At 39.2% G+C, this 134131-nt stretch overlaps 2 protein-coding genes, 1 long non-coding RNA gene and 1 other non-coding gene across 4 annotated transcripts; all 4 read left to right on the plus strand.

Moving 5' to 3' along the window:
- The first annotated feature begins 13619 nt into the window (after positions 1-13619).
- LOC106992403 (putative ankyrin repeat domain-containing protein 20A2) lies at positions 13620-96673 on the plus strand. The gene is made up of 15 exons (XM_077949094.1): positions 13620-14128; positions 18497-18611; positions 18774-18947; positions 22838-22944; positions 24004-24141; positions 26852-26907; positions 33747-33777; positions 36427-36496; positions 52588-52672; positions 82381-82409; positions 82501-82573; positions 88826-88896; positions 92810-92967; positions 94340-94520; positions 95702-96673. Exons 1-15 carry the CDS (start codon positions 13926-13928, stop codon positions 96671-96673), a joined length of 2463 nt encoding a protein of 820 aa, XP_077805220.1. The 5' UTR covers positions 13620-13925.
- Positions 25591-25697, plus strand: LOC114670644 (U6 spliceosomal RNA). Its single transcript, XR_003720345.1, has one exon. It is a non-coding gene; the product is annotated as a U6 spliceosomal RNA (small nuclear RNA).
- A 1106-nt stretch (positions 96674-97779) lies between the features above and the next one.
- Positions 97780-118564, plus strand: LOC144331496 (ankyrin repeat domain-containing protein 18B-like). Its single transcript, XM_077949055.1, has 6 exons — positions 97780-97808; positions 105144-105273; positions 112098-112379; positions 113299-113510; positions 114816-115038; positions 118493-118564. Exons 1-6 carry the CDS (start codon positions 97780-97782, stop codon positions 118562-118564), a joined length of 948 nt encoding a protein of 315 aa, XP_077805181.1.
- A 1105-nt stretch (positions 118565-119669) lies between these two features.
- On the plus strand, positions 119670-120682 carry LOC144331538 (uncharacterized). Its single transcript, XR_013398806.1, has 3 exons — positions 119670-119756; positions 120204-120330; positions 120563-120682. It is a non-coding gene; the product is annotated as an uncharacterized LOC144331538 (long non-coding RNA).
- Positions 120683-134131: the final 13449 nt, after the last annotated feature.

Here is a 134131-nt window from a genome sequence, read left to right on the forward strand (position 1 = left end):
TAGGCAGCCTAAGGATATCCTCCGCTTTCTGCTACAGTCACTTTTGATCCTTGAAATTTCTGTTACTGCTGAAAACAGTCACTTATTCTGATGACAGTCTTGGAACACATTTCCTCTTGTCAAAATTAGTATCTGAGGTTACCACATTTTTCTATTTCGCTCACATGATTTCTGTGATATTCAAGTAAATGTTTGTCCATAAAAACACTGCATTTTAAAGGGGTGGATGAAAAGCCATTTTCTGTGCTTAGAAGTACTAAACAATATTTGCCACCAAATGTTGCTGTGTTGTTAAACATGGTTTTCTCAAAAGTAATTAGAGTTGTAAATATATTTATCCATGACAGACAAGCATGTGGTTATCTTGCTCAAAGGAAATAAACAGCTGCTCTACCTTGAAGTTATAAATATGTCGGGAGGTACCACTATTTCGGGATTATATAGATGAGGAGTATTATAACTTCTAAATAACTGATATTGTTGGATTTAATTGAATACTTGTCACGATTGGATAAAGCTATAACAATCATGAAGATTTTAGTTGTTGTTATAATGTTTTTCCTTAAAAATAAATCAATTCTATTATTTTTATGCAATCTATAATACCGACCTAAGGTATGGAAAGTTATAGAAACAGAGATTTTAAAATTCCAAGGAAAGCAACCTTTGAAATGTATCATTTTGAAATATATCAAAATTCCAAGGAAAGCAACTTTTGAAATATATCATAAATAATATCATATATATTAATTATCTTCAAGCAATAATGCTTCATTTGCATTATAGCCAGGTCTGCATCCTTTCCAGCCTCTCCATTCATTATTCTTGCCTTTAACCTCTGGCAACATGTGTTCTCTTTTCTGTTTCTATAATTATGTCATTTCAAGACTGTCATATAAATGGAACTATACAGTATGTAATCTTATGTTAGTGACATTTTTTACTCAGTATAATTTTGTAGAGATTTATCCAGGTTGTTGCATATATCAGAAATATTTTACTTTTTATAGCTGAGTGGTATTTCATGGTATTCATATATGCATAGCTGTCTGTAGAAAGCAAAGTAGAAACCCAGATGTGTCTTTTTATGACTGTCATTTCCAATGCTTCTTGTACTTAAATTATAATTGATCACTTTTCACCATCTCTCTGCATTCAAACTCTGGGAAAGTGCATTGAGCATACAATAACAATGATTTCTATTGTTGCTTCATGCTTTCAGCTTTCCCTGACCCTTTTAATTTTCTAGCCCAATTAATCTTGTTTTGTTGATGGATTAATAAAAAAAATTTAATGAATATTTTCATGACCTGAAGGGCCTAAGGTCACAGGGTGACTTTCAATTATAAATGTAAAACTCAATTTTTATATAAAAAGATTAGCATATGATTTAAGCCTCATATTGGCTTTAAAAAAATCTACATTCAATTTATTCAAGTTTCTCAACTCTAAAGTTTAATTTTCACATGGTAAAATTTAAATATAAAACCAAATTAATGTTATATAGTGCTTATAATAACATGCTTATTCAATAATGACTTGATATAACATTCAAAGCTGTAGGTCAAAAGTTAAACTTACATACCTTAATTTTGGTCCTATATCTTAGGATATTAACTATAATCATAAAAAACTTGAACTACGCATACAAAATAACCAACGACAGATTATTTCTATTGTTTAAATTACTATGTACAATTTTTATTCTGTTGCACAAGCTACCTCTGGGTTAGACTGAAATCCATCTAAAACAACATTTTAGAATACATCATAGAATATGTAAGTTTTAAAATGTTTAATAAGAACAATAAGATATATATTAAAATAGCCAATAATTGTTATTTTCTCATGTTTTCATTTATTCCATTGTTTACTCACCTTTCAGGCACATAAAATAGGATTTAATTTCCTACTTGGTTCATACTACTTAATATTAGATAATCAATTAGCTATAAATAGAAAACCTATGAAAATTAATGTTGGCTTAAAACTGTTTTTGATAATGTAACAAGAAATTCAAAAGATAAAAGGTTAACTTTTATTAATGTCTTCTAAATGAATCTGTGCCTCAATGCTGAGTGTTTAACATCAGCAACAGGATTCAGAGAAATCACACAACTTGCTTTAATTTTTATTTGTAAACTGAGAAAGAGCACTGTTGGGAAGGTCTCATTGCATATTTATGTGACGACCTTTTATAGTTTCTAATGTGTATTTTGAAAATAATTATAAATCTTTTGCAAGTTACACAGATTTCTGTAATTATTACATACATTGTGCATGAAATAGTAAACACTACTACTACTTTAAAAATACCTAAGTATTGATTTTGATATATATTCATATTATAATTTACTAGATACATATTATAATCATATTTAAATGTAGTATCAATTACTCAATGGTTAAGAATATGAATCTGAAAGATTAAATGGGTTCAAACTTATAACCATGAATAATTTACTTAATCTCTTGGCCTTGGTTTCTTGATCCATATAAAATTGACATAGTAATTATACTTACAGTATTGGTTCTCACAATTACTTTGAAGTAGCCAAGGTGTACTTTAAGTATATGAAAATATGCAGACTATTAATATTTTATATATAGATATTTATGGAATGAGTATACTAATTTTTATTTTATATGTTATTTCTCAAAATATGACCCTTCTGTGGCTGTGCACACGAGCCAGCATTCCAGGGTCTCCCTGGATCCTGGCTTCTCGTGGGTGGGGAGAACAGCCTGGCAGGTGTTTACAGAATGAATGAATGCATGGATAAGCCATGTGGAGACCTTGTCATGAGGGGTGTTTAGGGCGGAGCTGGGGACACCTCGGTGTAGGATATTATTCTGCCTACATAGCAGGGCCAACCTGGTTCTGCCCATTTTGGGATGGTGGACGGTAGTTCTTAGACTGCACTGGTGATGCAGACTGCCCTCCCCTCTGGGATCCTGGGGTCCTTGGTGACTGAACAGCTATAAAGTTCAGTCTGACTCATGCTGTGGGCTTATCTGCATTCCAGTGCTTTGAAGATTATTTATTCAGAGTGGCATCTCTGGTATACCACAGTGCTTAACTCTTCAGAATGTCCCATTCTGGACAGACGGTTCTGCCCAAGGGCCAGTTGGAGGGCCTGGGTCCAGGGAGCAGCTGTGCCCAGGGGCAGGCTACCAGTCCTCTCTCACCTGGCTGGGCCCTGGATGCTGACCATGCCCAGGTCCTCGGAGCTGTCGATGAGCTGGCACCGGAACTTCTGGCCCTGCAGCACAGTGGTGATGTGAGATCAGTTGTGCTGGGCCACAGCCCTGCCCACGGCCAGGTAGTCACCATCCCCTGAACATACAGCAGGATGTCAGGGCCTGGGAGGCAGGGACAGAGCAGGTGGCCCAAGGGTCTCCAGGCTGAGAAAACAAATTCCCTCTCAGGGGCCTGTGCCTTCACAGTGCTCAGGGACCATATCTGTCCCTCCCTCGGTCCCCCACGACCGTGACCTGCACAGAGTATCCTCTGAACCATGGGAGTTAGGAGAAGGACCTGTTTCTCAACCCCTACCACCCACCCCTCTGCGCCCTCCTCACAGGGATGCCCCCACCCTGGGAGGACAGTGTCTTGGGAACACACAGGCCTACGCCAGCCTGGCCCCGATGCAGTTCTGTGGTTCACCAGGCTCACTTCTCACCTCTCTGAGCCCCCATTTTCTCCTCTGTAAAAGGGTCAGACCCACAAGATCTGACCCCACAGGGCTATTGGGAGCATCCCTTGGACGAGAGACCTCTCAGGACCCCGGGCAGGCCCCAGCCAGGCTGCTTCCTCCCTTCCTCCTCTTGACACTGTGAGCACAATGGAGAATGAAGGCAAAGAGACAAGCCAGTCCGCAAGGGGTTCCCCAACTCCTAGGCTGGGACCATTTCTGGATGGCGTCCTCAGCTCAGTGCCAGACACACACTCCACCTCACTTCACTTTCCCCAACACACACACACACACACACACACGCGCACACACACACACTGACATACGCACACACACATACACACACACAGTGACTCTCAGGCCCCTGGCTCCTGGGTGGCCCCACCAGTCTGCAGCCATCTCAGGCCTCTCCCAGGAGGGCATGGGAGCTACTGAGGCTGCCTGGTGCCCAGGGAGATGGCAGCTGATGGACCTGGACTCCTATGGCCCTGACCATCCATGATCAACTTCCCTGAAAACAAATTGCCAGTCCTGAGGCCAGAGGCCAGTCAGCCCAGGTCCAGGCATGGCTGCAAAGCCGACATGGCAGAGAGCAGTGAGAAGGCAGGGTGGCCCGGGGGCTTGCACCATCGGCACTGGGTGTAGTGGGGAGCTGTGGGCTGTGCACCTTATTTTGTGCTTTTCAGTATCATTGGAATGGATCCTAGGAGCATGTGTCCTTTTGTAATCTTACAAAAAGATCAATGAAGATCATTTAAAATTACTTTTAAGATTGACAGCTGCTTTGTATGCCACCTTGATCACATGTAAATCATCACATTCTCTCAACTTCATGGTGATCTGATGTAGCATGGGTAGGTAGCACACATATTCAATACATGCATATTTAATGTCCATGCATATTCATAACTCAAATAGTGCAGTTTTGAAGCCTGAAAGTAAGCAAAGCCCACATTGTGGTTTTATCCTGTTGAGTGGTGTCCCCAAGACCTGCAGAGCCCTGGGGGATGTGACTCACTGCGCTAACCCCACACCACCAAGTGCAAACCTTTCCAGCAGCCAGCACCGCCAATCTCCAGCCCTCAGTTCTAGGAATCCACCAGAATCCTCTGGAAAGCTAATTGTGCACCACTGGGAGATGGCTCAGTGTTCAAAGCACTTTCCTGACAGCTTCCTTTATGAGGGGGTATGAGCAAGGTCCTCATTCCCCAGCCAAGGGAAACTGAGGCTCAGGGAGGCAGGTCACTGAGCCAGGCAGTGGCAGGACCTGGCCAGGATTTTGGTGACCTGTGACTTCATTTTGGCCCCTCTGCTGTCTCCCTAGCTAGACTCACTAAGTCTGTGGCTATGGGCTGTGCCTGGGCCACCCCTCTCCTGGGGGTTGATACCCAGCTCCTTATGGCCATCACTCCTCTCAGCTCAGGGATGCCATTTCAGCTGAATGGCCCAGAGAGGACCAGCGATGGGCAGGTCACACTGGTTCTCACCTCCACACCCTTGTAGCCAGCAGCTCCTACCCATTCTTCCAAGCTCAGGCTAGCCATCTCCTCCAGGAAGCCTTGCTCATCCAAGCTCAGCGCCATTGCATGGCCTTTCCTAGCATATAGCTCTTTCCCATCCCCTTGTGTGTCCCCCTCCAGGTGTTACAGGGCCCTTCCTGCACCCATCTGCACATACAGCCCACTGTGGAGTCCCTGAAGCCCCACCAGCCTCTTTCAACTGCTCCCGGCTCTGGTTGTCCTGGCGCTGCCACACAGTACAGGCTCCACAATGACTGTCGAGGAAATTAGTGAATGAATGAGCTCACAGATCCAGGAAGCACACGCGCTCAGGCTCATCCCATGGCTCTCTCAGCCTCCACGTCACCAACGGCAGGAGGGAAGCAGTAGGCGAGATCTGCACACCCCACAGGACCCCTCACTCATGCTCACAGCTCATCTCCGCCACCAGCCTCGAGGCTAAAGGGCTCACCTCACTATTCCCTGTTTTCGGCAGCACCCCAGAGGTTCCCCAATATCCCACTCCCTCTGGTCATTTTTCCTCTTGACCCATTTAACATCCTACACCTTCCACTTCTTTCATTTTTTTAATCTTGTTTTCTCCCACCAGAGATAGAAACTCCACATGGGCCAGAACCTTCTGTGTTTGGTTCATTGCGGGGTCCTCCCTGCCTCAAACCGAGCCTGACACACAGTCGGTGCTCAAGGACTGCTGCTGAAGGTGCGGGTCACGAGCTGATCATGAGTGAGCCCTTTCTCCCCTTGCCTCTTTCCCCCAGTACCCAAACTGGGGCTTGACACTGGCCATGTCCCAGTGAGAAAACAACTACATTTGCCAGCAGCACAGTCAGATCAAGAACCAGGAGATGCCAGGTTTTCTGAATGAGCTGGGCCCTCACCCCTGACAGTGCCTCTGCCCTGGGGGCAACACAAAGAGCTGAACAGTCAGCACCTTCCCCTGTGCAAGTCCCGTCCCAGAGGCCGCAATGCCCCTTCCTGGAGAGAATGTTTCCCTCTCCGCTTCTTCATCCCTGGTGGGGATGGGTTACAGGACGAGAGATCAGATGGCTTCTGTGTGAACCCAGGGACAGGATCAGGGAGCCGAAGGGACAGGAGGCAGGTCCTGGCTCTGTGTAACAGTCGGGGCTGAGCAAACAAGGCATGAGGGCACTGAGCTACCCGTCACTGAGGGCACTGAGCTACCCGTCACGGAGGACATGGAAGCAGACATGGAGGGACTGCAGAGGGCAATCAGGCATCAATGTGAGCCTCAAGCCGGACATCTTCTAAGGGCCTGCCAATGCCTCAGACTAGGGGGTCACATGAGCTGAGAAGCCATCCCAGCAAGGATGTCAGTGGCAGAAAGGAGCTGACTGCTCTGAGTGGGAGGCACGGCCTATCGTTGGCATGCTCTGTTCTGGGCAACCGAGCTGAGCATGTCCACGCTGCAGCCTCTCCAAAACGCAGCAGTGTGGACAGGTGCAAAGATGCAATCACTGAGTACTGGGAGCTCCAGCAGTGCCACCTGAACAAAGCCCGCAGTTAGCCTGAAACGAGATCTCTAATCTCCCAGCCCTGACCACAGTGGGCACAACAGGTAATGACAGAGCTGCCGTCAGCAGCCCATCCTGTCCATCCCGCCCTGTCCACAACCATCAGTCCACAGAGCAGGTCGCAGTCACAGCACCGTGCACATAGAGGCATCCCATAACTTCAAAGGCAGGGACCAGCAGGGAGGTCTGGTGACTGGGTGTCAGGCAGCTGACAGGCCACTCTCGGTGCCCCCACAGTGGTTGAGCATGCAAGTGTACACGGTGGAGCCTGTGAGAGGGAGAAGAAAGCCGGATCTGTGCTGAGGCCCCAGCCGGGTCTGTGCTGCCTCAGTTTCCCCAGGGCTGCTCACAAGGGCAGCTGCTTGTCACAGAGGCTGGATAACCCCCAGACAGGATGCCCTACTGGGAGGTGACCTGGAGAGCCCCTCAACCCAGGGATGCCATTTCAGCTGAATGAACCAGAGAGGACTGGCCATGGGTGGGACATCCCATCACCATCATCCTTGCAAGAAGGAAGCTTCTTTGTTCTTGAAATGCCTTGGCACCGGCCGCTCCCACCCATCCACCACCATGCTGAGAAGTTTTTAGGGACAAGATTCATGTCCCCCATTCATTCCGGGGCTCCTAGCACTGTGCCTGGTACCGGAGAAGACTCCATAAATGTCTGTGGCATAAATTACTTTGTGGATGGAGGATGGATGGACAGATGGGAAGGTGCCAGATGGATGGGAGGATGGGAGTGGGTGAGTAGAAGGCAGAACAGATGTATGGAGAAACAGGGATGTGTGGGCTGGTGGATGGGTGGATGGAAGACTAAGTGGGTGGCTGGATTAATGGGAGGTGAGCAGCAGGTGCCTAGGAGTCTGGGAAGTGGGTTTGTTGGTTGGCTGACTGGAGAGATGATGTTAGGTGTTAAATTGTGATCCCCACAAAATATATGTGAAAGTCCTCACTCCAGGACTGGGAATGTGATCTTAATTGGAAATGGGGTCGTTGCAGATGTGATCAGGTTAAAGTGAGGTCGTTAGTGTGGGTCCTCATCTATTCTGACTGCTGTCCTTATAAGAGGAGAACACCACTGGGCTTGGTGTCACACATCTGTAATCCCAGCACTTTGGGAGGCCAAGGTGGGTGGATCACCTGAGGTCAGGAGTTTGAGACCAGCCTGGTGAAACCCCATCTCTACTAAATATACAAAAATTAGCCGGGCACGGTGGTGGATGTCTGTAATCCCAGCTACTCTGGAGGCTGAGACAAGAGAATCACTTGGACCCAGGAGGCGGAGGTTGCAGTCAGCCAAGATCGTGCCATTGCACTCCAGGTTGCAGTCAGCCAAGATCGTGCCATTGCACTCCAGCCTGAGCGACAGAGTGAGACTCCGTCTCATAAATGAATAAACAAATAAAAAGAGAGAGACAAAGAACACCTGGATAAGGCCATGTGACAGAGACAGAGACTACAGTGATGCAGTTGCATGCCAAGGAAGGCCAAGATTCCTGGCCGCCACCAGAAGCTGGAAGAGCAAGGAAGGGTCCTCTGCAGAGTGTCAGATGCAGACACCCTCATTTTGACCTCCAGCTTCCAGAACCATGACAACAAATTGCTGTTGTTTTAAGCCACCGGGTCTGTGATCCTCTGTTCTGGCAGCCTTGGACACTCATGAAGATGGGGATGCGTAAGCTTTTGGGTGGGTGGGTGACAAAAAGGCAGATGAAGATCCCAAGTATGTCCCAAATATGGCTTGGGACATACTTATATTAAAAACGAGTCATTATGTATTCAAAATTCAAAAGTAGCTGAGCATCCTGTGTTTCTATTTAATTCTGGCAATCCCACCTGTGAGAGCATGGGGGCAACTGGGCCCCCCAGTCCCAGGAGAGAGGTGGCTGAGGGCCAGCTGCCACATATCCTTTCTGGAATAGAGTAGAGAGGAAGGCAGAGGTGAGGAGGAGAAGGAAGGTGGGAGGGAGAGGTGGAGGAAAGTAATGAGGGCCTGGGGCCTGGGATGGGGCAAAGTGGGCCAGAAAGGGGGGCCCAAGGCCAGGTGAGGGCAAGGAGCAGTGTGCTCAGGTGCCCGAGGGGACAGGATGACTTGCCAGGTCATCTCAGTACCTGCAGCTGTGCCCATGGAGAGACAGGAACATTCCCCCCAACTCCAGGCTCCACACCTGGGGGTCGGCTGACATGTGCGGAGAAGAGCCTGTCGGCAGCTTTCCTTGTATCCAGCCCCACCAGGTACAACTTCCAAAAGTAGGACATGTCAAACACAGCGGTGGCCCCTCTGCAGGCCAGACACTCCTTCTTGATCAGAAAAGCTCCAGGGAGGTAGGAATGCTGCGGGGGCCTTTGGGGTGTGCTTCCTCCCAAGAACGTGGAGAATGGGGGCTCTTTCCAGCAGACCTGTACTGAGCCTCCCCTCCCTCTGTTCTAGTCGGCACCAAGCCCTTCCCAGCTCAGGTACACACTATGACACGTGCTTCTCAAGCACAGGGAATGCTTCCCAGGGTAGAATATATGCTAAGTCACAAAACAAGGCTCAATAAATTCAAAAAGTTTGAAATCATACAAAGGATATTCTCTGACCATGATGTAATTAAATTAGAAATCAGTAGCAGAAGAAAAATTGGAAAATTCACAAGTAAGTGGAAATTAAACAACACATTGCTAAAGAACAAATGGATCAAAGAAAAGAATCACAAAGGGAATTAGAAGCTACTGAATGAAATGAAAATGAAAGCACAACACACAGTCACTTAGAGGATTCAGCTAAAGCGATGCTTACAGGGAAATTTCTGCTTGTACGTGCTTGTATTATAAAAGAAGACCTCAAGTCAATAGCCCGATCTACTTTGAGAAGCCAGAAAAAGGGCAAATTAAACCCAAAGCAAGTAGAAGGAATAAAATGTTAGAACAGAAATAAATAAGAATAGAAAAAAAAACAGCAAAATAAAAAGTTGATGTTTTGAAAAGATCAACAAAATTGGCAAACATCTAGTAAGAGTGACAGAGAAAATGAAAGGACTCAAAGTGCTAAAATCAGGAATGAAAGAGAGGATATCATACCTACCCTAGAGAAATAAAAGGGATTCTGAGGGAACTCTATGAACAACCACATGCCAACAGACTAGACACGAAATGGACAAATTCCTAGAAACACACAAATTACTGAAACAGAATGAAGACATCACAAGACTTAATAGAACTAAAACTAAAAAGAGATATAATTCATAATTGAAAAATTGTCCACAAAACCAGGTCCAGATGGCTTCCCTGATGAATTTTACCAAACAGTCAAAGAAGAACTAATACCAGTTTTTCCCAAACTCTTCCAAAAAATATCAATAGGAAATACTTGCCAAATCACTCTAGGAGGCCAGCATTACCCTGATGCCAAAAGCAGAAAGAGATATAAGAAAACTACAGACCAATATTTCTTAGAAATACAGATACAAAAAAAAAAAATCCTCAACAAAATACTGGCAAATCAAATCCAACAACATAGGAAAGAGATTACACACCATGATCAATGGGATTTATCCCAAGAATGTGAGGTTGGTTTCACATTCAAAAATCAATTGATGTAATGCAACATATTAAGAGAACAAAGGACAAAAACCATCTGATCCTCCAATAGATACAGAAAAGTATTTGACAAAATTCACCTGTTCATGATAAAAACGCACAACAAACTAGGAATACAAGGGAGCTTCCCTCACCTGATGAAAGACACAAAAATCACACAGCAAGCATGATATTTGATGATGAAAGGTCAGGAACAAGACAGCGGGGGCCCATTCTTGCCACTCTGTTGGACATTGTACTGGAGGCCCTAGCCAGGGCAATTAGGCAGGAAAAGAAAAATAGAAGGCGTCCAGATCAGAAAAGAAGAAGTAAAAACACCCTTATTTGCCAATAACAGGATCTTGTATATAGGAAATCCTAAGGAATCCACTAAAAAAAAAAAAAAAAAAAAAAAAGCTGGTAGAACTAACAAAATAGTTCAACAAGGTTACAGGATACAAGGTCAATATATAAAAACACACAAAAAAGTATTTCCATATTAGCAATGAACAATCTCAAAGGGAAGTTTTTAAAAATTCTACTTAGAATATCACCAACATAATAAAATGCTTAGGAATAAATTTAATTAAAAACTCCAAAACTTATATTCTAAAACCTAGTTTTTTTTTGAAAGACATGAAAGAAGACCTAAATAAGTGGAAAGACATCCCATGTTCATGAAACAAAAGACTTACTATTGTTGAAATGACAATATACCCCAAATTGATCTATAGACCTAACACAATTCCTATCAAAATTCTCAGCTGTTTTTTTTTTTTTTTTTTTTTTTTTTTTGTAGAAATTGACTAGCCGATCCTAAAATTCATATGGAGATTGAAAGGGGCCAAGAATACTCAAAACAATATTGAAAAGGAAAAACAAAGTTGCAGAATTCACATTTCTTAATTCCAAACTTGCTGTTAAAATACTAAGCTACATAATCAAGACAGTGAGGTACTAAATAAGAATAGACCTACAGATCAATGGAATAGAATTGAGAGTCCAGAAATAAGCCCTCATATTTACAGTCAATTAATTTTCAACAAAGGTGCCAAGACAGTTCCACGGGGAAAGCAATCGTTTCAACAAATGGTGCTGGGCCAACAGGGTAGCCACATGCAAAAGACTGTGGCTGGACCCGACTTCACGTCATGCACAAAAGTTGACTTTCATGGATCCTAGACCTAAGTGTAAAAGGGAAGACTATAAAACTCTTAGAAGAGGCTGGCTGTGGTGGCTCAAGCTTATAATTCCAGCACTTTGGGAGACCGAGGCAGGCAGATCACGAGGTCAGGAGGGGAGGGTGTTAGGGGCTCTATCCGGGGCCAACAGCGGGCGGCAGGTTAGGGGCTCTATCAGCGGCTGCCCTGCTGGTGGCGGCAGAGGTTGCAGCAACAGAATTGGCCTCCAAAGAAGGAGACTGTCCTCGGACTCCAGACTCTAGAGGGGTACCTGACCTCCTCCTGCTCCTGCTCCAGCGTAGCAAGTGCACAGCGTTTCTGCAGGAATCCTGAGCACTGCAGGGCCTCCATACCCGCCATGGTTCCCCGGGCCCCCTCCCTCTCGCTGTGTGTCGCTGAGACCGCCTGGGATCCCTAGGCACAGCGGACACGGAGTAGCGGATATCACTGGGGGACAGGGCTCTGTGGGTGGAGGCATCAGAGTTGGGAACTGACACTTGGGTAGGAGCGCTTGCTGGGTCTGAGTTCTTGCCAAGCTGCCGCCACCATCTGAATATGTTGCAAAGGCAGTGCTGGCCTGGCAACTGGTGAGGCTCCACGCCCACCCCGATCCCCACTTCCACCCAAGTAACTGCAACCCTAGAGACAGATGCCTGGGCCGCAGCGGCTAAGTCTGACAGTTGGCCAGGCGGCCAAAGGACAGGAACTGGCAGCTCACCCCATCCCAGTTTCCACAGAGAACTGAGCCACCATGGTCCCTGCGCTGTTGGCGCAGGCCAAAAAGGAACTGACCCTGGGCTGGGCAGGCAGTGCACTTGGCGACCCTGAGGTCATCAGGTACCAGCCCCGCCAATCCCTGTCGGTGCCCAAGCTGCAGCTGCCACCTGAACGTGGGCAGCAACTGCTTGGCCACCCTCAGCATCGCGGATCCTGGGGCCAGATGCCTCAGTGGCAAAGCCAGATGACCGGCTCTGCAATCGATCAGTCAGCGCTATCAGCATCCAGGCAGAGTGCTCAGCATCTGGGTCAGGCTTCAGAGCAAGGGGAAAAGGAGCGGACCCTCAGGCCTGGCGGGCTGTGCTCTCTGCCGGCAACCCTGACGCCATCCAGCGGAGTTCTGCTTTCCCCCGCCAGCGCCTCAGCTGTTGCAGAAAACTGCAGAACTGCAAGTTGCACACGGGCAGAGAAGACGGAGCAACCCCCTGACCCTCAGTGCCCCTCACCCTATCTGCACACCTGCCACTCGGACCTGGGGCCACTGCCTGGGCGATCAAGTCAGGCAATCTGCACAGCAGCGGCACCAGGGTGGGAACCTGCTGCTTAATACCATGCCAGTTACCACGAAGAGCCCACCCCGGCAGCCCCTGTGTTATTGGAGGAGACCAAGTCAGAGCAGACCCACCAGTGGGCGGGTGATGCACATGACCCTGAGGACATCAGGTACCAGGCCTCCAGCCCCCGCTGGCATACGAGCCACTGCAAGTGACTGGACACCCCAGACCAGGCCCGTGCCCCCAGCAGCGCGGATCCTGAGCCCAGACGCCCAGGCAGCTAAGTCAGGCGATCGGCCTAGCCAGCAGCCCCTCCGTCTCATGCATGTGGATACAGATTGCTTAGTGCCAGGGCCCAGGATCCAGAGAGATGTCCAAGAGGAGCGGACCCTGAGGCCAGGTAGGCTGTGCACTCGGGGACCCTGAGGACATCCAAGGGAAGCTCCGCCATCCCGCGCCAGTGCCAGATCTGCAGCTGCAAACCGCGCAGTCTGGCACTGGCACCGGTGAGAGCGGGTGGAGGAAGGAGCAGCTCCTGGCTCTCCATGCCTTTTCCACTACCGGACACTAGCCACACAGACTCCAGGGCCAGAGCCTCAGCGTGAAGCCAGGCTATCTGCGAAGCCACTCCGGTGGCCTCTAAGTGCCCTTGCCAGCACCCGATCTCCCTCCGGAGGAGGAGCGGGGCGGCTGCAAGGCCATACAAGTCCTACTCCTCAGGCCTGGCTCCCTGCGCGCCTAGGATCCTGGGGCCGCTGGGGAATGCCCAGGAGAACCCGCGAGCCCAGTGGCGCCCGCCTGGAGCTGCAGCCCCACCTGCCGGCGCGCGCAGCCAGGGAGCGGCTTCCGGGAGCCGGGCGGCCACCGCGGTGCAGGCGCGCGCCCAACGGCTTTGCGAGGCTCACTGGGTCTGAGAGGTCGGAGGCTGCGAGTGTCGCTGCTGAAGGCTGTGGTGGACCCGGCTGGATCTCGGATTTTGGAGTACATCATAGACTTGGGATCGCAGACTGGGGGTTGGATCGCGGATTTGGGGTTGGATCGGGACTTGGGGTTGGATTTGGGGCTGGGTCGTCGGGGGCGGGTGGGGGGTGGTGAAAAGGTGACAGGGAGCTGCCCCCACTCAAGAGCCGGTCGGTGGTTGGGGGTCTGAGAAGAAGTCACTACCATGAAGTTTTTCGGCTTCGGGAGCCGCAGGGGCCAGACGGTCCTGGGCTCCATAGACCACGTCTACACCGGTTCCGGGTACCGAATCCGGGACTCCGAACTGCAGAAGATCCACAAGGCTGCTGTCAAGGGCGACGCCGCGGAAGTGGAGCGATGCCTGGCACGCAGGAGCGGCGACCTGGATGCCCTGGACAAGCAGCACAGGTAGCGGGGAGCGGGGGCTCAGTCCGGGGTGGGAGGGGGTCCCCAGGCCCGGCTTCCCCGCAGCCCCTGGACTGGGCCTTGGAGGGCGCCGGGCACCCTCCGAGCGGCGAAGCCAAGCGGACCCTCAGCTGTTTTCCATCCGACATAATTCCCTGGCTGGAGCAATTGGTGGAGAATTTGAGTGATTTAACTCACAAAGTTAAGCATATACGGTGTTGTTATTTTTAAGGAACACCTTTAAAACATGGTTTGTATACATTATAGGAGGTGCCTAATGAGAGAACTAATTCCTCTATCAAAAATACCGTGAGTGATTTTCAGTAGGCGAAAAGTTCTCAGATAAAACTGTCCGTTTTACATCCGTATCCACCTGTGTAGCTAGGTTCTTTACTGAAGGTTCTTAGAGAGCAACTTGGAAGTGGGAGGTGGGTTCTGTGTTCTTGAATGGAAAGGAACATTTTTCTCAAAATGTGAGCTCTTTCTCTGTTTGTCAGTTTTACATAGACCGAATGAAAATACCAAGGTTTTAACATTTTTATATGACACCTGCTGTCTTTCACTATTGTGATGACATTTTTAAAAATCTCATAATGGAGTAAAAAAACACTTGCTCCTCTAGATAGCAAAATGTGCTATTAATTTCTACAATTAATTGTTTGCGAACAGCTGAAAAGAGATGTATGGAACAGAATAGGAAACCCAGAATCACTGAAATTATGTAAGATATACGTAAGGATTGATGAGTAGGAAAGGATGAATTATTAATGAAAAAGTGCCTGTTGTTTGAAGAAAACTAATGAAATTTTATGTCACAAACATGAGTTCCTGATGGAATACAGACTGAAATGTTTACATGTGCAAATGAGTAAAGTACCAGAAGAAAATACAAATGCTTATTTTACGGGTACATTTTATGTTGACAAACGCCTTCCTAAGAATGACCTGGTAAGCAGACATTGTGAAGGTTGATTTAGCAAACTAAAAATTAAAACTATGTTTCAGAAAAAAAGTTAACAAAATAAAAGAGAGCTTACTAGAAAAATATTTAATATATTATATATATATTTTTTCAGATGAAAAGTATGTTTTCATTTTATAGGGAATTCATTATATTCTTTTATTTTTTTTTTGAGTCAGAGTCTCGCTTCTTTGCCCAGGCTGGTGTCCAATGGCACAATCCTGGCTCACTGCAACCTCCACCTCCTGGATTCAAGCAATTCTCCTCCCTCAGCCTCCCAAGTAGCTGGGATTACAGGCAGGTGCCAGCAAGCCTGGCTAATTTTTGTATTTTTAGTAGAGAGGGGCTTTCATCATGTTGGCCAGGCTGGTCTCGAACTCCTGACCTCGAGTGATCTGCCTGCCTCGGCCTCCCAAAATGCTGGGATTACAGGTGTGAGCCACTGCACCCAGCCTATATTGTTCATTATATATGATAAGATTTAGATATTACTGATATGTATACCATACATATTCCAGATATATGTTATATATATCAGTTATATATATACATTAGATGAAAAGTTATAATACACATTCGATGAAAAGTACATCTTCATTTTACAGGGAATTCTTTCAAATCAAATCATCAAACACTGTAAAAGTGGGCAAAGTACCTTTCCCCAGATCTACAAGTTACTTATGTATACAGGAAAAAATCCTTCTCATTTCTGGTATAAGAATTTAAAAGAGGAATCAAACAGTTTTCTATCCACAATATTTGTGAGGATGTTTTATACTGCTACTTAAAAGTTTAAGTTGCTGATTACTTTTCAAATAGATAATTTGGTGGTAAGTACTACATTTAAAAAATGTGCCCTTTACTCATCAATTCCATTATACTAAAATGCCCTTAGGAAATAAAGATATATGCACTTTAGTTTTCACAGAACTTATTTTAAAAAGAACCCAGAGAATGGATCCTATAAATAAATTTCAGTTGCATCCATAGGTTGGAATAATATGTGACCATTGAAGGTGGCAATAGGTATAGAAGTAAGTTGATGTGTCAAGATGTATTTTGCTATAGCCAGCGAGGAAAAAAAAATAGCTAAATTATACATACGGAAGCATACTATGGTCTTGTTTTAGCAAAAAAAAAAAAAAAAAAAAAGTACCAAATATGATAAAATTTGTAATTTCTGAGCATTTGCTTTTTTTTTTTTTTTTTTTGGAGATAGAGTCTTGCTGTGTCACCCAGGCTGGAGTGCAGTGGCCCAATCTCGGCTCACTGCAAGCTCCCTCTCCCGGGTTCACGCCATTCTCCTGCCTCAGCCTCCCGAGTAGCTGGGAGTACCGGCGCCTGCCACCACACGCGATTAATTTTTTATATTTTTAGTAGAGACTGGGTTTCACCGTGTTAGCCAGGATTGTCTCGATCTCCTGACCTCGTGATCCACCCTTCTCGGCCTCCCAAAGTGCTGGAATTACAGGCGTGAGCCACCGCGCCCTGCGAGTATTTGCATTTTAAGTAAAGTGTTTTTTTTTCCTTTTTCTTATCTGTGATTGCTGCAGTGAGCATGTACAAAACTTCTAGTAAAAGTTTACTATTAATGGAATCATCCTTGGGAAGAGAGAAATATGAATCTTGCACTGATAAAAATAATTTCTCGCTTTCTACTTTTTATCATTATTGTGTGTACTGTTATCTTCTTTGAATGTTTAGCATCTTCAGAAGTAAGAAGGGAATGTTTTTATCTGTGTTTCCAGATTTTATTATCTATATATTTTATTATGCACATGTTTTTCTTATATACTCATTCCATTTATTCAAACAATGATAGATTAATAATTTCATTTTAATTGTATTCTTTAAAAATAAAAAATAACACATATAAATAATTACTATTGCAAAAATATTGCTTTATAGGAGTTTATTTAAAAATAGTGAACTCCCCAGCTATATTTATCCATTATTTCATTCCATTTATGCATCAAGCATAACCTGAGTACCTGTTATGTAGCAGACATACTCTATCTCTCAGGACCCTTCTATCCTTAAAAACTTCATGTTTACCTGCCCTGCCTGCACAAGCTGAGAGATTTACAATAGGAATATTGGGACTTCATCTCCTTGAAACTTTATCTCCCACCTTTCAAACAAAAGCATTTCTGAAGTTAGAAAATGGTAGAAGATAACGTTGAACTGCCCTTTCAAAAGTTTATCAGTTTTAAATCCTAATATTAATCATTGGAAAGTCTTATTTACATATATTCTGTAAGTATAAGAATTGAATAAAATGAGCCATACAAATTCATTTGACTCATGAGTTTCCTTTGACTTCAAGTTGTTTGAAAATCAAAGAATTAATTTGTTTAAAAAATGCATGATTGTTATTTCGGTGCTCTTTCCCCATAGTCCCTTTAAGAACTGAAATGTATTTCAGTTTCCGTTACATGCCTGGAACTGCCCTAGTGCTGAGTTACCATATTCTACTTAATGTAAGGTCTCATGGATTGTGTGATGCTCCACTATTTTATATATCAATAAGATAATTTTTAAAATGCTACCAGTTAGAGTTATAATAAATCATGAATTATAAGTGGCATTCCAATGTCAGAGTTGTTAAAATGTGACCTATTCATTAAGCCATCCTGCAAAGTAGGTATAATTGTGTCATTCTACCTAATTAAAATGCTTTTGTTAAGTAGTAGTAATACTAACAATTATAATATCTGGCCGGGTGCAGTGACTCACACCTGTAATCCCAGAACTTTGGGAGGCTGAGGTGAGAAGATTGTTTGATGCCAGGAGTTTGAGACCAGCCTGGGTAACAAAGTGAGGTTCTTACTCTACATTTTTAAATAAATAGCTGGGCATGCTGGTGCACATCTGTTGTCCCAGCTACTCAGGAGACTGGGGATAGAGGATCACTTGAGCCCAGGAGTTCCAGGTATAGTTACATCATTGCACTCCAGCCTGGGCAAAAGAGTGAGACTTTGTCTCAAAAAACAAAAATCTTACAATTATTGAGCTGTTGTAGGAACTATTCTAAATACTTCACATAGCTTCTCATTTAAGCATCACGATGGTGTCCTATGAGATAGCTACTATTGTCATCTTTATTGATGAAGAAGTTGAGGCACAGAAAGGCTAAGCAATAATTGGTAAGTGACAGCGTTTAAAGTAGGACTCAAGCCCTAGTTGAACTGAATCTACAGACTGAGCTCTTCCTATTCAAATAGGCTGCTGTTGTCATTAAGGCAGTGAGCAATAAGAGCTAGTAAGTATTGCACTTTCTTAAAAAAAATTAAGTATTTGTTTTGAAGGCAGAGGAAAAACATGCTATTCAATTTTTACAATGACATGAATGATGGTATGTTTTGAGATGTTGCACTACCGTTTCCTAAAAAGTCCTCTTGCTCTTGTAGAACTGCTCTACATTTGGCCTGTGCCAGTGGCCATGAGAAAGTGGTAACTCTCCTGATCAACAGAAAGTGCCAGATTGATATCTGTGACAAAGAAAACAGAACACCCTTGATACAGGTATATTAGAGCCAACTCTTTTAGCCTGACATGGATTTGATTTACATATATTGAATTAAAATGAATTGATCTCATTTAAATATAACTAGTTGGTGAAACCTGTGGAATGTGTATTTTGAATTGTTAGAATTTACAATCTGTTTCTTGGTCTAATACGGACAGGCTATCCATTGCCAGGAAGAGGCTTGTGCCGTTATTTTGCTGAAACATGGTGCCAATCCAAACCTTAAGGATATCTACGGCAACACTGCTCTCCATTATGCTGTGTACAGTGAGAGCACCTCACTGGCAGAAAAACTACTTTCCCATGGTGCAAATATTGAAGCACTGGACAAGGTATAGATCAATCAACTTTCTTTCAAAAATATTTGTTTTATCATTGACATAGGTAAGGGTCAATTTTTTTATATTTGGAAGCTCAACCATTCCCCGAATGCAAATGTAAGTTAAGTTATTTTGAAATAACTTAATTGCATAAGATTTTGTTTTAAATATTGATACTTTTAAAGAAGCATTCAAGGGCACAGCTTTATAAAATGCACTTTGGAAAATATTTGCAAATTTGTTAAAGGTAAAACCTTTTCAACTTTTTTTCTATGCAGGGTGTTTTTTTTTTTTTTTTTTCCTTAATTAGTGTAAAACAACACAGGAAAGAAAATATGCCCTGGAAATAGGCTTTATTTTAAAACTCAAACAAAACTAAAGCAACTTACAATAAATGGACATGTTGCTGCTGCTGCTCATTTTCTGAAAAACTGACGTATCATTTCTCAGGGAAAAATGGGAAGGGAAAAGGAGAGCAATCAGAAATATGCAGGTCACTTGGAAATCAGGTAATGAAGGAAAATGCGAGGAAGAGTTGTTGTTATTGTTGTTGTTTTTAGTTTGTTGTTCTTCTAGTTTATGTGTTGAGACAAGGTGCTCTTTAGCTTTGGGTCTAATAATTTTCGGTTTGAAAAAGAGAGTGAGTGAGTTGAAACTCGCCTAGAGATTAATTTTAGGAGGACTCTGAGGAAACCAGATTGGCAGTGAATATGTGGTGACGAAGTGAGAAAAACTTCAGCAGAAGCTGGAACAAATTATTAACTGACTTATTGCCCATCCTGGCAGAAACTGCCACTTAGATAAGAGTCTAAAGACTCCTCTCAAATCTAGAATGTCTTGGTGGAAAAGTGGGAGATAAGGAGCTTATAAATAGCAAAATCAAGTGGGATTTTGAGTTTACTTGTCCCTGTTCTAGCCATACCCAGGAAAATTTACTGGAGTTTTAATAAATGACTCTATCTCTTACCCTTTTATCTTTTTGGTCACATCTCTGACTGATAAAGGGCATTAGCCATGTGGGTGAGAGATGTGACTGAAGTGATTGTCTGCTACACTAATTCTCAGAATTGGGCATTACAGTGACCTGAGGACATTTTGTTAAAAATCTACAACCATAGTCTTTCCCCTGAAGATTTTGATGTAATAGACCTAATAAGGCCTGAACATGTTTAAAAATGTTTACTTGAAGCTGGGCACAGTGGCATGTTCCTGTAGTTCCAGCTTGAGTCTAAGAGTTTGAATCCAGCTTGAGCAACATAGTGAGACTCTGGTCTCTAACAACAATTGTAGAAAAAGAAAAAAAAAAAAACCCAATTAAAAAAACCTTCAAGGTTCGGATACACTCCTGATTAAGAATCCCAGAATAGATAAGTGCAATATATAAATTTCTGTATCTCAAAAATGTAAGAAATCTCTAGAAGACTTGGCATTTGATAGGTGCCACATCCTTCAAAGTTCTTCTGTTTGATGATATTACCCTGACTTATCTGTCTTTCTCTACATCTGTGACTGGGAAGTGAAAGGAAATATTATTGGCAACATCCCTCAGCTGACAGAATAACACCATTCCTTCTATCCACGAATCATTCACTACCATTCAGAGAGTCTTTAGAAATTTGCTTATGGGTAATCTTTCAATAAGTAGGGGCTGACCCTGTCAGGATTTGTTGTCTCTTAGTCACCATGCAGGTGATTATGTGTCAACAAATTTTCATTACAAGTTGGGCTTTCTCAATTAGAATAGTAGCAAATCCTAAACTCTTTTTTTTTAGTTGAAGTTGTATTATGAACTATCTCAGTATGTTTGTTAGTTGTATAGAGCTTTATCATAACCAAAATGGCAGTTTTAAACACTGAAATCCATGAAGTTAATAAGAATACAAATAGGAATTCTTTTAATAATTTGTTTTAGCAGTCCTATGAACCAATGATCTATTTGGTTAACAATCTGGGAAAATTATATACAAACATATTTTAAATGAATAAATGTTAGAAAAATTCTTGAAGCAGGTATTATGAGTCTTTTTAGCAATTTTTATTATATACAAGCACCTCATATTTTGGTAAAACATATGATACTAGAGAAAGAAAATACTTTACATGCAAATACTTGGATTATACACAACCATTTCATAATGCATTTATAGTAAATATAAAAAAGCAAGGGCTATATTCTAATGTGGTACACAGATTTGTTTATTTTCCTCTATAAGTTGAATCAACATGTAAAATTTAGAAGACTTGTGTAGAAATCTGGACTTCAGGCTTATCCCAAAAAGTCAAATCTGGTGTCTCCTGAGTTTCTATCACTGTTTGGTCTGCTGTGCAGAGATTGCGCCTTTATAGAAGGCATGTATTCTCCAGTTTGCTATTGTGCCCACCTCAGTACTTCCCTTACTCTGGTAACCTTCCTTTGTCCTTGTAAGTATTTGAGTTTACAACTCCTATGTTATAGTATATTTTGATGAAGATTTCAAGATTTTGAAGTCAGTGTGTAGATTTGTTTGTAATATATAGTCTATGGAGTATGTAAATTCCTCTGTTATGGAGTTGAATTTTAGAATTTAGAAGTTTTAAAAACTCCTTTTCTTTATATATACCAGAAATAATTATCTGCCCATAAGAATGCCTAGAAGCCTTTTTAGGTTATTGCTGGTTATAGTTGGATAATTTATGAATATTGCAGATATTATATCTTTGTCCTCAGCACCCTCCTTTAAAAATGCAAGTGACTTACTGGTTTTATTATGCCAGAAATAATTCATATGGATCAGTATGAGAACTTTTATTGATAAGCCATTATGCTGTTATTTCAGATTTATATTTTGCCTAAAATGAAAAATAATTTTAAATAGCCATTTAAGTGGAAGCCAATAAAAATGGATTTAAAAAGTAGAGCTGCATTAGTGTCCTGGGATTATCATTATAATTGAGAATAGTATTTCTTACTGAGCTTTGGTTTTTCAAATATTTGTTCTTAAGTTTTTTAAACCTGTCTCTCTTACACAGAACATACTGAGCTTTCTAACAGTAAAGATAAAAATCTATTCTCTTGTATTAGGAAAAAAACCATGGACTATTTATAAGGCAAATAAGTGCATTTGAAGCCAATCTCTCTTAATTCAGAGTTCATTTCCATAGTGACCCCTTTGGAGCAGGAGTGCCTGACATTGGCGTCTGGCATCCTGACACCACTGATAGAAGTGAATCAAGCAAGTTTGTACCACCCAGAGGAATCCTCCACCTGTATTGGGAAGCTCTGGCAACTGTTTCTCTGAAACTCTTAATTCCTTAAATGTTAATATTTGCCACAAATAGTATTGTGAAATGGGGATTGATTATTGGATGTAAGATACAATTTTGTAATACTTCGCAAATGCAGAAGGTCATGGAGTCTTTCTCTTGGGGTATTATACTTCTGCTAAAGCAAATATTCTTTGGAATATAGTTTAAGAAACACTGCTTTAGAGAGAATAATTTAGTTCATTAATTTATGTAAAAAACTTAAAATATTTGCTACTATGTCTTAGGGTTTTGGGGCTATAGAGACAAAAGATACAGCCCTTGCCCTCAAGAAGCTCTTGGTTTCAGAGGGAAACAATGAAATGATTACAATGTAGCATGCTAAGTGCTGTGATCAAGGCAAGGATTCTTGGGACTGTAAAAGTTTACAGTGAATTTTGGCAATGACCACAGTTAATCTGGGGAGACAGAGGAGGGTTGTTTGCAAAGCAAAGAGCAGCACATCAGAAAGCGCAGAGGAGTGAGAAGGAGGGGACTGCTTTTCATTTACTTCCTTTCTATATTGTATGTTGAAGTTCAAAGAATCCTAGAGAAGATTTTCAGTTCAGTTCATAAATATGTAATTTTGTGAATTATTAATTTTTTCTGCTGTCTTATAGGACAATAATACCCCACTTCTATTCGCTATTATTTGCAAGAAAGAGAAAATGGTGGAATTTCTATTGAGAAACAAAGCAAGTGTACATGCCGTTGATAGGCTGAGACGGTACAGTAGTTCTTTTTTAAAAAATAAAAGCCTGCGTATTCTAGAGTGGTAACAGTCACTCAAGTCAGAAATATTAATAAGATTAGTGTAATTATTGGCATACAGTGAAAAATGTCACCACAAATAATCAGGTAGACCACAAATATTTAGACTGAGTCACATAAAGAACAGTATATAGTAGGATTAATCTTCTCTTATGAGATTTGTTATTTATAATCGGATGTTTTTGTTACTGTAATCTTTTATTAGCTAAAGGGTTTTGTATTAGTTTTATTAATTTTTTTTTTTTTTTTGAGATACAGTCTAGCTCTGTTGCCAGGCTGGAGTGCAGTGGTGTGATCTTGGCTCACTGCAACCTCCACCTCCCAGGTTCAAGCGATTCTCCTGCCTCAGCCTCCCAAGTAGCTGGAACTTCAGGTGTGCGCCACCATGCCCAGCTAATTTTTGTATTTTTAGTAAAGATGGGATTTCACCATGTTGGCCAGGATGGTCTCGATCTCTTGAGCTCATGATCTGTTCTCCTTGACTTCCCAGAGTGCTGGGATTACGGGCAAGAGTCACTGCACCTGGCAGTTTTTTTAATTTTTAAAATGTGGACTTTTAGTTTATGACTACTGCTATTGTCATTATTATTATTGTTGTTGTTGTTGTTTTCAGCCCGCAGATAACTCTTATCTGACCCCTAGCTGATTACAATTACAATATATCAGAGTAGGAAAGCAATGGGGAAATCTTCATGTAAATCTTTGCCTACTTTAGATGACTGACCTCAGCACAGTTTCTTGGCCATCAAAGGACTATAAATTATCAACTTGTATTATGTCACACGCCAGTGGGACAAGAGGCTTCCCTGCTGTCCGTTTCTTTTAGCCTTGGTGATAATTTACAAAGATGAACGCTTGAGCACCCTAGATGCTTATAGACCCAAGCTAGTACATGCAAATGGTTATTACGTCTACACTGACAGATGGATATGAAATTGGTAAAGTGTCTCAAACTAACTGTTTATAAAAGTCTTTATTAAAGTTCTTGAGTGGAGTTATTTCTTTGTTATTTTAGAACGGCCCTCATGCTTGCTGTGCACTGTGACTCACCAGGTATTGTCAACATCCTTCTTAAGCAAAATATTAATGTCTTCACTCAAGACATGTGTGGACGAGATGCAGAAGATTACGCTGCTTCTCATCATTTGACAAAGTAAGTGTGTATGTCAAAAAAACAGTTGATACTAAATTGAAGTTTAAAATAATTGCAACTACTCTATCTTATATAATTAGATAAGAGTTCATAGTTTGGTTCAGATGGTTTGAAATAGCAATGAGTTAGTCTACTTTTAGCCAGAAATCAAGCAGCAGTCTAGGTTAATTCAAAGTAGAGTGCAAGATTTTTTCAGGATTTTTAACACCTTTATTCCCAGTGACCTCAGTGTTGTCCATTTTATTCTAAGTATAATCCCCATGCATGGGATAAAAAGAGCCACATCTTTGATTTCTTTTCCTTTCCTTTCTTTCTTTTTTTATTTTTCTTTTTCTATTCTTCTTCTTCTTCTTCTTCTTCTTCTTCTTATTATTATTATTATTATTATTATTATTATTTTGTAGAGACAAGGTCTCACTTTGTTGCCCTGGCTGGTCTCGAACTCCTGAGCTCAAGTAATCCTCCTGCCTCGGCCTTTCAAAATGCTAGCCACCATGCCTGGCCTGACTTTTCTAATTAGTTATTGGGTCTTGAAATGTCCAATTTAGCAGAAAATCTTGTATTGTCCCCTCGGGCTGTCTCCTGTGTCTTCCTTCTTTGAATTTTCCAAGAAGGTTAGGGGTTCCCTAAGTTCAAGGAAGACAATCTTTCTTTACAAGTCAGAAGAATGAGAAAAAAGGCCGTTCTGATCATTCTGTTGTTTCCATGGACTCGCTTGCTGTTTTGCTGCCATTGTAACCCATCCTGCAATCTGATAATGACTGACCTTTGCCACCAGGTTGCCTTCACTGATGCAGACCCCCTAGTTTTCATGGTGATTCCTATATAGAGTTCAAAGCTATGGTGTTTATTAGTTTATGTACTTATGGTCAGTCATTGTTCCCAGCACCCTGCTCTGCCAGCTAGGCCTCCTAGCTTTACCCACACAAATACTGAGAAAGTTGATGCTTGCCCTACACTAAAAATCTTATTTGGAGCCCACCTCTTAGCTAGACGTAGCCTAGGCCTTCACGGTATGTTATCCTTTGAAAGCCATGTTTGTCTTTTCTTTAACCACTATTAGTTGGGATTGTTCTCCACAGTCAGGGATGTTCAAACAATGTTGCAGGGAGATCAGAGTTCCCTTTCCCTTTTGCTATCAGATATGTACCTTGAGGCTTTTTATATCCTGTGTAGAAGCTTTGGTTAGATAGCAGAAGGTTCCATGTTATCTTTCCAGCAAGTAGTGGGATCAAACTTGCGGTTGGCCCCTCTAGCAATGTGTCTCTATAATCATGAAAATCTCTTGGGCTACTCGCAGCTCTTCCTCAAGTTTTAAACATATTTTAAAATTCCACCTCACAGGAAGTCATTCAATAAAATTCTCAGAATCTAAAGTAAGTGAGTTGGATTTACCAGAGCTAAGCCTCATCCATGACTCATGAGTATTTGTGTATCAAACAGGACTTTGTGCTTGTTTCCACAGCCCATATTTTAAAATTGGATCAATACAGAGCAGATAAGCATGGCTGCTGCCTGGGGATGGCACACAGATTCAGAAAGCATTCCATATTTTGCATAGTCCCAGGAAGGTCATTTGACTGTTTGTTGAATAGCTCCTAGGAAGCAGTGTGAGTGTAACCAAAACAGGAGACCCCCCAATATTGAAATTGTGATTATCACTATGAAAATATTGATGTCCAGTGATCTCTGAAAGGAGAACAGAGCTGAGTAATATTTAGGGGATGTTACATGTTGTTAGTACATGTCTTGGAAATGAAAAAATGTCCACTTGCCTTTCCTTCATGGAACCGAAAAACAATCACAGCAGGGTTCTGTCTTGTCTGTTAGTTGGAGAGGACCATGGAGATCCAGCATCCTGGCATGGATCTGCTGGCTCAGAGTTTGAGGAGGTAGAGAAGGAGTGGTAGTTGTCCAAGCCGGGTTTTGACACCTATTAGTTTTCTGCCCTTGGTGTGATTGATGAACTCAGTGATGGGAGACAATTAGGTAATCCATTTTAATGAGTATATATATATGTATGTGTGTGTGTGTGTGTGTGTGTGTGTATATATATATATATATATATATATATATATATATATATATATAAATTTTGCAGTAAGTTATGAATTAGGTAAGATTCCCTGAATTACAAGCCACAATGAATACAACTAATAACCAAAATTAGCACTAAATAACATCTTCTGAATACTGCAATATTTGAATATTAGAACCTACACCAAGCTTTATTTGGGATTCCAAAATGGTTTCAGGAATCAAGTTCAAGAAGAAATTATTCCATTGCTTTACTATTTCTCTGAACATTTAAACACGTAATCTCATTACATCTTCCTAAGGTAGCAGAGTCCTTATTTTTTAGAAGAAACCATGGCGCCTATGAGAAGCAACTTGTCTGAAAAGAAAATACCTATTGGTTACAGAGCGAGGATGTATTCTGAGTGCAGGACACTTTGCATGATGTCCAGCTAACTAGAGTTAATTTACTGAGCTGTCCTCCCTCCATTTATGAGTACTTCCCTTTCTTTTATTCTTTAATTATAAGCTTTATAAGCTTGTAAGTTTTAAAAATTTGAAGTGTATGGGATATTAAAATTCTGATATTAGGTCTGATATTGCCTTAAATGGTTTTAGAATTTAATATGTTTGGTAAATATTTTTTATTTCAGTGTTAAAATAACAACTTTATTTATTACTTTTGTATACATAGAATTAAACAACAAATTTTGGAACATAAAAAGAAGATACTTAAATATGACAAACCAGGTAAGACTTCTGATAGTGAATTTCTTATTTCTCTTGGTGGTCCTGCTCTTGATAAGAAAATGAAAAGTAACATGTAAGATTAAGGTAGTGTTAATCAAAAAAGACCAGTTTAAAAATATGTGTAAATTGAATGTGTATATATGTATATACATATGTAAACTAATTTTTAAAATTTAACTAGTTTGAAATTCAGATTTATTTAAGAAGGTAGTTGTAGCTCATTTATAATCTCAAACATTATAGTCTGAAAAAAGTCATTTATGATCCCTAAAATCCTATATAATGTTTTTGCATGAATAAGAAAAAGATTTTTAACTTAGTATGTTGTATGTTTCCTCTCTAGTCACATTATAACCAATTGGACTTGTTATACGAATGGATCTTCTATTTCAGTTTTATAATAAATTGTTTATATTTAGTAAATAAAGAATTACAGTTGACCCATGAATAATGTAGGGGTGAGGGACTCTGATCCCTGTGCAGTTGAAAATCTGAGTATAACTTTTGATTACTTCACTTTAGCTACTAATAGCCCACTAGTGGCTGGAAGCCTTCCTGATAACATAAAACAGCTGATGAACACCTATTTTGTTTTTGCCGCATTATTATATTCTGTGTTCAGACAATAAAGTAAGCCAGAGAATTGAAGCTGTTAGAAAGAAAATCATCAGGAAAGATATATTGACTTTTCATAAAGCATAAGTAGATGCTGACAAAGGTCTTCATGATCTTCAGGTTGATTAGCCTGAGGTGGAAGAGGAGAGGTGGATCTTGCTGTCTCTGGGTTGCATAGGCAGAAGAAAATCTGCATATAAGTGAATCCCCGCTGTTCAAGGGCAAACTGTATTACATATTGATGTGTGTCACTAAGAAAGTAACTATCTTTAGAACCAGGAACTCAGCAATCCCTTTCTGGTACCATAAATAAATGGCAATAAGAACTGTAGAACTGCCCGGCGCGGTGGCTCACGCCTGTAATCCCAGCACTTTGGGAGGCCGATGCGGGCGGATCACAAGGTCAGGAGATCGAGACCACGGTGAAACCCCATCTCTACTAAAAATGCAAAAAATTAGCGGGGCGCGGTGGCGGGCGCCTGTAGTCCCAGCTACTCAGGAGGCTGAGGCAGGAGAATGGCATGAACACGGGAGGCGGAGCTTGCAGTGAGCCGACATCGTGCCACTGCACTCCAGCCTGGGCGACAGAGCCAGACTCCGTCTCAAAAAAAAAAAAAAAAAAAGAACTGTAGAACTGAACCAGCGTGCACCCATACAAATAGGAGACTATTTTTTGAAGACAGCTACTGCACACAGAAGACATAAAAGCAATTCCTTCATGAGAAGTACAAATTATATTACATATTCCTACACAAGCAAAATGGTTTTATCTGTCATAGTTTACACACACACAGTTTACAAGCACATACACACACACGTTCACACGTGTACACACAAACACAAAGTTAGTCCTGCTAATTCTTAATGACCAAATCCAACTGTTCACAGGGAGCGGTGGATAACACATCCTACAGTTTGGATGCAATTCTTTCATCTTTTTGACCTGTTTTGTGATGAACTGCTTTTAATGGATGAACCATGTTTTCAGTTTTAGGAGAAACACAGAAAAAGATTAGAAGCAAGTAAACAGGACTCTATGATCAGTAGTAGACTATTATAGTACATTCTCAATAGTACTATGTTTTTCTCCAGTTATACAATTTACTTGAATGATGCACAATTAATCAATTATTAGTATTATAGGAGATGGGGTCTCTCTATGTTGCCTTGGCTAGAATACTGTGTCTATTCATGGTGTATTCATAGCTCACTGTAGCCTTGAACTCCTGGGCTCAAGCAGTCCTCCTACCTCATCCTCCTGAGTAGCTGGGACTACAGTTTTTTGTGGTTACATCTGGCCTGATACACAATTATTTATTTATTTATTTTTGATACACGGTCTCCCTCTGTTGCCAGTACTGGAGTGCAGTGGTGCCATCTTGGCTCACTGCAACTTCTGCTTCTTGGCCTTAAGTGATCCTTTCACCTTTTACCTTAGCCTCCCAAGTAGCTGGGACTACAGGCATGCACCACCACACTTGGCTAATTTTCTTTTTAAGGTTCTTTGTTGTTGTTGTTTGTTTATTTGTTTAATAGATGAGGTCTCACTCTATTGCCCAGGCTGGTCTGGAACTTCTGGACTCAAGTGATCCTCCTGCCTCAGCCTCCCAAAATGCTGGGATTTACAAGTGTGAGCCACTGCACCTGGCCTGCACAATTATTATAAAAAGAAATTAAGCACAGTTGAGTTGCAGAAAATTGACCACCTTTTCATTTTTTTCTAGAAACATTCATATTGTAGAACATATTGTCAATCACCTAGATTCTCTATTTTTTCTTCAGTTAAAATAGGATTGCTGCTTATTTCACATTATTTTCTGACATTATCATTTCATTTATTCCTTTTATGGCTTTATTCGATTGGATAGATGTAGAAATATAAGACTCTCCAAGGTGAATATCAAGGGAAAAAAAGAAAAGAAAAACAGATTAGGGAAAGCTATTCTGTGAAATAACCACCTGATTATAGTTACATATATCATATCAACTTCATAAGAATCTTACACAATGCATTTGTGTCAAGGTTCCCCAAGACCACCCCCAGGTTTGGTGGTTCACTAGAAAGACTCACAGGACTCAGCAAATAGTCATACTCAGATCTTTACTTGATTACAAGAAAGGGGACAAGCAGAATTAGTAGAGGAAAAATGTGCACGTGTGAAGTCTGGAGGAAACCAGGCACAAGCTTCCAGGAGTTCTCTCCTGTGGAGTTCCCAGGATCTGCTTCATTCTCCCAGGCTCACATTTTGACAACATATGTGCAGTGATATCTACCAGTACCAGAGTCTCATTAGAGACTAAGTACCCAAGTGTTTCTATGGAGGTTACTCTCCCTGACATGTACCCCAATTCCAGACTCCTAGAAGGAAAGCAGCTATTCAGAGTAACCACACTGTTTCTATAAACACTTTAGACACAGTGAACCACTCTCCTTAGGGAATGGTGGAAGCCCTCCCAATTCCAGTTTCCTAAACACCAGTCAAGGGCCAGACTTGCGTGCAGGCCTTTCTAAGGATGGCAGTCTCTTGCCTGCTATATGAAATCTTCTCTGCACAACACTTATAGTCCCAACTTAACTTTTGGTGTTGTTTTACATTTTCATTTTAATAACACATAATATTATAAGATAAGGTAAATTGGTAGTAATTTCTTTTGTATGATCCATCTTAAGTTGCAATGCTGGTTACTTTTTTGACTTTTGGTGACAAACAGGTATTTGTATATAAGTTACCATAGCAGTGTTAGGTAATGATAATCTGTCCTTTTTATCTTATTAGCCTTTCAGTAAAATTGTGAAATTAAATAAGCATAATAATTTCTGAGTTAAAATTAGAATAAAATTGTCTTTTTTTTGGATGACATGGATAATCTAGTTTTCATATTGTGCTAAATCCCTGTTTAGAAGTATGAAACGAGATAAAATATTCAATCATATTAATCAATATCGTCTTGCCTAAGCATGCAATTAACTTATTTTATATATTTTATATACTTCACTTTGAGAAATAATGACCACACTGTGTTATTCTGATCCCTAATGATCTCTAATTTTTAGGGTCACCAAGTCTTGCTTAAATATACCATAATAACAGGTTCAGTGAATATTTTTCATTTTTTATTATTGATTTATTTTTTTTGAGACACAGTTTTGCTCTTGCTACCCAGGCTGCCGTGCAATGACACAATCTCAGCTCGCTGCAACCTCGACCTCCCAAGTTCAAGCAATTCCCCTGCCTCAGCCTCCCAATTACCTGGGACGACAGGCATGCACTACCATGCCTGGCTAATTTTTTGTATTTAGTAGAAATGGGATTTCACCATGTTGGTCAGGGTGGTCTTGAACTCCTGACCTCAAGTGATCCACCCACCTCGGCCTCCCAAAGTGCTGGGATTGCAGGCATGAGCCACTGACCCTGGCCATCTTTTTATTTATTTATTTATTTATTTATTTATTTATTTATTTATTTTAAATTTTGTTCTGGAGATCCTAGGATGCATAGACAGTGAATATCTTTTTTATTTTTTTTTTAAATTTTTTTGAGATGGAGTCTCACTCTGTCTTCCAGGCTGGAGTGCAGTGGTATGATCTCAGTTAACTGCAACCACCGCCTTCTAGGCTCAAGCGATTCTCCTGCCTCAGCCCCCCGAGTAGCTGAAATTACAGGTGCTTGCCATCATGCCCAGCTAATTTTTGTATTTTTAGTAGAGATGAGCTTTTGCCATGTTGGTCAGACTGGTCTTGAACTCATTACCTCAGGCTGATCTTGAACTCATGACCTCAGGTGATCCCCCACCTTTGCCACCCAAAGTGCTGAGATTATAGGCATGAGCCACTGAGCCCAGTTGTGAATATCTTTTTTAAATCAACAGCTTTATTTCTTAGAGCAGTTTTAGGTTCACAGCAAAATTGAGAGGAAGGTATGGAGATTTCTCACATATTCCATGCCTCCCACATGCATAGCCTCCCCCATGATTAGTATTTTCCACCAGAGTGGTACATTTGTTACAACTGATGAACTTACACTGACACATTATAATCACTCAAAGTTCATATTTACATCAGGCTTCACTCTTGATGCTGTACATTCTGTGAACCTGGACAACTGTATAATGATATGACAGGTATCTATTACTGTAATATTATTGACAGAACAGTTTCACTACCCTAAAAATTCTCTATACTGTGCCTGTTCATCTCTCATTTTCTCCCTAGAAACTCCTGGCAACCATTGATCTTTACTCTGTCTTCATAGTTTTATTATTTTCAGAAGAGTACAGTGGATATCATTTTGAACAGTTAAAAAATTAAAGCTCCATGGTAATTGAACGTAGTCATTTAAGATGTTCCCTGTCCTCTTTGTTTTTCTTTTGCTTCTTTATCACTGTAAAGAATGATATATGCTGATGAGATGTGCTTTACATACTCAGAAAACATGATTTATATAGATGTTTGGGACATAATAGAAAGGGTTGAGGGAAAGGACAACATGCCGTGCCACACGGCACAAACTGGAGTATCTTGCTCTATGATAGAGATAGACTCTCTAGCAATGGAAGGGGACAAGCGCAAGGGGTTGGACTTTATAAAAGTGGAATCACTAAGTCTGTCATACTTACCTTCATTTGGAAATAAGACCAGGCAGTGAAAGCTATAGGTAAATACATGTGTTCCTCACTGATCCTCTTCCTTTGAGGGATGAGGTTGACAACAGCCTGCATTATGATGACATGACTCATCTACAACTAGATTCTGTCATGAGGGATGGTAAGGGAGTTTTGCTTGATGTGAGGCGAAAAAGAATTTTTTTCTCCTACTTGGGAGAAGGGACGCATTGGAATATTCTAGTAGTAAAAGGGCATTGATAGTTTTCTTTCTATATATTTTTCACATCAGATAATACTGCCCAGCAGCCTGCCACACCTCCCCAGTGTTTCTTAAGCTTCTCTCTGAATGAGGATAAGCTCTTAAAGGAATGATGTTTCCAGTGGTTCTTTCTGTGGCAGGGAAAATGGCAGGTGAATTTGGGCCTTGTTATACATAATGCAGAGCAAATAGCTACAACTAAGGAAACCACCCAGCACCTTCCCCAGAAGAGTATTAGCCAGAGTAACACACCGATCTCTCTTCAGTTCTTCTCCACTGGCGGCTGGAAGGTCTTTGCAAGAATTCCTGTTTCTGGTCTGATTCCTATGTTTTGTTGGCTTCTGGTGATAATAGGGTGTTTTATCCTAAACTGAACAGTTTGAACTGAAGAGCTAGAGAGGCTGTGTTGTGTTATAACAAAATAAGTGCAGTAGTTCCCCCTTAGCTGTGGGAGATACATTCCAAGACCCCCAGTGGATGCATGGAACCGCGAATAGTACTGAATCACAAACTGTTTTTTCCTATACATACCTATCTATGATAAAGTTTAATCTCTAAATTAAATTAAATCTGATTGTGTCAGCAGATAGGGTGTGAGAATTGAATGGTGTCATCAGCAGGAATGATTCTTGCTTGTTGGGGGGAAAATCTCTCCACACATTTGGTCACAGAATCCTTCTTTGTTGATGATTGTTGCTGTGATGTGAGTGCAGAGAAAACCCTGTCCAGTATGTCTTTCCGCACATATAGTGGATAACGGGTACTACTATATACTCTGTTTTAATGGCCTCTCATATTTTGGTCCAGAAATCATGCGCTTTGACACTGTTGACTCATCACACCTGTTCTGCTAACAATACCATTTTTGCTCAATCTCATAGGGTTTGGATAAAATGACTTGTATACTGCAGTTCACTTGTAGATACTACGTTTTTATAAATTTATTCTTCTTTTCATCTAATAAATACAAAGGGAAGAGTTCTTACTGCATTAATTACTTACCAATAGGTATAATTAATGTTAATTCTAGTAAGGTCCCAGGCATGCTCCCAAAGGAATGCTTTGTAAGAAAGCATCAGTCTTATGCTTTAAAAAAACCAAACCAAACCAAAACAAATACAACAACAACAAAAACAGCATCTAAAGCATACACAAAAGTGTGCCCAATTGTTTTATGATGGTAGAGTCTTACTATGTTTCCTGAGCTGGTCTCAAACTTCTGGGTTCCTCAAGTGATCCTCCTGCCTCATCCTCCCAAATACTTTAGAGTACAGGCCTGCAGTGCTGTGCATTCTTCTGCTTTTAATATTCTGTACATTTATTATTGACTTAAAATGCATTTTTCCTTCTTCTTTAATAGATGTTGGAAGTTCTGATGAATCTGCAGTCAGGTAGGATTTTATAGACGTAAACATTTATGTTAACTAAGGAAATAGAAATGGAAGAAACTAATATCTGTTGAGTGTTGTATTCTGGGCTAGACATCCTGCTATGTTCTATGCATTTATCATCTCATAAGGCCATCACAACATCTGTGTTCCTATAACCTACTGTTCATTCAGTAAACAACTATGGATTAGAGCAGTTGATTGATTGCCTCATGATCCCATAGTTAACAAAGTAGCTGGCCCACAACTTGACCGTCAACCTGCCTGCCTTCCAAATCCCTTCCCTTGCTCCTCAGCATAGATTGATAGACATCTGTGCAGCCATTGTATCAAGGTATAGGTCTGAATCAGTTTAATCAGATTCATTAATTTAATTAATGCCTAAATTAATGAGAGTTTAAATACCTTAAACTCTCATTGAAGGTTATGGTTAGCATGTAGTTAGTCCAAGAGTTTGTCCTAATAAATTTGACAATTTCAGTGGTAACCGGTATCTTATTTTTACCATCAAAGGCTTTAGGGCAGAACTTACTTAGCTTTGGCCATAGTACTGGAAGTTTTACAAAAGTAAGTTTAGGCAAGTCTTAGAGAGAAATGATTTGACTTCCCAGTGTGGTTTTCCATTTAGGCCAGGAGTTCTGTTGACTTCCATAATACTTTTTTAAGTCTTGTTTCTTTTTCCATGACTTTTCTATAATCTTGTCTTGATTTTTAATGCTTTCCCCTCTGCTTTTTTTGTGTTTCTTTTGTTCTATTATTTTTTCCAATTCTGTTGGCTATGTACTCCCAGTTTTCCTATAGACAGAATCAAGAGGACATAGAATTACAGAATGTTAAGGAATCTTAGAATGAATTAAAATACCTCCTAGTATTTTTACCTGTGTTGAATATTCCGGTCAAGTGATTCTGTAGATAGAGAATGTGAGGCTCAAAGAGATTAATGCTTTTTCTAGACATAGCAATTGGCAGAAATGAGATTTGAACTCATTTTAAAGCCCAGTAGAAACAGGAGTGAGTCTGGTGCACACAGTGGATAGAATGAGAATGGAATTAGCTGGTGAACCCAATGGAAGTAGGTAATAATGGAATGAGCAGGGGAAAGGCACGTTTGAAGAGAAACAACACTGGATTGTGTAGGAGTATGAAGTCTTCACTAAGAGATGAAGATATTGGGGTTTATTACAAGTTTGATAAAGATAAATTATAAAGATGAAAGACACAAGAAATTTGGGAATTATCTACAAAGGCACATTACAATAGAAGGTTCAAGGGAGCTATAAAAAGTTTGCTTTTTTTTTTTTATCAAGGACTGACAAACTTGACGATTTTTACTGAAATATGCTAAAACATTTAGAGACACTGGCAGGAGTGTCTGCAGCAGACAGAAATATGGTATCATCTGCTTCCATCCTGACTTACAGAGAGGTGGCTTAGAGACCCTGGAGTACTAAGAGGCTGGAGACTGCTGAACTACATAGATCTGTGGTACAGGGCAGGTGCCTCCTTACCTCTGCCTCTGTTCCCAATTCACTGATGTCCTTCCCACGTCCAAGTAGGCTGGGTCAGGGGCATGATTGTCTGGTAAATCAGTCATGGAGTTCGGTTGGGTAGTTGGCAGTGTGTCTGTGCTGGGGGAAGGTGATGGAGACTCCAGTTGGCTTGCTTTTTAGGATGAGGGATATAGAGATCTGTTACTCCTGGTCATTTGAGGCCATCCCTTCCGGAATCTGTGCTTTCATAGACTGAAGAGTTGAAGATTGAAGACTTCTATGGAGCCCTGCAGTAGTGGAATCTGAAAGTGGGTGCCCATAGGAAGAAAGATATTTAGATAGTAGTTAGAGAAGTAGAGGTACAACTACCAGGACTCTGTTTCTCCTGCAGTCTCTCTCCTTGGATGTCTGAGTGCCTATGAAAATTTTTAATGGCTTATTAGCTTATGTGGACCTGAATAAGGTAATACCTATAGAGTGAAAATAATGGGATTTTATAATTATTAGTGTTTTAATCTTTCTGGGAAAAGTATTCTCAATGAGGACATTCACCTTTGTTCTTTGAGTTTTGTACATTTAGCTTTCATACATTTCAAATATTGCAGGAGATTCCCTATACTGATTTAGGGCAAAGGAAAGCAATAGGACCTTCCTCAGTGGTTCCATGCTGAGGAATCAAGACTGCCATTTTGAAGTGAAGCAGATTAGTCTTTTAAGGAGAGATAGGTCAAGGAAAAGAGACAGTGGATCTTTCTAGCTTGTTTTAAGTCATCAGTTTTCTTCCAGTTTAGGTAACAACATTTATGTCATCCATTAATTGAATTTTAAGCTCAGCTTCAGGACAGATAATTTGTGCGTGTAAATTACTGTCAGGCTCTGCCAATATATTGACTGTCACTATTTGTTATAAAGCTCAAGGTCAGTTTTCATTGAATATTTTATAGATTTAGACAGATGGAGGCAGAAATAGGTAATTAAAATCTATTTTTAGAACAGAGACCATATTTTAATTGCATCAAGAATCATTATTTAATATATGGATCACCGACCCTTCCCCAGATTATGTCTTTTGTTTGAGAGGGAAGCTGGATATAAACTGGCAGTTATAAAAATTGTAAAGAAATCAACTTGCCCATTTTCATTGTGTGTTTTTGGTCTCAAGCATTTTCCATGAACTGCGTGTGGATTCTTTGCCTACATCGGATGACGAAGACTTGAGTGTTGCTACTAAGGTAAAGTGGTCTCTTGTAAAATTAATTTTCTCACTCTGAATCTAGTTTTGCACAGTATTTACTTTTCAAATTTAGCAGTGGTTTACCTGTCATTGTTTTATGATGATAATGGAAAGTTGGTCAGAGAAAAACATACATGTGGCTAGTTGATTCAAAAAATTTGTTTATCTTTGGTAACTAACAAAAATTGACAAGTACTGTGACAGGGTGGGAGCTGTGAACTGGAAAATAAGTAGTGACAGGAAAGTTGCATTAGTAAATGCTTTCCCCAATAAAGGAAATATGAAATTTGGTTAAGGTTTATTTGGATAAATAGTAACACTTTGACTTTTTAATCATAGAAGTGTGACTTTCATACTATTTATGCCACTATAAATCTTCAGTGTTCAAATGATTTGCAGTAATCATGGACCCCCTCTGGTACTTTTTGGTGGTGAAAATGTCCAGGACATAGCATAGAGCTTTTTCTTGGAAACTTATTATTTTGATATCATATAGTTTGTAGGGGAGATTATTTCTCTACCTATATTATTCTGTAGTGTGACTAAAATAATATTAAAAATTGTAGAAAAATGGCTGAGTGTGGTGGTATACACCTGTGGTCCCTGCTGCTTGGGAGTTTGAAGCAGGAAGATTGCTTGAGCCCAGGAGTTTGAGAACGGCCTGGGCAACATAACAAGAATGTATCTGATTTAAAAATATAAATTATGGAAATGTAGACATTTAAATTTATGTTCTCAAAATTTGTATTGCAAAGGCATTTTTGTGTGTTTTATGAGTTGTCCATGAAAAGTTTATATAAAACACTTCATCTAATTGAATAACATATTTTGCTGCAAATAACCAGTTCCAGAAGCAGAGACTCTTAATACCAATATAGTAAGACTTTAACATCATAATTTTATCATCGTAGTTTATTGAAAATATTTACTTGGCCAGGTTCAGTGGCTCATGCCTGTAATCCCAGCACTTTGGGAGGCTGAGATGCGTAGATCACCCGAGTTCGGTAGATCACCTGAGGCCAGGAGTTCGAGATCAGCCTGGCCAGTGAGGTGAAACCCTGTCTCAAAAAAAAAAACAAAAAAAAAAACAAAAAAAAAAACAAAAAAACCCCACACACAGAAAAATTAGCCAGGCATGAAATACTATCACAGAAATACTTACATAAACTGGGAACATACCTGTGTTCCCAGCTGCTCAGGAGGCCAAGGCAGGAGAATCACTTGAACCCGGCAGGCAGAGGTTGCAGTGAACCAAGATCGCACCGTTGCACTCCAGCCTGGGGGACAGAGCTAGACTACATCTGAAAAAATGAAATAAAATAATATAACCACTCAAAGTCCTTATATCACACTCTGAAATTTCAAATTTTGAAGTTTTGATATTTAGTTGTTCAAATAATCATTGGAAGCTCCTGCATACCAAAAGCTACTGGAGGTCAGTAAACACTTTTGTGTCTCTCCTGGAGTGCCTAGAATACAGTCTTCCATGTGAGAAGCATTTTAATTGTTGTTTTTTGAGATGGGGTTTCACTCTGTCCCCCAGGTTGGAGGGCACTGTTGAGATGTTGGCTCACTTTGATCTCTCTTTCCTGGACTCAGGTGATCCTCACACCTCAGCCATCCAAGTAGTTGAAATTATTGTCCTATGTCACATTAGACCTGTGTCACCATGCTTGGCTGAGTTTTGAACAGGCAGGGTTTTGTCTTGTTGCCCAGGCTGGTCTTTAACCTTTGGGCTCAAGTGTTCTGCCCACCTCAGCCTCTCATAGTGCTGAGGTTACAGACAGGAGACATTCAGCCTTAATAGTTGTTTAGTCTGAATAAATAGGCAAGTGAATTTTTATATAATAGAATATCGTAAGTAATATATCTAATGTGTCTAATGATTAAATATTGTATTGAAAATATTGCTTACATTTGTATTATTTCTTAGTATTTAAAGGTGTATAAGTTTTGATGTGTTATGTTGAGAAATTATGCCATAAATAAAAAGGAAATAAATTAGAAATAGGTCGTCAGCAGCAAAGAGGGTTACAATATATTTTCTAGTATCATTCAACTGGAATGTTCACATTGTGATATTACATTAACATTTCTTAAATGTTTTATTAGCCTCAACTCATGTTCTATTAAATATACCATTTCAAGCCATACATTACTCTTTAGTATTCTGGTGACCAAATCTTTTCCTGGGTGGAAATTTGATGAAAAGTTCCAGGTTTCCCTCTGTTGTAATAATGTTCTTTAAGGTAGTGGTAGATGACCATATTTAGCTACTTGAATGTCTTAGAGTAATAAACTCTATCACAGAAATACTTACATAAACTAATTGTAGCATAAATATTAATTAGTATTATTCGGGATATGAAAGACCAAAACACTCTATAATAGATCTATTTCTCCATGTATTTTATGGTACTTCATGTTGTTTCTTTTCTTTCTTGACTTAAGCTCATATTTCATTGACCAATTAGGCTTGTTTTTCATTTGTATCTCTCTTTGTTCTCACATTTTAAATAGAAACTTCTGGGGAGTCAGGGTCTTGCTCTGTTCCCCAGTCTGGACTGCAGTGGCATGATCTTGGTTCACTACAGTCTCCACCTCTCAGGCTCAAGTGATCCTCCCACATCAGCCTCCTGAGCAGCTGGGATACAGGCACAGACCATCATGCCTGACTCCTTTTTGTATTTCTGTGTAGAGATGTATTCCCATTATGTTGCCCAGGCTGGTCTCAAACTCCTGAACTCAAGCAATCCACTCACCTTGGCCTTGCAAAGGGCTAGGATTACAGATATGAGCCACCATGTCTGGGCAACATTGGGGTTTATTTAAAGGAATTGATTAGGGCGGGGTGTGCTAGTGCACACTGGTTATCTCAACAGTTTGGGAGGCAGAAGTGGAAGCTTTGCTTGAGCCTAGGAGGTTGAGACCAGCCTGGGCAGTATAATGAGGCCTTGTCTCTACAAAACTACCAATAAATACATTAGTCTGGCATGATGATATGCACCTGTAGTTCCAGCTATTCAGGAAGTTGAGGTGGGAAGATTGCCTGAGGTCAGGAGGTTGAGACCACAGTGAGTCATAATCATGCCACTGCATTCTAGCCCTGGGTTGACAGAATGAGTCCCAGTTTCATAAAAAGAGAATGATAAGAATCTCTTGATGCAACTCATTATAATTTTTTAAATGGAAACTAACTCTTGATATTTCCTTAGAAGTGTGTCCCCAAGTATGTGTCACAGCCTTTACCTGGACCTTCCCATGAAAAAGGCAATGGAATAGTCAATGGAAAAGGAAAAGGAGAAGGTGAGAACTGGATTTTGTTTTAAAAGTCATTTAATGGAATGTTTCTTTTAGAATATGAGCACTAATATAGTCTACTAGCTAAAGAAAATGTCCTATTAACTATAATAAGTAAAGGAGAATTAAAATGGTGATAACCAAGGGTCAGCTATTGATTCTATTGGAAGCACCACTGAAAGAGCTGAGTTCTGAGTTCCATTTTAAGATACTCTAAAAACTGGGGTAAGTCAGGAGAGAAGGAGGAGGAAATGAATAAAAGAGAAAGAAAGAATGAAGAGGGCAGAGTGTACACGGAATAAATTTTAAAAAGCATATGCAGGTATATGTAATGGAAGGTGGTAAAGTCAAATTGATCTGTAGAAGAAGGAAGAACAGGGTGTTAGAAATAGGAAACAAGATAAAGTGAGCTTCCAGTACGAAAATGTGTCAGCAAATTAGAGTAACATTTTCCTACTCTTGCTGTCATCCTCACTACTGGGGAGGCATTAAGGATTGAAGTACTTTACCAGACAGTAAAAGTACTGTCTTTTACTACCATAAAAGTAGTTTTATCTACCATAGATGAATATCTACCATAAATGTTTTATCTACCATAGATGAATATCACCATAAATGGTCAGCCATGTATGGCTATAATTTAGTTTTATAGAAAATGGTGTAAATTCATGGGATAGTATCATATAGGCCAAATTAACATAGTTCAAAAGAATAGTGTTGGGTGATTTATGGAGAAGACATTAAGTAGAGATGGTATTGCCTGATTAAAAGTTCATTAGAAACATTATGGCTTATAATGTAGTATTAAATTCAGGGACATAGTAGGGAAGAAATTGACACTAGGCCAAACAGGGCAATTAGGGTAAACCAATATGCAAGCACATCAGTGTAGAAAAGGGCATTCAAATTGTCATGAATTAGTTGAAGAGCTTCTGGAAAGTGCACATTCTGATTCAGCAGGTATCAGATTCTGCATTTCTCATGAGTACTCAGGTGATGTTGGTGCTGGTCCTTGGACATAGCCCTGAATAACAAGGGAATAGCTTTCCTTTAGAGAAATCTGGAAAAAGAACCATTGGAGAGCAATATTAAAAATAACAGAATCCAGGGAAAGCATTAATTTCCTTTTATTTCTGAGCATGACTCTAGCCACAGGGGAAGGAGAATGAGATGAGAAGAGAGATTACAGGTGTATACTACTCCTGAACACAGATGACAACAGTGGTCACAATGATCGATAAAAAGCAGCTAGGAAGGGAAGCATCAGGATGACAGATCTAAAAATCACTTTTTCAAAGGAAGAGGGATTGTGAAAGGACAAGGAGGGAGGAACGAAGGATATTTGCTTGGTTCTTGGGAGTTAAAGCCAAGTAAACTTGAGATGAGTCACTTCCAGTTGCTTTGGCGTATAGCCACTCTCACAAGAGAGGTTATTGTTGTGGAGAGTACTGGAGGCAGGAGGGAGTGCTAGACTTGGGGTAAACTGCAGCAGCCCATTTCACTTCATAACTGTCAGGCCTCAGAGAGAGAAGTTTCACTGACATGAGCGAATAAGATGTGATTACGTTGCATATAGATGCTTTGGCTAATTTTTTTTTGAGACAGCCAGTTATTTGATATGATAGCTGTTTCATAAATGTCCTTTACAATGTAAGATAATATACCAAACTTAGTTAATTTTAGATGCAATCATATTATAAAATTCATTCTGTGAATACCAAATTTCTCATTTTCAATAAATACTGCACTGATTTTGCAATATAAAAGTGTATTCATATCCAGCAAGTCTGTGGTATTTCAGTGTTTTCTTTTTTGATAAATATTTTGATATTGGAAACTGATTCTACATGGTTTATGTGATGGTTTTATGGACCGCCTTATGAGTGGATCAAAGAGCTGTAATTTAAGGGCAAACTAGGGGGTAGGAGAAATGTAAGTGCTGCAGTAGCCCATGTGGTCATGGGAAAAATGAATATTTTATTTAGCTGTGATTTCATAAGTGTGTATCCCAGCTGATCAATTTAGAACACTGTCTTTGATGAGAGGTGAATTGCACGTTCACCTGAACTGTCATCTCAACTGTGTATTTCCTCAGCGACAGGACATGGGGAATTTATCTGTGGTGTGCTGGCAGCAATGCTTCTGATGTGTTGAGTGAAAATACTCTGTACCTTCACCCTCAGCCTTGACATTGATACCCTCAGGTTTGATTGCCTCATCTGTTTAATGGTCTCTTTTCTCCTCATCAGCCCACGTGTTTACAGTGATATCCAGGCTTTTCTGTTTTAGGTACAGGCATTTGAAACATAATGTCACTATTGAAATGTAAACTGAGTTTTAGGAATCCTATATTCCTATTTTCCTCATTATATTTCTGTCATGTTGCTGTCCTAGGCAAGGAAAAGAAGAAGCCAAGAATTACCCTCAAAACTTTAAGTAATTATATACAAATCTTTGGTCTATATTTAAGGCTTCACATGTGAATTCTGAAGGTATTCATGCGTTGAGGGAAGATCATCTCAGTTTAATGAAGGCAGTTTTTAATTTAATGTATATTCATTAAATTGCTTTTTGAACATTTTGTCTCTAGTACACAGACACACACTATAATGTCATGGGTATTTGACCTTAATGTGTTCATGCACAAACTTAGTTATTCAAATATTTTCTTATCCCTCAAGAATCTGTTCACAGGAAGTGGTGGATAACACATCCTACAGTTTGGATGCAATTCTTTCATCTTTTTGACTTGTTTTGTGATGAACTGCTTTTAATGGATGATTCATGTTTTCAGTTTTAGGAGAAACACAGAAAAAGATGAGAAGCAAGTAAACAGGAACTCTATGATCAGTAGTAGACTATTATAGTACATTCTCAATAGTACTATGTTTTTCTCCAGTTATAGAATTTACTTGAATGATGTACAATTAATCAATTATTATTATTATAGGAGATGGGGTCTCTTTATGTTGCCTTGGCTAGAATACCGTGTCTATTCATTGGTGCATTCATAGCTCACTGTAGCCTTGAACTCCTGGGCTCAAGCAGTCCTCCTATAGTAGCTGGGACTACAATTTTGTGTGGTTACATCTGACCTGATACACAATTATTTATTTATTTATTTTTGATACAGGGTCTCCTTCTGTTGCCGGTACTGGGGTACAGTGGCACCATCTTGGTTAACTGCAACTTCTGCTTCTTGGCCTTAAGTGATCCTTTCACCTTTTACCTTAGCCTCCCAAGTAGCTGGGACTACAAGCATGTACCACCACACTTGGTTAATTTTCTTTTGAAGGTTTTGTTGTTGTTGTTGTTTGTTTCTTTGTTTCTTTGTTTGTTTAATAGATGAGGTCTCACTCTATTGCCCAGGCTGGTCTGGAACTTCTGGGCTCAAGTGATCCTCCTGCCTCAGCCTCCCAAAATGCTGGGATTTACAAGTGTGAGCCGCTGCACCTGACCTGAACAATTATTATAAAAAGGAATTAAGCCCACTTCCGTTGCAGAAAATTGACCACCTTTTCGTTTTTTTCTAGAAACATTCATATTGTAGAACATATTGTCGATCACCCAAATTTTCTATTTTTTCTTCAGTTAAAATAGGATTGCTGCTTATTTCACATTATTTTCTGACATTATCATTTCATTTATTCCTTTTATGGCTTTATTCGATTGGATAGATATAGAAATATAAGACTTTCCAAGTCAAATATCAAGGGAAAAAAAGAAAAGGAAAACAGATTAGGGAAAGCTATTCTGTGAAATAACCACCTGATTACAGTTACATATATCATATCAACTTCATAAAAATCTTACACAATGCATTTGTGTCAAGGTTCCCCAAGACCACCCCCAGGTTTGGTGGTTCACTAGAAAGACTCACAGGACTCAGGAAATAATCATACTCAGATCTTTACTTGATTACAAGAAAGGGGACAAGCAGAATTAGTAGAGGAAAAATGTGCACGTGTCAAGTCTGGAGGAAACCAGGCACAAGCTTCCAGGAGTTCTCTCCTGTGGAGTTCCCAGGATCTGCTTCATTCTCCCAGGCTCACATTTTGACAACATTTGTGCAGTGATATCTACCAGTACCAGAGTCTCATTAGAGACTAAGTACCCAAGTGTTTCTATGGAGGTTACTCTCCCCGACATGTACCCCAAATCCAGACTCCTAGAAGGAAAGCAGCTGTTCAGAGTAACCACACTGTTTCTATAAACACTTTAGACACAGTGAACCACTCTCCTTAGGGAATGGTGGAAACCCTTCTAGGCTCAAACGATTCTCCTGCCTCAGCCCCCCGAGTAGCTGAAATTAGAGGTGCCCACCATCATGCCCAGCTAATTTTTGTATTTTTAGTAGAAAAGAGGTTTTGCCATATTGGCCAGACTGGACTTGAATTCATTTCCTCAGGCTGGTCTTGAACTCTTGACCTCATGTGATCCCCTACCTTTGCCTCCCAAAGTGCTGAGATTACAGGCATGAGCCACTGAGCCCAGTTGAGAATATCTTGTTAAAATCAGTAACTTTATTTCTTAGAGCAGTTTTAGGTTCACAGCAAAATTGAGAGGAAGGTACAGAGATTTCTCATATATTCCGTGCCTCCCCCATGCATAGCCTCCCCCATGATTAGTATTTTCCACCAGAGTGGTACATTTGTTATGACTGATGAACTTACATTGACACATTATAATACATTCTAATCACTCAAAGTTCATAGTTTACATCACGCTTCACTCTTGATGCTGTACATTCTGTGAACTTGGATAACTGTATAATAAATGATATGACATGTATCTATTACTGTAATATTATCGACAGAACAGTTTCACTACCCTAAAAGTTCTCTATACTATGCTTGTTCATCTCTCACTTTCTCCCTAGCAACTCCTGGCAACCATTGATCTTTATCTTCATAGTTTTATTATTTTCAGAAGAGTACAGTGGATATCTTTTTGAATAGTTAAAAAATTAAAGATCCTTGGTAATTGAACGTAGTCATTTAAGATGTTCCTTGTCCTTTGTGTTTTCCTTTTGCTTCTTTATCACTGTAAAGAATGATATATGCTGATGAGATGTGCTTTACATACTCAGAAAACATGATTTGTATAGATGTTTGGGACATAATAGAAAGGGTTGAGGGAAAGGACACCATGCCGTGCCACACGGCACAAACTGGAGTATCTTGCTCTATGATAGAGATAGACTCCTTCGCAATGGAACGGGACAAGCGCAAGGGGTTGGACTTTATAAAAGTGGAATCACTAAGTCTGTCATACTTACCTTCGGTTGGAATTAAGACCAGGCAGTGAATGCTATAGGTAAATACATGTGTTCCTTTGAGGGATGAGGTTGACAACAGCCTGCATTATGATGACATGACTCATCTACAACTAGATTCTCTCATGAGGGATGGTAAGGGAGTTTTGCTTGATGTGAGGTGAAAAAGAATTTTTTTCTCCTACTTGGGAGAAGGGAAGCATTGGAATATTCTAGTAGTAAAAGGGCATTGATAGTTTTCTTTCTATATATTTTTCACATCAGATAATACTGCCCAGCAGCCTGCCACACCTCCCCAGTGTTTCTTAAGCTTCTCTCTGAATGTGGATAAGCTCTTAAAGGAGTGATGTTTCCAGTGGTTCTTTCTGTGGGAGGTAAAATGGCAGGTGAATTTGGGCTTTTTTATACATAGGACAGAACAAATAGCTACAACTAAGGAAACCACCCAGCACCTTCTCCAGAAGAGTATTAGCCAGAGTAACACACCGATCTCTCTTCAGCTCTTCTCCACTGGTAGCTGGAAGGTCTTTGCAAGGATTCTTGTTTCTGGTCTGATTCCTGTGTTTTGCTGGCTTCTGGTGATATAGGGTGTTTTATCCTAAACTGAACAGTTTGAACTGAAGAGCTAGAGAGGCTGTGTTGTGTTATAACAAAATAAGTGCAGTAGTTCCCCCTTAACTGTGGGAGATACATTCCAAGACCCCCAGTGGATGCATTGAACCGTGAGTAGTACTGAATCACAAACTGGTTTTTGCTATACATACATATGGATAATAAAGTTTCATTTATAAATTAAACCTGATTGTGTCTGCAGATAAGGTGTGAGAATTGAATGGTGTCATCAGCAGGCATGATTTTTGCTTGTTGGGGGAAAACCTCTCCACAGTTTTTGTCACAGAAGCCTTCTTTGTAGATGACTGTTGCTGTGGCGTGAGGGCAGAGAAAACCCTGTCAAGTATTTCTTTCCTCTCATATAGTGGATAACGGGTACTACTGTATACTCTGTTTTAACAGCCTCTCATATTTTGGTTCAGAAATCATGCTCTTTGACACTATTGACTGATCACACCTGTTCTAACAATACCATTTTTACTCCCTCTCATGAGGTGTGGCTGGGATGACTTGTATACTGCAGGTTACATGTAGATACCAAATTTTATAAATTTATTCTTTTTTGCATCTAATAAATACAAAGGGAAGAGATCTTACTGCATTAATTACCTACCAATAGGTATAATTAATGTTAATTCTAATAAGGTCCCAGGCATGCTCCCAAAGGAATGCTTTGTAACAAAGCATCAGTCTTATGCTTTAAAAAAAAAAATGAAACCAAAACAAAAACAACAACAACAAAAACAGCATCTAAAGCATACACATAAGTGTGCACATTTTTTCCTGAAGGTAGAGTCTTACTATGTTTCCCTAGCTGGTCTCAAATTTCTGGGTTCCTCAAGTGATCCTCCTCCCTCATCCTCCCACATAGTTTAGAGTACAGGCGTGCGTTGTTGTGCACTCTTATCCTTTTAATATTCTGTACATTTATTATTGAATTAAAATGCATTTTTCCTTTTTCTTTAATAGATGTTGGAAGTTCTGATGAATCTGCAGTCAGGTAGGATTTTATAGATGTAAACATATATGTTAACTAAGGAAATAGAGGTGGAAGAAACTAATATCTGTTGAGCGTTGTACTCTGGGCTAGACATCCTACTATGTTCTGTGCATTTATCATCTCATAAAGCCATCACAACATCTGTGTTCCTATAACCTACTATTTATTCAATAAACAACTATGGATTAGTGCAGTGGATTCATTGCCTCATGATCCCATAGTTAACAAAGTAGCTGGCCCACAACTTGACCGTCAACCTGCCTGCCTTTCAAATCCCTTTTCTTGCTCCTCAGCATAGATTGATAGACATCTGTGCAGTCATTGGATCAAGATATAGGTCTGAATCAGTTTAATCAGATTTATTAATTTAATTAATGCCTAAATTAATGAGAGTTTAAATACCTTAAACTCTCATTGAAGGTTATTGTTAGAATGTGGTTAGTCCAAGAATTTGTCCTAATGAATTTGACAATTTCCCTGGTAACAGGTATCTTATTTTTACCATCAAAGTCTTTAGGGCAGAACTTACTTAGCTTTGGCCATAGGACTGGAAGTTTTACAAAAGTAAGTTTAGGCAAGTCTTAGAGAGAAATGATTTGACTTCTCAGTTTGGGTTTCCATTTGGGCAAGTATTTCTGTTTACTTCCAGAATACTTTTTTTAGTCTTGTTTCTTTTTCCACTTTTCTATAATCTTGTCTTGATTTTTAAAACTTTCTTCTCTGCTTTTCTTTGTGTTTGTTTTGTTCTATTATATATTTTCAAATTCTGCTGGTTATGTATTCCCGGTTTTCCTATAGACGGAATCAAGAGGACATAGAATTACAGAATGTTAAGGAATGTTAGAATTAATTAAAATAATTTCTAGTTTTTTTTTTTTTTACCTGTGTTGAATATTTGGTCAAGTGGTTCTCTAGATAGATAATGTGAGTCTCAAAGAGATTAGTAGACTTTTTTTAAGACATAGGAATTGGCAGAAATGAGATTTTAACTCATTTAAAGCCCAGTTCACTTCCTTCTTTTTCTATCCTATTGGCATGTGTTTTAATAATACAAATGGGAGTGAGTCTGGTGCACACAGTGGATAGAATGAGAATGAAATTAGCTGGTGGACCCAACGGAAGTAGATAGTAATGGAATGAGCAGGGGAAAGCCACGTTTGAAGAGAAACAACACTGGATTGTATAGGAGTATAGACTCTTCAATAAGAGCTCAAAACATTGGTTTTCATGACAAGTTTGGTAAAGATAAATTATAAAGATGAAAGACACAAGATGCTGGGAATTATCTACAAAGGCACATTAAAATAGAAGGTTTAAGGGAGCTCTATCAATCTTGCTGCTTTTTTTTTTTTTTTTAATCAAGGCATGTCAAACTTGAAGGTTTTTTCCTGAAACATGCTAAAACATTTTGAGACACTAGGAGGAGTGTCTACAGCAGATAGATGTGGTATCATCTGCTTCCATTCTGACTTACAGCGGGGTAGCTTAGAGACCCTGGAGTACTAAGAGGCTGGAGACTGCTGAACTACATAGATCTGTGGTACAGGACAGGTGCCTCCTCACCTCTGCCTCTGTTCCCAATTCACTGATGTCCTTCCCATGTCCATGTAGGCTGGACAAGAGCATGATTGTCTGGTAAATCAGTCATGGAGTTCAGTTGGGTAGTTGGCAGTATGTCTGTGATGGGGGAAGGTGATGGAGACTCCAGTTAGTTTGTTTTTTAGGAGCAGGAATATAGAGATCTCCTACTCCTGGTCATTTGAGGCCATCCTTTCTGGAATCTGTGCTTTCATAGACTGAAGAGTTGAACATTGGAGACTTCTGTGGAGCCCTGCAGTAGTGGAATCTGGAAGTGGGAGCCCATAGGAAGAAAGATATTTAGATAATACTTAGGGAAATAGAGGTATAACTACCAGGACTCTGTTTCTCCTGCAGTCTCGCTCCTTGGACGTCTGAGTATCTACGAAAATTTTTAAGGGCTTGTTAGCTTATGTGGACCTGAATAAGATAGTACATATAGAGTGAAAATAATGGGATTTTATAATTGTTAATGTTTTCATCTTTCTGGGAAAAATATTCTCAATAAGAACATACACCTTTGTTATTTGACTTTTGTATATTTAGCTTTCATACATTTCAAATATTGCAGGGGATTCCCTATACTGATTTAGGGCAAAGGACAGCAATAGGACCTTCCTCAGTGGGTTCCATGCTGAGGAATCAAGACTGCCATTTTGAAGTGAAGCAGATTAGTCTTTTAAGGAGAGATAGGTCAAGGAAAAGAGACAGTGGATCTTTCTAGCTTGTTTTAAGTCATCAGTTTTCTTCCAGTTTAGGTAACAACATTTATGTCATCCATTAATTGAATTTTAAGCTCAGCTTCAGGACAGATAATTTGTGCGTGTAAATTACTGTCAGGCTCTGCCAATATATTGACTGTCACTATTTGTTATAAAGCTCAAGGTCAGTTTTCATTGAATATTTTATAGATTTAGACAGATGGAGGCAGAAATAGGTAATTAAAATCTATTTTTAGAACAGAGACCATATTTTAATTGCATCAAGAATCATTATTTAATATATGGATCACCGACCTTTCCCCAGATTATGTCTTTTGTTTAAGAGGGAAGCTGGATATAAACTGGCAGTTATAAAAATTGTAAAGAAATCAACTTGCCCATTTTCATTGTGTGTTTTTGGTCTCAAGCATTTTCCATGAACTGCGTGTGGATTCATTGCCTACATCGGATGACGAAGACTTGAGTGTTGCTCCTAAGGTAAAGTGGTCTCTTGTAAAATTAATTTTCTCACTCTGAATCTAGTTTTGCACAGTATTTACTTTTCAAGTTTAGCAGTGGTTTACCTGTCATTGTTTCACGGTGATAATAGAAAGTTGGTCAGAGAAAAACATACATATGGCTAGTTGATTCAAAAAATTTGTTTAACTTTGGTAACTAACAAAAATAGACAAGTACTGTGACCGGGTAGGAGCTGTGAACTGGAAAATAATAGTGACAGGAAAGTTGCATTAGTAAATGCTTTCCCCAATAGAAGAAATATGAAATTTGGTTAAGGTTTATTTGAATAAATAGTAACACTTTGACTTTTAAATCATATGATTGTGACTTTCAGACTTTCATACTATTTATGCCTCTATAAATCTTCAGTGATCAAATGATTTGCAGTAATCATGGAGCCCCTCTGGTACCTTTTAGTTGTGAAAATGTCCAGCACATAGCATAGAGCTTTTTCTTCTTGGAAACTTATTATTGTGGTATCACATAGTTTCTACGAGAGATTGTTTCTCTACCTATATTATTGATTCTGTAGTGAGACTAAAATAATATTAAAAATTGTAGGAAAATTGCTGAGTGTGGTGGTGTGTACCTGTGGTTTCTGCTGCTTGGGAGTTTGAGGCAGGAACATTGCTTGAGCCCAGGAGTTTGAGAACAGCCTGGGCAACATAACAAGACTGTATCTGATTTAAAAATATAAATTGTGTAATGTAGAAATTTAAATTTATGTTCTCAAGCTTTGTATCACAAAGGGATTTTTTTGTTTTACGAGTTTCCATGAAGAGTTTATATAAAACATTTCATCTAATTTCATCTAATTGAATAACATGTATTTTGCTGCAAATAACCAGTTCTAGAAGCAGAGACTCTTAATACCAATATAGTAAGACTTTAACATCATAATTTTATCATCGTAGTTTTTAAAAAATATTTACTTGGCTGCGTTCAGTGGCTCATGCCTGCAATCTCAGCACTTTGGGAGGCTGAGGTGGGTAGATCACCTGAGGTCGGGACTTCAAGATCAGTCTGGCCAACGTGGTGAAACCTTGTCTCTAAATAAAAACACACAGAAAAATTAGCTGGGCATGATGGCACATGCCGGTGTTCCCAGCTGCTCAGGAGACCGAGGCAGGAGAATCACTTGAATGCAGGAGGCGGACGTTGCAGTGAAACAAGATCACACCATTGCACTCCAGCCTGGGTGACGGAGCTTGACTACATCTTAAAAAAATAAAATTAAGTAAGATAAAATAAAATAAAATAAAATAACCACTCAAAGTCCTTATAAATAATCATTGGAAGCTCCTGCATACCATGAGCTCCTGGAGGTCAATAAACATACTTGTGTGTATCCTGGAGGGCCTAAAATACAGTCTTCTATGTAAGAAGCATTTTAATTATTGTTTTTTTAGATGGGGTTTCACTCTGGCCCCCAGGCTGGAGGGCACTGGTGAGATCTTGGCTCACTGCGATCTCTCTTTCCTGGGCTCAGGTGATCCTCACACCTCAGACATCCAAGTAGTTGAAATTATAGACCTATGTCACGATAGACCTGTGTCACCATGCTTGGCTGAGTTTTCAAGAGACAGGGTTTTGCCTTGTTGCCCAGGCTGGTCTTTAACCATTGGGCTCAAGTGTTCTGCCCGCCTCCTCCTCTCATAGTGCTGACGTTACGGATTGAGATGTTTAGCCTAAATATTTGTTTAGTCTGAATAAAGAGACAAGTGAATTTTTAAATAATAGAATGTTATAAGTAATATTCCTAATGTATCTAATAATTGAATATTGTATTTAAAATATTGCTTACATTTGTGTTATTGTTAATATTTAAAGTTATACAATTTTTGATGTGTTATGTTGAGGAATTATGCCATAAATAACAAGGAAATAAATTAGAAATAGGTCATCAGTAGCAAAGAGGGTTACAATATATTTTCTAGTATCATTCAACTGGAATCTTAACATTGTAATTTTAGATTAAGATTTCTTAAATGTTTTATTAGCCCCAATTCATGTTCTATTAAATATACCATTTTAAGCTATACATTACCCTTTAGAGTTCTGGTGACAAATTCTTTTTCTGGGTGGAAAGTTGATGGGAAGTTCCAGGTTTCTCTCTGTTATAATAATGTTCTTTCAGGTAGTGGTAGATGACCATATTTAGCTAATTGAAAGTTTTAGATTAATGAACTCTATCACAGAAGTACTTACAAAAAACTAATTGAAGCATAAATATTAATTAGTATTATTAGGGATATGAAAGAACAAAAGGCTCTCTTACAGATTTATTTCTCCATGTACTTTATTGCACTTCATGTTGTTTCTTTTCTTTCTTCACTTAAGCTCATATTTCATTGACCAATTAGGCTTGTTTTTCATTTGTATCTCTCTTTACTCTCACATTTTAAATACAAAATTTTGGGGGAGGCAGGGTCTTGCTCTGTTCCCCAGGCTGGAGTATAGTGGCATGATCTTGGCTCACGACAGTCTCCACCTCTCAGGCTCAAGTGATCCTCCCACATCAGCCTCCTGAGCAGCTGGGATACAGGCACAGACCATCATGCCTGACTCCTTTTTGTACTTTTGTGTACACATGTGTTCTCATTTTGTTGCCCAGGCTGGTCTCAAACTTCTGAACTCAAGCAATCCACCCACCTTGGCCTTGCAAAGGGCTGGGATTAAAGGTGTGAGCCACCATGCCTGGGCAACATTGAGGTTTATTTAAAGGAATTGATTAGAGCTCTGTGTACTGGTGCACACTGGTTATCTCAACAGTTTGGGAGGCAGAAGTGGAAGGTTTACTTGAGCCTAGGAGGTTGAGACCAGCCTGGGCAGTATAATGAGGCCTTGTCTCTACAAAAGTAACAATAAATACATTAGTCTGGCATGATGGTATGTACCTGTAGTTCCAGCTCTCAGGAAGTTGAGGTGTGAATATTGCCTGAGGTTGGGAGGTTGAGACCACAGTGAGCCATAATCATGCCACTCTATTCTAGCCCTGGGTTGACAGAATGAGATTCAGTTTCATAAAAAGAGAATGATAAGAAACTCTTGATGCAACTCATTATAATTTTGTAAATGGAAACTATTTCTTGATATTTCCTTAGCAGTGTGTCCCCAAGAAATTGTCACAGCCTTTACCTGGACCTTCCCATGAAAAAGGCAACAGAATAGTCAATGGGAAAGGAGAAGGTGAGAAGTGTATTTTATTTAAAAAGTTATTTGATGGAATGTTTCTTTTAAAACATGAGCACTAATACAGTCTACCAGCTAAAGAAAATGTCCTATTAACTATAATAAGTAAACGAGAAGTCAAATGGTGCAAACTTGTGTGTCTAACCAAGGATCAGCAGTTGATTCTATTGGGAGCACCACTAAAGGAGCTGAGTGTGAGTTCCATTTTAAGATACTTTAAGACCTGAGGCAACTCAGGAGAGAGGGAAGAGGAAATGAATAAAGAGAAAGAAAGAATGAAGACGGCAGAGTGTACATGTAATACATAAAAAAACATATGAAGGTGTATGTAATGGAGGGTAGTAAAGTCAAATTGCTCTGTAGAGGAAGGAAGAACAGGGTGTTAGAAATAGGAAAGAAGATAAAGTGAGCTTCCAGTACAAAAATGTGTCAGCGAATTAGAGTAACATTTTCCTACTCTTGCTGTCATCCTCACTACTGGGGAGGCATTAAGGATTGAGGTACTTTACCACACAGACCTGTGTTTTATCTACCATAGATGAATATCACCGTAAATGGTCAGCCATGTATGGCTATAATTTAGTTTTATAGAAAATGGTGTAAATTCATGGGATAGTATCATATAGGCCAAATTAACATCGTTGAAATGAACAGTGTTGGGTGATTTATGGAGAAGAAATTAAGTAGAGATGGTATTGCCTGATTAAAAGTTCATTAGAAACATTATGGCTTATAATGTAGTATTAAATTCAGGGACATAGTAGTGAAGAAATTGACGCTAGGCCAAACAGGACAATTAGGGTAAACCAATATGCAAGCACATCAGTGTAGTAAAGGGCATTCAAATTGTCATGAATTAGTTGAGGAGCTTCTGGAAAGTGCACATTCTGATTCAGCAGGTATGGGATTCTGTATTTCTCATGAGTACTCAGGTGATGTTAGTGCTGGTCCCTGGACATAGCCCTGAGTAACAAGGGAATAGCCTTCCTTCAGAGAAATCTGGAAAAAGAACTATTGGAGAGCAATTTAAAAAATAACAGAATCCAGGGAAAGAATTAATTTCCTTTTATTTCTGAGCATGATTCTAGCCACAGGGGAAGGAGAATGAGATGAAAAGAGAGATTACAGGTGTATACTACTCCTGAACACAGATGACAACAGTGGTCGCAATGATCCATAAAAAGCAGCTAGGAAGGGAAGCATCAGGATGGCAGATCTAAAAATCACTTTTTCAAAGGAAGAGGGATTGTGAAAGAACAAGGAGGGAGGAAAGAAAGACATTTGCTGTGTTCTTGGGAGTTAACTCCAAGTAAACTTGAGATGAGTCACTTCCAGTTGCTTTGGCATATGGCCAGTCTCACAAGAGAGGTTATTGCTGTGGAGAGTACTGGAGGCAGGAGGGAGTGCTAGACTTGGGGTAAACTGCAGCAGCTCATTTCATTTCATAACTGTCAGGCCTCAGAGAGAGAAGTTTCACTGACATGAGCGAATAAGATGTGATTAAATTGCATATAGATGCTTTGGCTAATTTTTTTTGAGACAGCCAGTTATTTGATATGATAGCTGTTTTATAAATGTCATTTACAGTGTAAGATAATATACCAAACTTAGTTAATTTTAGATGCAATCATATTATACAATTCATTCTGTGAATACCAAATTTCTCATTTTCAATAAATACTGCACTGATTTTGCAATATAACAGTGTATTCATATCCAGCAAGTCTGTGGTATTTCAGTGTTTTCTTTTTTGATAAATATTTTGATATTGGAAACTGATTCTACATAGTTTATTTGATGTGTTTTATGGACCACCTTGTATGAGTGGATCCAGGAGCTCTAATTCAAGGCCAAACGAGGGGATAGGAGAAATGTAGGTGCTGCAGTAGCCCATGTGGTCATGGGAAAAATGAATATTTCATTTAGCTGTGATTTCATAAGTGTGTACAACAGCTGATCAATTTAGAACACTGTCTTTGATGAGAGGTGAATTGCACATTCACCTGAACTGTCATCTCAACTGTGTATTTCCTCAGCGACAGGACATGGGGAATTTATCTGTGGTGTGCTGGCAACAATGCCTCTGATGTGTTGAGTGAAAATACTCTGTACATTCACCCTCAGCCTTGACATTGATACCCTCAGGTTTGATTTCCTCATCTGTTTAATGGTCTCTTTACTTCTTATCAGCCCATGTGTTTACAGTGATATCCAGGCTTTTCTGTTTTAGGTATAGGCATTTGAAACATAATGTCACTATTGAAATGTAAACTGAGTTTTAGGAATCCTATATTCCTATTTTCCTCATTATATTTCTGTCATGTTGCTGTCCTAGGCAAGGAAAAGAAGAAGCCAAGAATTACCCTCAAAACCTTAAGTAATTATTTTTATAGTCAGGCATGAGAACTCAGCTTGATAATAACACTGCCTGAATGTTTGGTTGGCCCTGTCATACTTACATATAATTGATGACATATCCCCTTTGCTTTGTAGGGCCTCCTGCACAACATCCTTCCTTGAAGGTAATTAATTATGCATATTTTTGAAGCACTAACTCCATATTGTATAAAATATATATGATTTATGAATCATTTTCTTTTAAAACCCATTCAGCGTAGCACTAAAATGGAAGATCCTGCTGTGAAAGGGGCAGTACAAAGAAAGAAAGTACAGACCTTGAGAGCAGGTACGTTATCAATACAAATGGAATGCTGGAATAAAGTACATTAAATGATTGGATGTACTCACATTATTCTTACTTCTAATTCTATTTGTTCAAAATTGAATGGAAGGCATTGACATAAATGTTATTGTTGGTATTCATTGTTGGTATTTGAATAAAAACAAATTTAGAAGGCATAAAAATATTTTTAAAATGTAAACTTTGACTCAGATGTTTCTCTTTTAATATTTTGTATAGCATAAAGTTTTCAATATAAAATTTTTGTACTTGTCAGGGATTCAAAGCAGTGAATTTTGAGACTCTAAGATATTTCCAGTGAGTTATGTGCTAGTTGGAGTTCTGATGTTTACCTAGAGGAAAGCTTTACTTATTAACGTGTCAGTTTCTGTGTTAACTTTAGAGGCTTTCTGCTAGTGTTAAATTCTCTGATGATCTGAAGCCAATCAGATGTTTCAGTGAGCAGACTGTGCATGTAGGTGTATGCACAGGTGTGTGTATGTGTGAGTTTGTGGCATCTTTGATTATTAAAAAGTAGGAAAGTAATGATTCATTTATAACTGGTAGACAGTCTTTTAGAAGGGTTATTTTGAGACTTTTTGGTGTTAGGTTTTTAAAACATGATTGCTTAGAGGCTACCAACATCGTAAATTGGTTGTTTTTCATTTCAATGCCCTTTTGAAATCTTTGACTGTATTGTGATGCTCAGAAGTAATATGCAGAATGTTTTATTTGTGTCCTAAAATGGTATATGAGTGGTTCTACACTTTACATACCTCTCTGCCACTTTCTTTGGTGTATTTTGTATTATATTTTCCAGAGGAATCCACATTGATGTGATTATCCCTGCTTTAATTTATTTTACACTTTTCATTGTACTCCCTTGTACCACCACTTTACCACATTCAGTTAGACTCTCCGGTTGCTGATAAATGAAGAAAGAAAGAAAGAAAAATAAAACTAATGTCAGATTAAAAGGGCTTTTAAAAATCAGTTTGTGTCTATTAATGTTTTCCATATGAAAGTTTAAAGCTGAAAAGTTCAGAATACAAGCATGCACCACCATATTTTATAAATGCTCTTAGAACTATGACTCATGAGGCTTTAGCCTATGAAGTTAGGACAATTCATTTCTCTGAAGAAGTTTGCTGTGCTGTTTTCAGAAAAGAAAACTGAAAATAGCAAACAGCATTGTCTTATTTGACCTCTTGGACATCCTTGAATGAACCTGAAACTCCAGGGATACTCAGATCAAAATTCAGAACTAATGTTTTGAACAATATATGTAGTTTGTGAAAGTTCAGTGGTCATGAGCCCTTGATGGTCAGATGACCTCTCAAGTTTCAATTTTGCATTTTTTTGCTCTTTTCCTTGACTTGTCTTAAAAGCTAAATTCAACAGTTTTATTTATACAGAACCAGGAATTTAACTTTTTAAATGTATTTCTGTCCTATCTCATGGTGTTGTGTACTCTTCAGATCTAGTGTGAACATAGACTTATTTTTGTATGGGAACAATTAGTTTTTCTGTTTGTTTGTTTGTTTGTGTTTTTGAGACAGAGTCTTGCTCTATCACCCAGGCTGGAGTGCTGTGGTTCAGTCTTGACTCATTACAACCTCTACCTCTTGGGTTCAAGCAATTCTCCTGCTTCAGCCCCTCGAGTAGCTGATACTACATGCATATGCTACCACATACTGCTAATGTTTCTATTTTTGGTACAGATGGGGTTTCACCATGTTGGCCAGGCTGCTCTAGAACTCCTGACCTCAGGTGATCTGCCCACCTCAGCTTTCCAATGTGCTGGGATTGCAGGCGGGAACCATTGTGCCAGCTACAAATAAGATTTTTAAGGCTATTATATTTTATACAAATCTTTGGTCTATATTTAAGGCTTCACATGTGAATTCTGAAGGTATTCATGCATTGAGGGAAGATCATCTCACTTTAATGAAGGCAGTTTTTAATTTAATGTATATTCATTAAATTGTTTTTTTGAACATTTTGACTCTAGTACACAGAAACACACTATAATGTCATGGGTATTTGACATTAATGTGTTCATGCACAAACTTAGTTATTCAAATATTTTCTTCTCCCTCAAGAAACTGTTCACAGGAAGCGGTGGATAACACATCCTACAGTATGGATGCAATTCGAACTTTTTGACTTGTTTTGTGATGAACTGCTTTTAATGGATGATTCATGTTTTCGGTTTTAGGAGAAACACAGAAAAAGATTAGAAGCAAGTAAAGAGGAACTCTATGATCAGTAGTAGACTATTATAGTACATTCCCAATAGTACTATGTTTTTCTCCAGTTATAGAATTTACTTGAATGATGCACAATTAATCAATTATTATTATTATAGGAGATGGGGTCTCTCTATGTTGCCTTGGCTAGAATACGGTGTCTATTCATTGGTGCATTCATAGCTCACTGTAGCCTTGAACTCCTGGGCTCAAGCAGTCCTCCTACCTCATCCTCCTGAGTAGCTGGGACTACAGTTTTGTGTGGTTATATCTGGCCTGATACACAATTATTTATTTATTTATTTATTTTTGATACACGATCTCCCTCTGTTGCCGATACTGGAGTACAGTGGTACCATGTTGGCTCACTGCAACTTCTGCTTCTTGGCCTTAAGTGATCCTTTCACCTTTTACCTTAGCCTCCCAAGTAGCTGGGACTACAGGCATGCACCATCACACTTGGATAATTCTCTTTTTAAGGTTTTTTGTTGTTGTTGTTTGTTTGTTTGATTGTTTGTTTAATAGATGAGGTCTCACTCTATTGCCCAGGTGGGTCTGCAACTTCTGGGCTCAAGTGAACCTCCTGCCTCAGCCTCCCAAAATGCTGGGATTTACAAGTGTGAGCCACTGCACCTGGCCTGCACAATTATCATAAAATGGATTTAAGCCCACTTGCGTTGCAGAAAATTGACCACCATTTCCTTTTTTTCTAGAAACATTCATATTGTAGAACATATTGTCAATCACCCAGATTCTCTATTTTTTATATGTTAAAATAGGGTTGATGCTTATTTCACATTATTTTCTGACATTATCATTTCATTTATTCCTTTTATGGCTTTATTCGATTGGATAGATATAGAAATATAAGGCTCTCCAAGTCAAATATCAAAGGAAAAAAAGAAAAGAAAAACAGATTAGGGAAAGCTATTCTGTGAAATAACCACCTGATTACAGTTATATATATCATATCAACTTCATAAAAATCTTACACAATGCATTTGTGTCAAGGTTCCCCAAGAGCACCCCAAGGTTTGGTGGTTCACTAGAAAGACTCACAGGACTCAGCAAATAGTCATACTCAGATCTTTACTTGATTACAAGAAAGGGGACAAGCAGAATTAGTAGAGGAAAAATGTGCACGTGTCAAGTCTGGAGGAAACCAGGCACAAGCTTCCAGGAGTTCTCTCCTGCGGAGTTCCCAGGATCTGCTTAATTCTCCCAGGCTCACATTTTGACAACATTTGTGCAGTGATATCTAGCAGTACCAGAGTCTCATTAGAGACTAAGTACCCAAATGTTTCTATGGAGGTTACTCTCCCTGACATGTACCCCAATTCCAGACTCCTAGAAGGAAAGCAGGTGTTCAGAGTAACCACACTGTTTCTATAAACACTTTAGACACAGTGAACCACTCTCCTTAGGGAATGGTGGAAACCCTTCTAGGCTCAAACGATTCTCCTGCCTCAGCCTCCCGAGTAGCTGAAATTAGAGGTGCCCGCCATCATGCCCAGCTAACTTTTGTATTTTTAGTAGAAAAGAGGTTTTTCCATATTGGCCAGACTGGTCTTGAACTCATTTCCTCAGGCTGGTCTTGAACTCATGACCTCATGTGATCCCCCCACCTTTGCCTCCCAAAGTGCTGAGATTACAGGCATGAGCCACTGAGCCCAGTTGTGAATATCTTTTTAAAATCAGTAACTTTATTTCATAGAGCAGTTTTAGGTTCACAGCAAAATTGAGAGGAAGGTACAGAGATTTCTCATATATTCCGTGCCTCCCACATGCATAGCCTCCCCCATGATTAGTATTTTCCACCAGAGTGGTACATTTGTTATCACTGATGAACTTACATTGACACATTATAATACATTCTAATCACTCAAAGTTCATATTTACATCAGGCTTCACTCTTGATGCTGTACATTCTGTGAACCTGGACAACTGTATAATGATATGACATCTATCTATTACTGTAATATTATCGACAGAACAGTTTCACTACCCTAAAAATTCTCTGTCCTATGCCTGTTCATCTATCACTTTCTCCCTAGCAACTCCTGGCAACCAATGATCTTTAGTCTGTCTTCATATTTTTATTATTTTCAGAAGAGTACAGTGGATATGTTTTTGAATAGTTAAAAAATTAAAGATCCTTGGTAATTGAACGTAGTCATTTAAGATGTTCCTTGTCCTTTTTGTTTTCCTTTTGCTTCTTTATCACTGTAAAGAATGATATATGCTGATGAGATGTGCTTTACATACTCAGAAAACATGATTTGTATAGATGTTTGGAACATAATAGAAAGGGTTGAGGGAAAGGACACCATGCCATGCCACACAGCACAAACTGGAGTATCTTGCTCTATGATGTGGGTCCAGCTAGACTCTCTAGCAATGGAAGGGGACAAGCGCAAGGGGTTGGACTTTATAAAAGTGGAATCACGAATCACTAAGTCTGTCATACTTACCTTCGGTTGGAGTTAAGACCAGGCAGTGAAAGCTATAGGTAAATACATGTGTTCCTCACTGATCCTCTTCCTTTGAGGGATGAGGTTGACAACAGCCTGTAGTATGATGACATGGCTCATCTACAACTAGATTCTGTCATGAGGGATGGTAAGGGAGTTTTGCTTGATGTGAGGTGAAAAAGAATTTTTTTCTCCTACTTGGGAGAAGGGAAGCATTGGAATATTCTGGTAGTAAAAAGGCATTGATAGTTTTCTTTCTATATATATTTCACATCAGATAATACTGCCCAGCAGCCTGCCACACCTCCCGAGTGCTTCTTAAAGTTCTCTCGAATGTGGATAAGCTCTTAAAGGAGTGATGTTTCCAGTGGTTCTTTCTGTGGGAGGTAAAATGGCAGGTGAATTTGGGTCTTGTTATACATAGGCAGAGCAAATAGCGACAACTAAGGAAACCACTCAGCACCTTCCCCAGAAGAGAATTAGCCAGAGTAACACACCGATCTCTCTTCGGCTCTTCTCCACTGGTGGCTGGAAGGTCTTTGCAAAGATTCTTGTTTCTGGTCTGATTCCTGTGTTTTGCTGGCTTCTGGTGATATAGGGTGTTTTATCCTAAACTGAACAGTTTGAACTGAAGAGCTAGAGAGGCTGTGTTGTGTTATAACAAAATAAGTGCAGTAGTTCCCCCTTAACTGTGGGAGATACATTCCAAGACCCCCAGTAGATGCATGGAACCGCGAATAGTACTGAATCACAAACTGGTTTTTCCTATACATACATATGGATAATAAAGTTTCATTTATAAATTAAATTAAATCTGATTGTGTCTGCAGATAAAGTGTGAGAATTGAATGGTGTCATCAGCAGGAATGATTTTTCCTTGTTGGGGGAAAATCTCTCCACACTCTTTGTCACAGAAGCTTTCTTTGTAGATGACTGTTGCTGTGGCGTGAAGGCAGAGAAAACCCTGTCAAGTATGTCTTTCCTCTCATATAGTGGATAACGGGTACTACTGAATACTCTGTTTTAACGGCCTCTCATATTTTGGTCTAGAAATCATGCTCCTTGACACTGTTGACTCATCACACCTGTTCTGCTAACAATACCATTTTTACTCCCTCTCATAGGGTGTGGCTGGGATGACTTGTATACTGCAGGTTACATGTAGATACCAAATTTTATAAATTTATTCTTCTTTGCATCTAATAAACACAAAGGGAAGAAATCTTACTGCATTAATTACCTACCAATAGGTATAATTAATGTTAATTCTAATAAGGTCCCAGGCATGCTCCCAAAGGAATGCTTTGTAACAAAGCATCAGTCTTATGCTTTAAAAAAAAAATGAAACCAAAACAAAAACAACAACAACAAAAACAGCATCTAAAGCATACACATAAGTGTGCACATTTTTTCCTGAAGGTAGAGTCTTACTATGTTTCCCTAGCTGGTCTCAAAACTCTGGGTTCCTCAAGTGATCCTCCTGCCTCATCCTCCCACATGGTTTAGAGTACAGGCATGCGTTGTTGTGCACTCTTATCCTTTTAATATTCTGTACATTTATTATTGATTTAAAATGCATTTTTCCTTTTTCTTTAATAGATGTTGGAAGTTCTGATGAATCTGCAGTCAGGTAGGATTTAATAGATGTAAACATTTATGTTAACTAAAGAAATAGAGATGGAAGAAACTAATATCTGTTGAGCGTTGTACTCTGGGCTAGACATCCTACTATGTTCTGTGCATTTATCATCTCATAAAGCCATCACATCATCTGTGTTCCTATAACCTACTATTTATTCAATAAACAACTATGGATTAGTGCAGTGGATTCATTGCCTCATGATCCCATAGTTAACAAAGTAGCTGGCCCACAACTTGACCGTCAACCTGCCTGCCTTCAAAATCCCTTCTTTTGCTCCTGAGCATAGATTGATAGACATCTGTGCAGCCATTGGATCAAGATATAGGTCTGAGTCAGATTAATCAGATTTATTAATTTAATTAATGCCTAAATTAATGAGAGTTTAAACACCTTAAACTCTCATTGAAGGTTATTGTTAGAATGTGGTTAGTCCAAGAATTTGTCCTAATGAATTTGACAATTTCACTGGTAACCAGTATCTTATTTTTACCTTCAAAGTCTTTAGGGCAGATCATACTTAGCTTTGGCCATAGCACTGGAAGTTTTACAAAAGTACGTTTAGGCAAGTCTTAGAGAGAAATGATTTGACTTCCCAGTTTGGGTTTCCATTTGGGCAAGGATTTCTGTTGACTTCCATAATACTTTTTTTAGTCTTGTTTCTTTTTCCACTTTTCTATAATCTTCTCTTGATTTTTAAAACTTCCTTCTCTGCTTTTCTTTGTGTTTCTTTTGTTCTATTATATTTTTTCAAATTCTGCTGGTTATGTATTCCCAGTTTTCCTATAGACGGAATCAAGAGGACATAGAATTACAGAATGTTAAGGAATCTTAGAATGAATTAAAATAATTTCTAGGTTTTTTTTACCTGTGTTGAATATTTGATCAAGTGATTCTCTAGATAGATAATGTGAGTCTCAAAGGGATTAGTAGCCTCTTTTTTTAGACATAGGAATTGGCAGAAATGAGATTTGAACTCATTTAAAGCCCAGTAGTCTTCCTTCTTTTTCTATCCTATTGGCGTGTGTTTTAATAATACAAATGGGAGTGAGACTGGTGCACACAGTGGATAGAATGGGAATGGAATTAGATGGTGAACCCAACGGAAGTAGATAATAATGGAATGAGCAGGGGAAAGCCACGTTTGAAGAGAAACAACACGGGATTACAGACTCTTCAATAAGAGCTCAAAACATTGGTTTTTATGACAAGTTTGGTAAAAATAAATTATAAAGATGAAAGACACAAGATGTTCGAAATTATCTATAAAGGCACATTAAAATGGAAGGTTTAAGGGAGCTCTATCAATCTTGCTGCTTTTTTTTTTTTTTTTTTTTTTTTTTTTAATCAAGGACTGTGAAACTTGAAGGTTTTTTCCTGAAACATGCTAAAACATTTTGAGACACTAGGAGGAGTGTCTACAGCAGATAGAAATGTGGTATCATCTGCTTCCATCCTGACTTACAGAGGGGTAGCTTAGAGACCCTGGAGTACTAAGAGGCTGGAGACTGCTGAACTACATAGATCTGTGCTACAGGATAGGTGCCTCCTCACCTCTGCCTCTGTTCCCAATTCACTGATGTCCTTCCCATGTCCATGTAGGCTGGTCAGGGGCATGATTGTCTGGCAAATCAGTCATGGAGTTCAGCTGGATAGTTGGCAGTGTGTCTTTGCTGGAGGAAGGTGATGGAGACTCCAGTTAGTTTGTTTTTTAGGAGCAGGAATATAGAGATCTCCTACTCCTGGTCATTTGAGGCCATCCTTTCTGGAATCTGTGCTTTCATAGACTGAAGAGTTGAACATTGGAGACTTCTGTGGAGCCCTGCAGTAGTGGAATCTGGAAGTGGGAGCCCATAGGAAGAAAGATATTTAGATAATACTTAGGGAAATAGAGGTACAACTACCAGGACTCTGTTTCTCCTGCAGTCTCGCTCCTTGGACGTCTGAGTATCTATGAAAATTTTTAAGGGCTTGTTAGCTTATGTGGACCTGAATAAGGTAGTACCTATAGAGTGAAAATAATGGGATTTTATAATTGTTAATGTTTTCATCTTTCTGGGAAAAGTATTCTCAATAAGAACATACACTTTTGTTATTTGACTTTTGTATATTTAGCTTTCATACATTTCAAATATTGCAGGGGATTCCCTATACTGATTTAGGGCAAAAGACAGCAATAGGACCTTCCTCAGTGGGTTCCATGCTGAGGAATCAAGACTGCCATTTTGAAGTGAAGCAGATTAGTCTTTTAAGGAGAGATAGATCAAGGAAAAGAGACAGTGGATCTTTCTAGCTTGTTTTAAGTCATCAGTTTTCTTCCAGTTTAGGTAACAACATTTATGTCATCCATTAATTGAATTTTAAGCTCAGCTTCAGGACAGATAATTTGTGCGTGTAAATTACTGTCAGGCTCTGCCAATATATTGACTGTCACTATTTGTTATAAAGCTCAAGGTCAGTTTCCATTGAATATTTTATAGATTTAGACAGATAGAGGCAGAAATAGGTAAATAAAATCTATTTTTAGAACACAGGCCATATTTTAATTTTATCAAGAATCACTATTTAATATATGGATCACCGACCTTTCTCCAGATTATATCTTTTGTTTGAGGGGGAAGCTGGATATAAACTGGCAGTTATAAAAATTGTGAAGAAATCAACTTGCTCTTTTCATTATGTGTTTTTGGTCTCAAGCATTTTCCATGAACTGCGTGTGGATTCATTGCCTACATTGGATAACGAAGACTTGAGTGTTGCTACTAAGGTAAAGTGGTCTCTTGTAAAATTAATTTTCTCACTCTGAATCTAGTTTTACATAGTATTTACTTTTCAAATTTAGCAGTGGTTTACCTGTCATTGTTTCATGGTGATAATGGAAAGTTGGTCAGAGAAAAACACACATATGGCTAGTTGATTCAAAACATTTGTTTAACCCTGGTAACTAACAAAAATTGACAAGTACTGTGACCGGGTAGGAGCTGTGAACTGGAAAATAAGTAACGACAGGAGAGTGGCATTAGTAAATGCTTCCCCAATAGAAGAAATATGAAATTTGGTTAAGGTTTATTTGGATAAATAGTAACACTTTGACTTTTAAATCATATGATTGTGACTTTCAGACTTTCATACTATTTATGCCTCTATAAATCTTCAGTGATCAAATGATTTGCAGTAATCATGGACCCCCTCTGGTACCTTTTAGTTGTGAAAATGCCCAGCACATAGCATAGAGCTTTTTCTTCTTGGAAACTTATTATTGTGGTATCATATAGTTTCTAGGAGAAACTGTTTCTCTACCTATATTATTGATTCTGTAGTGAGACTAAAATAATATTAAAAATTGTAGAAAAATTGCTGAGTGTGGTGGTGTGTACCTGTGGTCCCTGCTGCTTGGGAGTTTGAGGCAGGAAGATTGCTTGAGCCCAGGAGTTTGAGAACGGCCTGGGCAACATAACAAGACTGTATCTGATTTAAAAATATAAATTGTGTAATGTAGAAATTTAAATTTATGTTTTCAAGATTTGTATTGCAAAGGGATTTTTTTTGTGTTTTATGAGATGTCCATGAAGAGTTTATATAAAACATTTCATCTAATTTCCTCTAATTGAATAACATGTATTTTGCTGCAAATAACCAGTTCTAGAAGCAGAGACTCTTAATACCAATATAGTAAGACTTTAACATCATAATTTTATCATCATAGTTTTTAAAAAATATTTACTAGGCTGCGTTCAGTGGCTCATGCCTGCAATCTCAGCACTTTGGGAGGCTGAGGTGGGTAGATCACCTGAGGTCAGGAGTTCAAGATCAGCCTGGCCAACGTGGTGAAACCTTGTCTCTAAATAAAAACACACAGAAAAATTAGCTGGGCATGATGGCACATGCCTGTGTTCCCAGCTGCTCAGGAGGCTGAGGCAGGAGAATCACTTGAACCCAGGAGGCAGAGGTTGCAGTGAAACAAGATCACACCATTGCACTCCAGCCTGGCTGACAGAGCTTGACTACATCTTTAAAAAAAAAATAAAATAAGATAAGATAAAATAAAATAAAATAAAATAACCACTCAAAGTCCTTATAAATAATCATTGGAAGCTCCTGCATACCATGAGCTACTGGACGTCAATGAACATACTTGTGTGTATCCTGGAGGACCTAAAATACAGTCTTCTATGTAAGAAGCATTTTAATTATTGTTTTTTTAGATGGGGTTTCATTCTGTCCCCCAGGCTGGAGGGCACTGGTGAGATCTTGGCTCACTGCGATCTCTCTTTCCTGGGCTCAGGTGATCCTCACACCTCAGATATCCAAGTAGTTGAAATTATAGACCTATGTCACGATAGACCTGTGTCACCATGCTTGGCTGAGTTTTCAAGAGACAGGGTTTTGCCTTGTTGCCCAGGCTGGTCTTTAACCATTGGGCTCAAGTGTTCTGCCCGCCTCAGCCTCAGATAGTGCTGACGTTACGGATATGAGATGTTCAGCCTCAATATTTGTTTAGTCTGAATAAAGAGACAAGTGAATTTTTAAATAATAGAATGTTATAAGTAATATTCCTAATGTATCTAATAATTGAATATTGTATTTAAAATATTGCTTACATTTGTGTTATTGTTAATATTTAAAGTTATGTAACTTTTGAAGTGTTATGTTGAGGAATTATGCCATAAATAACAAGGAAATAAATTAGAAATAGGTCATCAGTAGCAAAGAGGGTTACAATATATGTTCTAGTATGATTCAACTGGAATCTTAACATTGTGATTTTAGATTAACATTTCTTAAATGTTTTATTAGGCCCAGCTCATGGTCTATTCAATATACCATTTCAAGCTATACATTACCCTTTAGAGTTCTGGTGACAAATTCCTTTTCTGGGTGGAAAGTTGATGGAAAGTTCCAGGTTTCTCTCTGTTATAATAATGTTCTTTCAGGTAGTGGTAGATGACCATATTTAGCTAATTGAAAGTTTTAGAGTAATGAAGTCTATCACAGAAGTACTTACAAAAAACTTATTGAAGCATAAATATTAATTAGTATTATTAGGGATATGAAAGAACAAAAGGCTGTGTTACAGATTTATTTCTCCATGTACTTTATTGCACTTCATGTTGTTTCTTTTCTTTCTTCACTTAAGCTCATATTTCATTGATCAATTAGGCTTGTTTTTCATTTGTATCTCTCTTTACTCTCACATTTTAAATAGAAATTTTGGAGGAGTCAGGGTCTTGCTCTGTTTCCCAGGCTGGAGTGTAGTGGCATGATCTTGGCTCACTACAGTCTCCACCTCTCAGGCTCAAGTGATCCTCCCACATCAGCCTCCCGAGCATCTAAGATACAGGCACAGACCATCATGCCTGACTCCTTTTTGTACTTTTGTGTAGAGATGTGTTCTCATTTTGTTGCCCTGGCTGGTCTCAAACTCCTGAACTCAAGCAATCCACCCACCATGGCCTTGCAAAGGGCTGGGATTACAGGTATGATCCACCATTTCTGGGCAACTTTGAGCTTTATTTAAAGGAAGTGATTAGGGCTGAGTGTGCTGGTGCAGACTGGTTATCTCAACAGTTTGGGAGGCAGAAGTGGAAGGATTGCTTGAGTCTAGGAGGTTGAGACCAGCCTGGGCAGTATAATGAGGCCTTGTCTCTACAAAACTACCAATAAATACATTAGTCTGGCATGATGCTATGCACCTGTAGTTCCAGCTATTCAGGAAGTTGAGGTGGGAATATTGCCTGAGGTCGGGAGGTTGAGACCACAGTGAGCCATAATGATGCCACTGCATTCTAGCCCTGGGTTGACAGAATGAGATCCAGTTTCATAAAAAGAGAATGATAAGAAACTCTTGATGTAACTCATTATAATTTTTTAAATGGAAACTAATTCTTGATATTTCCTTAGCAGTGTGTCCCCGAGAAATTGTCACATCCTTCACCTGGACCTTCCCATGAAAAAGGCAACAGAACAGTCAATGGGAAAGGAGAAGGTGAGAGGTGTATTTTATTTAAAAAGTCATTTGATGGAATGTTTCTGTTAAAACATGAACACTAATATAGTCTACTAGCTAAAGAAAATGTCCTATTAACTATAATAAGTAAACGAGAAGTCAAATGGTGATAAATTGTGTCTCTAACCAAGGGTCAGCAGTTGATTCTATTGGGAGCACCACTAAAGGAGCTGAGTGTGAGTTCCATTTTAAGATACTCTAAGACCTGAGGCAACTCAGAGAGAGGGAAGAGGAAATGAATAAAGAGAAAGAAAGAATGAAGACGGCAGAGTGTACATGTAATACATAAAAAATCATATGCGGGCGTATGTAATGGAGGTTAGTAAAGTCAAATTGCTCTGTAGAGGAAGGAAGAACAGGGTGTTAGAAATAGGAAAGAAGATAAAGTAAGCCTCCAGTACTAAAATGTGTCAGCGAATTAGAGTAATATTTTCCTACTCTTGCTGTCATCCTCACTACTGGGGAGGCATTAAGGATTGAGGTGCTTTACCAGACAGACCTGTGTTTTATCTACCATAAATGAACATCACCGTAAATGGTCAGCCATGTATGGCTATAATTTAGTTTTATAGGAAATGGTGTAAATTCATGGGACAGTATCATATAGGCCAAATTAACATAGTTGAAAAGAATGGTGTTGGGTGATTTATGGAGAAGAAATTAAGTAGAGATGGTATTGCCTGATTAAAAGTTCATTAGAAACATTATGGCTTATAACGTAGTATTAAATTCAGGGACATAGCAGGGAAGAAATTGATGCTAGGCCAAACAGGGCAATTAGGGTAAACCAATATGCAAGCACATCAGTGTAGAAAAGGGCATTCAAATTGTCATGAATTAGTTGAGGAGCTTCTGGAAAGTGCACATTCTGATTCAGCAGGTATGGGATTCTGTATTTCTCATGAGTACTCAGGTGATGTTGGTGCTGGTCCCTGGACATAGCCCTGAATACCAAGGGAATAGCCATCCTTTAGAGAAGTCTGAAAGAGAAGTCTGAAGTGTTGAGTGAAAATACTCTGTACCTTCACCCTCAGCCTTGACATTGATACCCTCAGGTTTGATTGCCTCATCTGTTTAATGGTCTCTTTTCTCCTCATCAGCCCACGTGTTTACAGTGATATCCATGCTTTTTTGTTTTAGGTATAGGCATTTGAAACATAATCTCACTATTGAAATATGAACTATGAGTTTTAGAAATCCTATATTCCTATTTTCCTCATTATATTTCTGTCATGTTGCTGTCCTAGGCAAGGAAAAGAAGAAACCAAGAAGTACCCTCAAAACTTTAAGTAATTATTTTTATAGTCAGGCATGAGAACTCAGCTTGATAATAACACTGCCTGAATGTTTGGTTGGCCCTGTCATACTTACATATAATTGATGACATATCCCCTTTGCTTTGTAGGGCCTCCTGCACAACATCCTTCCTTGAAGGTAATTAATTATGTATATTTTTTGAAGCACTAACTCCATGTTGTATAAAATATATATGATTTATGAATCATTTTCTTTTAAAACCCATTCAGCGTAGCACTAAAATGGAAGATCCTCCTGTGAAAGGGGCAGTACAAAGAAAGAAAGTACAGACCCTGAGAGCAGGTACGTTATCAATACAAATGGAATGCTGGAATAAAGTACATTAAATGATTGGATGTACTCACATTATTCTTACTTCTAATTCTATTTGTTCAAAATTGAATGGAAGGCATGGACATAAATGTTATTGTTGGTATTCATATTTGAATAAAAACAAATTTAGAAGGCATAAAAATATTTTTAAAATGTAAACTTTGACTCAGATGTTTCTCTTTTAATATTTTGTATAGCATAAAGTTTTCAATATAAAATTTTTGTACTTGTCAGGGATTCAAAGCAGTGAATTTTGAGACTCTAAGATATTTCCAGTGAGTTATGTGCTAGTTGGAGTTCTGATCTTTACCTAGAGGAAGGCTTTACTTATTAACGTGTCAGTTTCTGTGTCAACTTTAGAGGCTTGCTGCTAGTGTTATTACACTGATGATCTGAAGCCAAAAAGATGTTCCAATGAGCAGACTGTGCATGTAGGTGTATGCACAGGTGTGTGTATGTGTGAGTTTGTGGCGTCTTTGATTATTAAAGTAGGAAAGTAATGATTCATTTATAACTGGTAGACAGTCTTTTAGAAGGGTTATTTTGAGACTTTTTGGTGGTAAGGTTTTTATAACATGATTGCATAGAGGCTACCGACATCGTAAATTGGTTGTTTTTCATTTCAATGCCCTTTTGAAATCTTTGACTGTATTGTGATGCTCAGAAGTAATATGCAGAATGTTTTATTTGTGTCCTAAAATGGTATATGAGTGGTTCTACACTTTACATACCTCTCTGCCACTTTCTTTGGTGTATTTTGTATTATATTTTCCAGATGCATCCACATTGATATGATTATCCCTGCTCTAATTTATTTTACACTTTTCATTGTACTCCCTTATACCACCACTTTACCACATTCAGTTAGACTCTCCGGTTGCTGATAAATGAAGAAAGAAAGAAAGAAAAATAAAACTAATGTCAGATTAAAAGGCCTTTTTAAAATCAGTTTGTGTCTATTAATGTTTACCATATGAAACTCTAAAGCTGAAAAGTTCAGAATACAAGCATGCACCACCATATTTTATAAATGCTCTTAGAACTATGACTCATGAGGCTTTAGCCTATGAAGTTAGGACAATTCATTTCTCTGAAGAAGTTTGCTGTGCTGTTTTCAGAAAAGAAAACTGAAAATAGCAAACAGCATTGTCTTATTTGACCTCTTGGACATCCTTAAATGAACCTGAAACTCCAGGGATACTCGGATCAAAATTCAGAACTAATGTTTTGAACAATACATATAGTTTGTGAAAGTTCAGTGGTCATGAGCCCTTGATGGTCGAATGACCTCTCAAATTTCACTTTTGCATTTTTTTGCTCTTTTCCTTGTCTTGTCTTAAAAGCTAAATTCAACAGTTTTATTTATACAGAACCAGGAATTTAACTTTTTAAATATATTTCTGTCCTATCTCATGGTGTTGTGTACTCTTCAGATCTAGTGTGAACATAGACTTATTTTTATATGGGAACAATTAGTTTTTCTGTTTGTTTGTTTGTGTTTTTGAGACAGAGTCTTGCTCTATCACCCAGGCTGGAGTGCTGTGGCTCAGTCTTGACTCATTACAACCTCTGCCTCTTGGGTTTAAGCAATTCTCCTGCTTCAGTCCCTCAAGTAGCTGATACTAAATGCCTGTGCTACCATATACTGCTAGTGTTTCTAATTTTGGTACAGATGGGGTTTCTCCATGTTGGCCAGGCTGCTCTAGAACCCCTGACCTCAGGTGATCTGCCCACCTCAGCTTTCCAATGGGCTGGGATTGCAGGCGGGAACCATTGTGCCAGCTACAAATAAGATTTTTAAGGCTATTATATTTTATACAAATCTTTGGTCTATATTTAAGGCTTCACATGTGAATTCTGAAGGTATTCATGCATTGAGGGAAGATCATCTCAGTTTAATGAAGGCAGTTTTTAATTTAATGTATATTCATTAAATTGCTTTTTGAACATTTTGTCTCTAGTACACAGAAACACACTATAATGTCATGGGTTTTTGACCTTAATGTGTTCATGCACAAACTTAGTTATTCAAATATTTTCTTATCCCTCAAGAATCTGTTCACAGGAAGTGGTAGATAACACATCCTACTTTTTGGATGCAATTCTTTTGACTTTTTGACTGTTTTGTGATGAACTGCTTTTAATGGATGATTCATGTTTTCGGTTTTAGGAGAAACACAGAAAAAGATTAGAAGCAAGTAAAGAGGAACTCTATGATCAGTAGTAGACTATTATAGTACATTCTCAATAGTACTATGTTTCTCTCCAGTTATAGAATTTACTTGAATGATGCACAATTAATCAATTATTATTATTATAGGAGATGGGGTCTCTCTATGTTGCCTTGGCTAGAATACCATGTCTATTCATTGGTGCATTCATAGCTCACTGTAACCTTGAACTCCTGGGCTCAAGCAGTCCTCCTACAGTAGCTGGGACTACAATTTTGTGTGGTTACATCTGGCCTGATACACAATTATTTATTTATTTATTTTTGATACAGGGTCTCCCTCTGTTGCCGGTACTAGGGTACAGTGGTGCCAACTTGGCTAACTGCAACTTCTGCTTCTTGGCCTTAAGTGATCGTTTCACCTTTTACCTTAGCCTCCCAAGTAGCTGGGAATACAGGCATGCACCACCACACTTGGCTAATTTTCTTTTTAAGGTTTTGTTGTTGTTGTTGTTGTTTGTCTCTTTGTTTCTTTGTTTGTTTAATAGATGAGGTCTCACTCTATTGCCCAGGCTGGTCTGGAACTTCTGGGCTCAAGTGATCCTCCTGCCTCAGCCTCCCAAAATGCTGGGATTTACAAGTGTGAGCCACTGCACCTGGCCTGCACAATTATTATAAAAAGGAATTAAGCCCACTTGCATTGCAGAAAATTGACCACCTTTACATTTTTTTCTAGAAACATTCATATTGTAGAACATATTGTCAATCACCCAGTTTTTCTATTTTTTATTGAGTTAAAATAGGATTGCTGCTTATTTCACATTATTTTCTGACATTATCATTTCATTTATTCCTTTTATGGCTTTATTCAATTGGATAGATATAGAAATATAAGACTTTCCAAGTTGAATATCAAGGGAAAAAAGGAAAAGAAAAACAGATTAGGGAAAGCTATTCTGTGAAATAACCACCTGATTACAGTTACATATATCATATCAACTTCATAAAAATCTTACACAATGCATTTGTGTCAAGGTTCCCCAAGAGCACCCCCAGGTTTGGTGGTTCACTAGAAAGGCTCACAGGACTCAGCAAATAGTCATACTCAGATCTTTACTTGATTACAAGAAAGGGGACAAACAGAATTAGTAGAGGAAAAATGTGCACGTGTCAAGTCTGGAGGAAACCAGGCACAAGCTTCCAGGAGTTCTCTCCTGCGGAGTTCCCAGGATCTGCTTAATTCTCCCAGGCTCACATTTTGACAACATATGTGCAGTGATATCTACCAGTACCAGAGTCTCATTAGAGACTAAGTACCCAAATGTTTCTATGGAGGTTACTCTCCCCGACATGTACCCCAATTTCAGACTCCTAGAAGGAAAGCAGCTGTTCAGAGTAACCACACTGTTTCTATACACACTTTAGACACAGTGAGCCACTCTCCTTAGGGAATGGTGGAAACCCTTCTAGGCTCAAACGATTCTCCTGCCTCAGCCTCCCGAGTAGCTGAAATTAGAGGTGCCCGCCATCATGCCCAGCTAACTTTTGTATTTTTAGTAGAAAAGAGGTTTTTCCATATTGGCCAGACTGGTCTTGAACTCATTTCCTCAGGCTGGTCTTGAACTCATGACCTCATGTGATCCCCCCACCTTTGCCTCCCAAAGTGCTGAGATTACAGGCATGAGCCACTGAGCCCAGTTGTGAATATCTTTTTAAAATCAGTAACTTTATTTCATAGAGCAGTTTTAGGTTCACAGCAAAATTGAGAGGAAGGTACAGAGATTTCTCATATATTCCGTGCCTCCCACATGCATAGCCTCCCCCATGATTAGTATTTTCCACCAGAGTGGTACATTTGTTATCACTGATGAACTTACATTGACACATTATAATACATTCTAATCACTCAAAGTTCATAGTTTACATCAGGCTTCACTCTTGATGCTGTACATTCTGTGAACCTGGACAACTGTATAATGATATGACATCTATCTATTACTGTAATATTATCGACAGAACAGTTTCACTACCCTAAAAGTTCTCTATACTATGCCTGTTCATCTCTCACTTTCTCCCTAGCAACTCCTGGCAACCATTGATCTTTAGTCTGTCTTCATATTTTTATTATTTTCAGAAGAGTACAGTGGATATATTTTTGAATAGTTAAAAAATTAAAGCTCCATGGTAATTGAACGTAGTCATTTAAGATGTTCCTTGTCCTTTTTGTTTTCCTTCTGCTTCTTTATCACTGTAAAGAGTGATATATGCTGATGAGATGTGCTTTACATACTCAGAAAACATGATTTTTATAGATGTTTGGGACATAATAGAAAGGGTTGAGAGAAAGGAAACCATGCCATGCCACACGGCACAAACTGGAGAATCTGGCTCTATGATGTGGGTCCAGATAGACTCTCTAGCAATGGAAGGGGACAAGCGTAAGGAGTTGGACTTTATAAAAGTGGAATCACTAAGTCTGTCATACTTACCTTCGGTTGGAATTAAGACCAGGCAGTGAATGCTATAGGTAAATACATGTGTTCCTCACTGATCCTCTTCCTTTGAGGGATGAGGTTGACAACAGCCTGTAGTATGATGACATGACTCATCTACAACTAGATTCTGTCATGAGGGATGGTGAAGGAGTTTTGCTTGATGTGAGGTGAAAAAGAATTTTTTTTCTCCTACTTGGGAGAAGGGAAGCATTGGAATATTCTGGTAGTAAAAGGTCATTGATAGTTTTCTTTCTATATATTTTTCACATCAGATAATACTGCCCAGCAGCCTGCCACACCTCCCGAGTGCTTCTTAAGCTTCTCTCTGAATGTGGATAAGCTCTTAAAGGAGTGATGTTTCCAGTGGTTCTTTCCGTGGGAGGTAAAATGGCAGGTGAATTTGGGCCTTGTTATACATAGGGCAGAACAAATAGCTACAACTAAGGAAACCACCCAGCACCTTCCCCAGAAGAGAATTAGCCAGAGTAACACATCGATCTCTCTTCAGCTCTTCTCCACTGGTGGCTGGAAGGTCTTTGCAAGGATTCTTGTTTCTGGTCTGATTCCTACGTTTTGCTGGCTTGTGGTGATATAGGGTGTTTTATCCTAAACTGAACAGTTTGAACTGAAGAGCTAGAGAGGCTGTGTTGTACTATAACAAAATAAGTGCAGTAGTTCCCCCTTAACTGTGGGAAATGCATTCCAAGACTGCCAGTGGATGCATGGAACCATGAATAGTACTGAATCACAAACTGGTTTTTCCTATACGTACATATGGATGACAAAGTTTAATTTATAAATTAAATTAAATCTGATTGTGTCTGCAGATAAGGTGTGAGAATTGAATGGTGTCATCAGCAGGAAAGATTTTTGCTTGTTGGGGGAAAATCTCTCCATGATTTGTCACAGAAGCCTTCTTTGTAGATGATTGTTGCTGTGGCGTGAGGGCAGAGAAAACCCTGTCAAGTATTTCTTTCCTCTCATATAGTGGATAACGGGTACTACTGAATACTCTGTTTTAACGGCCTCTCATATTTTGGTCCAGAAATCATGCTCTTTGACACTGTTGACTCATCACACCTGTTCTGCTTACAATACCATTTTTACTCCCTCTCATAGGGTGTGGCTGGGATGACTTGTATACTGCAGGTTACATGTAGATACCAAATTTTATAAATTTATTCTTCTTTGCATCTAATAAATACAAAGGGAAGAGATCTTTCTGCATTAATTACCTATCAATAGGAATAATTAATGTTAATTCTAATAAGGTCCCAGGCATGCTCCCAAAGGAATGCTTTATAACATAGCATCAGTCTTATGCTTTAAAAAAACGAAACCAAAACAAAACAACAACAACAAAAACAGCATCTAAAGCATACACATAAGTGTGCACATTTTTTCCTGAAGTTAGAGTCTTACTATGTTTCCCTAGCTGGTCTCAAATCTCTGGGTTCCTCAAGTGATCCTCCTGCCTCATCCTCCCACATAGTTTAGAGTACAGGTATGCGTTGTTGTGCACTCTTATCCTTTTAATATTCTGTACATTTATTATTGAATTAAAATGCATTTTTCCTTCTTCTTTAATAGATGATGGAAGTTCTGATGAATCTGCAGTCAGGTAGGATTTAATAGACGTAAACATTTATGTTAACTAAGGAAATAGAGATGGAAGAAACTAATATCTGTTGAGCGTTGTACTCTGGGCTAGACATCCTACTATGTTCTGTGCATTTATCATCTCATAAAGCCATCACAACATCTGTGTTCCTATAACCTACTATTTATTCAATAAACAACTATGGATTAGTGCAGTGGATTCATTGCCTCATGATCCCATAGTTAACAAAGTAGCTGGCCCACAACTTGACCGTCAGCCTGCCTGCCTTCCAAATCCCTTCTCTTGCTCCTCAGCATAGATTGATAGACATCTGTGCAGCAATTGGATCAAGGCATAGGTCTGAATCAGTTTAATCAGATTCATTAATTCAATTAATGCCTAAATTAATGAGAGTTTAAATACCTTAAACTCTCATTGAAGGTTATTGTTAGAATGTGGTTAGTCCAAGAATCTGTCCTAATGAATTTTAAAATTTCCCTGGTAATCAGTATCTTATTTTTACCATCAAAGTCTTTAGGGCAGACCTACTTAGCTTTGGCCATAGGACTGGAAGTTTTACAAAAGTTGTTTTAAGTCATCAGTTTTCTTCCAGTTTAGGTAACAACATTTATGTCAGCCATTAATTGAATTTTAAGCTCAGCTTCAGGACAGATAATTTGTGCGTGTAAATTACTGTCAGGCTCTGCCAATATGTTGACTGTCACTATTTGTTATATAAAGCTCAAGGTCAGTTTTCATTGAATATTTTGTACATTTAGACAGATGGAGGCAGAAATAGGTAACTAAAATCTCTTTTTAGAACAGAGGTCCTATTTTAATTTTATCAAGAATCATTATTTAATATATGGATCACTGACCTTTCCCCAGATTATGTCTTTTGTTTGAGGGGGAAGCTGGATATAAACTGGCAGTTATAAAAATTGTAAAGAAATCAACTTGCTCTTTTCATTGTGTGTTTTTGGTTTCAAGCATTTTCCATGAACTGCGTGTGGATTCATTGCCTACATTGGATGACAAAGACTTGAGTGTTGCTGCTAAGGTAAAGTGGTGTCTTGTAAAATTAATTTTCTCACTCTGAATCTAGTTTTACATAGTATTTACTTTTCAAGTTTAGCAGTGGTTTACCTGTCATTGTTTTATGGTGATAATGGAAAGTTGGTCAGAGAAAAACATACATATGGCTAGTTGATTCAAAAAATGTGTTTAACTTTGGTAACTAACAAAAATTGACAAGTACTGTGACCGGGTAGGAGCTTTGAACTGGAAAATAATAGTGACAGGAGAGTGGCATTAGTAAATGCTTCCCCAATAGAAGAAATATGAAATTTGGTTAAGGTTTATTTGGATAAATAGTAACACTTTGACTTTTAAATCATACAATTGTGACTTTCAGACTTTCATACTATTTATGCCTCTATAAATCTTCAATGATCAAATGATTTGCAGTAATCATGGACCCCCTCTGGTACCTTTTAGTTGTGAAAATGTCCAGCACATAGCATAGAGCTTTTTCTTCTTGGAAACTTATTATTGTGGTATCATATAGTTTCTAGGAGAAACTGTTTCTCTACCTATATTATTGATTCTGTAGTGAGACTAAAATAATATTAAAAATTGTAGGAAAATTGCTGAGTGTGGTGGTGTGTACCTGTGGTCCCTGCTGCTTGGGAGTTTGAGGCAGGAAAATTGCTTGAGCCCAGGAGTTTGAGAACAGCCTGGGCAACATAACAAGACTGTATCTGATTTAAAAATATAAATTGTGTAATGTAGAAATTTAAATTTATGTTTTCAAGATTTGTATCGCAAAGGGATTTTTTTTGTGTTTTATGAGATGTCCATGAAGAGTTTATATAAAACATTTCATCTAATTTCCTCTAATTGAATAACATGTATTTTGCTGCAAATAACCAGTTCTAGAAGCAGAGACTCTTAATACCAATATAGTAAGACTTTAACATCATAATTTTATCATCATAGTTTTTAAAAAATATTTACTAGGCTGCGTTCAGTGGCTCATGCCTGCAATCTCAGCACTTTGGGAGGCTGAGGTGGGTAGATCACCTGAGGTCAGGAGTTCAAGATCAGCCTGGCCAACGTGGTGAAACCTTGTCTCTAAATAAAAACACACAGAAAAATTAGCTGGGCATGATGGCACATGCCTGTGCTCCCAGCTGCTCAGGAGGCTGAGGCAGGAGAATCACTTGAACCCGGCAGGCAGAGGTTGCAGTGAAACAAGATCACACCATTGCACTCCAGCCTGGCTGACAGAGCTTGACTACATCTTAAAAAAATAAAATTAAGTAAGATAAAATAAAATAAAATAAAATAACCACTCAAAGTCCTTATAAATAATCATTGGAAGCTCCTGCATACCATGAGCTACTGGACGTCAATGAACATACTTGTGTGTATCCTGGAGGGCCTAAAATACAGTCTTCTATGTAAGAAGCATTTTAATTATTGTTTTTTTAGATGGGGTTTCATTCTGTCCCCCAGGCTGGAGGGCACTGGTGAGATCTTGGCTCACTTCGATCTCTCTTTCCTGGGCTCAGGTGATCCTCACACCTCAGACATCCAAGTAGTTGAAATTATAGACCTATGTCACGATAGACCTGTGTCACCATGCTTGGCTGAGTTTTCAAGAGACAGGGTTTTGCCTTGTTGCCCAGGCTGGTCTTTAACCATTGGGCTCAAGTGTTCTGCCCGCCTCAGCCTCACATAGTGCTGACGTTACGGATTGAGATGTTCAGCCTCAATATTTGTTTAGTCTGAATAAAGAGACAAGTGAATTTTTAAATAATAGAATGTTATAAGTAATATACCTAATGTATCTAATAATTGAATATTGTATTTAAAATATTGCTTACATTTGTGTTATTGTTAATATTTAAAGTTATGTAACTTTTGAAGTGTTATGTTGAGGAATTATGCCATAAATAACAAGGAAATAAATTAGAAATAGGTCATCAGTAGCAAAGAGGGTTACAATATATGTTCTAGTATGATTCAACTGGAATCTTAACATTGTGATTTTAGATTAACATTTCTTAAATGTTTTATTAGGCCCAACTCATGGTCTATTCAATATACCATTTCAAGCTATACATTACCCTTTAGAGTTCTGGTGACAAATTCTTTTTCTGGGTGGAAAGTTGATGGAAAGTTCCAGGTTTCTCTCTGTTATAATAATGTTCTTTCAGGTAGTGGTAGATGACCATATTTAGCTAATTGAAAGTTTTAGAGTAATGAAGTCTATCACAGAAGTACTTACAAAAAACTTATTGAAGCATAAATATTAATTAGTATTATTAGGGATATGAAAGAACAAGAGGCTCTCTTACAGATTTATTTCTCCATGTACTTTATTGCACTTCATGTTGTTTCTTTTCTTTCTTCACTTAAGCTCATATTTCATTGATCAATTAGGCTTGTTTTTCATTTGTATCTCTCTTTACTCTCACATTTTAAATAGAAATTTTGGAGGAGTCAGGGTCTTGCTCTGTTTCCCAGGCTGGAGTATAGTGGCATGATCTTGGCTCGCTACTGTCTCCAACTCTCAGGCGCAAGTGATCCTCCCACATCAGCCTCCCGAGCATCTGGGATACAGGCACAAACCATCATGCCTGACTCCTTTTTGTACTTTTGTGTAGAGATGTGTTCTCATTTTGTTGCCCTGGCTGGTCTCAAACTCCTGAACTCAAGCAATCCACCCACCTTGGCCTTGCAAAGGGCTGGGATTACAGGTGTGAGCCACCATGCCTGGGCAACATTGAGCTTTATTTAAAGGAAGTGATTAGGGCTGTGTGTGCTGGTGCACACTGGTTATCTCAACAGTTTGGGAGGCAGAAGTGGAAGGTTTGCTTGAGCCTAGGAGGTTGAGACCAGCCTGGGCAGTATAATGAGGCCTTGTCTCTACAAAACTACCAATAAATACATTAGCCTGGCATGATGGTATGCACCTGTAGTTCCAGCTATCAGGAAGTTGAGGTGGGAATATTGCCTGAGGTTGGAGGGTTGAGACCACAGTGAGCCATAATGATGCCACTGCATTCTAGCCCTGGGTTGACAGAATGAGATCCAGTTTCATAAAAAGAGAATGATAAGAATCTCTTGATGTAACTCATTATAATTTTTTAAATGGAAACTAATTCTTGATATTTCCTTAGCAGTGTGTCCCCGAGAAATTGTCACAGCCTTTATCTGGACCTTCCCATGTAAAAGGCAACAGAATAGTCAATGGGAAAGGAGAAGGTGAGAAGTGTATTTTATTTAAAGTCATTTGATGGAATGTTTCTTTTAAAACATGAGCACTAATATAATCTACTAGCTAAAGAAAATGTCCTATTAACTATAATAAGTAAAGGAGAAGTCAAATGGTGATAAATTGTGTCTCTAACCAAGGGTCAGCAGTTGATTCTATTGGGAGCACCACTAAAGGAGCTGAGTGTGAGTTCCATTTTAAGATACTCTAAGACCTGAGGCAACTCAGGAGAGAGGGAAGAGGAAATGAATAAAGAGAAAGAAAGAATGTAGAGGGCAGAGTGTACATGTAATACAAAAAAAACATATGCGGGCGTATGTAATGGAGGGTAGTAAAGTCAAATTGCTCTGTAGAGGAAGGAAGAAGAGGGTGTTAGAAATAGGAAAGAAGATAAAGTGAGCTTCCAGTACGAAAATGTGTCAGCGAATTAGAGTAATATTTTCCTACTCTTGCTGTCATCCTCACTACTGGGGAGGCATTAAGGATTGAGGTACTTTACCACACAGACCTGTGTTTTATCTACCATAGATGAATATCACCGTAAATGGTCAGCCATGAATGGCTATAATTTAGTTTTATAGAAAATGGTGTAAATTCATGGGATAGTATCATATAGGCCAAATTAACATCGTTGAAATGAACAGTGTTGGGTGATTTATGGAGAAGAAATTAAGTAGAGATGGTATTGCCTGATTAAAAGTTCATTAGAAACATTATGGCTTATAATGTAGTATTAAATTCAGGGACATAGTAGTGAAGAAATTGACGCTAGGCCAAACAGGACAATTAGGGTAAACCAATATGCAAGCACATCAGTGTAGAAAAGGGCATTCAAATTGTCATGAATTAGTTGAGGAGCTTCTGGAAAGTGCACATTCTGATTCAGCAGGTATGGGATTCTGTATTTCTCATGAGTACTCAGGTGATGTTAGTGCTGGTCCCTGGACATAGCCCTGAATAGCAAGGGAATAGCCTTCCTTTAGAGAAATCTGGAAAAAGAACTATTGGAGAGCAATTTCAAAAATAACAGAATCCAGGGAAATAATTAATTTCCTTTTATTTCTGAGCATGATTCTAGCCACAGGGGAAGGAGAATGAGATGAAAAGATAGATTACAGGTGTATACTACTCCTGAACACAGATGACAACAGTGGTCGCAATGATCCATAAAAAGCAGCTAGGAAGGGAAGCATCAGGATGACAGATCTAAAAATCACTTTTTCAAAGGAAGAGGGATTGTGAAAGAACAAGGAGGGAGGAAAGAAAGACATTTGCTGTGTTCTTGGGAGTTAAATCCAAGTAAACTTGAGATGAGTCACTTCCAGTTGCTTTGGCGTATGGCCAGTCTCACAAGAGAGGTTATTGCTGTGGAGAGTACTGGAGGCAGGAGGGAGTGCTAGACTTGGGGTAAACTGCAGCAGCTCATTTCATTTCATAACTGTCAGGCCTCAGAGAGAGAAGTTTCACTGACATGAGCGAATAAGATGTGATTAAATTGCATATAGATGCTTTGGCTAATTTTTTTTGAGACAGCCAGTTATTTGATATGATAGCTGTTTTATAAATGTCCTTTACAGTGTAAGATAATATACCAAACTTAGTTAATTTTAGATGCAATCATATTATACAATTCATTCTGTGAATACCAAATTTCTCATTTTCAATAAATACTGCACTGATTTTGCAAAATAAAAGTGTATTCATATCCAGCAAGTCTGTGGTATTTCAGTGTTTTCTTTTTTGATAAATATTTTGATATTGGAAACTGATTCTACATAGTTTATTTGATGTGTTTTATGGACCACCTTGTATGAGTGGATCCAGGAGCTCTAATTCAAGGCCAAACGAGGGGATAGGAGAAATGTAGGTGCTGCAGTAGCCCATGTGGTCATGGGAAAAATGAATATTTCATTTAGCTGTGATTTCATAAGTGTGTACAACAGCTGATCAATTTAGAACACTGTCTCTGATGAGAGGTGAATTGCACGTTCACCTGAACTGTCATCTCAACTGTGTATTTCCTCAGCGACAGGACATGGGGAATTTATCTGTGGTGTGCTGGCAACAATGCCTCTGATGTGTTGAGTGAAAATACTCTGTACCTTCACCCTCAGCCTTGACATTGATACCCTCAGGTTTGATTTCCTCATCTGTTTAATGGTCTCTTTACTCCTTATCAGCCCATGTGTTTACAGTGATATCCAGGCTTTTCTGTTTTAGGTACAGGCATTTGAAACATAATGTCACTATTGAAATGTAAACTGAGTTTTAGGAATCCTATATTCCTATTTTCCTCATTATATTTCTGTCATGTTGCTGTCCTAGGCAAGGAAAAGAAGAAGCCAAGCAGTACCCTCAAGACTTTAAGTAATTATTTTTATGGTCAGGCATGAGAACTCAGCTTGATAATAACACTGCCTGAATGTTTGGTTGGCCCTGTCATACTTACATATAATTGATGACATATCCCCTTTGCTTTGTAGGGCCTCCTGCACGACATCCTTCCTTGAAGGTAATTAATTATGCATATTTTTGAAGCACTAACTCCATGTTGTATAAAATATATATGATTTATGAATCATTTTCTTTTAAAACCCATTCAGCCTAGCACTAAAATGGAAGATCCTCCTGTGAAAGGGGCAGTACAAAGAAAGAAAGTACAGACCTTGAGAGCAGGTATGTTATCAATACAAATGGAATGCTGGAAATAAGTACATTAAATGATGGAAGTGCTCACATTATTCTCACCGCGAATTCTATTTGCTCAAAATTGAATGGTAGGCATTGACATAAATGTTATTGTTTGTATTCATATTTGAATAAAAACAAATTTAGAAGGCATAAAAATATTTTTAAAATGTAAACTTTGACTCAGATGTTTCTCTTTTAATATTTTGTGTAGCATAAAGTTTTCAATATAAAATTTTTGTACTTGTCAGGGATTCAAAGCAGTGAAATCTGAGACTCTAAGATATTTCCACTGAGTTATGTGCTAGTTGGAGTTCTGATCTTTACCTAGAGGAAGGCTTTACTTATTAACGTGTCAGTTTCTGTGTCAACTTTAGAGGCTTGCTGCTAGTGTTATTACACTGATGATCTGAAGCCAATCAGATGTTCCAATGAGCAGACTGTGCATGTAGGTGTATGCATACGTGTGTGTATGTGTGAGTTTGTGGCGTCTTTGATTATTAAAAATGAGGAAAGTAACGATTCATTTATAACTGGTAGACAGTCTTTTAAAAGGGTTATTTTGAGACTTTTTGGTGTTAAGGTTTTTAAAACATGATTGCATAGAGGCTACCGACATCGTAAATTGGTTTTCATTTCAAAGCCCTTTTGAAATCTTTAACTATATTGTGATGCTCAGAAGTAATATGCAGAATGTTTTATTTGTGTCCTAAAATGGTACATGAGTGGTTCTGCGCTTTACATACTTTTCTGCCACCTTCTTTGGTGTATCATATTTTCCAGATGCATCCACATTGATATGATTACCTCTGGTTTAACTCACTTTACACTTTTCATTGTATTCCCTTTTTCCACTTTACCACTTTCAGTTAGACTCTCCTGTTGCTGATAAATGAAGAAAGAAAGAAAAATAGAAATAATGTCAGATTAAAAGGGCTTTTTAAAATCAGTTTGTATCTATTAATATTTACTATATGAAAGTTTAAAGCTGAAAAGTTCAGAATACAAGCATGCACCACCATATTTTATACATGCAGTTAGAACTATGACTCGTGAGCCTTTAGCCTATGAAGTTAGGACAATTCATTTCTCTGAGGAAGAATGCTGCACTGTTCTCAGAAAAGAAAATTGAAAATAGAAAGTGGCATTGTCTTATTTGACCTCGTGGACATCCTTGAATGAATCTGAAACTCCAGGGTCTCTCAGATCAAAATTCAGAAATAATGTTTTGATCAATATATATAGTTTATGTAAGTTCAGTTATCATGAACCCTTGATGGCCAACTGAACTTTCAAGTTTCACTTCTGCATTTTTTGCTCTTTTCCTTGACTTGTCTTAAAAGCTAAAATTCAACAGTTTTATTGATACAGAAACCGGGAATATAACTTTCAAAATATATTTCTGTCCTATCTCACAGCGTTGTGTACTCTTCAGATCTCGTGTGAACATAGACTTATTTTCATAATGGAAAAATTAGGTCTTTTGTTTGTGTTTTTGAGACAAAGTCTTGCTCTATCACCAAGGCTGGAGTGCAGTGGCTCAGTCTTGCCTCATTACAACCTCTGCCTCTTGGGTTCAAGCAATTCTCCTGCCTCAGCCCCTCAATTAGCTGCTATTACATCCACGTGCTACCACACCCTGCTAATTTTTCTATTTTAGCAGAGATGGTGTTTCTCCATGTTGGCCAGGCTGCTCTCAAACTCCTGACCTCAGGTGATCTGCCCACCTCAGCTTTCCAATGTGCTGGGATTATAGGCGGGATCCACTGTGTTGGCTACAGATAAGATTGTTAAGGCTATTGTATTTTAGATAAATCTTTGGTCTATATTTAAGGCTTCACATGTGAATTCTGAAGGTATTCATGCATTGAGGGAAGATCATCTTGGTTAAATGAAGGCAGTTTTTAATTTAATGTATACTCATAATGTTTTTGAAGTTTTTGTCTCTAGTACACAGAAACACACAATAATGTCATGTGTTTATTCTCAAACTTAGTTATTCAAATATTTTCTTATCACTGAAGAATCTTAATTATTAATAAACAAATTTCTCATGGAAAACAACATACATAATAGAGATCGTTGAGTGAGTCAAAGTAAATTGTAGTAAATCACAGAAGCTTAAAACAAGTTAAATAGCAATTACAGGACTTGTAAAATACATTAGACCATGAGGGAGGAGTGTGTTTGTGGGGTAGATGACAACATGGCACTGCTTCAGGGAAGAAAGAATTTTTACACTTTATTACAATTTGTATTACTATTTACATTCTAATAAATAAAAACATAATTTTCAGATATTTTAGATTATGTTTCTACTAGCTGAATCATCAATAGTAAGACTTTTCAAAGATTTGGGAAGTTGTGAGTTGATGATAAATGTCTATCACCATCAATGATGAAAAATCAGACAGCAACTACAGACTTTGGACACACGAACCTCATAGTTAAAGAAAGGATTAATCTTGGAGCTGTGTTACTATCAGGGAATTATATTCTTCATTACCTATGTGAGTCGCAGCTATTAGAGTAGGAAGAGAAGAAAGAAGGGAAGGAAGCATAGAACATGTTATTCTCGATTCCCTTGGCTGGCTTCATGCTCCCATAGTTCTGACTTTTCAGAAGTCATTTTGTGGCCAAAAGTACTTTGTGTTTCCTCCCCTTATGCAGCCTACATTCAAACAGAATGCTTCTTAGCAAGGCATTTGTATTCTTCCTTTAAGGAAAGCAACATATAAATAACAAAGAGAATAAGGAGAAAGAGTAATTTCATTGAGGTTAGTATGTAACATAAATTTGAGAGTGGGTACCATGATTATATTTAGAATTTGGGGCTGGATTGGAAAAATTGGGGGCTGCTGCAGACGTCTACAGATTTTCTACTCAAACACAATGTGGCTTTAATTTATTTTTACATCTCTAGTTCTGCAATTATTAGTTACAACTGTATGCAATGTCATTAAAAATATCTTCCCAAACCAAATATTAAATAATGTCTATAGCTTTCTGTATTATAGTGTTGATTTTCCCAATATTAATGGGAACCATCGAGCATTTGCCTTATGGTGTCTCCTCAGCTGTACTCACACATTCCTTCACCTTGTCTTAATGGATAATCATGCACTAGGAGTATGGGTGTTCAGAAGAGCTGTATCATTTAAAGATAACACAGGAGCATCAAATTTAGTTCTGCTAGAACACCAAGTCTATTGACTAACTGCGGCTAATATGGGGTCTACTTTATATACAAGTGAAATTCAGTGCTCTTAATCAGTCATATGATTATGTCAATAGTAATAAATTATGCAATATATTTTCACCCCTATAGTTTTAATTTCTTTTTCCCCTTATGTCTAGAATTAACATTTTGTTTTACAAAACATGATGATAGTCTTCTAGAGTAGTGATGACAAGTTATAAATCCAAAGTTTCTTAACTATGCAAATGACTTGTTTGCTTCTATTTTCTCATGAGCTTGGTAAATCCAGGAAGCAGAACTTTTAAAAGAAAATTCCCAAATGTGGCTGGGCGCCGTGGCTTGTGGGTGTAATTCCAGCACTTTGGGAGTCTGACGCAGGCAGATAACCTGAGGTTGGGAGTTTGAGACCAGCCTGACCAACATAGAGAAACCCATCTCTACTAAAAACACAAAATTAGCTGGGCATGATGGCACATGCCTGCAATTCCAGCTACTTGGGAGGCTGAGGCAGGAGAATCTCTTGAACCTGGGAGGCAGAGGTTGCAGTGAGCTGAGATAACACCACTGCACTCCAGCCTGGACAGCAAGAGTGAAACTCCATCTCAAACAACAACAACAACAACAACAACAACAACAACCACAAAACCCAAATGCATTTCCTGTGCACGGTAAAACTGAAACAGAAAAAGTGTAAAGTAAATAGAAGTAACTGAAACAGTTTATGTAGATTAATTTACTTCTCATTTGATAAAGTTTGTAAAGTAATGAGCAGAGTGTATTGCTCCAGGGACCCAGATATATACATTTATTCATGCAGTAAAAATCTATTCTTATAATGACCACTGATACTTATATCCTAAATATTTCTGAAAACATCTCAGGCCTGCATCATCTTTGCAACATTGCCTTATGTTTTATCTTTGTTCATTTGTTTATGTGTCTCAGAATTTTATGCTCCTCACAGTATTTAGAGTTAATTATCTCTAATGCAAATAGATCCGTGAACCACTCCTGAATACCTAATGTCCAAGCATCTTAAAGGTATATAAGGATTTCAGAAACTGACTTCTGGGTTGGGCACGGTGGCTCATGTCTGTAATCCCAGCACTTTGGGAGGCTGAAGCAGGTGGATCATTTGAGGTCAGGAGTTCAAGATGATCCTGGTCAAACAGGTAAAACCCCATCTCTAAAAAAAATGCAAAAATTAGCAGGCGGTAGTGGCATGCACCTGTAATCTCAGCTACTTGGGAGGCTAAGGCAGGAGAACTGCTTGAACCTGGGAGGCCGGGTTGCAGTGAGCCAAGATCATTCCACTGCACTCCAGTCTGGGAGACAGAGTAAGACCTTGTCTCAAAAAAAAGAAGAAAAAAAGAAAACTGATTTCTGCCCAAATCTTCATCCATAGCCCGTTCCCCATCTGCCTTTTTCTCTGGAATTACTGAGCTGCTGGCAATGGCCCCCTCACCATTCCTCTATTGCAGAGAAATACATACACTCTTGGAGGCTTCTCTCCCTCTCTCATTGCTTCCTGGCATGTGCTCACCGTTTCCTGTCCTCTGCCTCACTTAATCTGGCTAACCTCACTCTCTAAGTCGCAGCTCACGCATGATCTTTAGGAAAGCCATCGCTGACAGCTTTTATTTTCCTTCCTTATACCCCAGTGCTTAACACATAGCAGGGACTCAATAACTAATTATTTAGTAAAGTTAAGACTGTTTATACAAAGATGATTCAAAAGATTGTCCTCTACAACCTAGCAGCAAAGGGGATCAACAAGTAAAGACATGATGTGCAGTTCAGGTGGTAAAGTGACACTGGAAAAATTGCCAAAGTACTAAAGGAGGCCCATGAAGCAGACACGTGTGTGTGGAGAAAGACAGCTAGAATGAAGGAAGACTTCACACAGCATTCTGAGCCTTTTTTCTTTTTCTTTTTCTGTTGTTGGAGACAAGTTCTTACTCTATGCCCCAGGGTGGAGTGCAATGACGTGATCAAGACTCACTGCAACCTCAAACTCCTGGGCTCAAGGGATCTTCTCACCTGAACTTCTTGAGTAGCTGGGATTGCAGGCACATATCAACATACCTGTCTAATTTTTTGTAGAGTCAATGTTATCTATGGTTCCCAGGCTGGCCTTAAAACTCTTGGCCTTGAGCAATTCTCCCATTGTGGCCTTCCAAAGTGCTGGGATTACAGATGTGAGCTATTATGGCCAGCCTACATTCTGAGTCTTAAAAGATGAAAATAAATTTTTCATCCCAGCACTTTGGGAGGCCGAGACGGGCGGATCACGAGGTCAGGAGAAAGAGACCATCCTGGCTAACACGGTGAAACCCCGTCTCTACTAAAAAATACAAAAAACTAGCCGGGCGAGGTGGCGGGCGCCTGTAGTCCCAGCTACTCGGGAGGCTGAGGCAGGAGAATGGTCTAAACCCGGGAGGCGGAGCTTGCAGTGAGCTGAGATCCGGCCACTGCACCCCAGCCTGGGCGACAGAGCAAGACTCTGTCTCAAAAAAAAAAAAAAAAAAAAAAAAAAAAAAAAAAAAAAAAGAAAATAAATTTTTCAGAATAGTAGGGGAAAACATCTGTGATGTAAAAAATGGGGTGAACACTAATTAAGGTATAAACAACGACAATTTTGCAAATTATTAGTGACTGCCAACTCAATGAGTGTGTTGTAAAAAGATACTGTTATGAATTATAGTAAAGTGTTACATTATATATTTTGACTGCATTTCAAAATTTGTTTTGTTTGCAACAGCTTTGTTTATTTATATTGGGTGGAACAATTTGTAAGTGACCCTGAGATTTTGTATGGCTTGAACCTGGTGATACCTAGTGTCTCCCCAAGTGGTTTGTTGAAGTTTTGGATAATGAGAAGTATTTCTTAAAGAAGTAAATATTTCAGTAAACAGTAAGCTTCATTTAAACTCTCAAAATATATAATACAAAGAAATTTTATTCTCTATTTTTATAAAGATTATAGTCTTTATCTAACTGTTCTTAGTTCATTTGAACTAAACCAATGAATTTGTCAACAGAACAATCCTTACTAGTGGCTTCAGAGGAGGAGCAAGAAAGGCGTGAAAGAAGCAAAAAGAAGCAACCACAGGTATATAAAAATTTAAGTTTCTTGTTTAACATTGTTTTCTTTTTTTTTTTTTTTGCTTTAGTAACGAAGCATAGACCAAATGACATGACCTTTTAGAAGATACCTTTAGAATCAAATGGATCATAATTTTATATTCAATTTTTAAAACATTTTAACCTGTTACAAAACCTAAGATATTCTTACTATCTCTAGTAATTCATAGTTGTCTTTACCCTTGGAATTGAGGCAAGAAATCTTCTTTTATTTTTATAACCTTACTCTTAATACAGAAGGTAACATGAAATATTGAGTCATATTACTAAGGAATAGAAATTATGAACAATTTAACCATGATGGCCATTGAGCTAAACTAGTGCTAAAGGAGTCATCATTGCCAGCGGTTCAAATGTTGCAGTTTTATATTGCTGGTCATCAGTGTCGAGTTTAAAGATTTATTCTGTTTTGTGGTCACCAGTTGACTTCAGTGTCTGTGTTCAGGAAGTGAATGGGGTCATAAAAGTCAACCCAGTTGCCTATTAAGAGAATCCTACCTTGCAGAATGGGACTTTTGGTGTCAGGGTACAAACAATAACTTTATTTCAACATAAATACATAGTAAATATTCCTACAATTTAAAAAATCCATCCACTATCACTAGTGGAACTTAAAATATATTAGAAGTGGATATAAGCAGAAAATCTATCTAGATACATAACACTATCATAGTATATCATTTGAATTGGAATTTAAAATTTTGCTTCTCTTTCTTATCGGTGTTCAGTTTGGCTCTCAATAATTGAGTGTTTGCCTAGTCTCTAGTTAATCTTCAGAAATATACGTGCACTGTAGGGGCTCACTCTTTCTGGTATGCTGAGGTAAAATCTTTGTAAGAGAGGAATCTTTTATAATACTACATATCTTTGAATTCATTTCTGGTAGATTTAACACATAATGAATTAAGTTCAGTCCAAACAAACACAGAGAGTTCAGCTTGCCAGTTCATGTTTCTCTCCTGTTAAGCCAAGGCAAATTATTTTTCACATTTTAGTTACAATCCCATCATATAAGAGTAGTGACACATAGATTAAGTATCAGTTAAATTTTAATTATTTTCTAACATTTCTTTGTTTGTACTTGATTAAAGCCAATTTTAAAACATGTACTCCAACAGAAAACACAGTAACTGAGAAACAAAACAAGCAAATTTGTTTTCCATTTTGCACCTGCCAAAAAAAAGGTCTCAAGAACCAGAACTGGGTGAGAATTGTGATAACGGGAATCTATCTGTATATTCAGGACTTTCTTTAATATTCATTACAAACAAGTTCAAGCTGAATATTGGTGAAAGTTTTGAAAACTCCAAAAGTATTGCTTGCCCTGAGGCAGAGCTTCTACATAGTAACTCTAAAGAGGGATGAACAAAAAAGGAGTGCCCTCTGATCTGATGAGTCATGTCCATGATTGTGAGGAGGAAGATGCATCTGGAGGGTCTAACTCTGTGGCATTCCAGGCAGCGCCAGAACAGAGGAAGCCCATGACAAATGTCTTTCATTCCATTCCCACTCCAGGTCCCTGAAATATACTTAGCAGTCATCTTCTAAGCTTCATTTAAATGAAAATAAATCAGACTATAAAAATGATAACAAACCAGACACATAGTTTGTTTCTAACACAGATGAAGAAAAAATTTTTAATGATACAGACACCAAAAAATTAAGGAACCTAGTAATTATGATTGAAATGAAAGATGATTAAGAGTTTGACATGCAAATAGCAAAAAATATAAACCCGAATACCACTCTTTGGAAATTAGACATTAGGTACTGGCCTCAGTCTAGAGATCCTGAAAGTCTTTTTGATTTGTGGTTTACCCACTCCAAAGAAATGAAGCATATGATTCAGATAGAAAGCTACAGTATTTCTGCTGCTACAGATACTTCTAAAAACAGAAAACCAATACAGTGCTTATTCCAGAAGCCACCATATGACAATCCCAGTGCTAACAACTACAAAAGCAGGAATCTTGAATTATCAAATGTGAGTTATTCTCTGCCACATAGTGAAAAAACATAAAAAATATAGCTAGGAGACTTACAGCAAGATATTCCAAGGTTTAAGAATGAGATAGGCATGTTACAAGTAGAGTTCCCGGCTTTGGAGAAAGAGAAAGTCCAACTTCAAAAAGACAGAGGTTCACTTGCTGCTTCTCTTTTTTCTCTTTATCAATTATTTGATTTAGTCAAATTTTCTATTCAAGAAAATCTCATGCGTACAGTTACAGCGGGATTATCTAAATGTGTAATTATGTGTCAAAGTAGATTAGTTCTGCTATCTAAATAATCGTTCCGGAGAATGTTCTCATAATGTTTGTTCATTAATCAACCTAAGTCTCACTCTCAGTCTTCCAAGTGGCATATGGGCTGGGAAACTAATTCAGCCATATACCAAGAGACCTTCTGAACCAGAGAAACATAAAGAAATTGCTAAAGAAATAAGCTCTAGATTCCAGATTCTTTTTTCTGTATTCATTTAGAGATGAGTTACATTTATTTATTAATAGAATGGGAATACAATGGGAGGGAAGCAATGACTGAAATGAGCCACAAAAACACATCTCGCCTTGAGAGTTGCAATGAATATTCCCAGCCAAATGAGTCTGTTTAATGTGTTTTCATGCATGCAAGTTTATCTGCTTAGCTCAAACTGTTTGAACTTGTAGTCCCATCATGGTTATTTCAAATACTTTTGAAAACAGATATATACTTCCACATATTTTAAAAAATCACCAGTTTCCAATTTTTCTGCTGAATCAGACCTTATGTTGTTTAATAAAGTATAGTAAGTTTTGGCATGTATGATTTTGATCATATAAGAAGCATCATTTATCAGCCAAAAATTTAACCTTTGACTCTTTAGTAGGAAGTTGAGTTCTGTACCTTGTGTTCTAAAGATAGAGATTTTCTTCTTTCAAAGTAAAAGCACATGAGGCTTTTTGCACCCTCTGAGGCATTAAATTGCTTTGCTCAAGTTAGACTTTTAATATATCTGACTAATTTGATAAATTGATCTTTTATGTAATTCAGCAATATAGAGTTGTATCATGTTATTTGGTGCCATGAAATGCTAGTGAATGCCACCTTAGGAGATGTGGATGAAACATTTAATAGGTCTTGGTTGGTTTGACTCCCATTATCAGTAGATAATGGGGCTAAAGTTGATAACTGGACCATATACATTCCACCTATCAACTTTTGTGGTAATTGAATGTGAAATCTGGGAAGCATTGCATTTTCCAGAATTCTGCACTAGAAACTCAGCAGTTTCACTCTGCTTCTTGTGTTGTGGCAAACTTTGGTTCCCATCCTTCAGGGAGCACGTTTACTTTTTTGATATCCCAGGATTCAAATGGAAAAAAGAAAAAGAGAGAGAGAGATAAAAGACAGTGGGGAAAAGAATAGCTTAGTGCAGAAAAGGGAAACTTCTTTACTGTTCCTGAAACCCCACAAGGTCACATCCTCTTCATCTGGCTATTTCATGTAACATGCAGGTGGTAAAGACAGAAGACATATGTTACGCCTGTGTCTTTTTATCTCTCTGTTTCTGCCAGTCAGATAGCATAAAAATTTATATCAGGCAGCAAAGAGTGGATGGGAATAAAAGCACAAAATGGAGAAGAGTCCTTTTTGAAATTTTGTAAAATTCTTCTGTTCACTCAAACAGAAATAAGCAGATTTGGCAAAAATTTCAATGGTAAAATGATGAGTACCTTATAATTATAATCATTATATACAATGATAAAATTAAAGAAAACACAAAATACTTTTATGATAAAAATGGTGACATTTAACCTGAATCAAGTGAAAAAATCAGGGGAAAATGTTCTTTTTATTGAATAAAATAATAACAATTATTATTTATATTACTTTTATTAAAGGTCAAAGAAGGAAATAATACAAACAAAAGTGAAAAAATACCAGTATCAGAAAATCTATGTGATCGCACAGCTGCTGCTGACAGATTACCCCAACAAAGAAAGACTGGGGAAATGCATCCTCAGCAGTTTCCCAAGAAGCTGAAGGAAGAGCGTGATAGGTAAGCCTAGAGCACGGATTTTTTTTTCTTTTTCTTTTTTTGATGGAGTTTCTCTCTTCTTTCCCAAGCTGGAGTACAATGGTGTGATCTCGGCTCACTGCAACTTCTGCCTCCCGAGTTCAAGCAATTCTGCTGCCTCAGCCTCCCTAGTAGCTGGGATTACAGGCATGTGCCTCCATGCCTGGCTAATTTTTTGTATTTTTAGTAGAAATGGGGTTTCACCCTGTTAGCCAGGCTGGTCTCGAACTCCTGACCTCAGATGTTCTGCCCACCTCGGCCTCCCAAAATGCTGGGTTTACAGGAGTGAGCCACCGTGCCTGGCTGCCTGTAGCAGTATTTAACAGGAGGTAATTGTCATTGTGCTATAAACTAATGCAAACTTGGACTAATATTCCTTATGATTAACAAGTTTTATATTTTTACCAGGGATATTTAGTCCTGCCTGGTAATCAGAAAAATGCAAATTAACATAAAATAAGATATATTTTTAAAAGTCATGCTGATATTTAAAAAGTAATTACCAGTGTTGGCGTATGTGAGGAAAAACGCATTCTCGTACACCGTTGGTATATGAAATTGGTAAATTATTTCCGAAGGGCAACTTAGTGCTTTGTATCAAAAATTCAAATAACCCGACATCCCTTTAACTCAACAACTCCATTTCTGGGACTAGATTTCACAAGAAAACAAAACTTGTGTAAACATACACACACTTATTAAGGACATTAATTATATATTACACATAATGAACAATAGGTTAATAAATATATAAAATCTATGTAATAACAAGGTGAATTGAAAGTATTTAGAAAGTAATATAAAAAATATGGGGTAACAGATGTTAGACTCTTTAGCCTAGTTTTGGCTGACAGTCATCTGCAGATATAGTTTGTGTGAGGGACAGCTGAAGGTGCCATCTTACTCTGTCAATCATTTGGAGAGGTACCTGCAATATTTCATAAAGATGAAAATTTATTTCTAGTGAACTTAGACACTTGTCAATAAATAGTAACTTAAAAAATGTAATTGATCGTAAACAATCTTTTCTAATAAGGGAGTAATTATGATTGTGTGATTTAAAAAGGTAATTTTGAACTTGTAACTTTACTGAATAATCTCCAGTATCCTTTTTTATAATATATACTAGAGTGACTAGTAACAGAAACTATAGCGGAATATCCTTTCCTTACTACTTTTCAAGTATATGCATTCTTTGGAAGATGTTGAAGTGAGAAATTAAATATCTGAGAGCTGCAAAGGAAAAATAATCCAGAACATGGAAGTTTTATTAGGATGATAAACAACATCTGCAGAGATGAGCTCTTCTATTTTTTAACAAAATGCATTTTAAGAGAAATGTCTTTATCTGCAGATGCACCTTCAAACAGGAAAATGAAGAAAAAATAAATGTTAATATGCTGCACAAAAAAAATAGAGAAGAATTAGAAAGGAAAGAGAAACAACATAAGAAAGAAGTTGAAGCAAAACAACCTGAACCGACTGTTCAGTCACTAGAGATGAAACCAAAAACTGCAAGAAATACTCCAAGTCAGGTAAATCAATCTTTGGTAAAAATTCTATATTTTAAACATTATTTATCAATTTTACTTATAATATCCACTTGATTTAATATATACTCTAATAGGTCTAAAACAAATCAGAAATGTTATCTCACTTTTAAAAATGAATGATGACACTTACAGGTACAATTATTAATATTTATTATAAGTCTTGGCATCCACATAGGATATTATTTTATTACCAAGTGCTTTTGCAAACAATAACATGCCATAATGTATACTTAGTGATAACCTATTGATAAAAATGTTGTTCCCAGGAAAATTGTTCCTTGTACTTCCCTATTTCATATTGATTACTGTACCTAAAATAAAATAAAGAAGAAACAGAAATTATTGCAATCACAAATAATCTCATGATATTCTAAGAAGAGTTCTATAAATTTTATCTTATTTACCGTTGGTGTTTTAAAATAAAAGTTTTATTTTGTATTGATATAATTACACCACAGAAGTAACTGTGATCTGTTGGAGAACTAGAAATAGACTCAGAAGTCCTGGGGAATATCCTGTAGCTTGCTTATATTTTTAACCTTTCTTTTTCAAAATTATAGTAACTAGAGGAGTTCATCAATGAATGTACATAGGAGTGACTAGTATAATGTCTAGATTTATGATTTAGTAAGTGTAATTCTTATAAGTGACTATAGAAGTGTTAAAAGAGTCAAATTGCAATAGAATATTATCTGGGAAACAGAACTGTAATAACTTTGGGAAATTTTATCTGTCCAAATATGTGTGAACTAAGGTTCTTACTATAGGGTGGTGTAAGGGTTAGATATCAAAGTGTAAATGCATTTTTTGATATATTTTAATTTAGTCAAATTTGTTAATGCTTTAATTTATGCTTTTGGGTTTGTTGTAATTCAGGCAAAGGCTTTTCCAATTCTGATATTCTTACAGATTCTCTGGTGTGCATGTGTGCGTGTTTGTGTGTTTACTTTTATGAATTCATTGACTTTAAATAAATTTCTGAACTTTTTGGAATTTATGCTCTACAAGGTTCAAAGTTTTGCTTCAACTTTTTCTCCTGTTGGATATCCACTGACAGTAAACTTTTTAGTGTACGGATGTGCAGGTTATTCTTTAGCTTCAGAGGTAATCACGATATGTTATTTTATGGAGTACTAGCTAAAACTTTCTTTTATTTTATTTAGGATTTTCATACTCATGAAGAAACGGAAGATCTGATGGATGAAAATTGCATTTTGAAGACAGATATTGCTATACTCAGGCAGGAAATACTCACAATGAAAAATGACAACTTGGAAAAAGAAAATGAATATCTTAAGGACATTAAAATTGTTAAAGAAAGAAATGCTGCCCTTGAAAAGAGTATAAAACTCAATGAGGAAATAACAAAAACAGCATTCCAGGATCAACAAGAGCTGAATGATCTCAAAGCTGAGAATAAAAGGCTCAATTCCGAACTGCTGAAGAAAAAAGAAAGCAAGGCAAGACTGGAAGCTGAAATTGAATCTTATCAGTCTAGACTGGCTGCTGTTATAAGTAAGCACAGTGAAAGTGTGAAAACAGAAAGAAACCTAAAACTTACTTTACAGAACACACAAGACATTTCTGTGCAAGAAAAAATGAGTTCTGATGTCTCCGAAGTTGAAGATAAGAATGAGTTTCTCACTGAACAACTTTCTAAAACGCAAATTAAATTCAATACCTTAAAAGATAAGTTCCGTAAGACAAGAGATACTCTCAGAACAAAGTCATTGGCTTTAGAAACTCTACAAAACGACCTAAGCCAAACCCAGCAGCAAATAAAGGAAATGAAAGAGATGTATCAAAATGCAGAAGCTAAAGTGAGTAATTCCACTGGAGAGTGGAACTGTGTGGAAGAAGGGATATGTCAACTCCAGCGTGAAAATCTGTGGCTTGAACAGCAACTAGATGATGTTCATCAGAAAGAGGATCGTAAAGAGAAAGTAATTAATATCCAAAGAGGTTCTATTGAGAGTGGAAAGAAAGACCTCCTGCTCCAAGAGAAAAATAAGAAGCTAATGAATGACTATGATCATTTAAAAGAAAGTCTCTTTCGATATGAGAGAGAGAAAGCAGAGAGAGTAGTAAGTATCAAGGAAGAGAAATATTTTCAAACTTCTAGAAAGAAAATGTAAACATTTGGTTCTGGATACATGTTGAACCTAGTTGAATATAAAAATCAATAGATGAAAAGTGTGTTTACCATATTGTATAATTCCATTTACGTGAAGCATCCAAAAAAGAGAAACGTATAGGGACATAAAGTAGATTACTGTTTGCGAAGGGCTGGGGCTGGAAGCTGGTAATGACCGCTAAAGGGTGTGAGGGATCTTGCAGTGATGGAAATGCTCTAAAGTTGGATTGTAGAGACAGATATAGTATGTAAATGATATTTCAACAAAGCTGTTTTAATAAGAAAACATAAAAGGCAAAATGTGTTTACTCCATCAGCTTAGAAGCATACCTTGTTTCTAGGAAATAAAAGGTAGAGGTGACACATGATTTACTTTGAGAAAAGACATTGTGTCACCTGCAAAATTGTATTAGGCACAGAGTCATATTTTCAGGTAGATAGTCCTGTACTGGTTAAATAATAATTTTAATGTCTTTATGTTGCCACATGTTAAGACCGTGATGAAGGTATAAATGGAAAAGTTTACACCTGAAATGAGTCTTTTCAAATTACAATTTAATTAAGTGATTTTCTTTGACACTTAATTCTAGATTTCCCAGATGAACTGAAGTGCATTGCTGTGTCTTGTCATACCTTGCTTTAAGTAGCTTTTAATATATTTTAGTTGGTATAGCTTTGTTGTTATTCATATTAACAAATCTGAAAATATGTCAAATTACATATTTTTATGACCACATAATGTTTTAAGGGCACCTACTTGTTATAAAATCATATTTTGGATAAATGTGGTAAATTTTAGCAAAACCGTATTTGGTTTAGTCTTCCCACTGGAATTTATAGTTTACTTTGAATATTTTTATTAATAATTAACTCATAATTTTTATTTCAAAGCTCAATGACTATCATTTGAATATAACTTTGTCCAGTACAAAGATACTATAGCTGCCTTTAGTATCTTGAAGTCAGAGAGGGAGGTAGAGGCCTGTTTACCTAGGGCCTCAAAGGTCATTGGAATTTTACTTTTACTCTGAGATAGGAATCTGTTAGAAGGATTTGAACAGGTGATTAAATATGTTAGGAACTTTGAGGTTGAGTTGAGCTTCTAAGATGATTGAATGGTGGGATGAGTCTGTTGCGTAAGTAAGAATACGAATTAGGCAGGAAGATAACACATTCTGCATTCCTCACTGAATTCAGTAATAAATAAAAGTGTGTACATGTGATGAAAAGAAGGTGAATTAATGTGTGTGGTGATAGTTTTCAAAGTAGGTACGTTAGAGTTCAATAGTATTAACATACTTTAATAATAAGGCAATTAATAAAATCAGTAACAAAATTATTTTATCAGGTGGTTGTGAGACAACTTCAACGAGAAGTAGCTGATTCCCTTAAAAAATTAACTACATTAGAGTCTCCACCGGAAGGTACATCACGTTGTCACATTAATTTGGATGAGACACAGGCCTCAAAGAAGAAATTATTTCAAGTGGAAAGTCAAGTATGTATGAAATTTAACATGTCAACAGTTATTCTGCAGCTGATTGAATTATATAACATGTTTTAGGATACTAATTTTGGCAGAAGCTTTTGTGTTTTAATTGTAATTAATTATTTCCATTTTACTATGTTTATAATGTACTTTTCTTTTATATTGTGACTTTCATTCTACCATTTTGAAAAACCATTGTATACCTTTTCTCTTGCAACACATGCCCTTGGAAAGGTTGAGAATTATACATCATTCCTCACAGAAAATTGACTTTTCTCCTGTTAAACAGTATTTTTAAGTAATTTTTGTGTTGCTCTGATGAGGCACGCCTGATTAAATCAGAGGAGAATGTTTAATGGAATGTTCCAGAAGATTATCTTATTTCTTCACTTTTGTGAATGAACACAGAATCTGTGTCTATTTATTTCACAGATTCTAGGTTAACTTGTGCAGAAAGGCCACTATACTAGTCTTTGAAATGTACATATTTTAGGTTAATTTACAAACTATTTGAAAAGTTAGGCATTTTCTTTATCTTTTATTTAAAATATACTATAAAACTGTAGAAATATTTAGATTTGATATAGTATGTACATCAAAAATTGAGAGTTGATAAAATTATCTTGGTCCTGCCATTGGATTTTAAAAACGGTTTCACTGATATAATTCACACATCAGATGGTTCAACCATTTAAAATGTGCAACTCAGTATTATTAGTATATTCACAGCATTTTCATCACCCTGAAAAGCAACCCCACATCTCCTAAGCATGACTGCAACCTTCCTCCATGTCTCTTCACCTACCCCTGTTATAGGCAACCACCATCTACTTTTGTCTCCACAGGTTGGCCTGTTCTGTGTATTTCATATACATAGAGTTATACAATCTGTAGTCCTTTGTGACTGGCTTTTTCACTTAGCATAATATTTTCAGAATTCATGCACATTTTGGCACACACTGGTAGTTTATTTCTTCTTATAGTTAAATGATATTCCATTGCATGACTATACTGGTTTTCCATTCATTCATCAGTTGATGGATCTTTAGGTTAGTTTCCACTTTTTAGCGATTATGAAAAATGCTGCTGCAAACATTCACTTACAGGTTATTATGTGGACATGTGCTTTTATTTTCCTGCCATTGAACTTTATCCTCAGAGTTAATTGGGCAGATTTCAGCACTTGTCTTGCTCATGCTATCCTTTCTGCCTTTTCAGTTTCTGTTCATCTAGCCTCATTCATCAGACCTGGCAGACGATTTTTTGTTTCATGAATTTTTCTATGACTGTTCTGACTCTCATTGACCTTATGTGTTAGCAATTGTTGTCTAGTCTGTGCAGAAAAACTGAGTCCTTAATTTTACATGGCTTTTTTATGGAAGATAATTTTGTCTCATTATAAATGTGCTTAATGGGGGAATAATATGTAATATGTATGCCACCTATCCTTGCATAAATTGAAAACATTTTAGCTTAGAAGATTTTAACACACAACGAAGTACTTTATACCATACCAATTATTTCTTCTTTGAGACTTTGACACAGTAAGGTTTATATTCTAAATGTATTTTTAGCAATTAAATATCAAGTCTAAACCAATGAGTCTAATAGAGGAGAATCGTTCAAATCCATGTTTATGTTTTTCTCACTATGAAAAGGAATCTAAATTGGCCTTTTTTCACTCCGCAGCCAGAACTGTATTTCTGGACTGCTACCAGTTTGTCAGCTGAACAGTTCTGGCTGCAGCTTGTCTGAGGAACCATAGCACAGCCCCTCAATATGAGTGCTCAGCAGACGGCTTGTGAAGGCAGCACCACAGCAACAGTTGCTCAGAGGGAACTGATTCAGGAACCTCGATTTAGCAATAGAGCCTAGGGTTTTCCAGCTCAGTGTCTTTAGCCTGTCTCTGCTGGTCATGTCAGTTACACACTATTCAATCCAGGAGGCGCTATTTACATTGTAGTACATACATAGTCATTGCCTACTGAGTCGCACAGATGGAAAAGTCAGTTATAAATTTTATGCCCCCCATTTGCTGCAGCTCTCAGTGGTGAGAAGAATGATTGAGTGCAGCTATGGGAGACTAGTTCCATTGGCATGCCATCTGCCTAACATACACAATTTTGTTAAGATATACAGATAGAATTATTATACTAATAGCAAATATTTTATGTAGCTCACTATGTTCCACGTGCTCTTCTAAGGGCTTCATGTTAGTCCCCAGTTAAACACCTGGTTGGGGGAGGTGACTCATGCCAGTAATCCTAGCATTTTAGAAGGCTGAGGCAGGAGGATCGCTTGAGCCCAGGAGTTTGAGACCAGCCAGAGCAATATAGTGAGACCCTGTCTCAAAAAAAAAAAATTTAAAAACTTACTGAGGCATGGTGGTGCATGCCTGTAGTCCCAGCTACAATGGGAGGCTGTGGTAGGAGGGTCACTTGAACTTGGAATATTGGGACTGCAGTGAGTGGTGATCAAGCCTCTGCACTCCAGCCTGGGTAACAGAGCGAGACTCTGTCTCATAAGTAAAACGTTCTGTATAGATTCCCATAGAATTGAGTTAGACATCAGGCATAGAATTATTAGCCACTTGATGTCTGCCTTGAGTGTAAAACATGTAATAAGGGGCAGCTTTAAACCATTTCCATCAATAGCCTCTAACTTCTCAAGAAGGTTCTTATTTCATGAATTTCTAAGCAAGAGACTACCTGGATTAAGACATTTGGTGGATACCATTTTGAGATGAGGAATCTCAATTGGGAAGCAGGGAGACCTCTGCTTGACTGGAGCTGCCAATGATATAGTTGAGTGTCCCCCTGAAAGAAGCTTTAGAACAAGACTTTCATCATGCCACATCTCTATGGAAAAGGAAATTCTTTAAAAGAAAACAAAGGCAAACAATTGATAATCTGATTCTCATGGGAAAGTTTTCATTATAAAAGAAAACAAGGACTGGGTGCCATGGTTCATGTCTGTAATCCCAACACTTTGGGAGGCTAAGGTGGGTGGGTTACCTGAGGTCAAGAGTTCAAAAACAGCCTGGCCAACATGGTGAAACCCTGTCTCTACTGAAAATACAAAAATCAGCCAGGTGTGGTGGTGTGCACCTGTAGTCCCAGCTGCTTGGGAGGCTGAGGCAGGAGAATCACTTGGACTCAGGAGGTGGAAGTTGCAGAAAGCCAAGATGGCACCACTGCACTCCAGCCTGGATGACACAGTGTGACTTCATATCAACAAAAAATGAAAAACAAAGAAAAACAGTGTATACTGGTCCAAAAAAGAAGAAAGAAAGAAAGAAAGAAAGAAAGAAAGAAAGAAAGAAAGAAAGAAAGAAAGAAAGAAAGAAAGAAAGAAAGAAAGAAAGAAAGAAAGAAAGGACAAAGTATACTGGTCAGTATCGTCACAGTGAGATAGTCCCTCTTTGAGATTAGAAAATAACAGTATACTCAAAGTAGCATCAATAAGAACCAATGTAAAATAGACAAGATTCACTATCTACAAAAGTCATCTGCACCAAGTAGCAACGTATGAGTGTGTGGTTGAGAATATGGTCTATAATATGTGTCCTAGAAGGAAGAGGCCTCAAGAGAAAGGTCAGAGCTGGAAATGTAGATTAGGGAATCTAGGTCAAAGTTTTGAGGTTTTTCAGAGTCCCGAGAGAATTTAAAAAGTGAAATAGCATCCGGGTGTGGTGTCTCATGCCTTTAATCGCAGCACTTTGGGAGGTCAAGGCAGGCAGATCATGATGTCAGGAGTTCAAGACCAGTCTAGCCAACATAGTGAAATCCCGTCTCTACTGAAAATACAAAAAATTAGCCAGGTATGGTAGCACATGCCTGTAATCCTAGCTGCTTGAGAGGCTGAGGCAGGAGAATCACTTGAACCCAGGAGGTGGAGGCTGCAGTGAGCCGAGATCATGCCACTGCACTCCAGCCTGGGTGACAGTGGGAGAGTCCATCTCAAAACAAAAAACAAAAACTAAACAGAACAAAAACCAGAAAGGAGTAGAGCTGAACAACACAGGTTGCTGCATTTAGAAATGAAGTGGGGTCAGAGGAGCAGAGGGAGCATTTGGTCACCGCTCGCAGTTGCTGCTGAGTAAAGCGGAGTAAAGTCCTTGACGACCCTTGGAGATTTTTATTGGAATTATTAAAAATCAGATTTCAGTATAAAAAACACAGTAAGTGATGAAAAATAGATTTCTGGATGAGACCATGTGTCATAGAGTCCAATGGAAGGGGAGAAACAGGGTAATAGAAAAGCCACAAAAAGTAGACAAAGGTTGTGCTTTTGTTTATTATAGAAAAAATAAACTTTATTTAAAGAGAAGTGGTTAAGAGAAAGAGAAAAACTGAAACCTATGGGTGAATACTTAGAATGACAGTATTTAGCTCAGCCTGAAGACAGATGAGGATCAAAAATGTAACAGGAACTAGATAAGAGTTTTCTAAAAATCGTGTTAGTAAGACAAAATTTAAGAAAACTTGGAATATCTTAAATATTAATGACAATGTTTCTAGAGTATCTTTAAAAACTAAATGTAAATATATAACTACTCCCTTTTTTTTTTTTTTTTTTTACTAACCCTTAGTATTTTATGTGTAAAAACCCTCATTTGTAACAAAGATTTTTGGCAGTTTAAATTTCAGAAAAGATAATGATGAAAGTATGAATCACTTTTAGCAGTATTAAGAAAAATTACTATTTTTGAAATCTGCCCTTCCTGGCATCGGGTTTATAAAATGTACTTTATACACCTGCCTAAATAAGTATTACTCATCCACTTATGAGAAAAATATTTGAGATAAAAGAGGGTCTCTAGATTTTACAAAAATAATTTTAAACATTTTTTTTAAGACTGAAGAAAAAAAGGAAGAATTAAGAAAACTTGTTGAGTTAATATCATCACTGGAATGTAATGTGAATCGAGTAAGAAAGAAAAATCATGAATTAGAACAAGAGGCAACTGGGTAAGGTTTTCCTATTGTAGAACATGTTAACCATTTATTAATTGATTTAACTCTAATTTTACTTGACTAAAACCTAGATACAAATTCATGTTATGTCTGTATTTTCATAATTAAATGAATTCTATTTTGAAATGTATTTTACAAGCTCACAACACAACTTTATAGGCATCTGCGTCGTGGGGGCGGGAGTCAGCTGAGCTGCTGGGGCAAGGTGAAAGTTTTTTGAAGCCAAAATATTATACTTATTTTATTTTATTATTATTTTTTTTTTTTGGTGGAGAACAGAGTCTGGCTCGGTCTCCCAGGCTGGAGTGTAAAGGCCCGATCTTGGCTCACTGTAACCTATGCCTCCAAGCAATTCTCCTGCCTCAGTCTCCTGAGTTGCTGGGATTACAGGTGTGTGTCACCATGCCTGGCTATTTTTTGTATTTTTAGTAGAGACAGGGTTTTTCCAAGTTGGTCAGGCTGGTCTCGAACTCCTGACCTCGTGATCTGCCCGCTGCAGCCTCCCAAAGTGATGTGAGCCACCGCGCCTGGCCACTTACTCTTTAATGATTTTGAAAACAATGACAAAGCCTTGGACAAGTAATGTCAAGTACACTCTTCATTATCTAGCTTGAATTTTGATTTCTGAAGATATTTTTGCTGTCTGTGGTCATTTTTTCTTCCCTTTGTAGTATCCTCTGCTGCTTTCAAATTCTTTAAAGACCTATTTGTGTCATTCTTTAACATCAAAATTTATCTTGATATGTAGCTTATATTTTGTTTCTGCTTCTTTCTTTTTCTTTTAGATATAAAACATATCGTGGAAGTTTACTCATTTTACACGGTACCTCCGTTGTATACATGAAGTATACATGTTATAAAACTTCTGTTTTACATAAATAAATTTCATATATATATAAATATATGTAAAACCTAAAGAAAAAGTAAAATGAGCATTCACATTTTGATCACTTTTTTTTTTTTAATGGAATGTGTCTTTGAAGCCCTGAACACAGCTACTTCTCTATTTATTTACTGAGCACTTAAGTTTGTTTTTGAATCTAATCGACATTTTTCTGACATTGCCTTTCTCTACATGGTTTTGTATCTCTTTCATTTTGTTGACATCATGTCAGCAAAGATCTCTAGATCTCTTCTTCAAAGTCTTTAAATCATCACACATCTCTCTGCCCCTTTCCCTTTTTCTAAAACAGCCTGTTTCCTTTTTCTCCTCAACTCAGATACTAAAGATGTTTTCTTCTCTTTTTCTACATTGAATGATCTCCTTGATGCTTTTTGTGTGTACTTTTTTCTCTTCTTATAGACTGCGGTCAATGGGTGTCAAAATGTATTTTTGTGTCTTTTTCAAACATATGTGTTTTACTTTTTTATCTTGGTTACTCATCTCTGGGTTATGGCTTATATTTAGTAATAGGTTATTTTACTTAGCATACCAACATGGATATGAATAGTTTATTTACAAGAAGTGTAGTTAGGCCAGGTGTGGTGGCTCACACTTGTAATCCCAGCACTTTGGGAGGCCAAGGTGGGTAGATCATTAGAGGTCAGGAGTTCAAGACCAGTCTGACCAGTGAAACCCCATCTCTACTAAAAATACAAAATGAACCAGGCATGGTAGTACACGGCTGTGATCCCAGTTACTTGGGAGGCTGAGACAGGTGAATCACTTGAATCCAGGAGGCAGAGGTTGCAGTGAGCCGAGATCACACCATTTCAAGTCGCCCTGGGCGACAAGAGTGAAATTCCATCTCAAAACAAAACAAAACAAAATGTATGGTTATAATATCACTTTACCTGCCATATATGCCATAAATTGTTCTTCATATTATTTATCTAAGATTGTAATTTCATATAGAATGCTTTCAAACTATGTTCAGTTGAAACTGAAAGGATCATAGCTTATAGATTTGTTTCTTTGATATGCCATAACATAACATCTTTTTAAACAATTATTAAATAGTTACTCTTAAAAATACTTGACTTACTAATTATGTACATTTTTGCAGATATAAGAAACTCCTGGAAAGGACAATAAATATGTTATATGTATTTGGAAATGAAGAGTTTGGTTTCCATGGAGACTTAAAAACAGATAAACTGAAAATGGATATTCTGATTAAGAAGCTAAACCATAAGGTAATTTTTTTTTAAAAAAATTATTTTATCTTAAGGTCTAGATTACCTGAGCAAGGCATGCAGGTGTGTTACATAGGTAAACGTGTGCCATGCCATGGTGGTTTGCTGCACCTATCAATCCATCACCTAGATATTAAGCCCCGCAGGCATTAGCTATTGATCTTGATGCTCTCCCTCCTGACCCCAACAGGCCCCAGTGTTTGTTGTTTCCCTCCCCAAGTCCGTGTGTTCTCATTGTTCAGTTCCCACTTAAAAGTGAGAAGATGCAGTGTTTCGTTTTGTGTTCCTGCATTAGTTTGCAGAGGATAACAGCTTCAAGTTCATCCATGTCCCTGCAAAGAGCATGACCTCATTCGTTTGTATGGCTCCATAGTATTCCATGGTGTATATATACCACATTTTCTTCATCCCGTCTATCGCTGATGGACATCTGGGTTGATTCCATGTCTTTACTGTTGTGAAAGGTGCTGCAGTGAACATACAAATGCATGTATCTTTATAATAGAGTAATTTACATTCCAACATACGGTAATTTTAAATCGGTTTTGGGATTAAAAATCACATAATTTGGGAAAATATTAATAATGAAAAAACACAAATTCTGCCAAAATATGTTGAGAAAATAGAGGATAAATATATCTTTTCAGATTTTAAGTGCATCAGGCTCTTAGTTAATCTTCCCCAGAACTGGGAAGACCTAGAAGGGGAGAGATTGGGCTACATTAATGAGGGCCATTTCAATCTCTTGGCCCTGCAGCGGCCATTTCAAAATATGTCAAAAAATATATTTAGGGGTTAAATATTTTGATTTCCTTCAGCTTCTTCTCTCTGTGATGCTGGACCAGAATCGGGTTAGAAAGTGAGCCACATTATAAGAGTCAATAAAACCCATCTGATGAGATTTTATAGTTTGAAGTGTGTGATTCCCAGACCCTGTGGATAGAAATTGGAGCCAAAGAAAACAAGGTCTTATTCCTCAATATAAATCTCTCAGTGCTTTAAGCAGTGAAAGAAAGATTTTTCATTTAATTTTACTGAGTTGATACTAATGAAAAGAATAGTTTTCAAAACATAAATCCTTTTTTCTATATAAAGGACATGCTGTTGATTCTCTTAGGCCTTGATCTCTGGCCAGTGATCTGAAACCAAGCAACATCTGTCTCCAGATCACTAGTACCAAAATCACTAGTACCAAATTAATTAGGGGTGGAGGATAACAGGTTTATTGAGAAATAATGAGCACACCATGCAATTCACTAATTATAATATACAATTCATTCACTTTCATATTTTGAGAGAGTTCTGCAGTCCTCGTTACAATCAATTTTAGAACATTTTCATCACCCTAAAAACAAACCCCACATTATTTAGCCATCTTCACTAGTTTCCCCTTCCTCCCTCAGCCCTAGGGAACCACCCACCTTCTTTGTATAGATTTGCCTATAAGCCTCTGAAATAAAAAGCAAGTGGTCTACAGTGACTGGCTTATTTCACTTAGCATAATTTTTCATGCTGCATCTGTGCTGTAGCAGGTATTGATGCAGAGTTTTTGCTCCTTAGTTCAGCTAAATCTGGGTTCTTCTGTCATGACCAGGAAAAATTAAGCACGAAGACACATTGAAGGGTGAGGAGGACAGAATTTATTAAGTGAAAGGAAAGTGCTCAGCAAAGAGAGGGGTCCTGCAAACAGGTTTCCACCTCACAATTGAATACCAGGAGCACATGAGCTGAAGTGGTCAGGCTCCTCCCCTGCATAAGGTGGGAATTCCTGGTGACTCCTCCCCATCCCGCCAGTGCTTGTAGGCCTCCAGTCCTCTGCCGGCATGTCCAGGCAAGACAAGTCCAGGTTCCCTTATCTGCACATAACATTGCAGAAATATCTATTCAAAATCTTTGCCCATTTTTTAAATTGGGTTATCTTGTTGTTTATGAATTGCAGACATTCTTTATATGTCCTATATATGTAAGTCCCTTATCAGATATATGCTTCTCAAATACTTTCTTCTACTCAGTGTCTTACCTTTTCACTTCTTGATACTGTCTTCTCAGGCACAGCAGTTTTCAATTTTGAAGTCCATTGAATCCATTTTTCCTTTGGAGTCATAGCTAAGAAAACACTGCGAAATGCAGTCACAAAGATTTATTCCAGGGTTTTCTTCTGAGGGTTTTATAGTTTTAGCTGTTACAGTTAACTGTTTTGAGTTAATTTTTAAATAAGATATCTGGTCCAGCTTTATTTATTTTTTGCATATGGATACCCAGTTTTCCCAGCACCATTTGTTGAAAAGACTATTCTTTTCCCATTCTGTTCTTTTGTTAACCTTGTATAAAATCAATTGACTGTAAATGTGCAAGTTTATTTTTAGATTATCAACTCTTAGCTTGTTTATGTCTATTCTTATGCCAAGGCCAAATCAAATTTAATGAGGAGTTTTTTTGCAATATATTTTTCCATCATATTGCATATTACCAGATGTCTTATGTCATAATAAAAATTAAATGTAGTGGAATATCTTTAACTTCACTTTTTGTGTCTCGAAGATGTCTCTGGCCAGCTTATACCTTACTTAGTCTAAGACATGATGGGAAGTCAGGCTTACAAGACACACTTGATTTCTTTTTTTCTCCATTCCAACCTTTAGTCTCTTTTCCATTGCCCCACTCTATAGTTATATTTGTGGAAAGTTTTGATCACAGGATATGCTGACATAGTCTAATATTTAGTGCATTATGTTTTGCTAATTCATTGTACTTCATAGAATCTTCCATAGCTGTCTACCATCCAGGAAGGAGAAGTTTAAGTCTGAGCTGCCAGCTTTCCTCAGTGGAAATCAAGTGAAGTCATCATCTTTCAGTTCGCAGATCCTCTTTCCACCTGGTAGCTGGTTCTCTTGGGTAGCATTGTGGCTAATACTTTTCTTGGTGCCAATCTTGCATTCTCAGAAACCACAGTTCCCTGTATTGACCTCCTTTTGCTGAAACAGAGATGCACAGCTCTGCTTTCTAGCTCAGTAGATGATTCTTGGAATATAAAGTTTAATTCATTCCAAGAAAAAGTCTTAGGAGTGCAGCACTTCAAAATCAGGTAATGTTCAGGCAATTTATCAGAGACACATAGTAGATTAGTATTTTGACTTTTGAAATTTCAGGATGTGCTATAGAGACACATTGTGGCATAACATAGAGATGGGATGGTCTTAACTTCTCCATACAAACAAGCTTGAAGTAAGGTGAAGGAGAAATTGCATTTGATGTCTTAGCACTCAAAGCGTGCTGTTTATTTTACTTCTTTGAAGACTAAAAATCATTCCATAATGTTCTCCTTATTTCCTCACTGAGAAAAGGAAAATGAAAATTGAACACTAGATCGATTAATAAATACTCAAAGCTTCTTCTTTTAGGATTTTAGTTCATTGAAATCAGGTAAATGTCTGATTTTGGTTATGTAACCAAGTATTTCTAGTTGTTTCTCAAATCATATGTCTTCTTGCTTCCCAGTCTGGTCTCCTAACTTGAGGGGAAATTGTAAGGAGACACCCTGGCCTTGTTATCAGAGCTCATAATTGAAGGGGGTTTTAGGAAAAGTTCCTCCTCAGCAGCTTATGTCTCTTTCCTGGTTATCTGCTGCTTCTCAGTAATGTTTGCCATCAGTGAATAAATCTCAACATTTATTAGATCCTACTTTAAAGGAGACTCTTTTCTGCTACACAAGTTATGTTTCCTGTCCTTTATTTTTCTAACAATTACCCAGAGTTTTGTGACTTACAAGAAAAACATTTCGTTTGTTCATGAACCTGTGGTTTGGAAAAAGCTTGGCCAGGAGAGCTTGTCTCTGCTCCCCTCAGCTTCTCTAGGAACAGCTGATCATTTGGGGAAATGGAATCATCTGAAGCTTTGCTCACCCACGTGTTTGATGGCTGATACTGGCCATTGGCTGGAACCTTGGTTGGGGCAGGCAGCATGAACACTGACCCTGGCACTGCCAGGCTCTCTTCGTGGCCTGATCTCTCTCACAATCTGGGGGCTGAGTTCGAAGGGAAAGCAGTCTGAGATAGGGAAGCCACATGGCATCCCTTTTACTGCATTCTATTCATTAGAAGGAAGTCAATAAGGTTGGCCCATATTCTGTTTTTAAATGGGATGAATATAGCCTCGCTTCTGTTCTAATTGACATGTGTGTATATATATATATATATATATATATACACACACACACACACACATAATTATGGCCATAGAGTGACATTTTGATACATGTACATAGTGTGTAATGATCAAGCTAACTAGCACATTTACTACTTCAGTCATTTTTCATTTCTTTGAATTATGAACATTCAAAATCTTCTGGCTTTTAAAAAACATACTATAAATCATAGCCATATTCACCCCACAATACCACAGAACACCGGAACTCATTCCTCTTATCTAACTGTAATTCTCTATCCATTAACCAGCCTCCCCTCTCCTACTTCTGTGAACTTTTTTGTTGTTGTTAAGAGACAGGACTTTTCTAGTGTAGTCTGGGCTCTGGGCAACTGTAGTCATCCAGATTGGAGACAGAGGTTTGATCATAGTTCACTGTAGCCTCAAACTCTTGGGCTCACACGATCCTCACACCTCAGCCTCCTGAGCAGCTGGGATTATGGGCATGCAGCACTGCACCTGTCTGATTTTTGACTTTGTAGAGATGTCTCCCTATGTTGTCCAGGGTGCACTGGAACTTTTGGCCTCAAGTGATTTTCCTGCCTTGGTCTTTTAAAGTGCTAAGAAATAACAGGCATCAGCCATGTTACCCAGCCCTCAGTTTTTCTTCAGCTCCCACACATGAGTGAGAATGTGCAGTATTTATCTGCACTTAACATAACATCCCTCAGACTGATCCACGTGGCCACAAATAACAGGGTTTAATTCCTTTATATGGTGAATAGTATTCCATTGTGTATGTGTACCACAGGATTTTGTCCATTCATTTGGTTAGTTGACATATAGGTTGATTTGATACATTAGCTGTTGTGAATAGTGCTACAATAAACATGTGAAGACAGGTATCCTTGTGATCTATTGTTTTCTTTTCTGTTGCCTGAATACCCAGTAGTGGGGTCGCTGGGTCCCTGGGCAGTCCCATTATTAGATTTTTGAGAAAAACTCGTGTTGTTTTCTGTAGTGGCTGCACTAATTTACCTTCCCACCAACAGCATGTAAGAGTTTCCTGTTTTCCGGAGCCTCACCAGCATTTGTTATTTTTATATCTTTTCAATGACAGCAATGTATTCAAATTGAAGCAAGATTATATCACATTGTAGATTTGATTTATATTTCCCTGAGGATTAGTGATACTGAACATTTTAAAATTTATTTGTTGGCTATTTGTATTTCTTTTTTCTAAAAACAAGTATAGTTAGATATTTTGTTCGATTTTGAACTCAGATTTTTTTTTAACAGTCAAGTTGTTTGAGTTTCTTGTACATTTTACATATTAGTCCCTTATCAGATGAATAGTTGACAATATTTTCTCCCACTCTACAGGTTTTCTCTTCACTCAGTTGTTTGCTGGCCAGAAGCTCTTTAGCTCAATGTACTACCATTGGTCTATCATTTGTTTTTTCCTATGCTTCTGATGTCTTACCCATAAAAATCTTTGTGCAGACTAATGTCCTCAAGCATTTTCCCTATATTTACTTACAGTAGTTTGATAATTTGGGGCCTTACATTTCAGTCTTCAATTGATTATGAGTTTCTTTTTTATATGATGTTACAGAGGAAGCTAGTATCATTCTTCCCCATATGGATATTTAGTTTTCCCAGTGCCATTCATTTGAAGAGACTGTCCTTTCCCCAATGTATGTTCTTGGCACCTTAGTCCAAAATCAGTTGGCTTTAAATATGTGGATTTATTTCTGGGTGCTGTATACTATGGCCTTTACCCCAAGAATCATGACTTCTTAAAATGCAATTCATATTGTCCTGAAACATTTGCAGTCTAAGGAAAGGCTTATGGCATTGAATCCTTATTTACAGGATTCATTATTTTGTGTCTTTTTGAAATACGGTCTTTGTCTGTCATCCAGGCAGAAGAGCAGTGGTGTGGTCATAATTCACTGCAGCCCTGAACTCTGGGTACAAGCCATCCTTTTGCCTCAGTCTCCCAACTAGCTGGCTCTACATGCATAAGCCACCATGCCCAGATAATTAAAAATAAGTATACACACACACACACACACACACACACACACACACACACACACACACACACACACACATATATATAGACATGGGAGTATCACTATTTTGCTCTTGCTGATCTCAAATTCCTGGCCTCCAGTGATCTTTCTGCCACAGCCTCCTAAAGTGCTGGGATTACCGGCATGAGCCACCATCCCTAGTATAGAGTATTAAATTATTTTCAAAGTCTTATTCCCAGAGCCATTTATTGACTTTGGCCTAAATCACCCACTATGATATGTCTGACACCGTTTTGACATATTATGGGGAGTGAGGATGAGGGAGGGGGTTAGACACTTTTCACTGAGAGATCACTTAGTGCCATTGAAGGAGGAACAGAAATGTATTATCAGGAAAATAAAAGTCAGATGAAGTGCAAAAGTTCTCTGGAAAGATGATGACAGTAAAGCATATATTTTTGTGACTCATGGTAGCTTTAACTTTGCTCTTAAAATTCAGAGTAATTTAAGGCTTTACATTTGAAGAATGTACTGTGTTACAGATAACATTTTATTGCAAGTAAATACTTTTCAAAATTTGCTATTGGTTTTGTATTAGATTATTCTTAGTCTATATCAAACTATATTATTTTATTCATGCAGTTTGATGATCTTATGGCAGAGAAGGAAGCTGTATCTTCAAAATGTGTCAGTTTGGTGAAAGACAATCAAGTTCTTCAACAGGAGTTATTATCTATGAGAAAAGTACAACAGGAATGTGAAAAACTTGAGGAGGATAAAAAGATGTTGAAAGAACAAATATTAAATCTTAAGACACATATGGAAAACAATATGGTAGAACTTGGCAAAGTACAAGAATATAAATCAGAGCTAGATAAAAAGGCAATGCAGGCAATAGAAAAATTAGAAGAAATCCATTTACAGGTTAGTTTTTTAAATCAGGTAAGTTTATCTGTAATGTGCTTTCATTTATTTCACTGCAAACTGTATTTTGGATATGTATATATTGTGTTTCTTCTGCCTCTCTTGTAGCAATTTGCTTTGTAGAGTTCTAGAAAAAAATGGCATCTGTTTTTTCTTTTAAACATTTAAATTTCCATTATTACTATAACAAGATCAATCTTTCAGAGTAATGATTCTCACTATGGAGTCATTTGATGATTAAGACCAGTTGGCATAAGAAAAAATTGTGATTTAGAGATTATGTGATACTTTTAAATTGATCTTAAGCTACATTGTTCTTTGATCACTTTTTAAAATTATGAATGCATTCTATTACTTCTTGTATGACCAGATTACATTAACAGTAACATAATTATGATTTCAAATTTGTATAAATCAGACTTAATTCTGAATTCAGTTATTAGTTTTTTTGATATTGCTGATAAATATGTTAAGCTCCAGTCTTTTTTTTTTTTTTTCTTTTTTTGAGACAGAGTCTTGCTCTGTCACCCAGGCTGGGGTGCAGTGGCCGGATCTCAGCTCACTGCAACCTGCACCTCCCGGGTTTACACCATTCTCCTGCCTCAGCCTCCCGAGTAGCTGGGACTACAGGCGCCCACCACCTCGCCCGGCTAGTTTTTTGTATTTTTTTAGTAGAGATGGGGTTTCACCGTGTTAGCCAGGATGGTCTCGATCTCCTGACCTCATGATCCACCCATCTCAGCCTCCCAAAGTGCTGGGATTACAGGCTTGAGCCACCGCCCCCGGCCCAGCCTCTTTTTTTTTTTTTTTAACATATTCAAAATTGCTCTTTGAATCACTGACTCAAAATGAAAGGCAAAAAACATATGGCAATTAGGTTATAATTGTTTTAAAAATGTATTCTTTTCATTCATTTTAGACACAAGCACAACATGAAAAACAATTGGAGCAGTTAAGCAAGGATAACATGGCTTCACTAAATAAGAAGGAACTCATGCTTAAAGATGTGGAATGTAAATTCTCCGAAATGAAAACTGCTTATGAAGAGGTTACAACCGAATTGGAAGAATATAAGGAAGCCTTTGCAGCAGCATTGAAAGCTAACAATTCCATGTCAAAAAAAATAACAAAGTAAGTCAAAACATACAATTGTAGGAAATGAATTAAGCTCACTAATTTGTTTTGAAAACATAATTTTTAGTGAGATGGCTTCAGGAGATTAGTACGAAGTGAATGCTAATTTGATAATGTAATTTTGGAAAATAATGTTAGTAAATAATCTTACCTTTAAAATATTAGTCAAGGATAATGTCTGTCCCATTTCTATTTTTTATTTTTTTTTTTTTGCTTTTGTATGACTTTTTTCCTCTGAAAACTCTCATGTAGTTAATCTGATCTGTTAGTTTTTGTCACTAAGTATTTTTGAAGCTTTATAATTCATAAAGCGATCTTGTTATAAAATTACTTGTCAGAGTTTCCCTAAATAGAAAGATTAATGAGTTTAATTTATTCTTCGGTAGATCACAACCTACACCCAAAGTGTCGAGTGGTACTGCTACTCTGGGCACAATCGTTTTTAATTGTGATTTTTAGTATTATCAATAGAGGGTGTCTCAAGAAAGACTATTTGTGTAACATTTTCAAGATGTTACAGAAAGGCATCCTTGTGAAATAGGGAATAATTATCAAGGAATTTAAAGAAGTGTAATTCACAAAGTCGTTAAAAAGTAACACCTTGTTCAGCCTGAAGATTTGTGTGGAAGGCAGAAAGAACAAGCCCCCCACTCCAGTGCCTTGGTCACAGTGCTGGGGGCTAATTGCCTTCAGCGCTGCTTTAGTTCTTTTTATTCCAAGCCACACCATCTAGTTCTCCCCAGGAGCTGTTGCTCTGAGTTCTTCCTCAGTGCCAAATGCTTAATTGTTCCCAGATAATGGGTGAAATGTACAAGGGTGAAACCTAAAATTTCTTTACTAAACAGAACTATTCCTAGATTTTTTTTTTGTTCATTTTACAACATGATGTTTTGATATAATGATTTCCAGTGAAGTGGTTCTTATACTCCAACAAATCAACATATTCATTTTCCCGCATAGTTACCCTTTAAATACAAGTATTTCTAATGGAATCTTTAGAATCGCACAAGTGGAGCCATTTTAGAAAGCAGCAAGTTTCACCTGGTGAGCCGTGCATCACTGACAGCCGTTTCTCTCCCCTGTCTACTTTGTTTGAACTGCTTGTTCAGTATAAATTACCTTAGAAACACGGGTGCTTCTTTAGGCTTACAACAGGTATGCTGTCACACATCTTCGGTGTGAAAACACCGTTTAGTGGGTACTTTGGTTTACTCTCAGGGCAACGTTTTAAAAACTGCAAGTCATTAAGAATCATTTAAGGAAAAATGAAATACTAAGCATTTGTCTTTGCTGTCTTTACAGATCGAATAAGAAAATAGCAATTATCAGCACCAAGCTCCTTATGGAGAAAGAGCGGATGAAACATTTTCTCAGCACTCTTTCTACAAGGCGAGACCCAGAGTCACCTTGTGTTGGAAATCTTACTAGTAGAGGACTCAACAGAAAATATGTTCCCCAAATGTCCATCAGAATTCCTACTTCAAACCCACAGACTTCAAATAACTGCAAGAACTACTTCACTGAGGTTAGTTATATGATCGTTTCTCTTTTGGCTTTCATTTCTCTAATATAATTCCTCTTTGTAATTTGGTGAAATACTGAGTTGTTCTGTTGACTTATGCATGTTAAGTAAAGATCATAATTAGCTATGTTAACACAGAAAGGAAATGGGAACTTTTCATTTTTTAATTCCCTGGAGCTCCCATTTTCAAGAGATACCCATTTCCTAGCTTTATTCAATACATGTGACTAAACTGACACATTTAAAATGTCTTTAAAAGCTGCATTTAAGTTAGGTTTTAGAAATTGCATGTTATTGCCTAATAACTGACGATATACCTTGAGATGCTTTGGCTTACTCTCTAATTCTAGTTTAGTTGCAGTGCATACTACCGCCTTTTTTTTTTTCTTTTCTTTTCTTTTTTTTAATACAGTGTCTCACTCTGTTGTCCAGGCCGGAGGGTCGTGGCACCATCTCGGCTCACTGCAACCTCCACCTCCCAGGTTCAAACGATTTTCCTGCCTCAGCCTTCCAAGTAGCTGAGACTACAGGCGCCCACCATTACACCCAGCTAATGTTTGTATTTTTAGTAGAGAAAGGGTTTCACCCTATTGGCCAGGCTGTTCTCAAACTCCTGACCTTGTCATCTACCTGCCTCAGCCTCCCAAAATGCTGGGATTACAGGCATGAGCTACTGCGCCCAGCCCATGTCACTTTTAAAGTTTGTTTGCAGCAGACACCACGGTGACTCATGCCTATAATCCCAGCACTTTTGGAGGCTGAGGCAGGTGTGTCACAAGGTCAGGAGTTCAAGACCAGCCTGGCCAAGATGGTGAAACCCCATCTCTATTAAAGTACAAAAAAATATTAGCCGGGTGGGGAGTGGGCACCTGTATTCCCAGCTACTAGGGAGTCTGAGGCAGAGACTTGCTTAAACCTGGGAGGCAGAGGTTGCAGTGAGTCGAGATCACACCACTGCTCTCCAGCCTGGGTGACAGGGCAAGACTCCATCTTGAAAATAAAAACTTTTAAAAAAGTTTATTTGCACCATCTCAACTCTTCCCACCCATAATCACAACTGAATGATTGGCATCCAAACACTTTACCACATATGGATGTTTATTATTTAGTAGAATCCAATTTAATTGCATTTTATGAATTAAACAAAACCCTAAAATGTTAATTTCCTTTTTTATGTTAAAAGCTTTGTGCTTGGCCAGGCGCGGTGGCTCAGACCTGTAGTCCCAAGGCCTAGAAGTTTGGGACGCTGAGACAGGTGGGACGCTGAGACAGGTGGAACACCTGAGGTCAGGTGATTGAGACCAGCCTGGCCAACATGATGAAACCCGTCTCTACTAAAAATACAAAAATTAGCAAGGCATGTTGGCAGGCATGTGTAATCTCAGATACTCGGGAGACTGAGGGAGGAGAATCACTTGAACCCAGGAGACAGAGGTTGCAGTAAGCCAAGATCATACCACTGCACTATAGCCTGGGTGATGGAGACTATCTCAAAAAAAAAAAAAATCGGTTTGTGCCATTCTCACATAAGAGTACGTCCTCTGACTATAAAAATCCTGGAAGAAATCCTAGGAAATGCTCTCCTGGATATCATGCTTGTCAATTAATTTATGGCTAACTCCTCAAAAGCAACTGCAAGAGTAACAAAATTGACAAGTGTGATCTAATTAAGCTAAAGGGCTTCTGCACAGCGTGAGGAACTATCACTGGATTAAACAGATAGCCTAAATAATACAAGAAAATATTCACAAACTATGGATACAGCAAATGCTTATTATCCAGAATCCACAAGAGACCTAAACAAATCAACAAGCGAAAAATAAATAACACCGTTAAAGCTGGGCAAAGGCCATGAACAGACACTTCTCAGAATAACATATGTAAGTGGCCAACAAACACATTAACAAATGCTTACCATTGATAATCATCAGAGAAATGCCAAATAAAACATCAGTGAGATACCATTTCACACCAGTCAGAATGACTTTTGTTAAAAAGTAAAAACATATATATATAAACATATATATATATATGTTGGGGAGGCTGTGGAGGAAAGGAAACACACACTGTTGGTGGCAATATAAATTAGTTCAGCTGCTATGGAGAGCAGTTTGGAAATTAAGTACTAAGAATGACCGTTGCATGAAGCAACCTCATTACTCTACTAGGGGTATGCCTAAAGGACAATAAATCATTGTAACATAAAGATGCATGAACATGTGTGTTCATTGCAGCACTATTCAAAATAGCAAAGACATGGAGTCAATCCAGGTGCATCCAAGGTAGATTGAAAATCCAAGCTAGATTGGAGAATTCCATATATACAATGGAATACTTTGCAGCCATGAAAAGAACAAAATCAGGCCCTTTGCAGCAACGTGGATACGGCTGGAATCTACTACCCTACTCAAACTAACACAGAAACAGAAACCAGATATCTCCTGCTTTCACTCATGTGAGAGCTACACATTGGGTGCACATTATCATAAACATGGGAATAATAGACACTGAGAAATAAGAACGGGGAGGGACAGAGTGGGCCAGGGTTGAAAAACTACTTATTGGGTCATATGCTCACTACTTGTGTGATGTGTTCAATTGTACTCCAAATCTTGGCATGCCTCAATATACCTTTGGAAAAAACCTCCACAGGTACCACCTTAATTGAGAATACAAACTAGAAAAAAAAATTAATAAAAGAAAAATTTACCATAAAAAAGTTTAGTATAAGTAGAGAATAGAAATTTCTTTTTAAGATAAAAATTTATTGGAGTAAAAAAACAGATTAAACTTTTATAAAGGGGAGAGTTCTGCTAAGAATTTCAAAGTAATGCATTCATTGTAAAAGATGACTTTAATTTTCTTTTTCTTTTTTGAGAAAAGGTCTCACTCTGTTGCCAGTCTGGAGTGCAGTGGTGCAATATTGGCTCACTGCAACCTCCAACCCCTGGCTTCAAGTAATTTTCCTGCCTTAGCCTCCCAAGTAGCTGGGACTACAGGTGTGGGCCACCACGTCTAGCTAATTTTGTATGTTTAGTAGAGACCAGGTTTCCTCATGTTGGCCAGGATGGTCTCGATCACCTGACCTCGTGATCTTCCTGCCTTGGCCTCTCCAAGTGCTGGGATTCCAGGCATGAGCCACCACACCTGGCCATTGTTTAACCTTTGTACTAATAAACACCACCTTTCTAAAATTATGTCTATGCAATAGACCAATATTAACTGTGTTTTTGTCCAATTACTCTAAGCAACATTACACAGATACATCCTCTGTTATCTAAATTAAAATAAGTAGAAAATTTACTTTATGTATGTGATTATTTTTCTTTTGAAGCAAACTTCAAGTTATGTCTAGTCACTAAAAATACTAAAGACCACAATTTGTAAGTGATATATTATTTTCATGATAATGTTTTTTGTTTAACTTAAACATTATTATTATTTTCACTTATTTTAGATGGAGCTGGACTGTGTAGAACAAATAATTAGAGAGACAAAGAGAAGTATGTTACCAAAATTTATTCCTTAAATTTAGGTTTATTTTAGAAATAAAATTTAATAACAAATGGCATTCCTTTTCATTGTTGGGTTAGTAGATACCATCTTAAGTATTTTTCTCTTATGCACATCTAATGAAAGATATGAAAACAAAAACTTCCACAGAGAAGACTGTCCTTGTGCACCATAAATTCATCACATCCCATAGCTTCAAAAATTCCCAAGAAGTCTATGCATCTCTTTTTCACTGGCTCTACACTTTCTTAAGTTTTGCCATCCTCATGGAACTGTCAGCCAGCACCCTGAAACGATTCTCAGAAAACAAAGGCATCATCAAGTTCTCAGGGTTTTGGTAGAGATTGAAGGCCAACAGATGTCAAATTCATTCAGAAATACTTAGCTGAGCAATAACCCTTCGTAGGCAGTCACTTGACAAGTGACATTTTAAATCTCCTGTCATTTACTGTGTCATTGGCTTATGTCTGTTCTCAGGAAAAGTTCCAACTTTTTCACCATGAAATAAAAACACCCACATCAATGTGATTCCTGTCAAGTTACTCAACCTTGTCTCTCACCACTTACTGCACTCTGCCCTTTGCTCTAGCGCCAAACTGGACGGAGCGGAACTCTGCAGGGCTCTTCCCCACCTCAGGCTCTTTGCCTGCACCTCTTCCCTCTCTCTGATGAGCTTTTCCTTGTCCTTCAGGTATCAAGTTATATTATCTCCTCCACCAGAAAGCCCATGATATTGACATAAAAGTGGGATAGAGGACCCTTCTGTGTGTTCCAGTAGTGCCCTGCTGTATACCTCTTGTGTATCCATGACTCTATATGGACATTGTCTTGTCTGGTTTTTTTGGGTATAGCTTATGACTGTTGGGAGGTGGACCATACCATCTTCATCTTGAAATTCTAGTGCTGGTTCTAGAATCTTAGCACGTGTCTGTTGAGTAGATGAATGAAGAATGAAAAAGCTCTGATATTTAAACACAATTAGATTTAATGTCATGTGTAAATTATTTAATAATAATTTTGTATTGTAAATGTACATACATATTTCTCATTCTTATTAACTCTGATAAAGTTCTCAACTCTTTAGTTTTTAAAATCACACTGAGCTAACCAAAGTGTTTTAGGTAAAGAACATAATTCTTTGTTTTTCTTTCCAGCTGTTGCTGTGTTGGACACTTTCACCCGTCTACTTTCTTCTGCAGAATCCACTGGTAAGCCACGTCTAATCAAGAGAATATTTAACCATAAAATCATAAGGACAAATTTTGTGATATAAAAGATTATAAAACTTTATTACTGGGCTATTTACACAACATTTTAATTGTTTCTCATAAAATATACAACATCACAATCTTTACTGAAGTAGGATATTTTTGTATCATATGTATGAAGATAACTTGTAGGGTATTTTAAATGATGTTTTTCAGTCTCCTTCAGTTTTAAGTGGATCTTGAAGATGAAAACCAGTATTATTGAGTTTGACATAGTCAAATTGCCCAAATGCCAGCTATTTAAACAGCCAAACAACCAAGTCATCATTGATTCTTTAGTAAAGGTCATCGAAGACTTATTTGCATATCACAGTTTTTATTACTTAGGAGACCTAAGGAGTACCTGCCAGGCTTGTCCATGCTAATGTTATGATTTTCTTTTTCTAGTTGAACCGTATTTTGTGTGGTGATGATCTGAGGCTCTGTAAATATCTGGTTACTCCTCAAAACACACTAGATTTGGCATTTCATGGATGACTTGTGTTTGAACAATTATTACTGCAATGGTTGCCAGGTGATTATTTTCTGATTCTCTTCTTTGTTCTACATGGAGAAATAAAAACAATAAATAAGGGAGAAGGGAAAGCTCATGTTTCTGGTGCTCCAATTCCCCAAGATTAGGCCAGTGGTAGATATTCTAAGCTGACTCTTTATGTCTTTTTGATTTGTGCCTGTTACTCTGTCAGCACTTTTTTACTTTCTGGCACAAGATGTTCTAAGATAATCTTGTGTTTTCTCTGCCCCAGCCCTGAAATGAGTGATTTTTTTTGGAATCAGAGGTGGAGCCACTGAGGAAGTATAGGCGAGCCCTCCCCAGCATGTGCTCACTGGTCCTCAACAGAAGAACAGCTGCTGCATCCACTGAGGTACCAAGAAACTAGCAAAGGGCCTTCTGGCTGTCTGGGGTCAGTCCTCATGTGGTCCCTGGCTCAGCCTCAAGGGTTCTGGGTTAGTCTCCCTGCAGCCTCTGTGCTGTGTCTCTAGATCGGGCTCTGCGGGAAGGGCCCCGGGAGACCCAGCAGCACAGGGTGTCTCGTCTGCCAAATGTCCCTCCCTTCCTCCCACTCTGACACTCAGGAAAAGGGTAGATGGGGTTTCCAGGCTGTGCCAGGCCACCTCACTGTCTCCTCTGAGATGAACCCTGAGGGCCTTGGGGGATGAGTGTGAAGCTGGCTACCTGGAGCCTGAGGCTGACTGTCTCTCCCTGTGTCTTGGAGGAGAGGCCTTGTCCCAAGAAAACCCCCAGGGCCTGACCCCTGGGCATGCATGCAGGGAGGGAGGGTCTGTGGGCTAAGGGGGGGCATGGTAATGAGACTTTAAGCAGCACTGCTCAGGGGCAGGGTGGGTAGACCGTGGTCAGAAATGACCTGGTCATTAGGACCTAGTCAGTTGGTACCTGATCACCAGGGGCCTGGTTAGTGGTGTTCTCCTCAGTAAAGTTCTCATCAGTAGGAACCTGGCAACCTAGTCATTGGAAGCCTGGTCAGTGGGGACCTGGTCAGTGGGGGTCTTATTAGTGGGGCCTCATCTGTTGGAACATAAACAATGAAAAACTGGTTGGTGGAGCCTATACAGTATACCAGGGGCCTGGTCAGTGTGGGGCCTTAGTGGCTTGGAGCTTGGTCAGTGAGGGCCTGGTCAGAGGGGACTTGGTCCGCTGGGGACTGATCCATGGAGATTTGTTCAGTGAGGGATGGGGGGGCAACAACCTGGGAAATTGTGGTCTTGTCAGTGGGAACCTGGGCAGTGGGGACCAGGTCAGTGGGAAATTGGTCAGTGGAGTCTGGCCCATGAGGCCGATTAAGTGTGAGCCTGGTTAGGAAGACATGGTCAGTTGGGACTTGGTCAGTGGGACCTGGTCAATGGAGGAGTGGTCATTAGGGTCCTCGTCAGTAGGGATCTGGTCAGGGGCGGCTGGTCAGTAGGAATGTGGCCATCTGGCCACTGTGTGACCTCAGGCAGAGGGTTTGTCTGTGGAGTCTCCTTGCTTCCATCTGCAGGGAAGGTGAGTCAGGGCACCCTGGCAGGTGGTTGGTAAAAGAAGATGAGAAGATGTGTTGTATCCAGCACTGTTTGGCAGACCTACAACTTTACACAGGACCTGTATTCCACCTAGAGAGGATGCCAGCCCTTTCTGCTCTACCCGGTGCCCCTCCTTTGTCTGCATCCCCAGGACCCCCATGGATGGGGAAGGCAGAGATTGGAGAGCACCTGTAGAGGCTCTAATGCTGGCCACGGGCCCTGGTTGTGACAGTGGTGAGACCTGGGTGCTCCCCTGAGTGTAGAAGCTAAGCCTGGCCAGAGAAGCAAGACAAACACACACATACGCACACACACACAGGCACACACACATGCACAAACACACTGCATGCAGACGTGTCAGTTCAGGGGGTAGAGGACACTGACTCTGGGCCCTCTTGACCCAAGCAGGCTCCAGTTGTGCTGGGTTGTGTCACCCCACGATGTCACTGTTGCTGAGCCCCCATCGCCTCTGTGTTGTGGAGCAGTTAGGGGCACACAGCAGAGTCCGTGAGTGGCTCTGCATGAAGGACTGTTTTCTACATGAGAAGCACATCTCAGCACAGCTGACTCATCAGACTCAGGTGAGTGGAACCTGCTCTCTTCTCTTCCTCCTGGCTTGGGGACAGTCGCTATCAGGTGGGTGGTTTTGGCCTCTGGGCAGCTACTGAGGATAAACCCTAAACAGTCACCGGGTGCCTGTTCTGTGCTGACAGTCATCTCATTCATCCTCACAGCAATTCCATTCTGAATCTCCTCTGGACACCCCCAGGACCACCAGGACAACCCCATCAGGGCCCTGTCACCAGGCCCAGTCTGGCTCCATGATAACCAAGACGCAGGTCCAGAGACAAGCGCCCTGCATGGTGCCTGCATGTGACTCCCCTTGGTGGGTAGTGACCAGCTCACCACGGAAGAAGCCAGGGCAGCATGCGGCCATCTGCCCTGCAGCCCCAGATGACTCCTGGGCCTTAAGAAGTCATTCTTAAAGGGAAAGCTGGTTACTTTGAGGTCCCTGGAAGGAAGGGTGAATGTGTCATCCCAACAGCCCTGGCAGCCAGCAGCATGCCATACATCTTCTCACCCGATCTTTGTGACAGAGGCCACCTTCTGGGGCACAAGTCCCATACCTAAAGGGTCCTATCTCAGTCGGCCTCATCCTGAGCCCTGGGATGGGAGAGGCACCATGCACACCCCTGCAGCAGCCAGGATTACCACCCAGGGGACTCATCCTTCTGTGGCCCTGGCCAGACTTAGAATTTGGCCCAAGACAGGACAAGCTCAGTCAGAGCAGCTTGTCAGTACCCAGAGTCTATGTATGCCAGACATGGCCAAGCTGGCTCAAAGAGCAACCAGCCACCTCTGCAAGGGTGTGCCAGGAGCAGGTGGACCAGCCACCAACCTCATCCACTCAAGTAAACAGAGATGGCCAGCTTCTCACACCCTGAGTGACCACCACCTGACAGCTGATGAAGTGGAGGCCTGAGGAAAAGCAGATGGCACTGGGGCCCTGCTTCCAGGGCAGAATAACTGATTGACCCTGACTGGCAGTGAGTTGGTGACTGGTCCACCTGCTCCTGGCACACCCTTGCAGAGGTGGCTGGTTGCTCTTTGAGCCAGCTTGGCCTTGCCTGGCATGCACAGGCCTCAGTGCAACAACTGTGCTGCAAATGGAGTCACATAGAGGATATGAGCAGCAGCCTCAGGAGCAGGCTGTGCGCTGCCTTTGGGGCTCCAGCCCATGCATCAGGGCTTCTACAGCACTGTGGGCTTCTTGGGTGCCAAGAGGCAGACCACAGACCATCCTGAGGAGTACTCTGGTAAGAGCTTCCTTGTGTATGTGGATGATGTCCAGGATGTTGGCCTGGTGTCCCTGAGGCAGCACTAACAGGTCCATGACTGGGTCCAGGTCCTGCCTGGGCTGATTGGCGAAGATCTCCCTGGCAGCATTGAAGGCATTGGTGGTGAAGTGGCATCTATGTTCAAGTGCAGAAAGGGCCCAGTCTGGTGGATGAACCACACGGCCAGCTTCTGGGTGAGGGCACGGTGCCACATCCTTTGTCACTTCCTGATGTTCCCCACCAGCACTGAAGAGACAGCGTGGAGACAGGGCAAGAGGAAGGCTGAGAAGGATGAGATGGTGAGTCCCAGATTCTTCCTGTCCCTGAGCCCACCCTGAGTGACCCTCAAACTTTTGGAATGGGAGAGCAAGATTGACAGCTTCAAGTACTTCACCGAGAAGATAGACAACAGGGCACTCAGCTCAACTTCACAGCCAGTGAGTTGACATGCAAGCAGATGATGGTAACAGGCTTTAAGAAAGGGCATCAGATGGCAGCCAGTACTTCAGCCTCAGCCAGGCATTGGAGTTGGACCAGGCCATCCACTTCACCATAGAGGCCTTCCACACTATCAGTGAGCTCTTTGCCAGTCAGCCCAGGCAGGACCTGGACCCAGTCATGGACCTGTTAGTGCTGTCTCAGGGACACCAGACCAACATCCTGGACATCATCCACATGCACAAGGACGCTCTTACCAAAGTCACGGAGAGCCGGCAATATGTGACAGAAGTGAAGACAGAGGTGCAGAGGCTGATGACGTCAGAATCGCAGGAACAGGATTTCTTTGGCTACTTTGGCTGAAATTCACCACTTTCATCCAATTCGAGTGAGAGACATGGACTCACAGATGCTGCATTTCTTGCAGCAAAAGATACTGTTTTTTCAAAATGCCACCCAGGAATTGATAGTGTTGAATGACTAGATACTCGATCGTGGACTGCTTCCAGTTCAAGGATTCATTCTACAGAGAATAATAACACTAGAGCAAAGAGCTAGTGCACGCTATCGGTGGTAGCACAAGGATGGTTTTGTGATCAACTGAAATCCAGGTGAATACAGAATTGTGTAGGAAACAGTTAATATGATGATACAATAGAAACAGTAGCAAACATGAATTAAATCATGCTATGAATGCCTAAACTACCATTGTAACTTTTGGAAGAATAATACCACTTTACTGCTTCTTGAAGTATGAATATTTTAGTGTATGTGCTATAGGCCTCAAATCCTATAAAGAATCTCCGAGAAGTTGGCTGGATAAATCCTGCTGTGGATGTCTTTATACTCAAAGATTAATGATGTAATTTGCATTGTCCCCACCAAATCTCCTGTTGAATTATACTTCCTATTGTGGAAGGTGGATCCTGGTATAAGGTGATTGAATTGTGAAGGCAAATTTCTCATGAATGGTTCAGCACCATCCCCTTGTAGCATCCTCACAATCATGAGCAACTTCTCATGAGATCTAGTCACTGAAAACTCTACATCACCTCCCTACTCTCCGTGTTTTCCTCTTGCCATGTGAGACAACTTACTCACTCTTTCTTTGCCTTCCACGATGATTGATAGATGTCTGAGTCCTCCCAGAAGCAGAAGCCACTGTGCTTCCTGTCCACCCTGCAGAACCATGAGTCAATTCAACCTCTTTTTCAAAACAAATCATACAGAAAATGGCAAATGAGGATTGGAACATTGCTATAAAGATACTCAAGGATGTGGAAGCAGCTTTGGAACCATGTAATGGGCAGAGGTTGGAAGAGTTTGGAGGGCTCAAAAGAAGACAGATAGATGAGAAAACTTTTGGAACATCATAGAGACTGTTTAAATGGTTGTGACAAAAATCCTGATGGAAACATGGATAGTGAAGGCCAGGCTGAGGAGGTCTCAGATATAAGAAGATTTCTGGAAAACGTCTTCCTTTTGGATATGGAAAGCTTATACAATGTCTGTACCATCATTGTGCCTTAGAAGCAGTGAATTCCCTTTCTATTTCCGAGGCTCATAGGCAAAAGTGACTGTTGCCTTGACTCAGATGAGACTTTGGACTTTGTAACTTTGAGTTAATGCTGAAAGGAATTAATGCTGAAATGAGTTAAGACTCATGCTGGAAAGGCAGGATTGTATTTTGCAATGTGAGAAGGACATGAGATTCATGGGATCAGGGACTATTCTGTCCCTGTGTCCCTACCAAAACTCATGAGGAATTCTATTTCCTAATGTTAGTGATGGGGCCTAGGTGGCAAAAGATTTAGTCATTAAAGTGTAGGGGTGGATCATTCACGAATGATGAAGCACCATCCCCTTGATGCTGTCCTGAGAGTGAGTGAGTGCTCATGTGATCTGGTTGTTTAACAGGCTGTGGAACCTCTGTCCTCATTTTGTGTTCCTCCTACTCCTGCCTTAGGAGACATCTCATCGTCCCTTGGCTTTATGATATAATTAGGAGGCTTCCTGATTCCTTCCAGAAACAAAAGACACTAAGCTTCCTTCACTGCTTGCAGAATCATGAGTCAATTAAACCTCTTTTATTTACAATAATAAAGAAAAGTAAAACTGCCAAGAGGAGCTGTGAGATGTCTTCAAGGCCTTTTCCCCTTTGTCTTGGCTATTAGCACAGGGCTTTTTTGTATGCAAATTTCTGAAGTCTTCTTCAATTTTTCCCCTTAAATTGGGTTTTGCTTTATTACTACATAGTCAGCCTGCTATACAGATACCTGAAAAAGTAGAAGCAGGCTCAGTAGTGGCTAGCAAACAAAGATTGGAAGGGTTTGGAGGGATTGGAGCATGATGGAAAGATGAGGGACGGGGAGGGAGTGATTTAATTATGGATGGGCGGGGGGTGTGGAAGGAAATAAGGGGGGAGGGTGGGAAGGAATAGGCTGGCTGTAGGGTGGTTTCGAGGGTGGTGGGTAGTAGGCAGGGGTAGTAGCCTGCTGCAGAGGCAGAGCCTCATGGAAAACCCCTACTAGGGCAGTGCACCTGTGGCTTTGCAGGTTTGAGCCCGCATTGCCACTGTCAAGGACTCGACTCGTGTTCAGTGCCTGTAGCTTGTCCACACTGAGGGTGCAAGCTGTTGGTGGGACTATGATTCTGGGGGTTGGAGGGTGGTAGCCACCTGCGTGGGGGCTCCAAGTCCATATTTTACTTCAGCACTGCCCTAGTAGAAGTTTACCAAGAACCCTGCCTCTGCAGCAGGCTTCTGCCTGGAAACAGCAGGGGGTGGGGGTGGCAGGCATATCCTTCACCAATGGTTAAGCACCATCTTCTTGATGCTGTCCTTGTGATAGTGTGTTCCCATGAGATCTGGTTATATAACAGGGTGTGGCACCTCTTTCCTCTCTCAGTCTTGCTTCTACTCCTGCCATATGTAGCATGTCCTTGCCCCTAGGCCTTCTGGTATGATGGGGAGGTTTCCTGAGTCCTCCCAGAAGCAGAAGCCACTATGCTTCCTTTACAGCCTGCTGAACCATGAGCCAGTTAAACCTCTTTTCTTTATGATCATATGGAAAATTAGTGCTGTAAAGTGGAGCCCTGAAATGCTTTCAAGGCCCTTTCCTCTTTGTCTTGGCAACCAGCACTCAGCTTCTTTTCATGCAAATATTTGAAACCTTTGTGAATTTTCCCCCGAAAATGGACTTTTCTTCTTTTATTACATTGCCAGGCTGTGACAAAGAGAGCTGACAATGTAGAAGCAGGTTCAGAAGTAGGTAAAAGACAGAGGTTGGGAGAGTTGGGAAAGCTAAGAAGACAGCAAGATGAGGAAAAGTTTTTGGACCACTGTAGAGAATTGTTAAATACTTGTGATCAGAAGGCTGACAAAAGGATAAACACTGAAGTCCAGACTTAAAAGGTCTCAGATGAAAATGAGGAATTTCCTGTTAACAGGAGTCAAGGTTCCATTTGATTGGCCTTAGCAAAGAACATGGCTGTGCAGTGACCCTGCCCCAGAGATCTGTGAACTATGAACTTGGGGGTGGTGATTCAGGATGTAGCTGGTGGAATGAACATCTAGGCAGCATAGCATAAGAGGTGCCCTGTCTGCATTGAACAGCCTGTGTTCTTATGTGTTACCTAAGAAATGACTTCAAGATAGAACTTCTATTTAAATGAGAAGTGGAGACCTAAAGTTCGGAATATTTTCAGCCTGGCCAAGTGTTCAAAAAGAAAAGCTGATTTTGAGTGGGAAAATTCAAGAAGCCTCAGGGTATGTGCATAAAAACCAGTCCAGTGCAAATAGACAAGACAATGGGAAAAAGGCCTTGAAGGCATCTCAGAGACCTCTGCAGCATCCCTTGCTGTCACAGGCCCTGGGGCCTAGGAGAGAAGAATGGTTTTCTGGAAAAGCTCCATGGCCTTTGCTGCTGTGTGCACCCTCAGGACACTGCTGGCTGCATCCCTGCAGCCCCAGCTCCAGCCATGGCTGAAAGATGCACAGGTACAGCTTGGGTCACTGCTTCAGAGGTGGCTTCAAGCCTTGATGGTTTCCATATAATGTGAAGCCAGCAGGTGCTTACAGCAAGAACAGAGGCTTGAGAGCCCCCATCTAGATTCCAGAAGATGTACAGAAAATCCTGGATGTCCAGGAAGAAGCTTTTCCATAAGGCAGAGCCTCATGGGAAACCTCTACTAAGAGAGCCAAGAAGGGACATATAAGGTTGAAGTCCCCACACAGGGAGGCATCATCCTCCCAACCCCAGATTCATAGACCCACAAACAGCTTGCACCCTCAGTGTGGAAAAGCTACAGGCACTCAACACCAGCCCTGTCCATGAGAGCAGCCACAGAGGCTGAACACTGCAAAGCCACAGGTGCAGATCTGCCCAAGGTCTTGGGAGCACAGCCCTCACACCCCTGTGCAATGGATGTGGGACAGGGATTCTAAATGGATGATTTGGGAGCTGTAGGATTGAGTGACTGGTCTGCTGGATTTTGGACATTTATTTATCCTATGAGTCCCATCTGTGTTTTGTGCTTCTTTCTAGAAATTTTGTTTTCTATCAGCTGGGAATGCTTACCCATTGCCTGTGTAATCATTGTACCTTGGAAGTAGTTAACTTGCTTTATAATTCAGTGGCTCATGGGCAGAAGGGACTGCAGACTTGTCTCAGATAAGACTTTGGGCTTTGGACATTTGAGTAAATGCTGGAATGAGTTAAGATTTGGGGGATTATACAGAAGGCATCATTGTATTTTGCAATGTGAGAAAGACATGAGATTTGGGGGACCAGGGACAGAATAATATGATTTATCTCTGTGTCTCTCCCAAAACTCATGTGGAATTGTAATGGAAAATGTTAAAGGTGGGGACTGGTGGAAGGTGATATAATCGTGGTGGAGAGTGGAGTTTGGATGGGAAAGGGTGGGGAGAATTGGGGGGTATTGGGATGGGGAGAATTGAGGGGAAGGTGGTGGGGTTATGGGTGAAAGGCAGGGGTGGGGTGGATCCTTCACAAATGGTTAAACACCATGTCCATGATGCTGTCCTTCTGATAGTGAGTTCTCTTCACAATTTTGGAGCTGTGAGATTGAATGAACACTGGCCTGCTGGGTTTTGGGTGTCCATTGTGCCTGTGGTCCCATTTGTGTTATTTTTCTTGGAAATTTCTTCCCTTTGGATTGAGGAAACTTACCCAATACCTGTACCATCATTGTACCTTGAAAGAAACGAATGCACTTTTAACTTCAGTGACTCATAGGCAGAAGAGATTGTAGCCTTGTCTCAGATGAGACTTTGAACTTTTTACATTTGAGTTAATGTGGGAATGAGTTAAGCTTTCGGAAACTTTTGAAAAGGCATGACTGTGTTTTACTCTGTGAGAAGGACCTGAGATTTGGGGGGCTCAAGTTCAGCATGATATGATTTGGCTGTGTGCCCCTAGAAATACTCATGTGGAATTGTAATCCCAAATGTTGGAAGTGGGGCCTGGTGGGAGATTATATAATCATGGATGGGAGGGCTGGGGTGGAAGGAAAAAAGGGTGGGTAAGGTGGGGAAAAGTAGGCTGGCTGTAGGGTGGTGCGAGGGTGGTGGGTGATAGGAAGGGGAAGGAGTCTGCTGCGGAGGCAGAGGCTGATGGGAAAGCTCTACCAGGGCAGTGCACCTGTGGTTTTTCAGCTTTAGCCTCCATGGCTGCTCTCCTGGGCTGGGCTGGTGTTGAGTGCCTGTAGCTTCTCCATACTGAGGGTGGGAATTGTTGGTAGGTCTATGGATCTGGGGTCTAGAGGATGGTGGCCTCCTGCACGGCAACTCAAAGCCCTTATTTTCCTTCTGCACTGCCATATTACAGGATTTCCAGGAGGCTCTGCCTCTGCAGCCAGTTTCTGTCTGGAAGCAGTAGGGGATGGAGGTGTGTTGCGGGGCAGATCCTTCACCATCTTATGGTGCTAAACAGCACCATCTTCTTGATGCAAATGTCCTGATAGTGTGTTCTCATGAGATCTGGTTTTATAACAGGGTGTGGCACCTGTATCCTCTCTCAGGCATGCTCCTACTCCTGCCGTATGAAACATTTAATGGCTGCTTTCCTTCTGGTATGATTGGGAGGCTTCCTGAGTCCTCCCAGAAGCAGAAGCCACTATGCTTTCTTTACAGCCTGCAGAACCATGAGCCAACTGAACCCCTTTTCATTACGATCACACAGAAAATAAGTACTGCCAAGTGAATCTATGAAATATCTTCAATGACTTTTCCCCCATCGTCTTGGCGATTAGCACTGGAATTCTTTCTAACGCAAACATCTGCAGCCTTCTTGAAGTTTCCCCTGAAATGGAACTTCTTTTCTTCTACATTGCCACGCTGCAACAAAGAAAGCTGAACAGGTTAAGAAGTGGGTAACAGCCAGAGGTTGGAGAGTTTGGAGAGCTTGAAAGAAGACAGGAAGATGAGGGAAAATTGGGACCATTGTAGATACCTGTTTATCTACATAATAGCACACTTATTGGTGGGTCTATGACTCTGGTGTCTGGAGGATGGTGGTGTCCTGCGTGGGGGCTCCAAGCCCATGTTTTCCTTCTGTATTGCACTAGTAGAGGTTTTCCAAGAGGCTCTGCCTCTGCCTCAGGCTTCTGCTTGCAAACAGCGGGGGGTGGATATGGGGTGGTGGGTGGATCCTTCACCAGTAGTTAAGCACCATCTTTTTGATGCTGATCTCCTGATAGTGGGTTCTCATGAGATCTAGTGGTATAACAGGATATAACACTTCTTTCCTCTCTCTATCTTGCTTCTACTCCTGCCATATGAAACATTTCTTTGCTCCGTGGTCTTCTGATATGATTGGGAGGCTTCCTGAGTCCTCCTAGAAGCAGAAACAGTTATGCTTTCTTTAGAGCCTGAAGAACTGTGAGTCAATTAAACCTCTTTTCCTTATGTACATACAGAACATTAATGCTGCGAAGTGAAGCTATGAAATGGCTTCTAGACCTTTCCCCCAATCTCTTGGTTATTTGCACTGGGCCTTTTTTAATGCAAATATTGGAGACCTTCTAGATGTTTCTCCCTGATAATGGACTTTTCTTCTTTTACCACATTGCCAGCCTGCGACAAAGATAGCTGACAATGTAGAAGCGGTTCCGAATTGGGTATTAGCCAGAGCTTAGAGAGTCTGGAGAGCTTGGCAGAAGACAGGAAGATGAGGGAAAGTTTGGATCACTGCAGAGACTTGTTCAATAGTTGTGATTAAAAGACTGAGAGAAGGATGCACAGTGAAGGCCAGGCTTAGAAGATCTCAGATGAAAAGGAGGAACTTACCGGGAACAGGAGCCAAGGTTTTTTTGTTTTGCCTTAGCAAAGTAATTGGCCACACAGTGACCCTGCCTGGGAGATCTGTGAAACTTTGAACTTGAGGGTGATGTATCTGGTGGAATGATCTTCTAAGCAGCAAAGCTCAAGAGTTGTCCTGCCTACATTGAACAGCCCATGCTCTTATGTGTGATCAAAGAAATGACCATAAGTTGGAAATTATATTTAAATGAGAAGCAGAGCTTAAACTTTTGGAAAATTTGCAAACTGGACAAGTGGTCCAAAAGAAAAGCTGATTTTCAGGGGGAAAATCAAGAGGGCTTCACATATTTGCATAAAAAGGGTCCCGGTGCTAATAATTCAAGACAATGGGAAAAAGGCCTTGAAGGCATTTCAAAGCTCTTTGAAGCAGCCCTTGCTGTCATTGGCCCTGGGACTTAGGTGAAAAGCATGTTTTCCTGGGCCAGCCCCATGGCCCCACTGCTGTGTGCAGCCTCAGGACACTGCTGCCTGCATCCCTGCAGCTCCAGCTCCAGCCATGGCTGAAAGATGCACAGGTACAGCTTGGGTCACCGCTTCAGGGGTGCAAGCTCCAAGCCTTGGTGGCTTCCACATAGTGTTAAGCCAGCAGGTGCACAGAGCACAAGACTAGAGGCTTCAGAGCCTTCGTCTACACTACAGAGGATGTATCAGAAAGCCTGGGTGTCCAGCGAGAAGCTTTTCCAAGAGGCAGAGCCTCATGGTAAACCTCTACTTGGGCAGAACAGAAAGAGAGTATAGATAGGGTTGGAGTCAACACAGAGGGAGGCACCATTTTCCAGACCCCAGTTGCATAGACCCACCAACTGCTCGCACCCTTAGTGTTGAAAAGCTACAGGCATTCAACACCAGCCCAGCCCATGAGGGCAGCTATAAGGAAAAGATTCTGCGGTGGCACCGCTGCAGAGCTGCCCAAGACCTTGGGATCCCAGCCATCACACCACCATGTGCTCTGGATGTGGACATAGATTCCGAAAAGATGATTTGGAACTGTAGTATGGAATGACTGGCCTGCTGGGTTTTTGACTTGCATGGGGTCTGTAAGTTCCATCTGTGTTTTGTCTTTCTTTCTGGCAAATTTCTTCTTTCTGGCTTGGAATGCTTACCCAATCCCTGCACAATCATTGTGCCTTGGAAGTAATTAACTTGCTTTGTATTTCAGAGGCTCAGGGGCAGAAGGGACTGCAGCCTTGTCTCAGAAGAGACTTTGGGCTTTGGACATTTGAGTAAATGCTGGAATGAGTTAAGACTTTGGGGAACTGTAGAGAAGGCATCGTTGTATTTTGCAGTATGAGAAGAACATGAGACTGGGGGGCAAGGGGAGAATAATATGATTTGGCTCTGTGTCCGTACCAAAACTCATGTGGAATTGTAATGGGAAATGTTAAATGTGAGGCTCAGTAGAAGGTGATTTAATCATGATGGACACTGTGGGTGGCAGATCCTTCACAAATGGTTAAATTCTATCTCCTTAATGCAGTCTGTGTGATATTTATGATAAATGAATGCGGTCCTGCTGGGCTTTGGACTCGCATTGGGCCCGTGTCCCAGTTGTGTTATTTTTCTGGGAAAATCTTCCCTTTGGATTGAGAAAGCTTACTCAGTGCCTGCGCTGTCATTGTAACCTGAAAGAAGGGACTTTTCTTTCACATCCAGGGACTTCTAGGCAGGAGGGATTGCAGCCTTGTCTTGGATGAGACTTGAACTTATTACATTTAAGTTACTGCTGGATTGATTTAAGACTTTGAGAAACTTTTGAAAATGCATGTTTGTATTTTTCTCTGTGAGAAGGTCATGAGATTTGGGGGTGCAGGGTCAGAATTACATGGTTTGGCTGTGTTTCCGTAAAAAATTCATGGGGAAGTGTATTCCTGAATGTTGGAGGTGCGGCCTGGTGGGAGGTGATTTAATCATAAACAGGTTAGTAGCGGTGGAAGGAAAAACCAGTGGGTAGGGTGGGGAGGAGTAGGCTGGCAGTAGGGTGGTGAGAGGGTGGTGGGTAGCGGAAAGAGGGAGGAGCCTGCTGCAGAGGCAGAGTCACATGGGAAACCTCTACTAGGGCAGTGCACCTGCGGTTTTGCAGGCTTTAGCCCCATGGCTGCTTTCATGGGCTTTGCTGCTGTTGAGTGTCTGTAGCTTTTCCATACTGAGAGTGCAAGCTTTGGGTGGGTCTATGAATGTGTGGTCTAGAGGACAGTAACCTGCGTGGACCATCCAAGCACAAATATATATATTTGTATTATATACATATATATTTATATTGTATACATATATATATTTGTGTGTGTATATATATATATATATTTTTTTTTTTTTTTCTTTTTCCACTGCCCTAGTAGAGGCTTTCCAAGAGGCTCTGCCTCTGCCTCAGGCTTTTGTTTGGAATCAGTGAGGGGTGGGGGTGGTAGGGGCAGATCTTTCACCAATGGTTAAGCCACATCTTCTTGATGCTGACCTTATGATAAGGAGTTCTCGGGAAATCTGGTTGTATAACAGGGTGTGGTACCTTTTTCGTCTCTCTGTCTTGTTCCCACTTCTGCCATATACAACATCCCATTGCAGCTTGGTCTTCTGGTATGACTGGGAGGCTTCCTGTGTCCTCTCAGAAGTGGGAGCCTCTATGATTTATTTAAAGCTCGCAGAATCATGAGCCAGTTCAACCTCTTTTCTTTCTGAGT

The sequence above is a fragment of the Macaca mulatta genome, chromosome 10 (assembly GCF_049350105.2).
Source record: "Macaca mulatta isolate MMU2019108-1 chromosome 10, T2T-MMU8v2.0, whole genome shotgun sequence".
Classification (NCBI taxonomy): Eukaryota; Metazoa; Chordata; class Mammalia; order Primates; family Cercopithecidae; genus Macaca; species Macaca mulatta.

What these genes read in the sequence shown, in the direction of transcription:
- LOC106992403 (XM_077949094.1), top strand. Translation starts at nt 13,926, where the DNA reads ATGAAGTTTTTCGGCTTCGGGAGCCGCAGGGGCCAGACGGTCCTGGGC. An exon ending in GCCCTGGACAAGCAGCACAG is followed by an intron (nt 14,129 to 18,496) that starts GTAGCGGGGAGC and finishes TTGCTCTTGTAG; the next exon opens with AACTGCTCTACATTTGGCCT. An exon ending in GCTTCTCATCATTTGACAAA is followed by an intron (nt 24,142 to 26,851) that starts GTAAGTGTGTAT and finishes TTGTATACATAG; the next exon opens with AATTAAACAACAAATTTTGG.
- LOC144331496 (XM_077949055.1), top strand. Translation starts at nt 97,780, where the DNA reads ATGATTGAATGGTGGGATGAGTCTGTTGC. An exon ending in TGGTGGGATGAGTCTGTTGC is followed by an intron (nt 97,809 to 105,143) that starts GTAAGTAAGAAT and finishes ACATTTTTGCAG; the next exon opens with ATATAAGAAACTCCTGGAAA. An exon ending in TTAAGAAGCTAAACCATAAG is followed by an intron (nt 105,274 to 112,097) that starts GTAATTTTTTTT and finishes TTATTCATGCAG; the next exon opens with TTTGATGATCTTATGGCAGA.